Source organism: Coturnix japonica, chromosome Z (genome assembly GCF_054131305.1).
Source record: "Coturnix japonica strain WE chromosome Z, WE-NBRP24, whole genome shotgun sequence".
In the NCBI taxonomy this organism is placed as follows: domain Eukaryota; kingdom Metazoa; phylum Chordata; class Aves; order Galliformes; family Phasianidae; genus Coturnix; species Coturnix japonica.
The window spans coordinates 14,727,288-14,834,328 of record NC_140702.1 but is presented as its reverse complement, the minus strand read 5'-3'; the positions used below and the strand labels follow the sequence as shown (position 1 = coordinate 14,834,328).

The window sequence follows — 107,041 nt, the reverse complement described above, 5'->3', positions numbered from 1 at the left end:
TCCCACAATTGAGTTTTAATTCACAAAAGCACAGCCACTGTTTTGGATTTAACTTCCACGGTTCCTTAAGTTTAAAATAAATCTTTGTGCTACAAGGTAAACATACAAATGTCCTCTCTGTTTGGAAGGCTTCACGTTGAGAACTGAAATAATTGACTAGTATGTTTAAATAGAAAAAGAGTTTGCATTTCTTGGCTTAAGAATTGGTGAGAAAAGGGAGGCAGGGTGTATTTTCTCATAATTCCATTTTTCTTTTAAGTTTGGAGATGTCACTGTATCTTAATGTGATTAACTGCTTACAGCTCCTGTAATTCACATGGTGGTACAGGTTTGTAGATGTCCTCACATATTAAATACTGAACACTGCTAAATAGCAAGGAAGAAAGCATATTTATATATCAAGTTCTCTTTCATTTCTTACACCAATTTGTATAATTTTCTTCATTCACTGGCTGACAAAAATGTGATCTGTACTATCTTCAGAATCAGGTAAAGAGAATGCCTCAGGCAAGTGTAGGTGTTATACACCACGGGAGGGGATGACTTTTGAGACAAACAAAAGCCCCAGCTAAACCATTCAGAGTTCACAAATTTCTTCCAGGGTTCAGTTACACTGGTTTCTACTTATGCTGCTGGCAGTGTAACTAATAAAATAATTTTTAAAATACTGTCTGAGCCCCTCAAAAGAACAGGTATTTCTGGATACAGAAGTATGCAGAGTTGGTCAGACTAGTTTAGGTGTTACATCTAACACAGGAGAAGGGCAAATAAGACTTTCCCTTCCTCCCCCTAGTTACCCTCCTCCCCATTTTTTATTTTTTTTTTCCCTCAGTAAACTGTTTTGACTTCCTAGATGTTTTAGATTAAAATACTTCAAAATAAGAATGGACAAAGTACAAACTAATAAAAATCTGTCCTGCTAAGCACAGTTTCCATTAATTGCATTGTTAGCTGAATATTGGCTGCATTTTGACTGAGGACTGAACAAGTAAGCCATTTTGGAAATAATTTTAGTAGCTGTAGAAAAGTCTTCTAGCCTTTGAGTTATGCCTTTGAGAGGCATAATAAAACTTCTAATCAGTCTGCAAGGATGCCTCCTCAGGAATCCCAAATGTCACACTCAATGTGATGTCAGGACCAAAAGCCAAAAGCAGTCAAGACAAGATACTTGTACATGAGTAATCCCTTTAATGTTTTTGTTTGTTTGTTTTGGTTTTTGGTGGGGTTTTTTGTTTGTTTGTTTTGTTTTTTTTCCCAAATAAAAGGCATTTTTATTGCAATATGTTATTACATCATGTTAAATAAAAAGCTCTTACTGCCTGTTAACTTTTCATTTTAGCCCCTCTGCAGTCCTCTTTCTAAATGTTCTTCAGCCATAGTGGCATTTTCTTTATTTTAAATGCTATTTTTTAGGAGTGAAAATCTCTATAGTATTTTCACTGAGGAAAACATTTTTAGCAATGCATTTTTTACAGTGACCATGGCAAATTTTCAGAATGTCCTCAAGAATTCTGTACCTCCTATATTAGATCCATTTAAACTGTACTAATTTACCCATCTGGAAACAAGGCCACTTCTTGCCTTGGGTGCTAAACACGTCTTTTCTGACATTCATACTGAGCCAAAAGGTGCCAGCAGATATCAAGAATATTAACATTGCTCGCAGTTATAAGAAGTGTCAATGTTACAAATCTTTATCACATATTATATCATGTTGTATTTCACACATCCAGTATTCAAATGCATATTACATGAACAGGCTGAGAGAGCTGGGGCTTTTCAGCCTAGAAAAGATAAAGTCTCTGATGAGACCTTATAGTGGCCTTCAAGTACCTGAAGTGGGCCTACAGGCAAGCTGGGGAAGAACTTTTCAAAAGGACGCGTAGAGACATGATGAGGGGAAATGGCTTTAAACTGGAAGAGTAGATTTAAGCTAGAAATTAGGAAGACGTTTTTTACTGTGAGGGTGAGGAGACACTGGAACAGGCTGCCCAGTGAGGCTGCAGATGCCCCTTCCCCAGGGGCATTCAAAGGCATTCAAAGCTGAATGGGGCTTTGAGCAGCCTGGTCTAGAGGTGTCCCTGCCTATAGCAGGGGAGTTGGAACCAGATGATCTTAAAGGTCCCTTCCAACCCAAACCATTCTATGATTCTGTGATTCTTGAATCAATATGTTCTGTGGCTTGCATTTCACTGTTGTTGGTTTTCAGCACTGTAAGACATGCATATGTAAAGCTTGCTGTCCTGTCTTCCTTCTGTCTCGTTCCGAACATTAAATTCCCATTTCAGCTCTATTAACACATTTCATTGGCTATTGTGGAACACACATAGCCTTTAGATTAGGTAAAAGTTGACTGGATACAGTGAAGTGATGTTTACTTCTTCCAGGTGCTACAAGAACGGATTGCTATTTTTTATGATTCTGTCTTTACTTCAGCCTTTGTCCTTAGAATGATCTGTGTCTGCTTATCAACCATGCCCTGAGGTCTATGGTAGACCTCCAGCTACCTTTCTAGAAATCTGGTAACAAAGGTAATTGCTGTGAAAATGTGCTGACACTACTGTCACAGAAACTGATATCTATTTTTCCCCCCAGACCCTTCCATGAACCTCTCCAAATAGTTTCCCAGGCACATACACCTCATGCGCCCACTTGGTAGTCACCACACACTTACACCCCAATTTGCCAGTAGAGATCTAGCTTCATATGGAAATACACCATTTTCACTCCTGTACTTGGCAGTCAGTTTCTCTGCACATGCTTCTTTCTAGCATTGAATAAAACAGAATGGACGCTTTAGCCTAAGTAAGGTGGTGATGAATATGTTCTTTTCATGTCTAAAGGAGGATTGCATCAGAATCTGGATTCAGCAGTAGTCTGATAGAAGGGTTTTAATCTCCCACAGCGACACTTTAAACTGTACAATGTTGTTGTGTCACGGCAGCCGGAACTGGTAACAAGGTCAAGCAAACCAGCTGGCTGTGGACAGAGGTGATAAAAAAAGACCATGAATGACAATGAGAGATAGGTGCTGGCAGTCCTACATTTTTATGATAGTCCAGTCAAAATGGACACCTTCAAAAGCTGTTGCATGTCTCCAGTCAAGAGGGATTAATTTGCCTTTGCTTGTAACCCAGGCATCTCTTCCATGGCCAGTACCAAAAAGGCCAGGCAGATACAGCTTTATAATAGCAGCCATTTGGCACAAGCACAATCAGATAATTGCTGCCTAAAAGTTCAGTAGCTGTCAGTTGTTTAGGGACGAACAGATCCCTGTGGTAAGCATTTAACAGAACATGGGCGCACCAAATTTTCAGAGTCTAGACTCAGCCTGTCATAATACAGCCTGGGGGTCAGTTTAAGCCTTTTGTTTGATTTTCTCCAGCCAGCTCCCATCCACCAAGAAGAGGAGGAAAACAACTATTAATTCAGGTAGCATGATTTCCTGTGTCTCTGGCTTTTCTGTCATCCCTAATACTGAGAAGCAATGCTCCATGGTTTGTGTGATTCCCAGATAAACTGGCCTGGTCCTGAGGAATGTGCATTTCACATGAATTCAGACACCCTTGGCTGTTGAAGGCAGAGACATTCTGCTCTTGAGCATGTTTCTTTAATCTCTTGATTTGGCAGGCAGGATAGTCTATCACCTTCAGAAATGTGTGGAATAATACAATGATTTACTGCTTCAGAAATCTTCAAGCTGCTTCTTCTACTGATCACAGCCAAAGATAGGCCAAAGTGTATATGAGGCAAGTATACATTGATAACTTAACTTCATCCCTGGACAGGTGAAGACCCACTGATGTTATATGCCTGATCTTTAACAGGGCCTTTGACATGGTTCTACACAGCATCCTTGTCTGAAAATTAGGACAATATGGATTTGATGGGTGGACTGTTTGATGGATGAGGAACTGGTTGTGAAATTGTGCCCAGCCATTGAGCCCAATTGGTGGCTCAGTGTCTGGATGGAGATCAGTGACAAGTAATGTCCCTCGGGGTCAGTGCTGGGACCAGTGCTCTTTAACATTGTCAATGACAGTGAGGTTGAGTGCACTGTCAGCAAATTTGCTGATGACACCAAGATGTGGGTGCAGTTGACATGCCTGAGGGATGGGTTTCAGATGGAAGATACTATCAACTGTTTGTCCAATCCTAAAAATCCACTGGAAAAGTGAGAGACTATAGCAGACTATATTATTTATTGAAAGCACAATTGTTATCTACATGCACCGTTCACATCACCTAGAGCATGACATTTAAGCCTAAGCAAAGCCATCAGTTATGTAATTAGTTAGCAAAGGCAAACATCCTGCCTGGAAAAACAAGAACAAAAGCTGATTTGTTGTATCTTTGCCATTCTCTTTAAGCCTGTATGCTGCTCTAAATACAGCACTGCTGTACCAGTGTTTGTGTTCCTTCCTCGCTAACAAAGCTGAGGTCCTGCTGCAGAACAATTATCTTGTAGTGACATCAAATACAAATGGCCTTAGAAGTAACACATTTGTTTGAAGAAAGTCCCGGGTACTAAAATTAGCTGCACAACTACATTTATCATGAGAGCTTACTGTGACAGTGATGCCATACTGACCCCCAGGAGACTTACCATAACAGGTTTTTCTATCACTAATAATTCTGATTTTGTGATTCTCTGATCATGTGGATGTAACACAAAACTTAAGCCTGCATTCAGGCAGAAGTAACTGGATAGAGAGATAGAAAATTCCAATTACTTACATTAGCTTTATAACTACATTTATTATGAGAGATTACTGTGCCAGTGATGCTGTGCTGGTCCCCACGGGACTTACCTAATAGGCTTCTCTGTCACTAATAATTAGGATTTTGTGACTCTGTAATCAGCTGGGTATGACATAAAACTTAAGCACGTGTTCAGGCAGAGCTAGCTACAGAGAAAGAATTTTCACTTTGGGCTCTACAGAAATAATAGTGCTTATGCACTTTCACATATAAACACTGCTGCTAAGACTACCTCACTTCAAACAGACTTATCCTCATTAGATCCAGTGTTCCATTTAAACATTAAAACACAATAGGCAGTGCATATTTGGGCAATCATTGCATGCATCGAATGATGTTTAACCACCCGTCAAGTACAATAATCCCCTAGAAATGCATCAGATGAAATACCGTACTGCTTTTATAGACCTGAACTCACAAAGAAATAGAGAGAAAACAGTCTGAATGGGCACTGACCTAAACAGGGTACCATCACAGGCAAGCAGGCAAATTTTTATTTATACAAAGTGTTGCAGAGCTATTACATAGTTTGATGTCCAAGGTATTCTCGGTGTTCTCCATAGCAGAACTAGTTAATCAGAACAGGCACATGGCACAAAAATCTTGCTTTATTTCTCTAGCTGGTACGTTCTTGCACAGATTCCATAATCTTACAAAGTTCTGCATCAAAGAGCTGTGGTTGCTGATGGCTGGAAGAGAGACTTGTTGAAATGTGGAGATAAACTTGTCATTTCTGTAGTTTCTTTTTCATAAAAACTAAAACTACGGAATGAATTCATATCAGCAGAAGTGAAGAGAGGAGTGATTCTACTTGATTGCTTTTGTGTACTTGACCTTGAACTTCATTCTTGTTTGTACTAACACAGAGAAAGGAGTCAACATGATTCAGAGGAAAATCAGTTGAACAAATCTTATTTCAGGCATTTCTCAAGTTACAGCTGAATGCTCAGTTTTCGTTTTTGGGCTTGTATTTGTGCATCTTAGGAATAACATGCAGCATTCTCAAGGATATCTTGTGTTGAAAAAGATACCGTAGGCAAGCAAAAGTAGACAAACGTGTATAGTTACAGTATTAGCAATGTATGCATATGTGAGCATATTGAATACAGTAAATGCAGTATACAAATTTACACATACAGATATCCGTTCACTGCAACAGCTATTTTGTACTGGGGCCTTGGTTAAGTCTTCAGGAGTTTCTGGCTCAAACACAGGTAGGCCAAAATTCATGACAAAATCAGTGGTAAAGGAGGTTCCGTTGTTACTTTTCTCAGCATTAATTGTGTCTGCTTGACTGCTTAAAGACCAAACGGAAATGAACCTTGTTGGATGAATGTTCTAAGGCTGTTGGAGCAACAGAACTTCTTAAAACCAAAACTGCCATCTCAGGAGCACTTAGAAGCAGAGCTGGAGACAAACTAGACAATGCAAACTATAGTATTTAGTCATTCTGAAAGAAGATAAGGATCATGGAGAGAATTCAGACCTCTTATTCTTTTCCTTCTCTTGCCCCAGACAGCGGTAGATCATTAGTGACATATGTTTAAAAATGTTGTGATTGTCTGAGCAGTCTCACCTCATTTAATGTCACCGAAGAGTGAGCAGACTGCACATAAATCAATACCAGCTATTGATCAGTCACTACCAGCTGTCTACAATAATATAGTGTATTTCAATTACAATCTCACCTACACATTTGGCAGCTTTATGAGAATTAAACCTCAGAAGGTTTTCAGAACTAAGACTTGCTTTATTCCAGGCTTCCTTCTTCCTCATGCTCTATACCCCTGAGTGGATATTCCCTTTGTTTTTCTACTCAGCATGTCTATCGAGATTAGGGATCCAAATACTCTTCTCCACAAATTGTTTTTAAGAGAGAACTATCCCATAAGACAATGCTGCATTTTCTACTAGATTCAGATCCAAATTGTGGAGGGAAATTATATTGCTGTAGAGGTAGCGCCATGGGGAGGAACTGAGCTGTAGTGGTGAGTAGCAGAGAATGGCAAAATACAGAGTATGAAAAAGTTGTTTTCAGTGTAGTACAATACACAAAACCCTCACTCCCCACATTTGGAGGAACATGAATTGATCAGCCAGATTGCAGTAAGTTTTACCAGTCATTGCCCTTAGAGATCTTGCTCTTAACAGCTGTTTGGAGGAGTAATACTTAAATGTGTAGGTATTAGCCTTTTACACATTTAGTCCAGAAAATAATTAGAAATAGAATTGTTAAATACTAACAAAGTACTTATTAGAGGTACAAGACTCAGATTGCCTGTTTCTAAGAGAATTATCCTACTTCTAGTTGACTAGTTTTTATAGGACAACCTTTAATCTCTAGTAATTTAGCAGTGCAAAAGCTAAGTGACCTCTCCTGGCAAGAAGGGCGCTTAAAAGCACAGGAACAAGAAAAGCAAAGAACTCTTTGCTAAGTAACTGAGGTCTGAGTTAATAGGAAAAGCAGTGAGGTTTCATGCCCCATGGATACTGTAAAATACTAGTTACTCTTCCCATTTCATGATCAGTAGAAAAAGGGGACACTTGCTTAAAATCCTCGAGAGCTTTTATCTTACCAATTCCACTCCCACAGATTTTGATTATGTAATTACAAAGCTGCAAAGATTTCCATTGGCAGCTTGGTCCATTTTTAATCCCCACTTGAGTCTCTTTAGAAAGCCCCATAACACAAGATATAACTCTGGGATTGGTAGGTTATTTCTGATCTGAATTACATTAATAAAACTGAGATCAGAATTTGGGACTGTGTAATGTCTCTACAGTGGTGTAAATCTCATTTGAAGAGAATCGAGCTCATTGATTTCAACAGAGCTTCTCATCAGAATAAAGCCTTCAGGATTGACCCTGGGAATCTTGTGACACAATGTTCCAGGAAGCAGCCTTTGTTTGCACACACTGTGGCTCTTATTTATTAATATGCGAGGCCAACAATGCCTATTGTCTCTTTTCATATTAGAATGTTGTCACATGAGCAGTTCAAGTGACACCAAGGATTGCAAGGCGAAGACAAGTGGCTCTCTCTGGCTCCAGCTAGAAATGCTGTATATTTTAATACATCAATACCCAACAAAGTCCTTTCAGATTAAATCTCCCGCAGATTATTTTGTTTAATTAAAACCCTCCCAAACATCTACACATAACAAAAACTTTCCCCACCTAAATAAAGGAATGATTTTATATGAAAATTTAGACGTGATATCTATATTAAAACAACAAACAACAACAAAAAGACACAAATGATGAGTAGCTGGAATCAGGTTGCAGGTTACATACTATTAATAAATTAATAAAATTTCAAAAGTGCCCACTTTGTTTTTGTGCAACTTGAAAATCCTAAGGACAGAACTATAAATGTGGTATGGACTTTTGTCCTGCTATTTGTAAGCTCTCTCTCTCTCTTGCTCTCTTTTTTTTTTTTTCTTTTTTTTTTTTTTCCCTGCCCCTTTGTTCCTAGTAGAATTTCGTCTTGCAAAATAAACAGTCTATAAAATATTTAACCTTATTTACGTGAACCCTATTATGTACACTTTCATCAGAGCCTTTTCACTCTATAAAAACTAGAACAATCCTTTCTTTATTGCCATACAATTGCTGCTTTCTCCCCATATTTTAAATGAATCAGTTTTGCATAACTGCATCTATTATTCCATTCAAGAGAAGAGATGAGGATTCAAGTAAATGGTATCAGGCTGAACTGAAATTAATACAGCTAAGCCTTTGGCAGTTATTGTAGAGCAAGGAGCAACTCGGCTCCTATACATTCCTTAGTGGAATAAACAAAGAAAAGCAAAAAGATACAATGAAGTCCAAAGCACTTATATCTGAATTGTATTTGAAACTGTATCTGAGCCATTGTCATGTAGACAGTGCTGCAGAGGTGTTCTAACTTTGGAAAGCCAGGAGTAAGTACATAAAATATATGTGCAGAAATGACGAAGTGCATTCTCTTTCTCAAAAATACATTATACACACAGACTTCAACCACTGTGCACTTCTCAGATGCAAATTTTAGTATGGGTTACACATCAAAATCTCTTATTGTTCCTGATACTTGAAAGCCTAAGCCATATTTTCTTATAGTAACACCTAGTTTCAAAAATTATTTAAGAAATGTAGTGAAATAGCTATGCCCAACCTTACGACAACACTGAGAGTTTTGAAATCTCTTCTAATCACCAATTATTTGAAGTATCCCTGTGTTTTTGGCAGAGCCGTATCGTGCTGCCTAAACATCCAGTGTCACCAGTCTTCTTGGATCTAAAGCTCAGTAAGCAAGAGAGACAGGACAGAACTGAAAATGGATGATCTCTTTTTCAATTAATACTTCTTCTGTACAAACTAGGAAAAAAAATCAGAATACATTCTTAAAAGGAGTCCATTAACAGGAATTTTTATCTTTCTAGGCAACATAGGCAGTAGGATTGAGTGCACCCTCAGCAAGTTTGCAGATGACACCAAGCTGAGTGGTGCAGTTGACACACTAGATAGAAGGCATGCCATTCAGAGGACCTGGAAAGGCTTGAAAAGTGGGCCTTTGCCAACCTCATGAAGTTCAACAAGGCCAAGTGCAAGGTCCTGCACCTGGGTTTATGGTAATCCCAAGGACAAATACAGGTTGGGCTGAGAATGGCTTGAGAGCAGCCCTCAGGAGAAGGATTTGGGGTGTCAGCTGATGAAAAACTCAACATGAACTGGTAGTGTGTGCTTACAACCCAGAAAGCCAACTGTATCCTGTGTTGTGTCAAGAGAAGCGTGGCTAGCAGGTCAAGGGATGTGATTCTGCCCCTCTAGTCTGCTCTCGTGAGACATATAGTACTGTATGCAGTTCTGGGGTCCCAAACACAAGAAGGACAAGGAGTTGTTGGAGCAGGTCCACAGGAGTGTCATGAAGATGATCAGAGGGCTGGAGCACCTCCTCTGTGCAGACAGGCTGTGAGAGCAGGGACTCCTCAGTCTAGAGAAGAGAAGGCCTAAAGGAGGCCTAAAGGAAAGCGGATGAGGGTCTTTTTATGAGGGCATGTAGCAACAGGACCAGGTGAAATGGTTTTAAACTGGGAGAGGGTAGATTTAAACTAGAAATTAGGAAGAAATTCTTTAATGTGAGGGTTGCCCAGAGAGGCTGTAGACCAGACTGGATGGGGCTTTGAGCAACCTGGTCTAGTGGGAGGTGATCCTGCCTATAGCAGGGGATTGGAACTAGATGATCTTAAAGGTCCTTCCATGATTATATGAATGCTTGCTCTGTAAGAATCAGACCTTGTTTCATAGAAACATATTTTCAAGAGCGGTGAGGCACCCACCTACTCTTGTGAGCTGAGTACTCTTATCAGTATTTCCCAGCAGTGAATTTAAACAATCTCCTCCTCAGCTTACTGACATCTGTAAACCCCACACTAAGTGCAGACTCCCTCCTGTTACTAACAAGTACGTTGCTCAGGAGAGGTAATTTCTTTAGGCACAGGATTCACAAATGTTGAACGTGTCAATACTCAGAAAGTTTTGGATGCATCTACCTCCCATTGACTTTAAAGCATGTTTGAAACTCTTCATTTGGATTCTCAAACATTTGGAAATCCTTACAATGCCTGGCCATACATTCTTTCCTTATTTAAGGTACTTCTGAACATTCTATCTCTAACTATGCTGTGTGATTTTGGTAATATTATATAACATGTGTATCCAGAAAAGATTCCACAAATGCCAAAGGCATTTAGCATTAACTTGTCTTTAAAAGCTTAGGACAATGCTCTCCCTTTCTCCTTTATGACCTGAAACTCTGTAGAAACAGAGAGAGGGAAGGCACAGAGCCAGGAAATAGCTTATCTAAGTACTCTGAGTCTTTCATAAATCAACAGTGTTACAACCGGAGAATGAAGCCAACAGCAAAATAATGCCAGCGCTGCTAAAATGCACCCACTGTACATCCTTTTTCATAGGGGGGCTTATTGTTACTGCTCAGCGCATACTGCAATTTAGGAGTAATAAAATTACAGCTTCTTTAGGTGTTCTGAAATTTACACCTCTCCAGACTAAGGGTGTCTCTATAGCTTCTTTTGACATATGCAGAACTGGTTTCTAAGTCCACCCATGATTCTGCTGAAATGAGCAGTCAAATTATCTCCCTTCTCAGGAATTCTCATCAGTCCATGACTGTTTTTCATACACCAAATACATGCCGACTTATTCTTTAGAAGTTGCTGCTCTCACCAATCGTACAGAAGTGGAATGAAATTTCAGAGATTTCTGTTGTGTTGGCAACTGCCATATTTTACAACAGTTACGCAACAGACACAAGGCTCTTTTCTTTTAGATTCTCACCATGTGCTGCTGAAGTCTTTGTGAATTCTGCCACTGACTGAATGGGCCCTAGATCCAGTCTTTACTGCTAAAATTGTTCTGCAGTGATAGACAAGATAGCTGGCAAGGAAGAACAGTGGCACCCAGTGGCGATTTGCTTTTTATTTTCAAAAATATGTTCTCTTGTAAGACTTATTCCCTCGCTTTTTTGTCTGGATGTTCTTATAAAATAGATAAACGAGTTTACACAAATACAGACATCTGTGCATCCAGTATACAGCTGCACACGTATACACACACATGTCCAAAAAGGGAAAAGTGGAGAAAGATGAGAGGTACAACTTTTGGACAAGTCCTTGTAATACAAATTGAATATTTAAGTGCAGGCAATTTTTTTTATCATTTACTTTATTTCATTAAATAAATGGCTAAAGTGTTTTATTTTATTCTACAAGAAGCTGAGCCTCCATTTCCACGTTTCTTCTTTCTAAACTTTGCAAATTTGCAAAGAGTTGTTTAAAGCAACAGTTATGGTTCTTTGTTATGGTGCAAATTTTGTTTCAGTAAAATTCTATTTGGGATTTTAGATCCTTACTTCAGTTATCCATTATTCACCCAGACATAGAAATGACAGTAACTTAAAAGATGATGCAGATTGTTCTCTGTCTCAGCTAATTTACCTGATCTCAAATGTTTCCTAGCTTCTTATGGCTGTTACCCAGTGTGCTGCAGGATATCCTGTGTTCTCAACACTTGTGGCCATCACACGAACTCAGCAACTATACTATTATCTTTACGATAATTGGGCTTCTTCTGATGCTAAAACAAACTGATGACTGAAAGCTTCTATATGCTGTTGAATGTGTTAGTCCTTAAAATATAGGCACTGCATGCAAAGCACTTCTTTAGAAAGATCCACAGGCCTTGCTGAAGCACAAACAGATGTTATTTAAAAGGGTTAAGTGGATGTGCCAAAAATATTCCAGAGGCAATTACAGCAATTCATGTGGTTGGATGGTTCAGAAGTAATGCCTCAGAACACTCAGACTCTTCTCTAACATATGGGTATCCTATAAAAATGCTATGTAGACCTGAATACTTCTGAAGCCTAAGGCAGACCTGTCACGCTTCAACATGCATTGCAGGGCTGCAGGATAAGAATGAGGCAGAAGGTCTGAAAGGAAAGAGAATTCCTGGATTGATGGAAAGACAGAAAGGTTAAGTGGTTATGTGAGCAGCAAGCTCTGGATAAAATGATCACGGAGCAAATGTAAATACTTTTTTAGTCTTTTTTTTTTCTTTTCTTTTTATTCTTTTTTTTTTTTTTCTTATGTTAATGGTTTTGTCACAGTTGCAGACTTTTGTTTAAAAAAAAAAAAGTTTGATAAAATGGATTATATTGATGTGTACAAGTTTGAGCAAATGACTACTCTGAGGTCTAGCAGTGGGAAGAGTACTCAGTTCCACCAGTACATTGCTGCCTTCCTGCAGAGAGATTCATTCTACAAAAGCAATCACAAAAGAAGAGAAGTGGCTGTGTGAGTTGGAAAGAAAGCAAAGCAGAACACTGGTTCGACTGCAGCTTGTTTGGTGTGTTGCCATCTAGCAATATATGTATTAGAGCCCTGCGATCAGATACCCACATTGTTTAAGCAGAGCATTACTTCAATTTTCCAGCATTTTCAGAAGAAGTTGAGATGCTCTTTGTTCATGGCCTTCCACTGAGAATTATCAGGCCCTGTAAAAGAAGCATGCACAGACCAACTCTTAGCAAATCAGCAGATTTCAGTTATATCTGATTTAATTACCAAAATCATGTGAAACTCACATCAAGTGTGGCTTTTGTTCTTATGCTCACATGAATAGGTAAAGCAATCTTTCAAAACTTCCAAAGCGCTGTAGCCTTTTCTACCTCATATGCCACGTGCTTCCATGTTCTGCAGGGCACATACAGCTTGCATAGTAACTCAGCAGTTCTTTGCTTGTTTGAAATATTAGACTCTCTTTCTAAACAGTAGCACTTTAGAAAAAACACCAGATTTTAAGTAAGAAGAGCTATGTTATATATTTGCAATCAGTCTTATAAGATCTATCTCTTACTTATACAGAACTGTAAAAGCACACGATGTCTGTTGCCCGGCTGTAAAGAACACCAACTGCGAGTTAATTGTGCTGACAGCTTGTAAGAAAGCAGTGCTGTTGACCCCAATTACTAAAATCTGATTAAGAAGCAAACAAAATGAAATTCACTCACAGTCTAAAATTTGTAATCTCCTGTCAGTGTGAATTAATTGATGCCAGCAGTTCTGGCTAGGGCTGCTGTGAAACACTTATGTCCAACCCAGCAAATCTCTTTGTGGAAATTAACATCAAAAATGTTGGCAGTGCAGTAAATCAAGGTTTCTTATCTCTCAGTAACATACTGCTCTCAAAAGCAAGATGATCACCAAGTACTGCTGTGACAAAATGGTAACAAATGGCAAGCCTGAGGAATACATGATATGCCCCAATTTTCTACTTTTGAAAAGAGAGCCTTGAAAACAATGTCCAAGAGTACTTCCCCTAACCTGGAAGAGTTTAATGGTAAGATGAGAATATTTCCCTAGTTCTGGGCAATCTGATGTCCAGTTGTGCATTTGGAAGTCTTGTTATGCTCAGGCAGATTTCCAGCTTCCAGAAAGGCCAGGAGCAGCTATTCTTCATTACCCACGGGGATACTTGCCACATGCAGCTTTAGGCAGTTCTCCTCTGTCTGCCAAATGCAAACAAATGAGTACTGCTAGCAAGGTCTCAAAGTGAAAGGCATCAGCACTAGAGAGAATTGATTTCCAAGCCAGGACACATATCAAAACTATGGACAGAAAGATTAATCTGGGCAAAAGTAGATGTAAAAGACCTTGGGCATCAGATCATTAAATGCCACTGTTGGAAGTTTCCTTCTACAATGAAATTAAAGTTTCAGATACTGATGTGGGTTTTTTTTGTATATATGCCAAATCCCTCATATAAATACTACCTGCAAGATCACAGCTTTTTTTGGCCTTTTTATACTTACAAAATGAATTTCTGAAGGACGGTATATAAACAACACAATTTAAAAAAAAAATGACTACAGATTAAAAATTAACTTATGATCTGGGAACACATGCTGTCATTTTCTAGTTTTGATATTGTACTAACTTTTTTTAAAATCTTGTTTGGTTTTCTCAAATCACCTGGAGGAACGTAGTGTTATACAGGCAAAAATGGCTCATGTGGGACAAAATTATTGTGGCTTGCTAAGAGATAGGAATAAATAATACCAATCAAGTGTGTTTGTCTTAAAAATTAAGGTAGATGGAAAAACTGATGTTTTCATAGCTAAATTTTTGAGTTTATATGAATAGTCACTGATTTTTTTATTTTTTTTTGTGTGTATTTATTGATAAAATCAGAGAATAAGCTTTTCTAATATTAATTTCATCAATTAAATATGAATGCATCCACACTGGTTCTTGGATCCAAACATTTAGAGTTCACAGGCTCTGAATTATTCAGAGGTCTCATCAAATACACTCAGAAAACGTAGGATGTACAATGCTGTCAGTGCTGAACTCAATTAATACTCCAAATGTGGCAAATCAATAAAGTTGTATCTGAAAAGACACATATAAGTCAAATCAAAATCAAGGAAAGCATTACAATAGACTGAGAGCACCCCTTAATGGACTTTTTATCACTAAGTGTTTCATAGGCTGTGATCGTGCTGTGTGGACAGCACAGCTAAAAGTTCAATAAAGTGAAGTCTTCATAGTGCTTTTAAGAAAGCATGACAAGAAGAGGGAGCCTCTCCAATTCTCTATAAGGCCATCAGTATTATAATAGAATTTAATAGCTATATTTCATGCCCATCTCATGAGTAAAGTGAGATATGGATGCCTCCTGGATAGACAAACCTGCAGCATATTTGAAGTCAGCAATGCTTTAATCTATAGTGAAAAATAAGGCAAAGGCTGGCAGCCCCAGAGCACAGTACTGATAAAAATGCTAGGAAAAGCTAGCATGGACTAATCTGCATTAGCAGAAAGATCAAATAGATCTTCCACTGATTGTCAGCAGAGAGTGATTACTGAGAGAATTTGATTAAACTTTAAATCCAACACTATTTTAAGTTTTTCCAAGTTCTGCATTATGTTATTTGTGTTTTGTGATACCATTTCATAACACAGTGGAGCAAAGGCTGACATATAGAAAAGGCAGTCTGTGAACAATTCCCCGTCTTACCATAATTGCCAAATAAATCATAAACATCCTGATCTTGTTTAAAACTTCTGACTTGATAAACAATCTCCATTACAAAAATCACAAAGTAATAATGAGAAGGGCAGTAATTATTAGTGAATGAAGTAATTATTAGTGCTAGAATGACAGATCTGTGTTTCTTGGTATGAAGTCTAATATTTCAGTTTGGACATGAGAAGAATCTGGTGAAGAATATGTTTGCATTTCATTGTGTGAAGTTCACAGAGAAATCTTCTCATAAGTAGAGAAGTTGTAAAAATTTCATCATCCATTCCCTTACTGTGGCAATGAAGATAACCTTATAAGTGGGAAATGCCAACAGACAAACCAATCGATTTTTAAGAAACAAGTCCATTCCAATTCAGTACTTTTCTTCATTTCTCTGATTAGAACATTAAAGTTTCTTCGCAAGTAGAATTTCAGATTTTTTGTCTTGTCCTTTAAGGCTGCTAACCCAGTAGAAACAGGAATGCTACTGATGTCAGTAATTTGGCCAAAGGAGACAAGAAGATGGAATGTACTTTCACAACAAAGATGTTTGATTTATCTGGGAATCAGCTGAGGTGGAAGGAATTTGGCTGTGTTTAAAGGAAGTACACAGAGCTGTACTTTGGTACAGTGTGGAATGTGTTTAGACCCTTTGCATGGTTGTGAGCAGAATCAGAAGATTCATTCAAGTGTTGATTTAGATTGTTGGGTATAATATAATCCCAGCAGAATGGCTGTTTCTATATTTGGACAGAAATAACTTTTCTTGGGAAAAGAAAAAATTTAGGATCCCCAGATTTTCTCCACCGACTTTCACAATTTCCTCAATATGTGAAGTAGAATTGAACTGTATCATTCCTCACTCTTCATCTTATCTGGATTTCTCTATTTTCTGTTGTCCCAACAGCCCTCCAAAAAAACAATTTGCACACATAACTATGTTGTCTGTCATGTTAAATATAATTAACTGTGCTGTTATGGGCTGTCTTGTCCTTAAACAGAAGAAACAAAGTTTGGCAAATCTAAAGTTTTACAGAGTATTCTTAAAGTTCTTGATGCTGATAATTTAAATTATTAATGTTGTTCATCTTAATGTTACATAGCAGTCCAGGAAAACAATGAGTGCTGTATAGCTCAGAATAATTCACTATTGCCAGTATTAGGATTCAGATATATCTTGTATTGAAACTGTTGCTAAATTTGTTACCAAGAATCAAGTTGGTTCTCTGTGTCTCCTGCAAAGTTTAGTGAGAAAATATTGGTAGCTGTATAAATAGCTTTTTTTTTCACCAGAAACAGAGTTTGGGGTTTTGCATTAGAGCAGCCAACAAGACCTTGCAGACATGAATGTGGATGCTCAGTGTGTATCAGACAGTATTTATATTATCCAGATAAACCTGGTCTGTAGGGCAGCCAAATCCTTAGCCATGATGGATAATAGTCAGTAGGTCCATGGCTATTGGAGTCATAGACAAACTTGTGATCTGTATCTCCTTTCTTTTGTCACGATGGGGATAAGTTGGTTCCTTCAAAAAGGCATCTTCCACATATTTTCTGACACTATCAATCACTCTTTCTTCTCCTCAGTGTAAAACTCACCATACAGTGTCTGAAGCTGGGCATTCTACAAAGGTATTGCCAGAACAAAGCAGAGTAATCCCTCATATTTTCCACATAGCAATACCATTAATATTTAGGGAATATATATATATATATATATATTTAAAGTAACACTTGCATCTTTATTCATGTGTTTTGTAACCCATTACAACATACAGAATCTTTCTTACAGCATTCCTATGTGGCCAGAATTTTATAATGTGCTTCATAAGTAGAATACTGCATGGTATGTACTATGCAGCTTACCCTTCATGAATATCACCTACTGCTCGAGTACTGTTTTACAATCAGATATATTTATGTCTCACCATAAATTCATGAACTTTTATCTCCTTAGTTAATTAGGAAAATGTCACGTAGAACTGTTGAAAATATGGCCGAGTTCAAAGTAATGTTCTCCTATGCTCTTTGCTAGATGTGTTGCCTAAGAAAAGCATTGAATATATTGAATATCGTGATTTCTTTGAGAAATAGGCACTAGTTTTCTTTTCTGCCTTTTTCTCTCTCTCTCTTTCTGTTTTTTTTTTTTGTTTTGTTTTTTTCTTTTTTGTTTGTTTGTTTTGTTTTTTTCCCCAAGTGGTTGCAAACTGGTATGATGAATAATCCTTCCAAGTTATTATAGGTTAACTAAACTGATAGGACTGAAAACCCCAGGACAGTTCCTCTTTGTCAAGACATACTTTGCCCATCTTCTGTGCACTGGAACCTCTCTGACTGCCTTGAGTTTTCTTCAAGTATCTGGAATAGCTGATCTTGCCCTTCAAATTTCCTGCAGTGCATCTTACCAATATAATATTTTCCTGTTGATTTTTCTCATTCTGCTCTCTTTTTTTTCTGGCTGCCTTGAAAATAAAACAAACACCTTTCTTTTTCTAGCCTACTTCTCAGAAATGTCATACATTTTTACCCTTTTATTGGATATATTTTGATCTGACAAACTTGAATGATGTATTAGATCATATGCAATAGCTGATCAAGCATATTATCATAAATATTATGATTAAATCTGACAAATCTGAATGGTGTATTAGATTATATGTATTAGCTCATCAACTACATTATCATAAATATTATGGTAGTCACCAATGCTTAAAAGCAGAAAAGTTAAAAAAAAATGCTACAGATAAACAGTGCCCAATTACTATCCTACATGTAGACCGGCAGAACCTGTTTCCTAGCTCCTTATTGGCGCTTTCATTTTCTGAAGGTCACTCAGAAGTTCACAGTCAGCCAGGGCCAGGACTCACAAGTATTTCAGATGTATTAATACTTGCTGCTGTCTTTCATAGTCATGTCATTTATCCATCCTTCTCATCCATCTCATCATATAACTGTAATCATACACAGGCATCTGGTAACATGATCTGCACATAAGTACATCAAGAACCTTGTCCAGAGGAGCATATGACAAGTTCACATTTTATCACGTGTTTGTGAAGGCCTGTGTTTTTATCTGGTGATGAGCACAGGGACCTCATTTTTGGACTGTATCCATTTCTTTTAAGTATCTCACAACAAAAGTTTCCCAAAGAAGAAGAAAAGAAAAATGTCAGTGTTTATTCAGCTGATGGAATTCCAAATAGGTTCTTCATTAAAGCCCTTGCCCTCTGCTACTTTTCCTAAACAATTAAGAGTTTTTCTGGAAGTAAAAAATCCGGTCAGTTCCTTCTAAATTAATTTTCCTGGCAAACCGAACTGTATATAAGTTGCTAATGCTCTTTCAGATAATTCAGGTTATACTTACTTACTTCTACACTTTGCATTCTTTTTTTTTTCCTATTTGCATGACAGTTATATACTTCACTCTTTACAGCATCCAATGGGCTGAAGGTTTGCATTGTTTCCTAGAAATAAATGACCCTTTGTGCCCTTTAAAAAGTATGAGACCAGAATATCTTTGATAAGTAAGATAAACTAGGAAGGAGGCAATTTTACCATATCTGGAAATGCAGAAAGGATATTAATTAATCCTTAATTAGATTTCAAACTTAATTTGTAGTATATAGCCGCTGTGTTTGGATATTCCCTTATGTCAGAAATTATCCATTCCGTCTGCGTAAGCGAAAGGGTCAACAACAAAAAAAGATCTTTTAAACATCTGTCTGCATACCCCTACATTCAGAACAGATAATAAAGCAGATAAAAGTTGGTGAATAAGAGATGGAGTAATTCCCAGCATTCACCTTTTTTGGCAGTCTCATTCTACAGTCCCACCAGCTTTATGTGTTAACATTTAAACTGATCAGGTGTCTAGATAGAGGCTGATGTATGGCAGGTCTACACAACCAATGACATTGCTTCCACCTCGAACAAAACAGAGGCTGCACCCCTCCCCACCACATCCTCCCCCCGTGACTCTGTAGCCTGGAGGATCTGCTGTCATGGGATGCATCTGAGCATGATGGAACAGTAATCCCCTTCTGAAAAACCACATGTATGTGTAGTGTTCATGTATTTAACACATCAACTTGCATAACTTCAAGCATAATGCTGGTTAGCTTCTACATGCCTCACATTTTGCCTACAGTAGCAAGTTTCCAAGACTTTTGGTCACATCATTCAGGAACCGCACAGAAGTCTTCATTCTCTACTGTTGTATTAAAAAGTCAACATTAAAAATGAATTTCACAGAGAATTACTTGGTAGTGGAATTGATTCAAAAGCAGCAAATTTCACTAAAATGCTGTCTTTACCTTTGACGGGCTCTGAAAAAAGTTCTAGCCCACGACAAGTAAGCTTTTCTTCCTCTGGTTCCTCATTGTATTTAGCTTCCATATCCAATGAGTTCTGTGGGAGGTGTTTTTTTGCTGCTGTAAGATGTTTTTGCTGCTGTAAGATGTTTTTAAGTTGGAAATTAAATAGTTTTACTTTGATTTCCTAGGTACACTTGCAGTACTACCTGTATTACTCTTGACTTTGGTTTCAAAACACGGTAAACTTTAACATTGCTGTCTGAAATAATGTATTTAATGGCATTTGTTTTAATTATTTTTCATAGTTATTTGCTCAGATGTCTTCTAATATTCTGTTTTTATTGGGAGAGAAACATTTCTCTTATTCATTTTGTTATCGTATTATCTAGAGCACCTGCTTTAGCAGGGGAGTTGGCCTAGATGATCTCCAGAGGTCCCTTCCATCTCTATGATTCTTTGATTATGTGACTGTCTGATTTATGGGAGCATCTTTTTATATCATGTTGACATGCCCATAGTCTCACCAAAAAAGCCTAACTTGCACTGTTGAGTTACTCCTTGACTTCTTCCTTTTGTATGGTAGATAGAAGGCAGATAACAAGAGTATTTTGCTATCTTTGAGCTCTGTATCTTTCAGCATTTCCTTGAGCGACTGAGTACAATGAAATAATGTATATTCAACTTGGATGGATGGAAGGAAGGAAGGCATGGTCATCACCTCGTGAACCATGCAAGAAAATTCTTGGGATGAGTGGAAAAGAGAGCCCAAAAGTCATTCTGAACTGCTGTGCCAAAACTGATTACTAAAACCTCCCATGGAAAAACAAACAAAAACTTTAAAAAAGAGCCACTCCCCATTAAAATAAAAATAATTTAAATTTCTCAACCCACCCAGTCCTTGGTGATGTGAAGCACCCATATAAGGCTGGCTGGACAGTAGGAGATACCGGATGATTGTTGTTATTTAAAGACAGAAGGTGAAGAGATATTTAGATGGAAAGCCAAGGCTTTTTATGCTTTCTTATTTCTTTGAACTCTCCATAAGGAGCAATTTCACAGGAGGAGATACTACCACCAAGAAGCTGTTTTTTATATTATGGGAAGTAGAACATGGGGGTTACGGTGAGTAGAAATAGGAAAATGGTGGTCTTCAAAACATACCGAATATAGCAAAACACAAACTCTTTCATTGGTCTAAAAGATGCAGCATAACCAAAATGAAAGATGTAGGACATTGTACCCTAAGGAAAATCAAGGGTAAGAATTTCAGCTGATGTCAATCAGTTCTGCCCTCTGGAGGTCAACAGAGTCACATCAGCTCTGCAGTTGCAGTGGGCTAGCTCTAAAACTTTAATGACATATCACAGAGTCGTTACAAGCCATATTTCCCATAACCTCCAGTGGCCTGGTTGTCACAAAGCTGTCCAATCTGACCTTTTCCCATGACAACAATTCATTTGTACAGACTGTTTACAGAGCAGGACATTACTTTATTTCAAACAGGAACATACTGTGAGTAGTGTCTCTCCTCAGAAGAGAGTATTCGCTTTCAAAATGTGAGAAAGCAGAGAAGACACACCAGAAAGCATTTCACTAATAACAGCTCCAGGCTGTGTTGGTCAGGGGTCTCAAATGTCAGATACTGAACATAAATCCTGTTATTTTTGTGTCCTTCATACTGACTACCTTAGCTCAATCACAGGCCTTGACTTATCCACATCAGAAAAGGGCATACTTGCATTTAAAGACAAAGATCCTACAACAGTACCAATACAACATAGATTCAAGTGCAGGAACTTGTCTTTAGCAGTTGAGTACCAGTTCGATTGCTTAAACATCCGCATTCACCAAAATGTAGCTAGTCTCAGTTTCTCCTTTTCACATATTCCTGTTGTTCAGAGAGAGCTCAGTTTGATATGCCACGTAAATTAAATGTATTTGAGCAGGTTTTTGGCTGACATATACACAGTTTGTACAGACTTACAATATCTACTCTTCCCGCTCTCTGAAATTTCACTTGTACAAAATGAGGACCACCTTCCAGATGCGTCTGAAACAGTCAACTGAATATTCAAGATGAAAACTCAAGTTGGTCTTCTCCACAGTTTTTTGAACAATATGCTATATAAACTTTGAAATCTGAAGCAGTTTTTCCGGTCTCAGTCCAACCACAAAAGTCTCAGTCATTTTGCAGACTATTTTCACAATATAACTCCACTGCTTCTCTAAGTAGGTTGTCCAAGCAAATATCAAGCTGACAGAATTTAGATTAAATTATAGTTATGTAATATGAGGAACACACACACAAACTCACTATCTATATTGTATATATTGTACATGCAGCATATATCACATATATACTATATATATTGTATGAGGGATATGTATATAACAAGAGACAAATGCTGTGATTATATGATAAGCAACACAAGCAGTGCAAAAAGTCTGCAGTATTTTTTTTTTCCATTGTTCAGAAGAATGATCACTCCAGGTACCCGGATAGTATTTTCTAATTATAAATTATTAGAAAGGTCATACGCCAAATTAAAAAGTGGTGATAGACACTGAGATAGTATTTCATATTCACATATACAAGAACTAAACTTGTCTGTGCATAAAGCAGTAACCAGTGTGAAAGGACTCAGTCAACTGATACTCGGATCTATGATTTCATATCAGATAAAGACTTTAGATATACCAGGTGAATCAAAGGGTCAGAGAGCATCAAGGCCTCTGCCATGTGCCTTCATAGCCTCATTATCCTGTGGAGTACAGATGTTTTAGAATCCACTTCAATGAATTGGAAAAGCAGAAACTTTTAGAAAGGCCATGCATTGGAAGAAGTATTTCAGAATTATTCCCAGGATTTTCACTCCCTTAAGATTCAGCAGTCTTCCTTGGATATCTCATACCACAGTAGTGGTCTAATAAAGAAAAATAACCCCAGATTTTAAATGATTTTTCCTCTGTTCAAGGACTGTGGGAAGATCTGAAGAGAACAGAATTGCACTGGCAGAAGTGCATGAACATTTGTTTTCCCATTGTCTTCTGGTTGCACAAGGACCATGCGGCTTCAGTCAAATACCCAATGAGTTTATACATTTCTGCATCATGTCGATGTTTTTTAGCAGCTTACAGTTCCAGCAGTCGTTTGTATGTTTTGAATTGCATCCTCTTTCATATGCAAATCTTATCAATTGACAATCTAACCATTACATAAATACTGGCTATGTTAATTTATTAAATCCTTGTGAACCACTCTTTGGCTGAGAATTTTTAAAGATCTTTATCTTAAAAAAGCTTTGCTGCAGATTGCCTGTGGTTTACTTGAAATGTTTTGTTGTTTTTAACTTGTTTTTATTTGGAGGCAGCAAAATTAAATGCAGAGTCAGATCGGAAGGAAAGAGCAAAAACACTGCACTGCTCACAGAGTCAGGAGGGTTCAAGGATGCTGCCTTTTTTTTTCTTTTCTTTTTTAATGACTCCATAGTCTTCCTAATTTGAACAAGGCATTGGCAGATTTTGAAGCTGAAAACTTCTCAATCCTACGGCTATTCAGAACTTATTTTCCAGTATGTTCCTTCATCTCATTTTCTCCAATAGAGTTAGTGCGAGAATGATGCTTTCTCTGGAAACACATCTTTCTTGAATTTCTGTTATGCCCCAGCAGGATAGCTAAAACAAGTTTTCTTTCTGATTTTGATAAAATAAATCAATGTATTTACTCTTTCAAGCTCTGAATTATTATAATAGAATATTGCACCATGTTGTTTTCCTCTAAGACCTCCTTGAATCTACATCAAAGTCTCAGCATCTCCAGAACAGTCTCTTACTTACATTTTGGGATGCTCACATCGTAACACACAGATAGCATTCTAATGAATGTGAAGCTCTCGTGGAAAAGTGAAAATTTTCCTAACAAAATCAGAGTAAAATGAGCATTTGAAAGGTGCTTTACTTTACCTTAGCCTTAACAAAGGATTAGATCTAAACTATTCTGAACTTGTATATGAGTTGAAATTAGTGGGAAAATTTTGCTGGGGGCATACTTTTACAAAGCACTTTTCAGATTATCACACTTCTATGAGCTTTCTGAATGAGGTTCTTTGCAGTTCAGGAGTTTGTCTTGTGCTGGTCTAAGTCAAGAGAACAGGGAAATTGTCCCAGGACAGTGCGATTTGCCTGTTTGCAAGTCATGGCACAACTTTATAACCCCGTCAAAATAATTCTGAAGGGAGATGAGTGTTTTTCAACTGATGCAATTAATTGGTGAGTAGGTAACCTGCAGAGATTCCACACTAGGAATGCCAGCTTCCAAATTATACTGTATTTTCCATTAAGGAATTCGGCATTACTTCTCTACTAAGTTAATTTAATCTAATATATTTTTAGTTTCTGCATGTGCTCAGTATAAACTATGTCTCTCTCTCTTCCCAGATGAGGAAACACAAGGTTTTGCTTTAAATGCATTCTTGTGATATTGTATACAAATACTTCTTTCATGTGAACAATTTTCAAAAGGAAAAAAATGAAAGACTGTAATCAGAAAACAAAGAAGAAATTAAATGCATTCAATTAAAAACCTGATCTTTCTGCTGTAATCAAAATGTCAGCACCTTGCAGACATGAATTCCATTGCCTTGACAGTGCAAACATTTATTTTTCCCTCAGAAGCATGCACCAAGTAGTATGGAAGGCTTTTTACAAGGGAAGAGGTGCTACAAAATGATTTGCTGGCTAAGTTTTCTGCCTAAATCGTGTTCAGCTACTGTAAAAGACTGGTGTGAAACTAGAGAGCAAGCTGCACATGTGGGGCTTTCTGTTTGGATATCACACCATACAGAGAGGAGAGTGGAAAGGAGCAGGATTATGTCTGCTTGTACTTAGCAAGGTATATGTAGAGCCAAAATTCACATCCTTTTTATTTTCTTCAGATAAATTTGGTAGATGCTGTGAAGCCTGGTACATGGAAAATAATTATCCCTTAGGTTAAATAGTTGAAAACTTACAATGAATTGTCGTATTAAGTACAATGTATTAAAAACTTGTAAGAATTGTCAGCGCACTTTTTTTTTTTTAAATTTTACTTAAAATAAGCTTTGGTTTGAAGTACGGAACACCTTAGACTGAGCTGGAAAAAAAAAACAAAAAAAAAAACCTTCCCTGAAATCTACATGTCTGCAACTCCCATCCTTAAAGTGTGCACAAAAAACCCTAAAACAGTTCACATCCCTGGAATTAGACTTTCCAAAGCTTTATCCTTCTGCTCAGGTTCTGGAATAAACTTCAAGGTCTGGGAGGCAAGGAAGTGAATTTTTACTTTTGTAGCTGTCCATGAGCAGAGTACAAAGTGCGCTATTTAGCTGCCAGAGCAAGTAGAAGGAACACGGGATGATTATTTCTCATTATCCTTTCCACCTCCAGGCAGACCCTGAAATTCCAACTCAACTGACCTGGTATGCCACAGCTAAGACAAAAATACGCATTTGCAGAGTGTGAATAAGCATAGAAATAGAGAAATACAGTGTTCCTTTTGTCAGCAACTGAATCACAAATCAACTTAAACAATAGCCTCTTTGAAATTTGGCTAATGCCTGAATAGAAAAGGAGGAATGCAAAACCATAAAAAAAAAATAAAAAAAAAATCACCCACAGTCTCAACAAACTGGTAATTAAAATCATACTTGTTTACCATTCTAAATTGGTTAACCTTTTTGTGTTGCTTACCCCCACAGACTCCCACATATTTTATTGTAACACCTCCTCATTACTCAGCTGACATCCTGATTGAGATGGGCTCAGTTCTACTTCCTTTGAAACCAATTGGAAAGTTTCCATCACACTCACTGAGAGACGGTTTTATGACTAAATGTGTTAGCTTCTTTTTTATTTTTATTTTTTTCTTAATAATGTAGCGTAAACGTGTGAATAATTACTTATTCACAAACATGTACTTGCATTCTACTGTCGGTGGGGTTTTTCACTCCAAACACATTTTAAAATGTCCCCTAACCTAATCCTCCAGTAACTCGGGCATATTCTGTGTTTGGTGGTGCATGGTGTAAACCCCACTGATGTGACTCACCAATGTGACTGAGAAGGTGTTTTCATTTTCAGAAGAATCTGAAACATGTGGGGAGATGATATTCTATACCTCCACGCCACATTTCTCCTCCTGACTTGACAAGTTCATGCAAAAAGCAATTGAATCTTAAAGGGACTAAAAACTGACCTTCTCAAATATGCTCCTAAACAAGACACACTGTGTAGTTACTGTGTGTTTCTTATGTAATTTGTAACTACTAATGGTTTAGTGGCTTGTTGTAGCTACAGTAATGGGAGGATGGTTGGACTAGATGATCTTGTAGGTCCTTTCCAACCTTGTGATTCTCTGATTCTATGACTTCCAAAAATAAGAAAGAAAACTTCTGATGAGTGTTAATTCTGGAGCCTTTGGGGTAGGAAGGAGAGGAACCACCAGAAAACCAATAGAATTAAAATTGTGCATGAAATGGACACATCTCATTTTCTGACAAAACCTCTGATACAAATGAGGCCCTTCAATCCAAATGTTTTCTTCTCGTGAGTAACCACTCCTGGATTTCACCTTTGTACAAGCTGCTCTAGAAAGTCATCAGAACAAAACATTTCCATCTGCTAAATGAAGGAATGGGACTTGGTCATATCTCTGCCTCAGCTTACTCAAATTACAGGGACTTAAGAGTCAGAATCCACTTATGTAGTTGTGCACCTGAAAGCAGCATCTTTTGGAAGCTTACACAAAGCACTCAGCGACTCAGAAATGGCTCATTTCTTACAGGGGCACAGGCTTCCATAAAAACAAGAAAGGCAAGGCAGGCTGCATGTCTGACAGTTAGACTGATCTAATTGAAGTGTTATAAAATGAACTGAAATGACAGAAAGAAAAGATGAAAGCAGAGTCCAAAACAAAACAAAAAGGATGAAAGAAACTGAAGAAGCATGTAATGAAATCACAGCTGTCTGGTATTCTGCCAGTGAGCACAGCACTACAGGCAAATAGCTAAGATTCTTACGCTTTCTGCTTGAAATTAATACCCCCCTGTAATTAAAGGAATAGACAGCTCACAGTGATTGAGGTGGGATTGGTTAGATGGCCTGATGGTTCTGAGAGACACTGTAGTACCTCCATGCACTGCTGACACTGAGAAGCTCTCCTCTGTAATTCTCACAGCAAATTAAAACAGAAGATGAAAAGATTAATGCAGAAGAGATGCATTCTGGATTATATTTTATTACCTCAAAATGCTGTTCTGTATTATTTGGAATAAATCTCTATTTCTGTAGCCATATTTTACTACTACAGGGAAAGATGTTTCCTTCCCTAGTTGAAATTCATTTACCAAATCTATGAATTGCACTCTTCTGATAGACACTCTTCTAATAAAATAAGCTTTTCTTCTTCAGTAAAATAAATAAAAAAATAAACAATAAAAATTTTTAAAAGATTAAATACGTGCATTTTCAGAGCTTGAAGGGGTAAGTATAAATATTATTTTACTTTACTCAGACGTAGTATAATAACAAAACTTTCATATCACCAAATGGTACGATTTTAGCCATAGAAGCCTTCTACCAGTGAAGTAAATAGTAAAAACTGCATCACATTTAATGGGTTTTTGTTGAAGCCCCAGATGAACAGCCTCACAGATAATTTCTAGAAAAACAAGGTACTGCGTTACAGGAGAAAAATATGCTCATAAAATATTCTGTAACAAGAAGCTGAAAGGACCACTTTTTATATCAAAACTGTATTTTCCTGTCTGACATCACAAACTCAGCATACTACAATGCATAGTGCCTTGTTGCAATGCTACATTAAGAGAAACAGTCTCCAAAGGGGATCTGATAATTACTTCACTCTTTAAGCAATCTAAAATCACCTCCTCTTGTTCTCTGAGCAGTGCATTGCCTTTGGTATCTGTGTTGTTGGTGTCATGGTGACCTTGCAGCTACAGCCTGTCCCCATGAGTACTGCAGCCCCCACAGACTATGTCACATGCGTAACAGGCAGCAGATGTCTGGTTCACGTGTCACCTTAGCTTTGAGTTTCTTTGCTGTTTAGAGTCTTACACTCCTAGCAGGCACCTAATAGAAGGCAGCAAACTACTAAGGGCAGGGTCAGTTCTGAACAGCTATACTGTCAGATCAGACTATTAATAATTAAAAATTTAGCCAGAAAAAAAAGTCTTCAGTTTCTCTGATTGCCTCAGCATTTCCTGCAGAATAAAATGTTCTTTTCATGTCTACTGCTTGTTCTCCTAATCAAAGTGGTCTGGGGAGGTGATCAATCTACTTCATTTCTTGTTAAGACAGTGTAATTTTTAGGCTCACCACAAACTGCTCACAGAGGGTGGTAAGACTACCATTTTATAGAAGCATACTCATACTCGGCAGTTTGCACGAATCTTTCTCCCATGGGTCAAGGCAGAGACTACTTCCCATCTGTTCGCTAGTAGGAAGGAATCAGTTCAAGCTACGGCTTTCAACCTAACAGATGTCCCAGCTGCTCCCCATCTCTCATGCATTGCAAAGGACAAGAGAACAACAGCTGGGCCAGTTGAAGAGGTATTTTACATTCTGGCTAGGGAATTAAAAACCTCTACTCTACCTGGTGACTGAAACAGAAAGACAAGCAGAAACTACTAGGCATTACAAGAGGCATAATACTGCTGGAGAGTGAGTCCTGCAGAAGAGGATTAGGAGAAAAGATACATTAAGTCAGAGATACAGCTCCAAAGAGGCATCCCAAAAGCTCGGGCAGGTGATGGTTACTATATTGACTTCCAAATGTGGTTTATTTAAGATTCAGCCCACTTAGAAGTATGCCAGAAGTGATCTTTTCTGCAGAGAAGATACAGAGGGTGCATCAATTTTCATAAAGAAAAACATTTCCTAAGAAATGTTTTGAGCTTTCATAACAATGAAAAAAACTGTCATGACTCAACCCACACTCACTCATAGATGAGAAGAAGCTGGTGAAGACATTCAGCTTCAGCATTATATTATTTTGCTTTTGGGGACAGAATACTTCAGATTGAATGTTCAGTGAGAACAGTCTCATTTCATTTGATCAGAGCCATGTGTCTTTTTATTAGTGCCCTTACATTTTTTTCAGTCATTGGCCTGTAGAATATGGATTCTCCAAATATTCCGGAATTAGAAAGCGATATATCTGTTTCCAAGAAATTCCATCTTTCATGATAAACCTTAAGTATTAACTCACAGGGCCAATCACCAGAACTTCAGGCTTGATTTGATAGATGAGGTGGATGTACTTCTGAATGAGAGAGGGGAGCCATGGAAACAGCAGGGAAAAGTGTTGCATACTGAGTAGGTGGTGCCTGCGTGCACCAGGCGGTGCAGGGGGTGGAGACAGGGAGGTCACGAGTGTCTGCCAGGGGCGGTCACCTTTACCACTACATAGGGTTTGTTGTGAGGCATTAAACTTGTACTTTCAGTGTTACGCACTGTGTGTGTGTCCCGTCTGTTCCCCGTACGTGGAGGCATGGTAAAGTCACTAGGCAGCCTTGATTTGTCACCAGATCAGGAGGTGACAAAAAGTATCAGAAGTATTCCAAGGGAATTAAGGAGAGCTTCTCCAAGAAGGTAATATGTCCAGCTGAAGTACCTCTACAGCAATGCACTGAGCATGAGAAATATGCAGAAAGAGCTGGAAGATGCAGTGCAGTTAGAAAATGATAACCTAACTGCTGTCACAGAAACATGTCTGAACACATTTTTTTACTGAAATACTGCAACTGAGTGCTGCATGTTTTTTTAAGAGAAAGACAGGAAAGGAGGAGCAGATGAGTTGTCCTCTATGTTAAGAAACTGATAAACTGTGAAGGTCTGCCCATGAGAGGCAGCCATGAACAAGCTAAAAGTTGACTGGTTAAAATTAGGAACTGGAACAGGAAAGGGAATCTGGTGTTTGAGATCTTCTACGGGCTGCCTCATCAATGGGAGACTCCTGGAGTGCACTGAGGACAGCTTCTTGGCACAGGTATCGGACAAACCAGAGGAGAAGTATTAATACACCTGGTGCTCACCAGTGCAAATGTCCTCATCAAAGGGGTTAAGGTTGGAGGCAGTATGAGCTGTACTCACCATGTCCTGGCTGAGCTTGTGATCTTGTGGAATACAGGCCTGACAATGAGCAGAGCCAGGACCCTGAGCATCAAATGACTGAACTTCTATCATCTGTTTAAAGAACTATTGGATGTGACCCCTGAGGAAGCTGCCATCTGGAACAAAGGAATGGAGCAGAGCTCTCACCTCTTTATGATCACCTTCCTGAGAACTCAAGAGCTCTCCATTCCCTGTGGGCAGACTGTTGGAACTGGGGGGGCATTAAGGCCCCTTCCAATTAAAAAAGGAAAGAAAAGAAATTCTATTAGGTATCAGATCCGCTTTAGGAAAGTAGATAGCTGGGGCAAAGCAGTTCTTCTGGACTAGCTACAGTGCCTATGGTAAAAGGGACACCAGATTTGGCAACAGTAGTAAACTAGAACTGGTGTTACAATAACAGAGTAGGGCACAGTGCCATGGCTTGCTGTGACTGAAGGTTCACAGTTCACTTTGAGCAACACAATGAATATATGGAAATCAAATTTTGAAAGGAACAACTTTCTGTACAATTAGATTTAATCACAATCTGTATGTTTGAAAATTGAGTTTACAAAGACTTATAGATAGCTGTCTCTGTGTATCTCTCTAGTTTAGAAGTCTGCATACAGCGTCACAGTCTTTCAGTCTCCCCAAGAATTAAACTAAGATTTCTGTATTTTGCAAATCATAAGTACAAGTAAAATTTATTGAAAACTCAAGTAAAAGATTTCACACTCTAGAGAAGTGCTGAATGTCTAACATTTTGAAATTCATTACACTGTGCAAAAACCTCAGGTTCCAAATTAAATATTCCGGGATTGATCAATACTGATATTGCCAATAATGGTAAGAGTTAGCAGACATGACTGTGTCTCAATATCCACTGAGAAGTTAAAATGAGAGGATAATCTTTTTTACATTATATAGGCAACAACAAAGTCAGTCATGCCCTCAACAGAGGATTTTATGATGTCCTTATCTGCTGTGGAGTAGTAATTTACAGAGTCATCTCCCAGAACATGAAGTCATAACTTCTCTATTTCAGACACTGAATTCAGATTCCCCTCTTAATGTTTCTCATTTTTACTTATAGCACCTGAACACTGCTGAACGTTCTTTGAAAGTAAGAAACAGACTCCAAGCCCTCAGAAATATTATTCTTTCCTCCTATTGAATGTAGGGAAGAAATTTTCCACAAAGTCAATATCCTGGAATGCAGTCCTTGTGGCTCCTTTGGTGAGTAGTCCTATTTTAACAGCAAAGCAGCAGCTACATATGTCAGAGCTTTCAGTATTAATTTTGCCTATTTTCATTGGGCACCTTTTATGATATACAGTGTTGTTCCAAGCTTGACTGTGGGTTACAACCATAATTATATACATTTTCTGTCATACCAAATGGCCTTTAGAAATAGCATAGCTTTAATTTCACAGCATGCAAAGGAAGTAAAGTTTTGCTTTGAATGTCCTTTTATAGTATCTCACTAGTCTGCTGACTATGTGTTTTCCAATATAGATAATAGATGCCCAAAGCAACATCAGCTAATCAGAGGCCTTTCATTGATCTCCATTAGGAGAATGCTTTCTCTGAAAAGCATATTGAAATGCCCTTCCACCTATCAGGGAGAAAGGGTGAAAGCCAGCTGATGACAACTAATAATGATTCTAAATCTAATACAAGATGGTTTTGGTGACCTGTGACACCTTCTGTGGGCCACGCAAGACAAGGAGGTAACTGTAAATGTTAGGTTCAGCCTAGAGAAACATCCTTCAAGATTCTTTAGTATCTCTGAGGTCTTCTTAAACTCTGTTTTATAACAGCTTATAAACATATTAATTTCTAGCTTTGCAGCGTTTGAATCACCAGAGTATGCTGCCATGATACTATAGCAATACCGAAAGATTTGATTATTTTGCTTGCTCTGACTAAATAGAGAACATTTCATAGTCAGCTGATTCTACTCATGTCTATGTCACACAGCAACAAAAGACAAAGCCTGCAAAATTTACTTCAAAAAGGAAAATCTAAAACAATACAGGAAAATCCAAAAAGCATCTCACTGGTGTCACTATGAAAGCAAAAGGGAACAGTCTCTATGCCTTTTCTAGAGGTTATACTTTGAACTATTTCAGAATCAGGAAAGAATTCAGAAGGATTAGGACAGGGCGCTAACAGCTGGCACCAAGAGTGACTGCCTGCCCAGTTCCTCTAAGAAGGAATTACTATCCTGAGAGGCAAACATGCTTCACCAGCCAGTGAATTTGTTCCTGGATCAGGGCAGTTCTAAGTTCAGAATACTTAAGTTAGTACACCTCAGATATTGTAAGTGAATAGAAAGGAAAAAATATCCAAAACCAAACTAACCAACTAACAGAGATGAATGGAAGAGAATTTTCCCTTGTAATTTAGATTGCTAATGAAGATGTAATTCCTTTTCAGTGATATTTGATAGCATCTCAGCTATAACTTCTCTTAAATAACACGGGTAACCTAGTTGGCTCTTGATTTGGTTTTAATAACTCACACTGCTCACACCACTCCATTCTCCAAACATCTGCTTTTTAAATCAATTCAGTTATTACAAATGTCAGTAGAGAAAATTGAGTGCAGAAGTCTGTTTTCAAAGGAAGCAGAGCAATAAATAGTAGCTTTAGTTTGAAAATTTCTCCTTGGCTTATGTTCTGAAGCAGTTATATTTTTATTTATCATCAGCATTGATAGCGAGAGTTATCATGGACTAAATGTGGATTGACTGTGGACTACTCTCTTTCTTCTACAGAGAGGAAAAGCCCTATGAAACAGTCTAAAATTTCAGTTCAACAGTCACAGGTCTCTAGCCAATCTATAAGCATACACAATATGCTGCTGTAGTCAGAGATGTCTCCGGCTGGAATTTCCATCTTTAGCAGCTTTATTGGTTTGTGTGGGTATTATGTAGAAATCTGTGTTCAAGCTGCAGTTTGTAAACTCAGAAGTGTGATCAGCAGTAATTCGGTGAGGCATAAAATGTGGGCCAGAAAGAAGCAGAACATCACAGTCCTATAAAAGAGCCAAATAAGAGATGTTTCCAAGTCCTTATGCCATCTGTAAATATCTGAAAGAGGAGAGCAAGAGAAGATATCAGCTTAAGTTCTTTTTGGCTACCAGAATGAAAACAGCATTTCAATACACTCTTAAGTAGTTAAGTTTTAGAAACTGCTTAACTCTGTTTGCAACAGCTGCAAGATTGACCCAGACCCTCAATTTTCTTGCTTCTCCTCCTGTATGATTAAGAAGGGGAGTACAGAGACATGTCTGGCACCCAAGAACTCACACATGTAGCATGCTAATAGAAAGCTCATTTTCCCAAACAGCTTAGAATTGCTAGGATTTCTGTTGTGAATCATTCTGACATACACCTTTCCAGCACTGTTTCTTGCATATTCAGAGTTCATATGTTCCTGCTGAGAACATATGGGCTGAATTCATAATTCATTGACATCAAATAGGCCAAAAGTGATTCTAAACTCTGATTCAAAGTCTTCTAGTAGCCAACAGATGTGTCTGAGCTGGAATCTGTAAATTCATCAGTAACTTTGTTGATAGACAGAAGGATGACTCCAATAGATGCATTACTTACACAAAATGAAACACAGTGGGCTTTCTTCTTCTTCTTATTAATTAATTAATTAATTAATTTTCAGATTTATATTCTCCTTCTTAGATGCACCACAGAAGCTCCAACTCGTGACTCTCCTATTGCCCGTATTCTCCACGTCTTCTTTATTTTCCCAGTTTCCTTCTGTAGGCAGGCAATGCATGAAGGACAGTTCAATTATTTTTTATCATCTGTGACTATTCTCATCTTGCTCATTGCCCATGTAGAAAACGAACTCAGATGCTCTAATTAGTTCCTTCTCTCCCTTCTACCTCCTATTTCTGTGCTAGTTTATCTGCAAGACCTGTTGCTCTTATTTTCAATGTGAATGAAGATTTAAAACTGATTTTGTCATAACATCAGAAACTTCACTTCTTGCTTAACCTTTAACAGTCTCTACTATAGCCAGATGTGGTCAGCCAAAACACAGTCACTCTAAGTAGGAAGGTGCAGTGCTGGTTGTGAAACCTTGATTAAGCAATATTAAGCTCAATTGAAGAACATCTTTTTTTTTCTTTGTCCTTGCTAAAAAGAGATTTCTGGTGAGCATTTTCTGGGCATGCTATTTTTTCCATGCCTTCATAGAAAAATCTAAGAATACAACACTGTCTTCTTTTCCACACTTTCTCACTCCCTTTCAAATAACTTGTCAGGGGTTCTGTTTGCATTTAGGGAATTAAGGTTCTTTGACTTACATATTGTTAAGCACAGTTACATTGTTCTTCGTAACTAGTATTTTCTCCCTCCAGCTTCAAGGCAATCAAACTGGAGTTCATTTTCTAAAACAGAGGTTTACATAACTGAAGATTCACAGACCAAGACAACTGATACCTTATTTACCTGGACTGTTTCTGTCCTTTTGTCAGGTTTCATTTCTGACCTGCCTGAAACACGGGGATCACAGAGTTCCCATAAGGTAGATTTTGGGGGCGTTGTTTTTTTTTTTTTACTGCAGATGAAGCAAATCTAAGATCTTAATAAAAAAAAGTATCAGTGTTTTTATCCAAGTTACTGGCAAAGAATCACAGCTGTTTAACTGCCTGTTCTGATAGAAAGATTTGCCGAATGACCAGGAAGAGAAGGTAGCAAGAAAAGTATTGGAATCTACTGGTACAAAAGGAGAAAATACTGTTATTTTCTGTTATATAAAGCAGCACTTAACCTCCCTTCTCTTTCCTTCACTATGCTGTTGTGTTTTTAGGCATCAGATTTTCATTACCTAAAGCACAACTGCTTAGGGCAACAAAACTGAGACAGAGCCTACAACATGTTCACAGTTTTACTTTGCAGTGAGAAAGCATATCCAATAGGTTTCCACAACATTAATATTAATACCTTTCTAAAACATCTTAAAAAACAGTCCCAGTAGTATAATTTTAACAGGAAAGTTGTTGAAGCATTTAGTTATTAAGAGAAAATCAACTGAAGTGAAAGTATTGAAGGGGCAAACTGATTGGTAGAAGCTACAAAAACTAAGAACAAAATTCTCCATTTCTAGAGAATGTTAACAATTGTTCAGCTACAACTCTAGAAATTAATTACATTTCCATTACACTGAGCTGTTGCTCTGAAAGTAATGTCTCCTGTTCATTTCCATGGAAACTACAACAGCTGCAATGAGCACAATAACAGTTTGTTAAAGCAAATACTCGGTTCTAAAATAGTATTTTGCACCTAAGTTTCACCTGCACATCCATGTCAGATGCCATTCTGTCAGAATGCCCCTCTGTTTCCATCTGACACACAGCAGCAAAACAGAGTAGAATATTGGTGAGAAGGTACAGCCTCTACTGCCACATCACCACTGTCTGCCACTGATATTGTGGGCCAACGTAATAACGTAGAAAGCATTGCTGTTGGAGAGCCCTTGTAGACTTACAGAGGAGCACTGAATGAATCTCTCTGTGAAGATTAAAAAATAAAAATATAAACTAAAAAATATTTTAAAATCTTCAATTTTTTTTTTTTTTGCTAATTTTAGTGTGTAAAAGACCCATGAAAATCATTTTCTAGAGTTAAATATGGTGGCTGGTTTAAAAAGTGGAAAAATAACTAGCTCGGTCATGTAGAAACTCTCTGCTTTAAACAGTAGCACTTATTTTATTTTTTATTTTTTATTTTGGAAACAGAACAGTGATTTAGAAGTGTTTGCTCATTCACACACCATCTTTGGAAACAGTTGTTCAAAATATTTAGATAAGCATACTAATATTATTTATGATCCTTAGTGACAAGGTGCTTCGGTTCTTCGTTTTAGCCTCATGCTTTAGGACCACTTTTGGCAAAACAAATAAAAGGAGAAGTCTGAGAAGGAGAATTAGTTGTGCTACGGTTGAAAAAGGTTTGTTTTTTTTGTTGGTGTTTTTGTTTTGTTTTGTTTTGTTAGATGTGCTGCTTTCCAGCTTCACAAAAATCTGTTACTAAGTATATGTTTAATATATATGTGCCAAGAATTCTGCCTCATTTAGATGGCTGTGGACATGAAGGATACTTTTCTCCTTCAGTTTTAGATAGCTGAGATATGTTAAGATGATGATTAAGATTCGTTTGGTCAACATAGGAGGATTCACCAGGTAAGAAGTCCATTGCTAAAAATGTTTACATAGCTACTACTGTCAGTTCATTAAATAAAATTAAGAGGGAATTTATTAAAACGGTGGTATCTTCTGATTTACAGTATTTCTTGTATAAAATTTCTTTAGGTGGCCTTCAACACTGCTCACCAGAACACACACAATATCTTTTTCGTTTTTTACCACCTTTGTGTAAAGGATGCTCTGTTAAATTATTTCTCCTTCAGTTTTTCAAACAAGGAAGACAGAAAAAGGAAGGTTTATTCTGGCAAAGAACTACTTGATACTAGAAGAACAGAAAATTTCCACAAATGTTTTAAACACAAAGATTAAATTCCATAGCAATCATAGTAAAAGCCAAGAAGTAGCTGAAGAAAGACGTCTAAAAGACAAATAACGAGAACACTTAATGGAGAGGAGTCAATTGAAGAAACATTTTAAAAGAATACTAAAATGAATGAAATTTGAATATGGTGGCTAAGAGAAAATACGAAGCTTAAACTGTAGCAAAAAGAAGTGCAGAAATCAGTGTTGAACAGGGTCAGGTAAAAACCTCAGCAGACACTTCTGAAGAAGTCACAGCAGGAACACCAGAACTGATCCATGGCAAGGCTGCTTGCTAGTAATCATGGCCAGAATAGCCTTGTGCTGAACAAAACTTGAAAGCTGAAGCCACAAGAAAGGAAAAGAATTAATTAAAAACAACAAAGCAACAACAACAACAAAAAAAAAAAAACAACAACTGACAGAGACTTAATCTAGTCAGTTATGAAAAAAATGATGAGGATAATATAAAAAAGGAGACTGTAGACAGGCAAAAAACAAACAAACAAACCCAAGAGACAACCATTTGAAGCACTACCAATGTACGTCATGCTTCTACCCCTAAAGCAACCAGGAACTGCATGGCTGTCTGCTGTAAGGATGATTTTTTTTCCTGGATAATCTGGTTAGCTGGTGTTCAAAGCCCAACGGGGAATCAGTTGTTCTTTTCTGCATAACAGTTATTTGATCCAAGAAGTATCACTTTAGATCATCACCTACAAAAGCTGTTTAGCTTTTTGGATAATTTGAGACAAGCTATTGCAAAAAAAAAAAAAAAAAAAAAAAAAAAGGAACATCCTTGTATAACAGAGAATAGTACTCACACAGAGGAGTCAGATTCATTGCAAACAAGGCAGAAGAACAATACACTCACTGTTGAAGAAAGGCATAAATAATTGAGAACGTCTGCAAAGGGACTAAGTTCTCAGAAAAACTGGCCTTTAGCCACTTGTAAATTAAGTGTGAAGAGCAAAGAAGTAAGAGCAGAAAAACCTGAAATGATCAGGCAAAGGATCAGCCAAAAATTTGTTCAACTCAAGCAGACATGATATTAGCCCTATTTGTAGAAGCACAGTACGGTCATAAGAACAGGATACATTTTTGTTTCACTGTATGGCCCCTCAGTGCATTTATACATGTGCACACATACACACACACCCGTACACACGTTTACATTTGGAGATGGCACATCCATACTGCCTGTGTGCCACTCAGGCCCCTGCTTCCCCTTTCAGACAGGGTAAACTACTCATGCTGCTTTTCCAGTGCAAAGCCAGGGTGCAGGGAGGTCACAGGCCATCTCCTGTCAAGAGCCTCTGGGAGTCTTGAAGGTCCTGACAATGTACCTGTGCCACACAAGCACTCTTTTACTCCACAGTTACTGACCACTGTCAGTCTCATAAAAGTCACTGCTCCAAGCAGGTTCAGAGCAAAGAGGGCTATATTCTCCATGTCAGTAGCTCAGACTTTTGTTTTTAAATTAAGCATTTGTTCTATAGAGGGTTCAGTTTACTTAAAGTTTTCTTTTACAAGAAACAAACCAAAAAACAGGAAATAATAGCTCCTACTTTAGAAGGATGCCTTGAAAGAAACAGGAAACAACCCTTTACTTTCAAAAATGGTCACTTTTACATAAAGACTGTACATCATGTCTCTTATTTTCAGTGCATGCAGTTTTTGGCCAACAAGTTATGAATTGTTGAGTTTCCATTGTGAGAAAGGAGGCGATGCCTATAGTGGTCATCAGGGCCTGGTAGATATCTGCTGTTGAAACATAGATGGTGTGCAGTGATGGGAGTGATATCTCACTGTAATCACATGATTTCCTATGGTTTCTATGGGTTGAGCTATATTCTCTTTTATAGTCCTTTCTCTCACTTTTTTTTGGGGTGTCTGTGTCTGCGTGTGCGTATGCCTACCAGCTTTCCTGCTGTACACTTCTGTAAAGTATGTGAGATTTATTGCTTCCCTTTTCTTTAATTCTGGCTGCATTTCACAGCCTCCTTGTTGTATTTTTTCTTGCCATAATGATGTGCTCTTTTTGGAGTCCTTCTATCACTTTACAAGAACTTGTAGTCATCACCTATTGGAGACAGCCTACTCACCCCTGTCTGTCATCCCATTCACATTCATGTCCCTAATGTAAATGCAGGAAATGCTAGCACTGATCTCTGGTGCAAGAATAAAAAAAATATTGGGGGTTGGATTCGATGATCTCTGGAGGTCCCTTCCAACACCTATGATTCTGAGATTCTGTGATTCTGTGAAAATAAACCGCTTTCCCTTTGTTCATGTTCTGTTTGCATTGCACTGAAGGATTTACCTGCCCTTAGAAGGAATCGTGCTGGAGTATTAACCCTTTTCCCTAAAGCAGCTTTGAGCAAAGTGCTGTTTCTCTCCAGGGAAGTTCTATCCAGTCAGGGAGTGACCTGTGGCAACGCTGCGCTGCTCATTAACTTCTGCACTCAGAAAACGTAAGGTTCCAAATTCTGTAGAGTTAATCAGCCTACCGTCAACACGCAGAAATCTATTTCACACACCATCATGCATCTGTATCAGTGTATAACTTGTCAGCATCTCATTGTTGAATGGAAATGTGCATTTCTGAACTGCTACAAACCTGATTACCATCATTGTTTGGGAGGTAATAATTTAATTCACTCATTAAGTTCAAACACCTTTACCATCAACACATTAATAGTACTGCCAGAAAAAGTGGCCAAGCCAATCTGCATGAGCCAAAGACTTTTTCCTACAGGCCTTCCACACAAAGCCTACTGCCAAGAGTGATTTAGGTCATAGTTACAGTAGCAATTAATTGCACCAGTTTATGCTGGTACACTGAATAATTTTCTTTGTCTAATTCATTATTACAGCCTTCAGCTGAATGATAAATTAAACCAAATGTTTTTATTTAAATCCCTGTGCTGCTGATGTAACCATTTTGGGTCCCAGTATGGAATCTTCTGCTCAGGAATGATTAAACTTTAGTTAGTCTTGTAAATGTCAGTGACTGGCAAACAAATAATGCTTAAATGTGAGCATTAAATGTCTCTGGGCTGTGTACAGCCCAAATGTAACAATGTAAGGTTTAGATTTTGTAAGAAGATGCTGGAAAACAAGACAGAGAAAGAAATAACACATTGAAAATGTGTCTAGCATGGACACACCTATGGTAGTAGTACCCACTTGTGGCAGCAGATGCAGGAGGGAAATTTGTTTTATTCCTTAGGCCAAGGTTCCCCTTCAGTGATTTTGTTTAATCTTATCTTTAATTATGCTTCAAAGTAAAAGGTCCAGAGTGAGCTCAGACGACAGAATGTCGGTTTGCAGAGAACTATGTTTGAAAGCCCAATGAGCCCTTCCATCATCTCCAGAATTATGATCTGGCTCTGAAGGCCCTTCCTCCCACTCTTCAGGTCATGTTTTCAAGCTTGTCCTTTATCTAGTAATTGGTGCACTGAGAAACATCACTCTAATAGCAACAATGATGCTCCTGGGTCAAAACTAGGTTTCAAAACTAGGAAATCAAAGCAATGTACATGCAAGTACTTACAACATACACTGGATATTCCTTTTCTTAGGGTGTGCAGGTAGTCTCTTTTAGAATAACATTAAAGGTTATTGATACAGTATAAATAAGGTCTATTTTTTCCATAATCCATCATAGGATCCTTCTTCACACTGTGTTTTACACAAGTAACCTTAGCATTACAATAAGCCTTCTATAAATCCTATGTGCACTTACACATGTGTGTATATATATGTGTGTGTGTGTATACATATATATAAGTTGCTCCAAAACTAGTGCCTCCTATTTATTTTCATGGAAACTATGAGATACAAAGAGCACAATAACATTTTGTTAGACCAAGTTCTCAGCTACAAAACATTTTTCAACATAGTCACCATCATTAGCTATGCATTTATGCTGTGCTTGTAAAATTCTGCACCAGTGGAAATGATCCCCTGTTGTCACTTCTGAAATGCACCACCCACTGCCTCACTGTGCTCATATTCCGTGTTTGGTCACCATAAATGTTCAGTAAGAGTCAGTGAATATCAGCAGTTTCAGCACTGAGGAATTCAGTGACACACCTTTGCTTCATGCATGCTTCTATGTCAGACACCACTCTGTCAGACTTCCCCTCTGCTGCCATCTGTCACCTGGCAACAAAATGGAACAGAATATTGGTGGGAAGATTCAATCTTTGTTATGCAGCCGCATCTGCCTCTGATGCCATAGGACAAAACCATAAACTAGGAGGCATCCCTTCTGTGAAGTTTCCATTTTGTAAGGAAGAGCTGCCACCCTTACAGAGTGGGCCACATAGCATTATAAGCCATGTGGCATACAGCCCAAAGGCTGTGGGTTGGACACAGCTGCCTTTGAGTGTCCTATACAATTTCCAGATAAAATTACCCTAGTGTAAATCGTTTAATTGTTAATTTTTAATTGTTAATTGTTAAATTGACTATTTATTGCACTTTAAGCACAGCTAACCAGATATGGTAAACAATGCCTATATTTCAGAATAGGGTATTCTGAGCAGTGTTAAGGATTTTCTTCCTGATTCATGCTGTTTCAGTTACATTCTGCTCTCAGTGGGAGTTCTGGTGCATTGAAACCAAGCTCTTACAGAACTACACATGAGTTCCTGTGATTGACTTAGTTTATTCAAAGAGGACTGTTAAAAATAAGCAATCAAATAATTGATTCCTTACAGTTATCAAGGTGCAAAATAGTTAGCTTGGTCTGTTACTTACAGCTGAATGAAGTTTTGTTTTTGTGAGATTTTTTTTGTTTTGTGTTGTTTGAGCTTGTTTGTTTGGTTTTTTTTTCCTTGACAATAATGCTTAACTCTTTCCAGCTTATCCAAAATTCAGTATAAATTCCCCAATTGTTTGCACTGCCCTACTTGCTACCATCAGGCACAGAAGCACGATTATGGGATCCAGGTTTTATATATATTTTTTTCTACACAGTTGAAAGGAACAAGTGTGTGAACAAATAAAAAAGGAATATCAAAGCTCTCACTTCTACCACAACTCTGACATAAAACTATTTCAGCATTACAGACGTTTTGTCTCTACAAAGAGCAACACTTGAACAGGCAATGCTATCTGAAAGAAATGTTGTACTCTCTCAGACTCCCTCTCAGGCTTCATACGTGCTGTGATTTCCAGATACATGCTTATTCCCAGCATATACAGCCCTCCTTCCAGATCGAGAGCAAACAGGATTCAGGTGGCAGGAGGTGGGTTTTGTTTGCTAGCTGTCTTGTGGAAAGTCCTTAATGTGCTCCTACTTTTGCATGTAGTCTGCTGGCTGAGTTCAACCTCTAAAAATACAACCTCATGCAGTGTGCTGCAGCCTGAAGCTGAGTGCACCCAGACCTGGCCACACAGAGCTGGTCTTACCTGAAATTTCTTTCACCTTAATGTAACTTCATCAGTGAGGATCAGATCTAGTCCTGACAATAGGTAAAGGCTAGATTTTGGAAACTGAAGTAGATTGACATTGTTCAATGGTCAATAATCATAATTAATAATAGAGTTATAATAACATTGCTTCAGCAGTCCACTGATCACAGAATCTCAGAATCACACAGAATCACATAATGACCTGTGTTGGAAGGGACTTCAAGGATCATGTAGTTCCAACCCCCCTGCCTGGCAGGGCCACCAAACATACACATTTACTAGATCAGGTTGCCCAGGGCCCCGTCCAACCTGGCCTTGAACACCTCCAAGGACGGGGCATCCACAACCTCCCTGGGCAGCCTGTTCCAAGGCCTAACCACTCTCCTAGTAAAGAACTTCCCCCTAACATCCAACCTAAATCTTCCCTCTTTCAATTTAAAACCGTTTCCCCTAGTCCTGCTATTGTCAGCCCTCATGAAGGATTTGTGAAATACACACCCCTTTCACTGTCCCCTCTATTCAAAGTTTTCAGAAGTAAAATGGCATGAAATGAAATGGTCTTTTAGATATTCAAGAAAATGTTTATGTATCCTCATTTTATCTGGAAAAAAAAAAAAAAAAGAAAAGAAAAAAGAAAAAAGAAAAAAGAAAAAAGGAAAAAAGAAAAGAAAAGAATATTGGATATATATATATATTAATACTAAGATATGCAGTCCTACTCTCAGTCAATGCAGGCCTTTCTTTCTGGTCAGTGTCCTGTCCTGGTGCTGTTGGTACTACTGCTGATGGAAGCTGTACATCCTCATTTGCAATAGAACAGCACTTGCCCTGGGGGGATGTTATCTAAACTGTATAAGAAATGTGCAGCTGTAGAAAACTGACATCCTGTACGTTAGACACTAATTTCCAGCATCTGAAATATGTATGATGAGACTGGGAAAACTGGTTTATGATTTCTTCTAGGTGAATTTGCATTTCATCAGTGATAATGTCTTGTCACTAATCCTTGCTCTTGAAATCTTGCCCCTGAAATGGAAAGGTATATAGGCAACACTTATAAAACTATGGCCTGGGAGGACCTGCTATTCTGCAGTCTAACCATCAGTCACTACTAATACCTTGGATTTTGATAGCTCTAATGTTGTTAATGACAAAGTAGTCTAAGTATATCAGGAAGAGGTTATGAGCTTTACTAAAGTAATACAAGTGATATACTTAGGTACATCTTATTAAGAAGGATTTATAAGTTAGCTTTATGGGGAGGAATTAAGCTACAGGACAGATCTCCTCCCTTCTTCAGATATCAAATGGCAAACAAAGACAGAAACATTTCTTATGTGCACAAACAGCCATTGAAACTGATTGCAAAAAGGGTATTTTTCTGTTGGCTGTAGCACGTTTCATTGTGTTTTGGGTTTTGTTTCTTTTGGTTGTTGTTTTTTTATTTGGGGAGAGCTGAATGGATAGAGATCTCAGTGAAAATTTAGAGAGAAATATAAATAATAAAAGAAAATTGTATTGCCTTCCTTATGCCACTACTTTTCAGATACTTATCAAATAACCCCTGCTTTACTTCTTCAGAAGGAAAGAAAGTGAGGTTGTTAAAGTAGTCTTTAGCTTAACCCAGTATTACTTCACAGAAAGGGTGGTCAGGCACTGGAATGGACTGCTCAGGGAGGTGGTGGAGTCACCCACCCCAGGGGTGTTTAAGGTAAGACTGGATGTTGTGTTGAGGGACATGGTTTAGTGGGAGCTATTAGTAATAGATGAACGGTTGGACTGGGTGACCTTTTAGGTCTTTTCCAATTTTTTTTCTAATTTCTAGATATAATACCTAATTTCTAGGTATTAATGGGGGCGTAACCATCTGATCCAGGTCAGTGATACTTCCCTAATAGATAAGAGGAACACCATATGTGGTGAAGTGTACCCAGTTTGTGACATACAGCCACAGTGGCTATACTGTAGCAAGTCCAGCTTATTTTGAGTTTTTCGGGAGCCTGAAGAATATGACTTTGTTCGGCTTGAAGGAGGGAAAGGAGGCCTTACTGCTGCCCACAGCTGATCTTATTGGGGGATACAGTAAAGATGGAGACAGACTTTCCTGAGAAGTGCAAGGACAGGAGGCAGCTGACACAGGTTTCAATACAAGAGATGCCGAGTGGAATTTTTTCTTCTGAGGACATATGAATACTCAGACAGTTCCCCTGATAAGCTGCATGCTAACATAGCTTTAAACTAATAAAACAGTTTCGTTCTATAAGGGGAATTAATGAGTCTTTTCCAGGCTTGGTTTTTTTGTTTTGTACTGTTATGTTTTTGTTTTTATATCATGTCAACAATCCAAATACAAGATTATAATGGAAAGCAAGCACGAAGACTCCTTATTGTGTGAGTTACATAGACTATAGCTAATTCAGTTTCACATACCTGTGAAATTTATTTCACCGAACTGTAAACCCTGTTATCAGCCCCAGACATCAAGTGGCTACAAAGGGCTTAGCCAGAGCTACTGATCCTATCCAGGACTTGTTCAGTTCTGAGCCAAAATATGTTTTTCAGTGCTGTGACTACGCTACCAGAAAAAACCGAGCTTGCTACACAAGTGCTTAGGTGTATTTTCCTATGCAAATAAGGAGAGTAGATATGCTGTATGTATCTGTGCAATGCAAACATAGATTCACAATGCAGAGTACAGAAGTGATTTCACACTGACACCCTGAAATAGAAGCTCTGTGCTTGTTTACATTAGGATTTGTTGCTGTTACCTGTCCACGAAAGTCATGCCTCCCTACTCCATGTCACAGCAGTAACTGCTTCAGGTAATAGTATAATGTGTTTATTTTACATGATCAACCATGTCTGTTTTTATGTAAATGTGTTTAATTCTGTTTGCATTTGTGCAATCAGAAAAACTGAGTCTTTTGAAGAATGAGTTGGAATAGATCAAGGAACTCTTTAAAGCATATAAACTATTATAACCTATTATAAGCTATACAAGCTAGCAATGAGTATGCTAATAAAATTGAGATGCATTAAGTACCATTTGTGAACATCTATTTTCTAAACACAATGTAAACATTCTAATCTTGATATACCATCCTATGAATTTTTTTCTACATTATCCATTTGCTTTAGGCAAGAACTTTCAAAGTCTATGGTTTAACCTCCAGGATATACTTAGCAAACTGTGGTTTTGTTTAATATGTCTGTTTGTTGTTACGCAACTAAAAGCACATCAGCCAGCTAGTATTTGCTATTAATCAAATTACATAAAACTGTTGATTGTAGTTGTCTTAAAACTTTAATTGTTGTGTAAATAAGAATAACTGCCATTTCCTGGAGGAAAGCTCTGCAAGACTTGAAAATATGACAACATGTGGTAATCTTACACCATGTTATGGTAACTGTTAGTGACTGATAATTGTATCACCAGTGACTTGAGGAGGAAGCTGTGATGTTGTACACAACAAGGTCACATTGTCCTTTGAAGTTAACAACAATGGAAATAGCTGGACTGTATCTATGATGAAAGCTACAATGACTGAAAATAATCATTTTGATGGGGTAACCCTTAGGTTAAGTCAGCAATAAGGCAAAGATAAAAATCACAATATTTCAACAGTATCTGACTGCTGCAATTCTTTCGCTTTATTTTCTTACCTTGATCACTGTAGTATGTCTTCTTGCTTCTTGACAGTTGGAAATGAACCTTTTCTCAGGGAAGTAAAAGTTTGGCAACAAGCAGGCAGAAAAATAGGAGCCTGGAATCACAAACAGAATAAAGAACTGTAGTAAAGAAGCCAAGGCAGATATATGAAATGACAAGGAAGAAAGAGAAAAAAAGACTTTTTGCCAATAATTTTTAGGAAATGAAAGGAGAAACATTATAAAACAATCCCTGACACTGAGAAGTCCAAATGATCAGAGGAGCCATCTCATTTTGCAGCTGGCAAGTACACAGTCATAGTTTTGTTCTTTGGTGACAATACCCTATACACCTGTTTTGATTTAAATTGGAATCTGAAGTGATCACCAGAATCAAACAAGGAATTACAATTAGGAGTTACTATGTATAAATCTTTCTACTGACTCAGAGTGGGGGCAATTAAACGTACCCTGCTCTAAGATGCAATGGTCCTACTCCAGCCTTTGTGATTCTTTGCCCAAGTGAAACTTGGCAAAGTGGACCGTAAAACATCTGGATTTCTTTTGCCATGGTTTCATTGTGTGTAAAGCAGTTCTCTGCACAATTAGCATCTAGTTCTCAATATAACTTCTCTACATTTAAACATTAAATACCAACCCAAAGAAACTGGATAAGATTTTAAACTGATTTCTGAAAGTGGAGCATGTCATTGAAAATCAAATCCATAACACAGAATTATAGGAACTGGTTATCAAGATGCCAGGACACCAGCACTGCACCAAATCCTCCATCCCAGCTTCCTTGGTGCTCTTGCACTAGTCTGAATAACAGATGGGGGCAACTGCAGCACCATTCCCACCGACAAAACTTAAACTTTCTACTGTGCTGCTGATAGGACACAGTGATTTCAACATAAGAAGCCCCCTGCTTCACAGATCCTGTCTTAGCACCAGTGGTAAGTGCTTTTTGTCTCCGCTTTGAATAGCCCTTAACTTTTCACACCTTTCTGCTCCTGCTAAACCATGCAGATAACAATGCAGACTCTGGGGGCATAACTGGGTCTGATTAGTCAGTGTGCCAAGAGGAGAGGAATAAAAATTGCAGTGAAGTGTCAGCTGCTTCTATCATGGCACTGATACAAAACAGGAGCCATAGCAACCTGAAATATCAGTGCTGCAAAAATATATATATATATTTTAAAAAGTAAATAAACTCTCCAAAATGTTGCTGCATAAGATAGTTCTGAAATTCTGTAGCACTACAGAAGCAGTGAAAATAGAATATAAATTGCAGGAACGGAATAGCTTCGTTTTCATGCAAGACGGAACAGTGTGAATAGACATTTGAAGCTACTTACATACTAAATATATTTCAATAAACTAGGATGTAGGAAAACACGATGTTTTGTATTGGAAACATTTCTGATCATGGCCACAGAACCTGTCATGCCATAAATTAAAGATTTTTGGCTTCTTTCCTTTTCTTGGGGTCTAGAGTATCAGACGTTTTTGTGTGGATGCAGCACATAAGTTCACAGCGGTAACCTCTGCACAGCTCTTACAGAGTACAGAGGGATGTGGCTTTCAGTATTTAATTTCAGCAAGCTCACATCCACACCAGTTTCACCCAAACCTCCAACGGCAGGAGAGAAACAGTGCCAGTGCTGTTTTCACACACATATCCTCTACACATTGCTCAGGACAGACTTCCATCTCAGCTCCCCGTCTGAGCCAGCAAATTGCTTTATGCCTCATGATTGAGGCATAAAAATCTTACAGTCTTGGTTGGAGTAAAACCTGGTGTCTACCAATAAAGTCTTATTTCTGCCCTTATTTGGCTGTCTTTCTCTGCAGCAGTCCTTCAGTTTAAAGTGATTACAGCTGGATAATTTGTTGAACAAGCTGATATGAATGTGGTATTCATAAAAAATTTACAAAACACAATTATATTTGCTTGAGTGACATCAGGAAATATTCATACTGAAAAAAGTTTTTAGAAATTGCATAGGATTTCCTATGAAAACCAGTGTAACAAACAAGATTCTATAGCAGAGTGATGCAGAGCTGCAGAACTGCCTGAGCACAGCTGCATTAGCACGCAGATCCTCTCTTTCCAGTCTCATTAATATTTCAGATCATTCCACAGTGAACTTGTATTCTTATGAGGCCCAGCAATGTGCCAGATACAGCCTCATCGAGAGGAGTAGTACTCATATTTCCATTCAAAGTCTGGTCCAGTTTCTCCAGGGAAAGGAAAAGTGAGCAATCACGAAACTGAAGTGCCAGCATGTCTTCAGAAAACTTCTGCTAGACTTTGAGAGCGCTAAGGAAAAATTCCCTGCTGTGGTGAGGGGACTGGTGTGAATTTCCTTTCTCTGCTGCAGTGAATTTAGCGACATCCACAGTCTGACTTGATGTGACTGCCCAGTAGTATTAAATTCCCTTTAACAGACTGACTTATGCCTGTGATTTACAAAAATATCTCCCTGGAATGCTTCCAAGCATACCACAGATGCTGGCAAGCTGAGTTCCAAAAATAGTCCTCAGCTAACAGCTTCCAAGTTCCACACAAGAGTCAAATTGCCTCACTTCAACATGGGGCTACATTCCTTTTGTCGGAGACCTCACCACCCTCTCCAGGTGTGTGTCCTGGCTTCAGTGGGGGCAGAGTTGGTTTTCTTCATCAAGTCTGGTACATAGCAGTGTTTTGGCTTTGGGAGTAAGATGGTGATGACAGTGCAGCAACGTTCCTTTCAGCTGTCGCTAAGCAGAGCTGCATGGAGCCAAGGCCGTTCCAGTTCCTGGTATGGTCTGCAGAGAGGGGCTGAGGGGGCACGGGGAAATGAGAGGGGACAGAAGTGGGACAGCTGGCCCAAACGGCCACAGGGATGTTCCTGTTCCATGCCACATGGAGTCCTGTGGAAAAGCTGTAACTCAGAGGGAAGCTGGATGTGGGGGGCGGCCACTGTGTGGGGGGAACTGGCTGGGTATCAATCGGTGCATGGTGAGCAGTTGTGTTGTGCTTTTTAAATACATATAAATATATATTATTATTTTTATCATTACTATTTTTTTTCTCTCTTCCTCTTTTGTGATAGTAAACAGTTTCTATATCAACCCACAGTTTTTACATTATTTTTCCCATTCTCTCCCTCACTCCCTGACAGAAGCAGGGAGTGAACGTCTGTGTGGTGCTGAGCTGTAGTTGAGTTAAACCACAACAGCGTATGATTAGTATGCATGTAATGATTAGGAAAAGTCTTTTTTCTTTTAAAGTTAATTCAAATTTATTGTGCCTTCAAAAATAAATAATAATAATAATAAAAATAAAAGAAGAACCTGATAGAGGAGAGAAATCCCAGGTCACAGGGAGCTGTTATTGCAGCTTCATACATATTGACAACACATTGCTTTAGGGGGTACTGGCACAACAACAGGAACATTTTTTGTATGCCTCCCTGTCACTGCCTTTAGTTAACAGTCTGCAAGTTTGCATTAGCTCTGACCTAGGTGCCCTGGTCCTGGTGGAGAAACAGTGAGAGCCAGCACCCTGTGGCTTCTGGAGAGTGTGGCTGCATCACTGTCCCCTTCTGCACAGCCGTATCATAGGCTGCTGCCTCTGTGACAGAGATGGGCAAAGCTGTGCTTGTGTGTCAGCAGCCACAGATTGCAATCCCTCCTCATTCTTTGAAATCATCACGGAGCTGAGCTCTTGCTGCCCTCCCGTGAACTGTGATAGCCACTGTGCAGAGCCACCTCCCATCCCACTTATCCCTGCCACAAATAGCTGCAACCTTTAGCTGACAGACAGGATGAGAAGCAAAGGGAAATAAATAGTTCCAAGTGCAACAGCTAGAGACAGGGCCTCAGTGCAAATGAGTCAGCACAGCCCCAGCTGTACCAGCTACAGGCTGGCTATGCCTACAGGCTGCATGCCAAAGCACAAAGGGAGAACTTCCCAACTGCTTGTCACAGTTGCAGTCACTGTAATACAGTTATATCTAAGGTTCTGTCTTAAAACAGGCAGCATGCTGCTTCCTGTCCCCACTGAAACGAATTTTTCACAAGCTGGGCAGCACCAGGGATGTTTTCACAACATTTGTGTGTTTTGGGAGCGTGGCCTTTCCCTTCTGGCAGTACATCAGGTGTTGCTACCACTGTAGTATTTCAGTACTGTTGAAGAGAGCTTGCAAACATCCACATGGACTGTAAGCCGTTCCACTAAATCTCATGCCATCTTCTAAACATCTATTTCCCAGATCAATCGTGTACACATGTTTTTATTTACAGTGACCTCTAGGAATGCTTTGCTATTGTACAAACACTTTCAAAGGTACTTTTTGAGTGAAGGGGGGTGGATTTTCATTGATTCTTCCTGCTGATGTTTCAGTCATCCAATTAGGAAGCACAAACAATGCAATGTGACCCAACCACACAGAATAAGCAGAATGAGTGAGTACTTAAAATACACAGTCCAAAATTTGTTTGCATAAGCTACTGTAAGAACAATTCAAAAACCTATCTTAGCAGAAATCAGTTTTGGCATAAAAGGCATTACATAGGTCAAAATCATTACATATTTTGTTCATAACAGAGATTGCAGTCAGTGATTTGGTAGAATTAAGTAGCACAGTCAATGACTAATTCTAGGAAACAGCATCTTGTTGAATACCTGGGAAACCACAGAGGTGGTTTTCCCTGATTTTTAGAGCACTCAAATTCAAGTTACAAAACAGAAAACTTCGCAATTTGTCTTCAGAGCACAGAAAGTAGAGTTCATTTATTTGCTATATACAGATCATAAAATCACGTTCTTACAGCATTTATAAGACACTTTCCACCACAGCATTTTGTTAATGAAGAAAACGCTTGTTTCAGTTAAAAGAGTTCACATGTACTACATATTGTTCCAGTGTGTTTTGAAGCAACATTCTGCTAATGCAACACCCCTCTTTTTCCTATGAGGAGATTCACTAATGTACTTTCAAAAAGTTAACTTGCTTTGAGATTTAACATAAAAAAATCTTTTTTTGTGCACTCTTGCATGTTGTATTTCCTAACATTTGATATAATGAAACACAAGAGCAAAACAAACAGGCATTCCAGAGATTGTACTTTGTTATTTAAATAACCCTCCAAAATTCTCAGCTTCTAAGCAAGAGCGTAATCAAACTGGCCTTTCTCCAGCCCATCAAGTCCATCAGCCCAGGTTGAGGTTGGCATACTCCGGTAGGGGTCAAGGAGAATTCGGAAGCAGCGAACGATGAGGATTCCCAGGAAAATAAATAATAAAATCACAAAGGCAAAGGTTGTTTTCTGTTCTAGGGTCATGCTAGAATCTGGTGTCACGTTCCCAGATGGCACCAAAGTGGCAGCGAATATCTCCCCGTCCATCATCCAGGGAAGATGAAACGAATAATCCCACAGTCTCCTCCTTTTCATCATTAGTTTGCTGAGGCCATAGTAGAAGCCACTTGGATGCACTTTGTTATCTGTGGGGCAAGAGGAGAAGCAACATTAAATGTGAATAGCCCTTTTGTTTGTTTACTTCGGTGCAACTTTCTCCTAGTGAAGAAAAATGAGATGGAAAAGAACTAGACAGCAGTTTTGCTTGCCTCTCTGTGTTATGTGTACGAGACCCACAGAAATCCCACATTGCTTTGTTGGCAGTGCAGAGTCCAGCCATTGGTGCTAAATGTCACCAGAACCTGAACTGGCAGTAACCTCTCTGCTTTACCTTGTCACTCAGACTAGGGCACAACATTTTTTTCTTGCAAAGGATAAAGGAGCATGCGTCTCAATTGGCTTACCTACAGAAACAACAAGTGGGAGGCAAACTGCATGCCCTGTTGCAGGACAGACTGACTGCAGCTGATAGATCTCCAATTGGGGGCTTGAAAGTCAAGTGTATTTATACTGGAATTGCACAGTTAGTATTCCTTGATACAATTCAATTCAACTTCAACTGACAATTGAAAGGATGGGAAGATCCAAAATTTAAACATCTGGTCTTCTGAAAGCGTGTTTCAGATATGTGATCTGTTAGTGACAGGATATGGAGGAATTAATTTAAACTAAAAGAAAGGAGGAAATTCATTACTCAGAGAGCAGTGAGGCCCTGGCACAGCTGCCCAGAGAAGCTGCATTGCCCCATCCCTGGAGGTACTCAAGACCAGGCTGGATGGGGCCCTGGACAGCTGAGCTGGTGGGGGACAGCCCTGCACACAGCATGGGGTTGGTGCTGAGTGGGCTTTGGATCCTTCCAGTGCAAACTGGTTCAATGATTCTATGATTCTGTGGTTTCATGATTCTGTGATTCTAATTTGGCTTCAGGAAACTCTACAGCAAACATACTACATCACGGACTTCCATGTTGTTTAAGAATTGCTGTCAACTGCACACATTATACACTATACTCTTCTCTCAGATTGCAGTCTCAAGATGCGGTACCCCAGGTTTGCTCTCACAGATCTGATGGTTCTAGGAAATGCTTTCCTAATATTTTTCTAGTTGTCATCTGAATGCTGTAGGTAACTCTGGGAGAAAATGAAGAATATGAATAATCAGCAACTATCAGGAAAGACCAGATTTTGGTACGCAGGTTCTAAGTGTCAAGCTGAGAATACACATAAGTCTCAGCACACATCATCTTTCCATGTTTTTAAGGAAACTTGACTTCAGAAAGATATATGCAATCAATGACTCAGCAACAAGCACATGCAGTTCAATATTTTTCTTCAGGCTCTGAGTAGGCACTTGATTATACAGAGAAGAGCCAAATACTTGTTCTCATACCATTAAAAGCTATTCACTGAATACAGGAATGGGCAGAATGTCCAAAAATTTTACACTTAAGAGCTTTTCGCACTCTGAATGCTAAACCTTATGCTATAGATTACATGCAGCAAAATGGTAAGATGGAATTGCAAAGCCGAAAGGAATGTATTTCCTAGGCTTTGGGCTGCAGATAATTTTCTGAGCGCAGTCATTACACTGTATGATTGCAAGGTCTAGGGTGGCAGGTGGCTTGTCTCCACAGAATGCCATGGTACCTGGCATAACCACATACTTTGCCCTGTTTGGACCATTCTACTGCAAGCTAAAACATGAGATTGTTGTCCATTTTCCAAGCACCAACATAGCACTTAACTGCCTGTAGTGATACAAGTACACAGGTACTTGAAATGAGAATGTAATTAACTAATGACATTAATTGAGTGTTATTTAAAGGCAGAGATAATCAGTCTGGCCTGGAAGCACCTTGGTGCTTTGGCCAACACAGTGTGATCCACCACATCCCTATTCCTGTTTGCAGCAGCTGGTGAGCAGTGGAGGCCCTGAGCCTGAAATATCCCTCCCTGCCAGCCAATGCCAACTGGGTCATCAGAGCTTCCCCAGAGCCAGGCATGAGTTACTCCTTCATATTGAAAATGTTCTCTGTCTAGGGATCACACAGAAATGGCAATATAATATTAATCTGCATTTTATTGTATAATAATGACTGCAAACTTCAGGAGAATCACTCAAGCATCCTGAACTCCATTCCACCTCTGTGGCATTGATTGAAGGCTGACATGAGAGAAAAGAACTTTCCAAGAAGTCCAGTAGCATCCTGCCATGTATGAGAAATAGTGTAGTCAGCAGGAATAGGGAGAACCCACTGCACTTGATACTAGTGAGGCAGAACCTCAACTACTGTCTTCACTATAAGAAAGACACTGAGGCCCTGGAGTGTGTCCAGAGAAGGGCAATGAAGCTGTGAGGGGTCTGGAGAACAGGTCTTATGGGAAGTGGCTGATGGAACTGGGATTGCTCAGTCTGGAGAAGAGAAGGCTTAGGGGACACCATATCACACTCTACAGCTCCCAGAAAGGAGGTTGCGGTAAGGTGAGGGTCAGCCCCTTTTCCCATTTAGTAGCAATAGGACTGAAGTTGCACCAGGGGAGGTTCAGTTTGACAAAAAATTTGTTCTCAGAGAGTTGTGATGCACTGGTCCAGGCTGCCCATGGAGGTGTTGGAATCACCAACCCTGGGGTTGTTCAAGAACTGTGGCAGTGAGGGACATGGTGAGTGGTTTGCCATTGGACTCAATGTTTTTAGTGGTCTTTCCTAATATTCTTGATTCTATGTTTATCAGCTTCTTCCAGTCACTGAGAAATGAGGAAAGTTACACTATGAGAGGAAAAATCTCAAGGTTGTTTAAAAATGAGTTGATGGGTTCCTCTAGGTGCAGACCTTTTTTTTTTTTCACATCTTAGATAAACATAAAAATGACAGGACAGATTATCCTTTATTTAAATAAGTACTCCTTTTTTTTTTTTTTTTTTTTTTTTTTTCAGCAGAGACGTGCCACTCAGTTACTTTCTATAATGGATTCCTAGCAGATGTGGCTAATCCATTGTTTAATAAGTACACAGTTTCACATCACTCTATTCATATCAGGTTCTTATTATTTCTTCTTGCCAATGTGCACATCTATTATGTAGTTCAATTATGGATCTTCCTGAGGTGGAGCTTACATTCTGAGATACTAAATTTTTAAAGAAATAAAGGTGTTTCTGGAATTTCAGCATTGCATTTGTCTCAGAGTTGACTGTAATTGAAAACTGTTCTAGAATAAAATAATTTCCTTGGGGAAATTTTAAAGATTCTTACTTGGTAGGACAATGGAAAGAATAATTTCAAGAGATGCACCTATAAGAATAATATATGTATTAATAAACCATAAAATGTGGCTTTTTCTCTGTTGTTTAAGCTGTCCTCCCCCTTATTACCATATGCAACATAAATGGCATTTTGTAGCAATATACATATGTATACATTCTTATTGTGAAAGTCTTGTATGTTCATGAGAAGTCACAGACAAAGAGACTGTAAGAAATCATATTCAAATTGTGCTGTAATTTCATTTTTACACTTTTTCTGAATTTTCCTATCATACCTATTCATAAACTCTTCAGAGTTCCTGTTCATGTGGTTGCAGTATGGCACAAATAGAGACAGAGCAAAGATTCTGCAAATGACCTTCAGACTAATCACTCTGATTAGCATTAATGGCTCCTCATCTTCCAAAAGCAATGAGGAAGTGGTAACTCAAGATACTATTAAAGATATCCAAATTAAAATGCAACATAAAAATAAATAAATAAATAAATAAATTTAAAAGAAAAAGAAAAAGTTAAGAATAAAGCACCATACAGAATAGCAGCAACTGTTTATCACTGATTCTCGACAGATCATTTGCAGCACTGTTCTACCTAGATCACATAAAACAAAAAAGGCCTTTGAAATGACCAGTTTGAAAAACCTGACCAGTTTGAAAAACCCTTCCTGAGTCATGGGGATGTATGATGCTAACTAGACCCAAGGCCAAATATATTGCTACTGCAGCAAGCTATCATATTAATTACTATTTAGCCCAGTTACGCTTTTGGTCTTGTAAAATTTAAGTGATAAAGATTACAATTAAGTAATGATCACATCAAGACCAAGGCTAAGCAGAGTATTCTCTCTGTTCCATGTCAACCCCTTGGGAATTTTCTCTGCCTTTTCCTCATTCAGTTGAGAATTACTGAAGTAGTCTGTAAGGGCAGAATATGGTCTTGTGTCTATGATAGGTGCTTCACAATGTATGCACAACATTGGGTATCCTATGTTAGTGGAGCAATTGGGTTTCCATTATGAAATATCACATGGAATGTAGCAAGCACACAACTGTGCCAAGCCCATGTGCATGATTTTCCTATACCACCCATACTAGTTTCACTGATTACTCACTTCCTTAGCTACAAAAACACATAGCAAGTCTCTTCAGGCTCAAACATCTGTACACAAACTATTTGAGCAAAGATATTTCCATGTGCTCACAGCTCAGTTGCTGTGACAGACATTTTAAGTAAACAAAACTTGATTACAGAAAGGTATGAGGCTAAAAATTAAGTTACATATTCCCAACCCTTGTATTCAACTTTGCCTTATATACTTTTGAACTGTACTTTGCAACAATCAATCACTATACACTCTAAGTGGGTATATTAACACCTATCTTTATTGTTACATTTTATCTTCTTTTTGCTAAATACTCGCTATCAAACTGGCATTGCTTTCTTTGCATATATATGTCTTCATCATCTTGTTGCCAGCCCTTTGTATGATAAATGACAGTCTTGTTGTGCCTTTCAGCTGTTGACACTGTTAAAGCAAATTGATATGGTTAACTTTAGCAATAAGGCAAAGCTAGAGAACAATCAGTTCTTTTTATTCTCTCTAGACAATCTCTATTACGATGTACCACACTTTTCTACTTAATTCTCAATGGAAGGCTGAAGGAGAAACCTCACCTATAAAGGTGAAACTTCACCTTTTAAAAAACCTCACATACCATAAGCCATGTGAGGATGATTTATGCAGAAAAAAAGCCAAAGACAGTCTAAAAGACTGAATTACTCACTGTGTTTGCTGAAGTAATTGTTAGCTTCATGAATGCTACCTGTGAAAATCTGAAAGCAAGAATCTATGAAACAGACAAGTACTCACACCGTTCAGGAACCTGTGCAGTAGTTTCAAATATGTGCATGACAGACTCCTTCCCTTCCTCTCTGCCCTTTTCTTTTAGAAAGAGAGCATACAGGTACACAGGCATCAGTGCAGGAAGTCTTCTCCACAAACAATATCTTAAATTTATTGTTGTAATAAAATAATAACACATGCTAAAACCTTTAAAAGCAGTAATACAGTTAAGATCGTTACAGACTCTAATGTATATGAATCAGCGGGTAAACAATTTCTTGCCTTAAGTCACAAATCCTTACACCACCTCCCAGTTTCCCTTCTCTAAGAAATCATTTTCAGCTCAAAATGACATGAAAATAGCAAATGATAAATTGTAACATGCTTTCTGAAAACAGAATGTGCAGCAACATAACTGGTATACATTCATTTAATTATTGTAAATTTTAAGTCTAATGTCATTATTCCTGTATCTGCTCTGTAAGATTAATTGTATCTAGATGGTATTAATCATGCACATATAGTATAAAAGTTGTAAGTTTTTAAAATAAATAAGGAAAATCAGATAAGCAATTTCTGTGAAAAAAATACCTTGATCTGGTTGAGAAGAAATTTGACCCATTTCCCACTGCAGCAGTTACAGGTAGTTACAAGTTGTACTGTAAGTTTCCATTCTTCCATACATTTCTTCTGTCTCTAAGCATAAAAGATCAGGACTGCAAAGGCATCGGTGAACACCTAACTTCAAAACCTGCCTTTTAAAGGCTTAGTTTCTCTGTGTTTTTGGCTTTTTTTCCCCTCAAAATAAATAAATAAATAAATACTGGAAGGAGAATCATATTTGTGTGTTAGAAGTAATTATCTGACAATGCTGTAGTTCTTTAGAGGGAAGCTATAATTTCAGTTCTGCCTCAGCAACACTTCTGTGGATTCTGCTTCACTGAATACATCAGTATCCTTGCAGGCTGTCTGAAACCATCTTCAGCTGAACATTAACATTCAAAAAGTGTACCAAAAAAAAGGGGGGGGGGGCAGGGGGGAAAAGTATGGGGAGAGATGTTCTCACACTTTTGCAAAATCAGAGGTATCATCTGCTAGTATTTCTCTCTTCTTCTGTATTGATTGTTGCCAGTAATCTTTATTTCGGCAGTAAACTCACCTTTTATCAGGCAGTCTCCGTACTGATGACAATTTGTGATGTTCAGTGAAATACATTAACCTTTTCATATCGGCTGTAAATTATAAATTGAAAATAAATTATAAATACATGAATTAACACTTACTAAACTTCAGTGGATCGTATGCATACCAGTGGTATTAGAATGGTCTTAGAAAATAAACTGACTTTACAATGCAATATACTCACTAGCATTTAATGCTCAACTTTTATCTAGAGATTTTTGCCCTGGGAGTTGTTCTTGTTTCCACCTAGTAAAGCTGCCCTTGATATAGCTGCATTTTGTTTTCAGGGATAATAACTAAAGCAAGAAGGTTCCTGTTTTCCTTTCCCCTGAGAAAATAGAGTCGTTTTCAGTGTGTCAGTCAGATAGACTCATTTAAAAATGTAAGGTGTTTTTTTTCCCTCAGAGTTTCTACTTACTTAAAAACAGGTAAAACCACACATACTCACACCAGAGATGCCAAACCATTCAAGGGTAACAGAATGTCATTCCTTCTTATCTTTAAAGAGAACTTGTGTTTCTTGATATCCTATTGTGCCATAGATCAAGAAAGAAATATGTGATAGTGCTTTCTTTTCATTTTTTGTTCAGATATGGAAAATAGATTTGAATCTCAAATGCCAACTATCTTTCTTTCTCTGCCCAATGTAGATTCTCCTATGGAAGCATCCTTTATTTTAGAGCTCTAACTTTGCCAACTGCGTTGTGGTTGGCAGGATTAATGTTGTGGAGTGTGGGACCACGGTATCATGCACTTTATAGGACTAAATATGCTTTCACAGATAAGAAAAGGCTGCTGTATAGATTACCACAATGCAGAGATGGTCATTTTGTGGACACTCTTGTACAGAACAAGAGAAACCAACACTCCCACAGGGACTATTCTGCAAAAAAAAAACTGTACTGTGGTTTCATCCACAGCCTGGCTTCTCGTGCTTTACACAGAGATAAAGAAAGAGGGAAGCACCTTCTTTTGCTCTGGGATGACTTTTCACCTTCTTGTTCTCCCTTGCACACACAAGACATTCATCACTGATGTGTTCTGCATTCTGTGAGGCCTTCAGAATCTTTTTCCTCTGGACTGGCTTCAGAAATGGGTGTCTTAGGCCCAGTGCTTCTCTCCTTGTGAGTCAACCTTTAATTTTTCATTCTTCTAGGATTTTCCACTCTCTCAACCTGAAGTCCTGCAGCTAAGGCACATTTGATTCACACCACTGCTAGGCAATTGTTACACAGCTAATTGTTTACTATTAGCCCCTCCTCCCTTCTCCCTCCTACCTGTAGGATTCATGACAGAACTTGACAAAAGAGGCTGTACTACATTCCCAGGAAATTTCAGGACAGTGATTTTGTAACACCAGGCAGAACTTTATTTTGCATTTATCATCTTCTCTCAAATCATATGGTCTCACAGTTGCAATAGTTCCCTACTGCAGCACCACTGCTCTGTAATCCTGGAAAACGAAATATAGTGTATCAGAGAAACTCCTACTTCCTTTTAAACAACACTTGTCATGATGCAAGTTGTCATCTACTCAGCTCCAAGAAGCTGAGAAATTTTGCTAGTGAGGTCTCCCCTGGACTACTGCATCCAGATACAGAGTCTTCAGTACAGGAGAGGTGTGGACTTGTTGGAGTGTGTCCAGGAGAGAGCCATTAAAATGATCCATGGGATGGAACATCTCTCCTATGAGGACAGTCTGGGAGAGCTGGGGCTGTTCAGCCTGGAGAAGAGAAGGCTCTGGGGAGAGCTGATAGCTGCCCTTCAGTACCTAAGACAGCTGTAAAATAGAAGAGGACAGACACTTTAGCAGGCTCTGTGGTGATAAGACAAGAGAATATGGTTTCAGACAGGATATAAGAATTTTATAATAGAGGTGGTGAGGCAAAGGCACAGGCTGCTCAGAGATGTGGATGCCCCATCCCTGTAGATATTCAAGGTCAGGCTGGACTGGGATCTAAGCAACCTAATCTAGCTGTAGGTGTCCCTGTTTATTGCAGAGAAGTTAAATCAGATGTCCTTCAGTTGTCTCAAATAATTCTACAATTCCATGATTCTATTATTTCTTCCAGGAAAATAATTAATAAGAACATGGATCTGTAATCCAGCAACAAGAAAATTCCCATAGAAGGCAGTGGTGTTTTTGTTTGTTTGTTTGTTTGCTTTCCTATTGCTCTGTATACATTTTATTAGTGAGAAGAAATAAAAATCAGAAGTAACTTGTTGGTTAACTTTTATAAGCAGGGTACAGATGCCAAAAAAGTGAATTGAGCCCCTGAGGTGGCTTCCGTAGTGCTCTTACAATGTTCTGCTAGCAAAAAGCTACCAGTAGAGCCAGGAGTTGAGTAGGGAACACTGGAATGTGTCATGCAGGCCCACTGCCTTTTTGGAAAGCGAAGAGGGGAAGACAGACTAGAGAGTTCAAGCAGATAGTACTTAGAGCTAGTTTTTTGCAGTCCATTTAATGTTACTTTAGGCTTGTAAAGGTTTTGGGCATGACTTTTGGTTTTACCTCACAGTGCAGGTCAGTCTTCCAGGGCATGGAATGAGTGCATCATATTCAGCTCTGGGGACTATGTTTTTATCTCATTTGAAAGTATAATGTTGAGCATATGCCTTTGAAAGGAAATAGCTCTGACTTCCAAAATATCAGACACATTGGTATTTCAGGTAATTTCCTACCGTACTGCTAACTGGATGAATTTGCATCTCCAGTTATTTAAGAGGAAAGTTCCTTTCCTGTTCTTCAAAGAATTTTTTTTCTCAGTCAGTACTATTAAAATATTTTCCATAGCTTTGACTTCCTTTTCTATAAAGCTGTATTTCACTCTTCATAACTTTTTTGGAGTAGGAGACTTGGAGGTAATTGTATTTACTATTAACGTGGGCTTCAGTTCCAAAATCTGTATCAACCCCAAAAGGTGTAAATAAAGGCCATCTTTCAGGTAACAACTGGATTTTGATTAAAAACTATAAATGCAGTCCTGAGGCATTCACAACAGCTCTCTAAGACACACTCCTGCCAAATTTTTATATGCTTCTATTTCTGTTCACCCACAGAATTATAGCTGACTTTCAGGGGCAGCAGACGCCTGTGTACAGCCCATGCAGTGCTGTGCCAGCAGCGACGTGCTGAGGGCTTGGAGACCAGTGTCCCTCTGCCACCACCCTGACTTCTCCTGCAGGAGCTGAATGGCCAAGTGTTTCAGCTGAGTCCCTCCAGCCAACATCTGGGCTTCCTGCAACAGGCCAGAAGGTCAAGCAGGGAGGAAACCATCAGCCCCATTGGCCTCTCACCAAAGTGGGGCAAGCCCAGTAGGTTCAGTCAGCAGGTCATGTATTAAGCTGCTGAGCTCACTGAATCTTCTTTCTTCTTGCAGGTGGCTCTAATGTCCATAGAAATCTGGAGGTATCCCCAGATCCCCAGGATGTGGAGCATCCTTCTCTGGAGATACTCAAAACATACTTAGATATTTTCCTGCGCAACCTGCTAAAGGTTTAGAAGGGAGTTGGACCCTACGAACTAAAGAAGTCCCTTCCAACCCTTAAGATCCTGTGAATAACATCTTCTTATCAGCAGACTCTCAAGAGAGCTCCTGGCTCAGTGCCACTGAGGTTTAAAGCATTCAGATGTCTGAAGGAAAAGTGATTTTATAGCCCTGGTGGCCATGTAAACCCTCTGTTTACTTGTCCCAGTATAAAATGGTTATCCTGTGTTTGTATATATATCTGTTTCATACTGGTCAGAGAAAGCCATGAGAGATTTTATTCTGCATTCAGTGTAAATATCATTCATATTCTGACCACCAGCATTGACATCTGTTTATACAATCCTAATCTGCAGTGACAGCTGAAATCTGGTTAAGGACAAGGTGAAAGCAGCACTGCTTCTTGCAGGGAAAGGAATGCTGTGCACTGGGAAGTGAGGGAGGAAAGGATGTAAGTTGTGGGATGACAGCACCCTCACTGGAAATACCTAAAACATCAACATAATGCTTAAATCAAGCCCTCATATACTTGCTTGCGTGTTTTAGTTTTATATGACTGTGTCTCATAGGGCCCTTTTCAAGGCTCTTCCGCAGCATCTCCATGATGGTTTTGCCACAAAAGCTGACAAAACCCATCCTGCTTCAAACTGCCCCAAAGTGCAATCAGGTCACTCACTGGTCTGACCTATATCAGAGACAGGAAAGAATGGGGATAATAGTCACCAAGGCCAGGATAAGCAATTATTTTAGAATGCACTATATTAATACTCATGTTCCAAATTCAGCTCTGCAGTGGTGTAGGCAAGGACTGTGAGAACAGCTTAGACTTTTTCCCAAGCAAGTCAGATGGGAACTGGTAGGAAGGAAACAACAACAAAACAAACAAAATAACAACAAAAACCAAACAACATTAGCATAATTCATCATAAAAGCCAAGATTCCAAAGGGAATTTACTTTCTTTGCATTTACTTCCCCATTTTGTCATAATGCAGACATAACACCTGACATAACATGGCAGTGTTTCTGCTGTGAGAATGTAAACTTTTGTATAAATTTCCATGTCTGATTTACACCAGAAGCAGTTTAAAATTCTGATGATGTCTGCATGTAAGAGAGTACTAGGTGCCCTGTGACTGGCAGCTTTAAAAAAACAATGTTTTAAACTTCTGTCTTGCTCAGACACAGCAGAATAAAAGCAGACAATGACTTCTATCTATCTTTAATCTATAGCAACTAGCCATGAAACAAGCAATGTGCAGTTTTACTACTATAAAACTGAAAGCTGAAAAACTGAATTAGGATGGATAGACTTCCTAAAGAAATCACCACAGTATATAGGAATTATAACTTGGTATAATGTAGTTCCATAATGTCAGTAAAGGAACATTTCCCATATGAGATGCTTTAAAATAAACACAGAGTAATGCTGCTGAACAGATTTTATTGCTAAAGAAAATAGAAATTCTACCAAACATTCCCATCCCCACATTAACTAGCTCGCCTTAAAAGTCATCTCAGAATAACACGATGAGTTAGATATAATGAATCTGAAAATGTATGAGATCTTTTAATGAGCAGAACACAGCTTCTTTGCTGTTTAATTTTGTCCTTGTCATAGAATCACAGAATGGCTTAGGTCAGAGGAGACATCAAACATCATCAAGTTCCTACTCTCTGCCGTGGGCTGGCTGCCCTCCACCAGCTCAGGCTGCCCAGGGCCCCATCCAACCTGGCCTTGAGTACCTCCAGGGATGGGGCACTGCAGCTTCTCTGGGCAGCTGTGCCAGGGCCTCAGTGCTCTCTGAGTAATGAATTTCCTCCTCTCTTTTAGTTTAAATTAATTCTTCCATGTCCTATCACTACCAGATCACATAAAAAGTCAGTTCCTCCTCCTGCTTACAAGCTCCTTTTAAGTACTACAAGTCTGCAATGCAATCTCTCCAGGCTGAACAAGCCTAATTCCCTCAGCCTTTATCCATAAAAGAGGTGCTCCAGACCTGTGAGCAACTTCATGGCCTCCTCTGGACCCACACCAACTGCTCCACATATTTTCAATAACTCTGCAGCAATGTGAGCTACAGATTAGCAGCAAGAAGACAGTATTGTCTTAGCGGAGGTTGAGTGTAGTAGTGGTATAACTGCTGACCTTTAGAACAATTTGGAATGATGAGTATGTTTTTCCCTTTCAGGAATCCTGCTTCCTTTATAAAAGCTACTCCTTTTCTCACTGATGTCATCCTTTGAGAGTGTGTCATAAAAGGAAAAGGTAGGTCCCTTAAATAAACCCATACAGTTGGTTTTCTATACAATGTGCTAAAGAATGTCAGCCAAGGAAGGTGGTTACGCCCAAGCGATTCTTATCCACTGTTTTGGTTAAATTTGGGCCTTAAAGGAATGTAAGGCATCCTGTTCGCTAACCCAGAAATAAATGCCAAAGCTGGCTGCTTCTTCAGTAAAAACCACACAACTTCCCTAACTCATGCTTCACACTTCCAGCAGAACAACAGGTCACGCTGACACAGATGAGATGGAGTTTTTTCCCCACATCTATGCTATAATGCTGTCATTAATATAACATCATATGAATGTTTTATCAGTTTCTATCAGAAAATAACAGAATAAAATATTATTTTACATAAGTGTTCATGAAAGTTGTTTAGTGTAAGAGGATACTGCTTGCATAAAGACTGCAAACAATATGTTTCACATATGAGCATAATGAATTTCATGTGACAGAAGATTAGTTCTTTGATGGCTCTTTTTCAAAGAGCATAATAACTAGCATATCGTAATTCTACCTCTCACTGTTTGTCTCGGGGAATTTATACTTCTACGAGACTAAAATTAGTTTCCTTAATTAGAACTGAAAGCACGTGAGCCCTCATGGAGTGGCACACAGGCAGACAATGAAGCTATTTAACACAGCAGTTAATTTACAATCAAGATACGTTCACATTTTTTGCGACTGAAGCAATTGCTTTAATCCTATTTCAAAAGTTGGTACTAAGTGTAATGGCTTTCCTTTGAAAGGCTCTTTAATGCATTAATTAAGATTAATCTGAATTATTCTGTACAAAAGGCAGTATGCTCTTGAACTGCAACAAAGGAAAGGTATGTTAAACCCTCAGTTGTCTATTGCAAAATGTATTTAAAAACCAAAAAGCTTCTTTGTACATTTACTACATTTTTTACATATTAATACATTTGTCATCTACTAGTAGAAATACATCTGAAAATTTATAAACTTTATTTTGAATCATATTATTATTGCTTATACATCAGTAAAATCTGTATAAATTCCTACTTCAATTGATTGTACAGCCTACATTCTGTTTAGGCTGGGGTTTCAATAAACTGCAGTGAATTCCAGTAATCCTACATTTTCATCCTTTTTCCTTTTCTTTGGAGCAGAAATGAAAAATTACTAAAAATCATGCACAAAACCAACCAAACAAACAACAAACACTTAAGTTATTTTAGAATGCTTTTTGATAGTGAAGGAAGTTAAGCTTCTTCTTCCCAATCCCTCTTACAGTTTTCTTAAGGTCTCCCATATCACTTGGTACTTTCTTCCTTGGCAGCCACCAAGCAGGAAGAACTGATGACCTCTGCAGCCGGTCTCTTATCTCCCTACTTCTTGCTTCCAGACAGCCATTTCACACTGCAGCAGATCAGTGTGCAAGCTATGAACAAAAAGGGGCAAACTCACCTTTCCTGCCTTCCATCCTCTAAGGTTCCCACCACCCCCTTCACATCAGACAGAGCTATTGTGCTACTACATCATAAATCAGGTATGGAAAATTCATCTGGGGAAAATAAATAAATAAATAAATAAATAAATAAATAAATAAATAAGAGCTTCTTAGAACAGTTCCCACTTCAAGAGAGATGGGCACAGATGGGGGAAGAGAGTATCAGGACTGCCTTTTTCAGCAGCAGCTTATTATTAGATTAGTTTTGCTGCAACTTGAAACTGCATCCTAAGCCTTCCTGCAAAGCTGGGGAGGAAAATGACTCTGCAGTGACAGAGAGATGGACAAAGAAACAGATTGTAACAGATGGAAGAATCCACAAATGTGCCACAGCTGTGTCTACCTTGCGAAGCAGAAATGCAGTAAGGCTGTCACAAACCCAGGCTGTAAAGGGACAGAGCCACAGATGGGAGTGGAATGATTTCTGCCGGCTTGTAGGGGACCTCCATCCATACAGCTGAGGTGAAAAGAAGCTGTAGGAGGAGATGGGGAGAAGCTGAAGGCTGAAGGAGTGTTAATTGCAAAAATACAGTGTGAATTAAGCATGCATGAGAGCCAGATGGGTGTGCATAAGAATACTTCAGAAGAAGCCAAAGGTCTGTATATATAGATGCAAACACAAATATGTATTATGATATTCAGATTGCAAATGTGCCACAGGCTGAAGACATTTCTGGTGAAGAAGCAGGTTTATTATGGCAAACTACAAGATTCCCAGCCATACATACCACATTTCTCTGCACTCTGTGTGCTCCCTGTCAGCACCTGCAGTAACACTGCCAGCTGTGTGGTTCCCTGGTTGGATCTGCCTGTGTATCTGCTCTCACACAAGGGAGTACACCTTTTCCTGGACACCTCTTTTTTATTAGGTTCTCACTAGAAAGTTTTAAGTGTGAACCTGAGAGTAGAACTCCAGTGCCATCAGAGTTTGGGGATGTGTCTTCCTATCGTGTGGAAAGAAATGTAAAAGGAATATGCAAAGGTCCTCCTCACGTTTTCTACCCTTCTTGAATTACTTTACTGGGAAAAAAAAAAAAAAAAGGAAATCGTTTGATACATCTGACATGTACAAGATTAAAAACAAAGCAGAAAAAGAGAAGAATCTGCAAAAAGGATGTCCACAAAATCTTTAATCTGTTTCAGTACACTTAAATTGCTCTGATTAGTCTCAACTGGCGGTTAATGCAGTACTTTGAATGCCAGCTTCCAGTAACTTGACCTTCAGCGCTGTAACAGGCAGACTGCAGTAGCAAAAGGCAGGCTCAGGTAAGGTCTTGGGGGAACTCCAGCTGTGGCTGAGAGCCATGAACACTTAAAATGCTACCAAAAGAGCATTTAACTGCCTTCCATCCAACAGACTTCATAAGCACATAAATTTATCAGCTTTCTAGTGACATTAGAAATTTGAGGCCCTTATAGCTTTCCAAGTGATAAAACCACACTTAATTCATTTTAAAAGATATTAAATAATATTGAAACAATTGTGAATCTGACTTAACAGAACTTGAGACTGCAAATTTTTATCTCTCAAGACCTCCAGAGATGAAAGTGTCTCTCTTATCCTGCTTATTCAGGTATTTTTATTCTGACTTGGTAGGAAATACAGTGGGAATGAGAAGAGTTATTATCAATTAATTAACTCTTTAACCTCTAACTCAGTCTATTATTGCCAGCAATCAGGAAGAGAAATAAAATATTTCACCAAATCCTTGCATGATTTCAAATAGCAAACTCTGTTTTTATTAAAATATTCACTATGCCGCATAGTGCATAACCAACATCATGAAGCTGTCAGAAGCCGCTATTGCTATTAGAGCCAATAAGCTATTCTCTTTGATATTACTTGAAATTTTTCCTCTTGGAAGGGTGAGGAAGAACAGCACACAATTTAGCTGAGCCTCTTCTCCTGTCAAGAGTAAAGGTTGTCCTCTTTGAACAGTCTACACACACTGTGATCATCCCTAAGTTTGGCAATTACTCAGTCAAACCAGCAAACCTATTAATCTTACTTCCCATTTTCTCCCTATGCTCTGTCACTCCAAAAATCTGTATGCATAGACCTCCCTGTCTTGATTTTTTCAACTCTCCCACAGCCTGCTTAAAACAGGTCCCATAGGAAAATGCTAAGGAAGCTGCTAACTTCCACAGAATTTTACTAACTTGCAACAACCATATATCTCATCTCTTTCTAGTCCACTGAGACACTTTGCCGTCCTGTTAGTCTGTGCCTCTAGCAGAAGTTCAGTGCAAAATAGCTGCATTCAAGTAATTTTCTTCAGGTCATCTTAGGTAGGCTGAGAGCAGCCACCCTGTGAAACAGTCTGGCTGATGGTTGCTCATCAGTGCTACATTTGCATTTGTAAGGCAATGGGAATGCCTTCACAGCACTGATGCAGCAGTTCACCTTGTGTATACAAGCTTTCTCAGTGTAAGTCCTGAGCTACACTAGTTTCACTTCACCTGAACCTATACCCTCTGCTTCTTTGCAAGGTGAAGTCCTGACACCACAAAATACAGCCTTGTTTAGCTGTGGTTGCAAAAACTGTAAATATTAGAAACATGCAAAATCACCTATTTCTCTTGCTTATTCAGCTCTGCCACCTGCCCAAATCTCTTTCATTTCAGTGAGCTCTACAAAAAGCTGCTTTGTCTCTTTCTGAACATTATCTTGGCAAAAAGTCACAGAGAGAAAACTACATCTTTTATAAAGAGGAGTCTACACTGATGGATCTTTTGTAATGAGAAAATCTAAAATTGTGTAATTGAGTGTATAAAGTGTCTCTGTAACAGATAATGAAGTTACTTTCAATTTAGGACACTATATTTTCTGAAGATAATTTCCCAGTGGAATATATTTTATGCAGTCAGTACAGAGGGTCAGCTCTATCTCAGGCTGCATCAAGAACATTGGCAAAGGAGATGACTGTCCCCTCTACTACTCTAATCTGTCCTTGTGAGGCCCCATCTGAGTACTAAGTCCAGACATGGGACCCCCAGAACAAGAAAGATGCAGAGACGTTGGATTAGGTCCAGAGAAGGGCCACGAAGTTGCTCAAAGGGCAGGAGCACCTCACCTGCAAAGAGGGGCTTGATCTGGAGAAAAGAATGCTGTGGGGAGATCTGTCAACCATGACAAGATCTCACTGTGGCCTTCCAGTACTTGAGGGGAGTTTACAGGCAGGAGGGGTGTTGACTTATTTTACAGGAGCTGATAGTAATAGAACATAGGTAAATGGCTTTATATTTTAAAAAAGGGAGATTTAGCATATTTAGGAGGAAATTCTTTACTCAAAGGGCCATGAGGCTCTGGCACAGCTGCCCAGAGAAGCTGTGGTACCCCATCCCTGGAGGCACTCAAGGCCAGGCTGGGCAGCCTGAGCTGGTGGGGGGCAGCCCTGCCCACGGCAGAGAGTAGGAAATAGGTGATATTTAAGGTTCCCACCAACTTAAGCCCTTCCGTGATTCTATGATTCTATGGTTTCTTTGAAAGTTCTCAATAATAGTAACAAAATGTGTTCATATTTTTTCATTAGAATTACTAAAACTGCTTCTTTAAAATATAAAAATAGGGATGAAATATCATTGTCCCATTCACAATCTATTCCCAGAATTATGAACAAAACTTGAAACTGATGTCCTTTCAGTTCCATTATATGAAGCCAACATGAGATTTTCCTAAGGCAAACCCAACTACACCAAAAATTATTCTGGCAGATGTTTGTTTAATATTCAACAAAGAATGCTTCTTCTTCTCCTTCTTTTTGTGCGCCACTGGTGTGCATTTGGAACCCTACCGAGTGCTTATTTCTTCAATTTGATGGTTAGAATCTTCATTATTCTTTAAGTGGAAGTCAAATTTCTCACATGGTCAAATGCCAGTAGGAACCGGTCTTTAAGTAAAACATCAAATTGCCATAATTAAGTTGCAGGAGTTGGCAGCATCGTCTTAGCTTGCAGAGAAAGAAAAGCAGGCAAGTTTTTGAATAGCTGGAGCCTCTCAAGTGATGTTCTGACTCACGCAGAGGAAAACCACATGACCTTACTTCAAGAGTTTTTCATTGTACCTTAATCTAATTTGGCAGCCCTGGGGCTCAACTGGTTTTCTGAAGAGCAGTATTGTAAATCACTGACATTACTGTCTTTACCCACAAAGAATCACAGACCCCATATTGTGAAATTGTGTTACAGTGTTTCTTCAGATACAAGCTCCTTTGGAAGTACTCTGAGCTCCCAGATGTCCTTCACAGGAAAACATGCAAGGTCTTCACTGTTCCTTAAAGAAGAGCAGTGAGCTCAGTACCATGAAACACCCAATGTGTGACTGACTGACTTGAAGTTGCAGTTGCAAGGACTGTATTTTTCTGCTGAGATATCCACTGGACATCTGTGAATAAGTTGTCTGTTTTCCCAGTGTCCTCATGAATAAAAGTAACAAGATAGATAAAATAATTTCTGGACTTCCCCGTACTTTCGGAAGGATAAATAACTAGAAACAGCTAGAAAAGGATCATTTAAGGTTAAGAGTAAAAGAGAGAAATAAAGAAGGAACGCAATGCAAGTTCAGGGACCTAAAATCTTGAAGGAAAGTAGATACAGATGGAGATGGAAATGGGAATAAATGTAAATTAATGTGAAGAAAGAAAGGAAGGAAATGGCCATAAATGAGAAAGAATGAAGAGACCATGCTAAGTGCTTGCATTCCAATCTACTTTTGCTGGTAACCATGTGCCTCACATTCAGATATGTTACATCGTGGAAGCATTTTGCTATTTTCTCAGGTATCATATTCTTGCTAAAAATTCCACAGGCATCTTATTCGTCAATAGGACTGTTTTCTATCTTCTTTTGAGATTGCAGCTCTTCACTTACAAGTCTTTTCAGTCATTGAAAACTAAATTCTTAAGCTGTTCTAACACTTTTTTCTTAGAAATCTACCAGACTGAGCAAGAAAAGTAGATATGATCTTTAAAACAAAATAAACTAAAATGACTGATAACAATAAGCTTGAGTGGATGCAGATCCTGTACAACATAGTTCAGCCTTCAGCAAGTTTCCAATGCTTGTCTTGTCACATCAGCACAGTGAAACTCATAGATTCATAGAATTATAGAATCACAAGGTTGGAAGGGACCTACAAGATCTTCTAGTCCAACCGTCCTCCCTTTACCCTACCTACAGAAAACCACTCAACCATATCTCCTAGCTCCCTGTCCAGATGCCTCTTGAGCACTGCCAGTGGTGGCGACTCCACCACCTCCCTGGGCAGCCATTCCAGTGCCTGACCACTCTCTGAGAGATAAAGTTCCTTCTTACGTCCAGTCTAAACCTCATCTGATACAACTTGTGGCCATTTCCTCAGGTCCTGTTTGTTGCCTGGCAGAAGAGGCCAAACCCCTCCTCATCACAACCTCCCTTCAGGAAGTTGTAGAGTGCAGTGAGGTCTCCCCTGAGCCTCCTCGTCTCCAGGCTAAACAATCCCAGCTCCCTGAGTTGTTCCTCATAAGACTTGTGCTCCAGACCCCTCACCAGTTTTGTTGCCTTTCTCTGGACACGTTCCAGGGCCTCAATGTCTTCTCAGCCACCTGGGCACAGTGTTGGTTCATGTTCAGCTGAGCACCGACCAACACCCCCAGGTCCCTTTGCTCTTCACAGTCATGGGTTCATCTGTGCTCATAAATTCAATTCAAAATAAGAGTTAACTAGACATGACCTTGAAAACAATGATGAAAAAAATGATGGATATATAGGCATCATAATTGTATCTGCAGTCAACTTCATCATCAGCTGGCACTCAACTCATAGCAGTAAACAAGAAAGAGAGAGAGAAAAAATGATTGTAAAGTCAAAGGAAAATAAAAGAAAAAAAAGTAGAGAAGTTTGCTGCTGTCTCCAGAAGGAGCTGAAGCAAACAGAAAATGATGTATCAAGCAATATAAGAAAGGAAACAAATACTGGAAAAGCTGAGATGTGGGCCCAAGAAAAGAGGAACTGAGCAGTTAAAGGGTCAAGAAAGGCTGCAACACAAACTGATGTTCTGATAAGGAATGTTGTTAAATCCCCACTAATAAGGAAGGGTGTGTCAAGTGAAAATGGAGAGAGGACATTCTGATTATCTTGAAGAGAAACAATTCTCTCCTTGGAGAGAAAACAATGAAGAAGCAAAAAGATCAACTGGCTGCTCTTGAAAGACAGTTATATAAACATACATGTCTCCCTCTCTCAGTGAAGTATTTCAGACTCTAGTTTTTATTCCTGCTCAGGACCTCCTGAAGCTCTGACAGCTGAAAGCACCACTGTGGTATGATGTGACTCCCACCTTCCTGGCAGCTGCCCTCCTCTGCATGCCAACATAGGAACACAGACAAACTTTAGAACGTGAAAAGCACAGATGTGGCATGTGGCCATACTGTGTGTGATGGGCAGGGTGCTCCCTCTGGAGAGATCAGTTCTCAAGTACATGACAGCTGGCACTTTTCCCATAAGGATGCTGTTAGAAATAGGGTTTCCTTGCAACTGCTTTGTGATCACAAAGCCTCTGAGCGTTTCTCTGGAATAGGCAAGCAGTACGTGTTTCCTTGCCGGCTGTGCTTGGATCCAGGTGTTTCCTCTTGTTTGATGACTGCATTGTGACTATTTGCTAACCATGACTTGTATTTCCATGGTGGTGACAGGATGGGAGTAAATGCCACAGACAGCACCCAAAGCACTCGGTTTTGTGCTGTGTTCCAAAGAGTCAACAATGAAGGAAATAGGTTTGTATCAAAGTTTACAGTTCTTGGCAGGAATAGGCATGGAGTTAATAGGAAGAGAAAATAATCTGACATTTATTTTTTCATTAATAGAGAAAGAATTAACTAGGCTTATGACTAAGCCCTAAACAACAATACCAGACCAGATATGTCCACTAAAGTGAAAACAGGCTATCAATAAGCTAAATGCTTGTCTATCTAAATGTGTTTGCAAACAGCCACAGCACTGAGATTTCAAACAGACGTGCCCATTCCCATGTATATTTCTTAAAAAGGTTATGATACTTTCTTTTCTGTTCAGTTCAAAATCTTAGAAAGGAGATCTGTTGGATAGGAGAGCAAAGAGTTTTGAAAACTTTCACATTATCCGACACAGGAGAAACTCTGTCAGCGTATCAAGGCTGACATTATGGCTGTTTGAGGTCAGTGTTGGGGAATGGGAGAAGAGATATTCACAAATAAGCCTAGTGGAAACAATGAGGATGAATCTTCTCCGGGCAGACTCTATTTAAGACCTTCCAGTAAATAAGTATTTTTTACTGCAGGAGTCTAAATTGAATACTCTGTTGTTACAGATTAGTTATGATTTCTTGATTTTATATGGATTTAAACTACCTAAGAATCTACCTGGTGGTACTCTGGACTAGGACAAATCTGAAATAAGGAGGGTTATTACAAAACAAACAGATGGCATTAATATATTTTATTTAAAAGTACCTGCCTATTATTACTGATCCTTTTTTTTTTTTTTTTTTTTTCCTTTTTAATCTGGAAACATATGCTAAAAATTCCTCCCCCTCCTCCCCCCCCCGCTCCAAAATGGGGGGAAAAAAAAAAAAAAAAAAGAAAAGGAAGTTTACACTTTTCTGTAGCCTTAAAAAGAACCGAATATTTAAACTGAAGAAAAATCTACAGGAAACTGATGCCCTTGAGGAAGGAAGGATAAAAAGTTTAAATATTTCCTGCAGGTGGAAAGATATATGATCTCAGGGGAATCACCTTTCTGACTCCTTTTTAATTAGAGGGTTTTTAAAATTTGCTTAGCTGATGAAATCTAAAAACTAATTTTACTTGAAAGACCAGATTAAAATCCACAGACAGGTTAAAATTTTCTACCTATTTTCAGTATTTATGCTTATTTTGAACAAAACACTTCCAAACAGTTTAAGACAAACAATCTGTTATGATTTGACTATATTTCCCCGTAAACTGCAATAGAACTTTTTATAAGTGATGACATGGCTCCAAGCCCCAGAAAAGTGAATAGATTCCAAACTACTCTTCAAGGTGTAGCTTCAAGGGAATCATTTGCAGTGGGAAATAAATTCCAAAAAGCAGAATTTTTAAAAGAATCTAAATGTACTTTTTTCATGATCACCACCGAGGTCTCCTTTTCTAATTCATGAGTGACAAAGAAACCGAGGATTTTAGGGCTTGGTTAGCATTTAGTCACCAAATATTACACAGCTTGTCTTGTAAGGCTGACTGATGAAGGTCATTTGTTCCTCACAGGGCTGGACTCAACAGGCAAGGCCGTCCTGTGAAGATTTACTTGTTACTGTCCATACGCCTGAACTGCAACATTTATCCAATGGCCCCGTGCTTCAGTTCTGTACACATGGAGATCCTCGGGAAAGTTATTTTTTTCATGACAGATCTCCTTGATTTATATTCATCTGTAGCCAAGATCTAGGTGGAAGGTAGCACATTTACTTTAAGAATTGCATTTGCAATAATGAAAGAAATTTTGGAGAAAAAAGGTTCACATTATTAATATACTTGGCCATTAAGATCTTTGGCTATGAAGATCAGCCTTAACTCTAGAATTCCATTCTGCCAGCCATTTCCCCCTAGGATGAAATACAAAAACTCCTGCTTAAGCTAAGATGGAGCCATAATTGTCTAAGAATGGTGTGAAAGAATCATCTCTGGAGCTTACTGGGAATTATACTTTTCAGTGGCTTTCCTCAAGGTACCTCCTCAAGAAAAGATGTTATCTTTCATTCATACATATATACATACACATGTATGTAGAGAGACTTATGCACACATACAACAGTTTTTAATCTTCAGGCATACTAAGTACACTGCGCTTAAAAGGAACAAGTTGAGATGAGCAGGTGAATGGCCAGAAAATATAGATGACAGCTGAAACTCCTATTAGCAAATGCCAGGTAGTGCTATGAACTGACTCGCTTTGGCTACATGTTTCCGGGCAGAGAACATATAGAACTGGCTTTTGCATAGCAAATCTTTGAAGGTCAAAATCATCTTCAAACAAGCAAGATACCGGTATTTCTTTAAAATGCATCCATGAGGGGTTTTCTTCTCATAACAGTAGCCACAGCACATTAACTCTGTTTGCACTGATAGCCTGTGGTCTCCCCCATTAATCAAACTCAAGCACTGGTTGAAGATATAAGCCAAAGAAAGTGAATAGTTATGTTTTACTCAGTGTCAAATGCCCAAAAAGCAACTACAGTTTGCCTCATGACTTTAGTAAAAGTTCTTTTAATTAAGTGTAGAATGAGCAAGTGTAAAGCCTGGGTTAACCTGAGTTATGTTAGTGGTGAATAGCCTAAGGGAATTCATTGTCAAGGAAGTATCAGTCAACTGACCTCTGGGCTGTGTCTGTATATGAGTAAGCAAGCAGAACTGAGGAAGGGGCTCAAACACTGCTTGTTTAATCCCTAGCACAGCCGCTGGCATCACATAGGCCATACTGTGCTCTGCCCCATGATGCCTGGACTAGTAACCTACATAACTGAGGGCTGAAATCAAGAGGTACTTTAGAGGTACTTTGAATGTGACCTCTGTGGGGGCAGGGAAAGCCTTGTAAAGTTATGTTAGGGCTGAGAGGTGAAGAGGATTGTGCAGTATGATCATGGAGGATGGGATCCAACAGCTCCAGTACAGTTTCAAGATATACATTCCTATGTTGCACCAAAACAACGACCATGATCATCACAGCAAGCTTCCAAACAGGGGTCTCTGTCAGTTCTCTGCAACTCTGTCCTTCAGCCACAGAATTTCAAAGCCTTCCCTCCTTCCTCCTCTCTTCTAACAGTTGTTCACTGGTTTTTACACATGCAAAAGGAGGTGTACTACAAAACCTCAGTGATGGTAAAAGCAGGCAATATATTCTTTTATTCTGCTCCTATCCTGTCCCTGACCTGGCGTCTCCCATCCAGAATCATTTGAACCTTCTTCATATTGTCTCCATTATCATTCTCATTTCTTCCCTGAACCATAAATTCTCTATCAAGTCACCATATTCAGACTGCTTGCCTGTGCTTTAGTACCAATCTTGCATTTAGCCATATATTTTTTATTCTGTAACTCTTTTCATCCATTTCAAAACCTTCCAAATATTTGCCAATACCTTTTCTTTTGTAAATCCTATCCGAAGGATATGTTCCCACACACATTATTCCAGTGATAATTTAAAAGATCTGGAGAATATTTTCATCTGCCTACTAAGCGAGTAACTGACAGTTAAAACAAGTCTGTAATGATTGCCGTTTAGTCCATCTTGGAGAACTGACACTACTGAAAATCAAGAAATGGATCTGAAAAACAACAAAGCAGCTCCAATAATTCCACTTCATGATAAAATAAGCAGAGTGGGGCTGCCTCTTGGAGATCATTCTGCAAAATTTTAGACATAAGGAAAAGGTTTTTCTCTCAGAGAGTGGTCAGGCACTGGGATGGCTGCCCAGGGAGGTGGTGGAGTTGCCACCCCTGGCAGTGTTCAGGAGGCGTGTGGATGAGGAGCTACAAGATATGGGTTAGTGGCTTGTGGTAGTACTAGATGATCTCATAAATCCTTTCCAACCTTGTGATTCTATGATTCTATTATTCTAGGTCTCATTGAAAACAGAAACCATGTCTTGGCCTGAACTAAGGCTGCTTCCCACTGAAATTCCCCCTACAGTTCAACAGAGACCCAAGGGAAAACAGACACATCCTCAATTTTGATTAGATTGCATTATATTATCTTGCATTCTGATATCATAGTAAAACAAGTTTTCCTCCTTAGATCATTGCCATTGCTCTGTTTGTTTCCCTGAGCCCAGCTCACTCCTCCCTACCCCTTTCCCTTTTCCCTTCCCATTTTTGGGACCGGGGGGCCCATGGGCCTACTGCCCCCTTTTATGGACATAGATTGATCTAGATAGCTCCATGACAGATAGTAGGAGTCCAATGTGGTGAACGTGAGAAAAGAAACTGCTGGAAGCCGAGGAGGGATTTGTTTTCAGGAAGAAGGAAAGAAAGAAATGAAATGACACAAGAGTATGTGATCATGTTGGTACAGATGTCTCTCTGCAGAATGTGGTAGAGCTGCAGGAAAACTTAATACCCATTTCTTAGCTACTAAGTAATAGGTGCTAGAATATAGACTGGATGAATACTGAATTTTCAGTTTTTAAGAAAGCTGTGGACAAATACTTGAAAGCTCATTTTCTTCTACAACCAGTAGGGAGTAAGAGAGGATTTTGTCAGCAGCTTTCTTGCAGTACACAATCAAAACAGCCATGCTGGATCTGGCCAAAACTCCCTGTAGCTCTGTGTCCTATTTCTGACATTGATCAGAAGCAGACTCTATATGAAATAACACAGGAATAGTTCAGCACACAATGGTGCTTCTCATGTTGAGGCTTCCCATTTTCTAGGAAGTGTAATAGGGATTGTTGAATTTATAGTCCTATAAATTCTGGAATTCTGTGTCTCTGTGTCACCCAAACAGCACAGAAGGTTTTCTTCTGGTGAGCAGAAGGAACATTCTTTGTTGCAGTTTGTGCTCACTGCCTCTTGTCCAGTCACTGAGTGAAAAGAGCCTGGCTGCATCGAGCCCATTAGTTATTTATATGCATTGATAAAACCTTCCTGAGTCTTTTTATTTCAAGGCTGAGCATTTCCAGCTCTCTGTCTTTCAGTACTAGCAGAGGAGTCCAGTTCCCTCAGTCATCTTCACACCCCTTTGTCGGATTCTCTCAATTATGTCCTTGTCTCTCTTGCACCAGAGAGCCAGGAACTAGACTGTTTATCTCAGGTATAGCCTCACTAACACTGAGTACTGAGGAAGAATCACTTCAGTCGACCTGTTAGTGGTATTTGCCTAATATAACCCAGAACAGTATGAGCTTTTTTTGTGATAAGGACACATTGCTGACTCACAATCAAGTTGGTGTCCATCGGGACTCCCAGGCCTTTCCTACAGAGCTGCTTTCCAGTTGGATAGCCTCCAGCATGTCCTAGTGCTTGGAGTTATTCCTCCCCAGGTGCAGCTCTTTGCATTTAAGCATGCTGAATGCCCTAAGTTTCTTAGTATTCCATTTCTTTAGCCTGTTGATATCCCTGCGGATGGCAGCATGGCCCTCAAGCACCACCTCTTCCAGTTTTGTGGCTATGCAGCTCTTTCATCCAAATTTAGAGCATGCTCTAGGAATGCACTCAATATTTATCAGCCTTACTGTATAGTTGTCACAGAACATGATCAGATGGTAACTGAAATTCAGAGATTGGGAAATTCTTGGTGATATCATGGACTATATCTGGGCAGGAGTAATCAGTCAGCAGAATAAGACCATCACTTTCATCCTGACACTACTGCCAGTGATGAACTGCTATTGCTCATTCGTCATCCTTGTGTTGATTACAGTATATAAAAATAAAAATAATAGATAAATAAATAAGCTGCAAAGTACTTCTGCTATTCCACATGTGTTGAAGTCATAGAATCATAGATGGTTTGGGTTGAGATGGACCTTTCAGGTCACCTAGTTCCACCCCCCCTGCTAACGGCAGAGACACCTCCCACTAGACCAGGTTGCTCAAAGCCCCATCCAGCCTGGCCCTGAGTGCTTCCAGGGAGGGGATATCCACAACCACTCTGGGCGGTCTGTTTCTGTGTCTCAGTACCCTCACAGTAAAGAATTTCTTCCTAATTTCTAGTCTAAATCTATCCTCTTCCACTTTAAAACTATTTGCCCTCATCCTGTCACTATATGACCTTATGATAAGTCCCTCCCTGGCTTTCCTGTAGGCCCCCTTCTTATATGCAGTCCATATAAGTATCCTGTGCAGTGAAGTATCCTGAGTATCATTTGAAGGCTCATATTTACTGTATGAGAAATACACATACACTGAAAATATTATAGCCGATATGGAACTTATTAAGATATTTTTGCTTTGCTTCTTTTAGTGGAATGGATGAACAGTAGTTTTATGAAGAGGTTGCCCTCTATGTGAGAACACAGTTCTGCTGGCTGCTTAGCCATGCTGTAACTTGAGACATCACTATTCAGCAACGAAATGGAACAAAGGCTTCACATTTCCACCCACACTTATTTCTGTAGAACACAAAAATCATTCAGAAAGCACCAAATTTCAGGTTTTCAGGTTTTCTATTTACAAGTAGAATTTTCTTCAAAAAGCATTTAAACCAATACCTAAATGCATCTGCTCTGGAAATGCTCAGGTTGCATCTTGTTCCCTTGGCAGCCTGGTCAAGTGGGAGCCAAACGCCAGCAGAAAATGAATGAACATGATATATATATATTTTTTTTTTCCGAAAGTCTTTAAGTCAGACATTTCCTAGACAGGAGTGTTGTACAGTCTGCTGTGAAGGCTGCACCCTTGTGCTTACTGCATGAACAACACTGCCCTCCTCTGTAGGAAATCGGCAGCTCCTTGGCTGCTGCACTTTCTCCAGAGGCCTTCTAAGCAACAGTAGTTCCCTGCTGTATTAGAAAAACACTTAGAATAGTAGACAAGAAAGCATCATACAGAAATACAACCTGAAGAGTTAAGGATAGATCTGTGACTGCCAGTGCGGCCTACCTCACTGATGTTAAACGCTGAAGTGCCAAAAGAATAAGCAGTGTTGACAAACAGCTGCTGAGTTGTTCTTCAGATTCAGGATGGAATGAAGCATCGTCAAAGCACAGAGAGGAAGTGAGATGTCCTTAATGGCACTCTGGAAGAGGATGAGAGGCTTATCACAGCTGTGAAACTTCTTAATATGAATTCACATCAATAAAACTAGGTGAAGAGAATTGAAGGAATGGAATCGAGGTAGGGGAGCACCAAAGCAGGCTGGGGAAAATTTAAAATAAAGCAGATAAGGGTGATGGAAATGATAAAACTTTGGAAATGAGAATTAAAAATACAGTGGAACAAATTTGTTGGATGCTAGCAACTATTCTTTTTCTTATGCTCTGCTGTTTGTCAAAGCTGCCCGCAGATAAGTGTTTGAAACTGCAACACAAGAAGAGAAGTACTATAGAAATGTTCCTGTTAACAAGAATAAGCACAGCTCAAACAAACAGTAGAACCAGCAATGCTTAATTTGGAAAGAGTGTAACTAGTGCAAGGCAGCTGCGAGTCACAGAGAAAGTATGGCCACATCATGTTCTCATATATCATGTCTTACATGATCTTCATTTTAAAGTTTTCATCAGACATGCCTGCAGAATAGCTCCTGTGCACACAGAAGACAAGATGTAACACCTCCTGCCCTTGACATCAGTCAGAGCAGAGTGTGGCAGGGGGTAGCACTGCCTTCCAGCAGATACACCAGGTACACAGCTGCACGAGCAACAATCGCTGGCACCTCTTGTGTTTTCCAGAGCTTTGGCACTGCTGTCTCTGGAGTGCATTATTACAGGACAGCTCTCACAGTATCTCATCTCTCCTTAACAGGAGTACACAAAAGAAAATACATGGTGATGGATTACACATCCGACATTAAAAATGGCAAATGCTTTTCATCCAGTACCCACCATATGCTGCTCAATATTTGAGGTGTACACAGACCTGTGACGACTGAGAGACACTTCACTTTGACCCAAAATCACAAACAGATTCTGAATACGGATGCGTGTTAACCTGTGTTAACCTCGTAAGTGCGTTGGTGACCTCATTTCTACTTCCTGACAAATTCAGGCTCAGGCTGTAGTGCAAACAGTGGTAAATGTATGTAAAGAATGAAGTAAGTGAATGTGTGCATTTACTCCATGAGAACTTGCCATCAGCATACTGCTATAGCGAAACTGAAAGGGAATGCTGTTGCATGTACAAGTGATTGAGTATCTCATGGTGAGTGTCTCAGTACCCCATCAGAAGAGTGTCAAATCTTTGGATTATTTTAGCTGTACTCACTCACAATTAGTTTGTTTTCACTGAATGCAGTAGGTGTTAAAGAAGGAAAATCTTCAGTGCTTTAGGATAAATAAATGATAGTAAATAAATATGTGTATGAATACTTGTCTTTGTTATGGGGCAACTGAGTAACAATTCCTTTCATGCAGATGCCTGGAGCATGCAAAACTATATGGTATTTGTGATTGCTTACAAAAGCATAAAGTTTCCCAAGGACTGCTAAGCTTTCTCCCTTGGAGCTGTTTGCCTGCAATGCTTACTGCATGAAAATGCATAGAATATATAATGGCACTGTTTACCTGCAACTTGCACTGCACCACACAGAACTAAGTAGATTAAAGGGTGTGCTATATAACAATAAACTATAGTACTGTAATTGTTTAATTTATTCCAATGTATTGGAATTTGGTAGAATTTGCAACCCAAGTAGAAAATTTCTGAATAACAGCTTTTAATTTCTTTAAAAAAAAAAAAAAAAAAAATCAGGAAAAAATAGGTCTAATTAGAAGGATGCTACGTTGGCAGAGGCGAGATGTTCTGCCCAGCTTCATCCTGAAAACATGTGTCAGCTTTGACTAGAGAGATCTGCTCTGACAAAACACTGTTTATTCAGCCCTTCTCTTTAATACCAGATGAGTTCAGTTAGCCCAGAGTAGGAGGGTGGTTTTGATCACAGCCAATGGGTAGCAAGTTTCATTTCTGAGGCTACAAAACACTGAACAACATATGAACTCTTCAGTTTCCAAACCCTATCAGGCATTTGCAAGGCATTTGCAAGTTTATATTTTATGTTTTATTCAACTCTTGTGTCTGTGGATTACAACTCACTTTGTCTTGGTTTTTGCCATAGCTTAAAAGTCAAAACAATATGAAAAGAAGAAATGACTTTTCTATTGTATAACTTCAAATTTTCCAGTTTTGCAGAATTCCAAAAGGTATCTTATGACCTTGACTTATGTCTTTATAAGTGAAATCTAGCTACCTACATGGGGCCTGCACGGACTTCTGCTTCCACTTATGTTAATAAAACAAAACTAACGTTTGCTAGCAAAGGATCTAGACTGACTAAAAACTGCTATGTTTTCATCCAACAGAAATGGGAGAAAAATGGATTTCTGCTCCAAGAAAACAGAACAAACTGTAGGCAATAAATTGGCTGCAGTGACGGGTAACTAAATTTAGGAAAGCAAATTCACACACATGACTGTATGCAAGTATTGCATGGACTTTGCTAGCACTGCTTCTCAAGCATCGTATAACAGCTAGTCTTCTTTTGTTTCTTCCTTCCTTGAAAATCAGGACAGAATTTGCCAACCGCTACTTGATTGGATCTCTCCAAATTCCCACAGCCTTGGAGAAATAACAGGGACAGATCTTGCAAAGGCATCAAGCAGCTCTCTGAGTACTCTGGGGTGAATCTCTTGTGCTGAATTTGCAGGACACAACCTGAGCTATATGGGCAAAGTTTCTATATCTGCATCTCTGTAGTATATGTTTTTTTACTGTTCTTTTTTGATGGCATAGCTACACTTCAGAGTCCCAACACTGGCCAAAATACACTTCCTTACAAAAAAAAACCAACATTATAATATCCCCAGAAAGCCACGGTACAATCATCACTTGCTTGCAACAGCCATTCCTGCAGTTGGAAGTTCTGAATTATTGCAAGGATACCCAATACTATCAATTCATGTGTGATCATGTGTAGAAGCAGACAAAATGTCTTGCCTTTTGATATTGGAAAAAAATATATATGTTAATGCAATTAAATGCTTCTTACAGCCCATCTCACATCGGTAAATGTTGCCAATCATGAGAGTTTAATTGAGCCAGTATCTCATGTGCATTCATTTTGTCCATAATTAACCTACTTTTAGTAGAGAAGCAGGACAACATTCACTCATTTCGGATAAAGAGATGAAAAGAAATGGATTCATTCTAGAACCCCTTAGATGAGAGAAGAGTTTTCTTCCATTAGGAAATAGCTCTAAAAATTCAGAGTGGAACAGGCTCAACTAAGCAAGATGTAGAGCATGAACTTACAGTGCAAGTTTTAACCTCAGAGAATTCATAATAGAATTCAAGAGAAATCTGAAGAATGAATTTGGCTCAGTTGTCTAATTCATTGTTCACTGCATAACTTCTGGATTACTTAATTTTAAGCTTGATCTTTATCAAATTCATGCTGTTTTCCTTCATCTTTCAAAAACAGATTAAAATAGGCTGGGGGTACTGCTGGCTGGACATGAGCCAGCAGTGGACCCTCATGGCCCAGAAACAGGGAAGGAGACAGATTCTTTGGCAGGGTCTGCAGTGACAGAAAAACAGAAAAGGTTTCAAGCTTAAAGAGGGTAGACTTAGGTTAAATATAAGAAAAAAGGCTTTTAAAGTGAGGGTTGCCCTGTAATGTGGTGGATGCCCCATCCCTGGAGACACTCACAGTCAGGCTGGATGGGGCTCTGAGCACCTGCTGGAGCTGTAGGCCTCCCTCTTCAGTGCAGGGAGTTGGACCAGATTGAGTTAGACCAGACCTCTAAAGGTCTCTTCCAACTCAATATGACTTCTATGACTTTATGATTCTATGACAACAAATTTGAAAGTCTAAGAGCATCATTAATAGCACAGGTTTAAAATAAAAATAAATAAATCACGCTCATTCTGTTCAGGGGATACCTTTACATAAGCCATATTTTTGTGATTAAGAACCAGGAAGCCTAGACATAAAACAGGATTCTAATTCTTATTGCATTGAAAAAAGCCAGTGTTCAGTATCAGAAAATGAACTCAGATGCTGTCTCCTCAACTACATGAGATACTTCCCCATTTTACAGGCAAGCCCATGGCTACATTCACTCACACTTGAATTCTGAATGCCAAAATAAACATAAATCACTTTCCCAATGAGAGATATTTAAATTTTCCTGTAACCTCTTTAAAGCTGTATTTTCTCTTTTTCCAGTGTATGAAAAATGACTGCATTATTTCAGAAGCAGCTGAGTGTTTTTGGACCTGTCATTCAATTGCAGCACTGTGTATTCACAGTTTAATTACCAGGTCATAGTCTGGCTGCTTTACAAAGTCAACTTGCTGGAATATCTAAAAGCTTTGACAGAATTCTGCACAATGAGATGATAAATCAAAACAACTGACATTTTTTTCCTTTTAGGAACTGCAGCTCTATACACCATTACTTTTATGTGAATAGTTTTTTCCTTAATTGTGTAACTATGGATGGAACAGAGCCATAAAGTCAAAGCCAAATGGCTCCAAGGTTCAGGATGTCAAAATGTGAGTTTTTGATAGATTACAGACAGGCTTAATTATGGCAGTCAAGATATATGCTGAAAAATTAACTTAGGTTGAAGACATTTTATTCTATTTTTTTAAGTGTTAACAACTATTGATGTGATGCAGAATGTTTCCATTTTGCTATTTATTCCGGTGTCCATTAACATGAAGAAGAAATGCATTAAAAAAGAATTGCTTGGTCAAATATTAAACACATGCTGGAAAACCCACTATATGTTATATGTAAGGATAAACAGGGCAACTTTTAAGCTTGTAAACTGATGTTCCATGAAAACAAATTATGTCTGCTGTCTTAGCAGCCCCTGCTCCTGTGTCCTATTCTTTCTCCACAGACATCTACGGCAAATCTGAAGAGGGCAGCTGGGTAGAAGTTATCCAGATCTGGTTCAGTGGCTGAGTACGGTGTTCTACAGCGGTTCAGTTCTGAATGACGATGCACTGACAAAGTAGATGCAGCCAAAACAGTCTGTCAGAGCAGCCCTGGGTAACTTCAGCTGATTGTGAACAAAAAGAGAGCTAATTCTGCTAGGAATACTACATAATAAAGATCAGTATCTGATTCAAATGGATAATTTTATTTATTTATTTGCTCTTACTCGTGGCTTCTGTAACTTTATAAAATCAATTCAACCACAAGTGGACTGAATCTGACCCCAGCACCTATGTAAAGCATGCAACAAAGCTTTCCACTTGGATGTCCGCAGGAAACTGTTCACAGTTCGTTCATTCTGCCCAAGGAACCTCTCAGCCCATTAAAACTATCAGCTTCATCGCCACATGTGAATATTTTTGGGCACATTTCTTATCGGAGCCATCATTTTAGATTTTCTGCTAGGTTTATTTAAACATCATCTTCTTGGGAGGACTGATTCTTGAGGGTTTGGAGCAAACAGCATATTTATTTAAAGAAAACAAAATCATACATTCCTTAAGCCCACTGCTAATTATCATCCCCAAAGATCTCCTGCGAATAGAAAAGCTCAATACGAACAGCCAGTAAGGGAAATTTGATATGGAAAATATCAAAGTGATACAGTGTCATCTTAAGAAGACAGCTATTGACACAGGTTATTTTTTTTCCACCTCAGGAATGTTAATAAGAATAAAGAAACTGGAGGAAATATAGTTTCACCTACTAAAATTGTACTTGGTGGAAGAAGCAGAAAAAAAATATTCAACTGGCTCTTAGCATCCCATACACAAAAAAAAGGAATTTCAGTCCTCTACTCACCAGCAGCAGCAACAGATCTTATTCCTCAAACCGTTTCATTAAGTCCTGAACCTGTTTTTCAGTCTTAGAAAATAATAATCCAGTTTTTCTCCTGTAGAGAAGATCCTTGAGCTGTTTTTCTTCCTAAGACTGACTGATCCATCCCTTACTGGCATGTAGAGATCCTCTCAAGTTCAACCTGAACTTATCACAGCTCATTACTATTCTCCAGAATAATTAAAATGCTGCCACTGTGCAACCTGTGGGTGACTTAGAATCTCTACCTTAACATGTATTAAGCAGTGCATTCTAACACTTAGCATTAAAGGGGCTACACAAAAGCAGCAACTGTTCAGGCAAACAGCGGAGCTAATGAAGGTTCCCCAGCATTTTTTGACTTGGCCTTAATTCAGCTTGCCCAGATTTGCTTCAGTTATATGCAAGCTGTAAAATTTGGTTTCATCTATCTGAAATTCTCTTTACAAAATGGTAGTAGAGTGGACAAATGAACCCTTTGACAAGCACACAGGCACGTCAAGGTGTTCAGTCAGGGTATTTTTGTCACTCTACCAGGCAGTGTTGAGAAGCACTGGTGCAATCATGTCTCAGTTCAGCCTCAAATAATTGGGGCTGATCAGATAATGGCAGTGAAACAAACTGCAAAATCATTATAAAGATGTGCAGCAAAAACAAACTGTGCCTCCACCATAGTGGAGCGCGCAGTCACTGCTGTGTTTTGGCTTACCTAGAAGATGAAGACAATCTCTCACAGCTCACCTGTCTGCTTCCTGCTTGACTGCAGTGAGGTAGGAGCTACAACAGAAGGACATCAGACCAAACTATGTTCTTTCTACAACATTACTTATTTTGAATGTCTTGGTCTGTATTTGGGGATGTTATTTCTTAAACATGAACAGGCAACAGAGAAGGAAAATGAATTCCTCTCCAGTTTAAATTTTAATTCAAGTCCAGGACACTCAAGTGATCCAGTGATCAATGGAGCATCTACCCTGTGAAGAAAGGCTGAGTGAACTGGGTCTGTTTAGCCTTGAGAAAAGAAGACTGAGAGGGGACCTGATCCAGGTCTACAAATATCTGAGGTGTGGGGGGCAGAGTGGCGAGGCCAGGCTCTTTCCAGCAGTGTGTGGAGACAGGACAAGGGGAAACGGCCAGAAACTGGAGCATAGGAAGTTCCACGTGAATGTGCACAAGAACTTCTTTATGGTGAGGGTGACGGAGCACTGGAACAGGCTGCCCAGGGGGGTGGTGGAGTCTCCTTCTCTGGAGATATTCAAGACCCGCCTGGACGCCGAGCTGTGTGACATGGTGTAGGGAGCCTGCTTTGGCAGGGGGGTTGGACTTGATGATCTCTAGAGGTCCCTTCCAACCCCTACAATTCTGTGATTCTGTGATCAGCAACACACAAAAAAATAATAATCACCTTTGAAATAGATACAGTCCTCTAGGAAAATTTATTCCATTAATTTACTGAGTGAGCCAATTAAGGCAAAACATAATATCTGGAAATAGACATGCCTGCACTGAGTACAAATATTAGCTGCCTTAACATTATATTATGCATGAAAATGTCCTCTGAAAGCATCTAAGAAAAGTCAAAGCAGAAGAATACAACTGAAAAACTGCTTAAGGCAAACAAAGTATTTATTTATTCTTTGCTTCTTAAAAAAAGTATCATTAATAAAATATTTTCTTCACAATTACTTCCATATTTCTGAATAAAGACTTCAGATTGTGTGAGCATGGACAGAAGATATTCGTAGCCATGAAAAAAATCAGACAAGACCAGAAACTTTTATAAAAAACGGCCCATTACATCAATAATGCATTTAAGACTTACAAATGTATAGAGAATGCAAGATAGCAAAGCAAGTGATTTACATCCCACCATTTTCCAGATCAAATCGTTGACAATTGTAACTTAACAGGGAAACTAAATAATTACATATAAAATTTGAGGTTTGGAAACAGTGTAGTAAACTCTGTTGTCGAAATGCTATGCTGAAATAATTTCGTGTCTATATAGTTTCTGATCTAAAAGCCATGGAAGCAACAATAAATCTGCCTAGTGTTTTAACTGGAGATGAACTGTGTCTCTGCTATAGAAAAGATATACATAAAAGAAAAAAAGAATGAGGGGAAAAAAAAAGAAAGAAAAAAAGATGCACTTTGGTAAATTATATTTCAAAAATTCATTAGTCCAGACTTCAACTACTTCGTCATAGACCTGTGCTCTCCTTCAGCAATTTACTGTTACGTTTATTAAAACTACTCAGCTTCAGTCCTGAGAACTTACTTACATATACCAAATGGTGTGAAGTACCACTTCAGCACAGGCCTTAAGGAACATCCAGTACAGAATTTGCCTCCCTACTCTGAAATGCACAGAAAACATACACGTTACGCTGTCAACATGTTCATATCACTAACATACGAAAAGTAGCTAAACAACAATCCCCATCTTTGAAAAAAGTTACCGAGTAACTGAAATACTAAACATTGCAGCAAATGCCTATTAAGGTGTCAAGTAATAGCACATTCCACTTTATAAACTGTAATGCCATTATCACAGCTATAAATACGTTTGCTCTGATTTCCTTTTTTATGAACCATATTGGAAATCACACAGTTATTAAAAATCGGAATTACTCATTTCCACTACTGGAAACCACCTTCACTTCTCAAAAAGTAAAATATACAGTTTACAAGTAGATTATAAACCTGTGCTGTATCCCCACTTAGAATCAGACTATCTAACTTTTACAATTCCAGAATTATAACCAGTATTCTTTATTGTCATGGGTCAATCTTCTTTCAAATGGTCCGAGGTGGCAAATGTTGTTTGTACATCCCTGCCAGAGCCTTGGCTGCGCTGTAGATCATCTGCCGGCGGGACATGCCAGTGAACACCACGTGCCAATCAGTCCTGTTGACGTTCAGTAGATTCTTCTCAATCACTTCACCCACTGTCACCAACAGGCCTGACCATCTCAGATTGTAGTCCTGAGGCGTGAGGCTCTTAGCCTGCATAACGTTTTGAGACAGTGGTTATTGAAAGGGTATGAAATCAGAAGTTTTGTCTCTGTCTTCCCAACTACCAACTTTCAGAAGCAATCCTTCTCAGGTCAGCAGGGTTACATGGCAAATAAAAGAATATCAGATACTGATACTGCCCTATCATTCAGAACAGCAATTAGACTTTTGAGATGTATGTACCACAACCCAAATGTCATCCGAACAGTTCAAAGCTAAAATAGCATATTCAAGATAATAAAAGAAATTCTGTCATTAGTCCTAAATATTTTTCTTTTTTGAAGAATCCAACAAATAGAATCAATAGCTATGTATTTCTTTTAAAAGGTAACTGTTACCCTCCCAAGATTGTCCCCTCAGAAGAGATCAGTAAGGAGACAACTGAGTCTGGCAGTAAATGAGTACAGAGCTATACACGTGAGATCACTGAGGGAGCACATTCTCTAATTCCCTGATGCTGGATGCAGAAGAAAAACAGTGCTGTAAGCATCACTGCATTTCACTCTTCTCATGCTCATACCAGGCACCGACCTCTGGCCACCCCTCACATATAACAATGAGCAGAAGCCTTCCAGCTTCAGCAAGGCCGTACTGAGTATTATTAAATTAAAAAAAAAAAAAAACAAACAACATTTATCATCTAAAGAATGTTTCTCCTCTGTTCATAGTCAGAAATACAACTATATAATGACTGTGATTGCTTTTTTCCTGCTTTGTGATTTAAATTTTATTTAAAGATATTGGACTGGATTTATACAAGTTTCCTGAGAGAAACACTGATTCCAGATGTGTAACAGGAATAAAGGTAATAAACACATCTGCTGCAGGCAAAAAAATCAAAAGGCCAATGATTTGCCACACATCACAATTAATTTAATTACAAATTTTTGCTAGTCTTGCTATTACAAGTCTTAAGGTACAGGCCTGGGAATCCCAGCAAAAGAAAAATGTGGAGTTGTTAGAGAGAGTCCAGAAGAGGCCATGAGGATGATCAGAAGGCTGGAGCACTTCTCCTGTCAAGACAGAGCTGGGCTTGTTCAGCCTGGAGAGGAGAAGGCTCTGAGGAGACCTGATGTGACCTTCAAGTATTTGAAGGGGGTTTATAAAAAGGAACATTGAGTTCTATATAGTCTCATAGTCTGGCACGACAAGGCAGAATGGTTTTATACTAAAAAAGGGGAGATTTAGATTACATATTCAGAGGACAGTGAGGCCCTGGCACAGCTGCCCAGAGAAGCTGTGGTGCCTCATCCCTAGAGGTGCTCAAGGCCAGGCTGGATGGGGCCTTGGGCAGATGAGCTGGTGGGGGGTGCCCTGCCCATGGCATTCAGTTGGGATGGGGTGGGCTTTAAGGTCCTTTCCAACCCAAATCGTTCTGTCACTCTATGAAAAAAATACTCTAAAAGTTAAGCTATTAACAACTGCTTTTAAATAACAAAAAATATTCTACAAGACAAAAGCAAAGGTCAGCTTTGTGCTCTATGTTAAAAAACAGCTTAGTTCATATCAGTGATCTGTAGACACTGTGACAATTTACGCAGTAACTTCACATAGCTGTGCTTATTTTCAGATAGTGAAAATATAGAATAGATATTTTCAGATAGTGATAATAGATAGCTTTTCCCTCAGTGAAGCTGTATTTGCCTAATTAGTAATTCTTCTGAAGCTTCATGTCTTTCTATACCCTTTCTGAGAACATTATGGAAAACTAAATAGTGCAGTATTTCTTTTGCTGTCACGCATCAGCTTTTCATAGTTCTAAGAGCCCTGAAAAATAAGAACTAAAACCAATCAAATAATCACTCTGCTGAATTTGGTATTACCAAGCAAACAAAAAAGGATAACTGCTATTTGTTTTCTCCAAACAGCCCCCAAGTGCATCAAACACCAAACAGGTGTGATTTTTTATTTATTTATTTATTTTTTTGCTTTATTTTTTTAAATTCTGCACAGAATCAATGAAAATAAATTTCAGAACTAATGTATGGCTCATATCTGCTGCCAGGCAACATGTAGTGGGCAAAGTTTGGAGTCATTCCCAGTCCAAGCCCAGGAAATCTAAGTTATCTCATGAAAAAAAGCTACCAGCAGTGCTTAAGAATTATTCAGTGCTACGCTGTTTTCAACAGGATGAAGCAGAACCTTCCAAGATTTCAGTCTCTACATTTCCGAAAATTCAAACCTTTGTCAGAATAGCACAGTCAGAACAGGACATCTGACTTGCCTCTTAGGTATGAGTGTCTGTTCACAGTAGCATTAGGCTTGTGAACAGTTATAGAGAATTACCTATTAGGGATGAGCTTTAGGAGCACTAGCCAAAACAGTAGGCTATCAGTTTGCTGCTAATTAACTACATAATACCCAGGTTATTACAAACGCTTACTACAACCTGAGTGACCTCAGCTCATGCCTAAATGGAATGTTAGCTACTTCAGTTGAGTTGGTAAAACGTGTCTGTATGCACACAGACACTTCACTATCACATAATTTTGCTGAGGTCAGATGAAACTCCAAAACTTACATGAAGTAAGTTAAGAAAAGGAAAGCACATCTTTGGATGGATAAGAGCGCTTACCTCAAGCACCCGGTGCACTTGTTTAGTGCATCATTTGAGCTGCAAAGCTTTCCCTTCTCATCTGAGAAAGTGAGAGTATCCTTATTTTACCTATTTAAAGATTGGTAAGGTTTATTTTTAGTCACTGAGGCAGAGAGATGGAAACAGAACAGTGATAAAATTATATTCCATTCTCGAGGGCCTGTTTCTTCTTGGATAATTTTTTTTGCTATTATTTCCTATCAGTTTATTTCTTTTCAGAATACTTTTTTGATTAATGGAAAAGTAAAACTAATACTTCCATATGCCAAATACTGCAGACGAGGCTCTCAAAGAAAGATTACTTTGCCACAAAAGAATAATCACTTTGGGTAGTACATACACATGACTACGAGGCATGTTTTATCTTCATTTCATAAACTGAAAGATTCGAGTGGAGCAACAGTAAGAACTGACATCACAAATGTATTTAAAACTGAAGTCTTAAGTCTGAACTGTTCATCTACCATTGGTTTAAAAAAATAAATAAATCTGAAAACTCACCTGCTGTACATATTGTAGAGGAACTGGTGTTGCTTGGGTAAAAGCTTCCAAATGAATTCCATGAACTGGATCCTCAATGATCAGACATCCAATGTCAAACCACCTGTAATAATATGCCAGTTATTTCACTTTTGAGTACTGAATATCGCTCAGTTGAAAAGCGTGTTAATACTCAAATTACAACTCAGCCATTTTATAAACTCCACTATGTGGTTATTTGCAATAAAGTTTCATTAAGATGTTGTAATTTAAAAGCAAAATTAATATAAAGCATTTTTATTCATATGTAATTACAGTCCATGTATGTAAATGAGAAATACTTATGACAACAAGAAAGCAGGGGGAGTGGGGGCGTTTCTGACACAATTCTTTCAAGAGTGCTCCTTATTAATATAACCTTCCCTAGCAATTAAAAACCTGAATTCTCATTCATGTTGTATATAGAGAAGATTGCTGTGGCATGTCTAACCTTACTATGACCATTTATGCAATTTAGTCACAGGAACAGTTTGGCATCACTCAAAAAAAAACAAACAGTAGTGGTTACTGAAACAGTACCCAAAATGCTTCTGTATCGAGCTTGCAAAACATTGAATCATTTCTCCCTATCAACAAACTGACAACACTGATAAGATCCAAACAAAACTAAGAGCAATACATCACTGACTCATTGTATACAATTCCCAAAACATTTGTACAGTTGAGATGCCAGAGAAGAAACACTCCAGGGAAAGCAAAAACACAAAAGCATTGCCAAGAATCACAGAAGATTTAGAAAGTAAAATATTGCACTTTTGATAGAGCACTACTCCTACTTCCAACTATGAAAGACAGCTTATTCATGTTGAATGTCTTAAAAACAAATTTAAAAAGATCTCTGGCTAAGGAATAAATAAGGAGTAAAATTCAAAGGAAAAGAACAGCAGTTATTCTGAAAAAGAAATCTGGTTGTCAGAGTTACTCCTTCGTGTACATGATAAAACATCTCAACTGGACTAGGTGGAAGTGAACACTGAACAAAAATGAATGCACTTCCTAATTCTATTTACTTTAGAAACTTCACTATCTATTCTCCACTAAGGATACTAAAAGTAACTTTAAAAATGAAGCAAAACAAATGAATCAAGACTCCACCGCTTGAAGAAAAATGCAAAGATGGAAAAAGAAAAAAAAAAACAGAAAAAACCACAACTGTTTAATGTTTTGGAGGCTAATTGCAAAACTATTCAATAAAAAAATGTCAAAAAAAAAAAAAAAAAGTTAATATTGCCAGCTCTGAACTTTTGTAGTATGAAAGAAATAGACAAGGATTTTGTCTACTCAGCTCTCAAGATGAATGGACAAAAAGCTGAACACCACCACCAAAATAAGATCTGACAAAGCATGAATACGCAGACTCTCCTGTCTTCTGCTGAAAATGGTACTGGTAATAGCTCCTCAGTGGCACTTGCAAGTCTATAAAGAACATTCTACTTTCTTTCCTCCTCTCACAGGAATACATTTAAAGTTCTCACTTGTCAGGAAGCAATTCCTCAATGAAGCTTTCCACTGACACAGCAGGCTGTTTTTCATGTATCACTCCTGTCCGACGTAAGCTGTCTATCCTTTCTTGGGCCCCCTGCAAAGCACAGCACAAAACTTGCAGACAAATGCAAAGAACAACTGAATGTATTTTTCAAGTTAAAATATGAGAGATTTGGAAAAATAAAACAGCACTGAAAAAAAAAAACACTCTGAGGCTGCAATGAAAAAACTACCATTACACAGCAGTAGACAAACAGGCAGAAAAAACATACAGCTTAGCTCCGTTGTGAAGAATGCCGCATCAGTTAAGAGAAATTACTTCATTATTAATAAACAAACAATTTTCTTATATTTAAGAAACAGGACCCTAAATTGTTTTTTGCAGTATTTCCGGTTATTGGTCAGGAGGTGGTTCCACGTACACACCTTGCATATATTTATATTCAGGCTATGTTCAAATCTCATGAAACACTCTCTGCTAACCCTTTCTGCACAGTGAATTTTCATCTTTTAAGATCATTATTCTTAATTATCCTCATTATTATCTGTTTGGGAAGACTCCTGTGGCAAGTGTTGATCAAGCTAACTTTCATCTGCTGAACAAATAAGGAGGCAACCAATGAGATTAGAAGTGGACAAAACTATTCTTCATTTGCTATAAATTTATTTATAGCAAGAAATGAAAACTTATTTCAGCAAGACACTTCACAAGATCCAATGATAACAGAAAGCGGAGGTTTGCTTACCTTAAAAGCTGATCTCCCTTTAAGGAAAGTCAGATTATTTAAGGTGAATGTTTCTACAGTCTCACTTTTCATTGGAGGTACTTCAGCATTATTACACATTAACTTACTTTTAAACCAGCAGCATAGCCCACAGGCTGGGGTGCGATGTTAGACTGTGCAGCCTCTCCAGTAACAACAGCCATCCCAAAGACTTCTTGAAAGGCATCTCTAATTGCTGCAACTTTTACTTCTTTATTAGAAGTAACCACAATGTCCAGTTCTCCACCAGTTTCTTAAAAAAAAAAAACAACAACAACAAAACCCACACATACTTAGTGTACATATGTATGTCTCTATTTCAAATACATTCTAAATCTGAAGCATATGCCTCACCTGGTGTTCTCTTTCTCATACACCACACAGAATTTATTTTATTAAGCAAACAAATTAGGAAGAGTAGGATGATGAGCTAAGAGATTTATGGATTAAACAAACAAGCAAACAGACAATAGGAACTTAGAGATGTTCAGTACCCTGAAATTAAAAAAAAAAAAAAATGGGAACCTTCAGTGACAGCTAACGATTTAACAGAATAACTCAAAGTGTTCATTTCTAAAGATGATTTGGGAAGCAGTAAGAAATGTCAGTGTGATGTGGGAATTCTTTCCTACAAAAGCAACCAAGCACACAGATTCTGTTAATAGAATCCAGAGAATGACTGCCAAATTTTGTAATCTTTTAAGCAAACGATCACATTATTTCCTAGTAGTGCTTGGACTGCAAATTTAAACATTTTCTTGTTGCTCACCTTCCTCTTTTCATATTTAGTCCATTAGCTGTGAATGATAAAATTAAGTCCAAAGGGAACAGACTACAGTAAGTCACCAACTCTATGGTCATTTATTAAATAGCATCTCCTGTAGCTTCTGCTAAAACAGAATACTGGGCTAGTTGAACTACTGGTCCAACACAAATGCTTCAAGGTCTGGGGTATCTCTCCCACAGGGGAAGGTGAACAAGCAGTGACTCTTCAGCATGGAGAAGACAAGGCTCAGAAGACACCTCATTGATCAATCATAAACGATCTATTTTTTCACTGATTTCTTCTTCAAAGAGATCAATCTAAGTAAAGCTGCTTTTGCTGAAATTCATCCTATTTGCATGCCCTCAGGACACAAAATCTGCTGACAGGCTTTTAAGGCTCCATACAAGTGTAATTTAGATTATGATCATCACATACCAAAGTATATCCTTATTCAACACAGATACTACAGAAAGGAAGTAAAGGTATTAAAGCATTAAATGAAATAGCTCATGACTGACTCTGCCATGCATAGCAATACAAAAACACTAAAACCTAAAATGTAAGAATTGCATTGATTCAGAAATAGAACTGCCACATCAAGTTAAAATGTAGTCCCTGTACAGGAAATTGGACTGCATCTTTTGTGCTATAAACTGAAACATCAGTTCCACAGAAAATTAAAAAAATCCTTGTCAATTTTCATTATAAAAATATTGATTTTTATGCTTGTAATGTGACAAAACATTTACTATGCAGACAGAAAAATTCCATTCCATGCACTTGCCACAGAGACTAAGATATTTGCAATGAACCAGTGAAACAGTTCAGTGGTTTTCCAGTAAGAGATTACTGTAATAGTATTTGTAAACGTGAAAATATTCCTAAGTACTTCATCCAGAGGCTCTGGCACTTCCAGGCTTTGGATGAGGAATCTGAAATTTGTTTGAAATTGCAGCTTGAGAAGTAAAACAGGTCAAAATCGGAAGAAAGCCTCTACAGTCATATAAATACCTTTATTTTACCTCCCTGAGTCTGCCCATCTTGTTTTAATTTAATGCGCAATTTTACCAAAGTTAAAATAGGTAATGCAAGAAGACTGAAGCACAGAATGTACTTTAATTTAAAGTACATTGCACTTAAATAGAGACACAGTGGGAGAAAAAAGTATGGAACAAAGAGATTACACAGAATGCTGCTTCAATGTTTTTTTTTAATTTATTTTTATTTCCTTATCACTCACAATTTGTATTAAAAAGGCATTACTATGCCAGTAAATGAACTACAGTGAAATACTGAAGCCAAATGAACATGAAGATGAAAAGAAAACAGCCTTCAGAGAAAGTGGTTCACTGGACAATACACTTGAGAAACCTATACAATATTCTGTCTTTGAATTAGCATACAGGATCTTCAAATGCATAAGCAACAAGCTATTAAATTAACCTACTATTTACATGTATTATGTAATGGTTTGTCACAAATACTTACTGATATATGGAACCATGCCAGGATCCAGTGTTGTGATCATGGACTCCACAGAATGTTTGGTTTTATCAAGAACAGACTTTACCATGGGATTCTCCGCTACACCCTACATTTAAACAGACAGACTTCCATGTTATAATTAAAAAAACAAACAAATCTCTTCAAATGTTGTCTTGTCATTTTCTTATCACATTTACCTTTTTTAACAACCGCTGTATCTCACTCATCAGCATATAATGCTATAGAATAAAACTATCACTGCACAGCACTGTGGGTACAACATACAGCTGATATCATCTTTACCATCCTCTTTAGTGCATTATTCAGATGACTTAAAAAGAAGCATCTTCAACAGCAGTAAGGGGCAACACACTTGATCTAGTCCTGTTCTGGGACCAGAATCCCTGAGCATTTACTAAGATTGTAGGTTTCCAAAGCCACCTACAGATGTGGTAAGACCACACAGCTAGATTTAGGTTTTGCTAACTTATGCCAAACAGTCTCTTTACTACCCTTCCTAAAGACAATAGGATCTATTTTTGAATGGTCCATTACTAAAAAAAATACTTCTAGGGCAATTAAGCTGAAAGCTTATAAATAGATTCTAAACAATACTGGAAAAAATGCTCTGTGCTCTCCAGCCAAATCATAGGTGGAGCTGCTGACAGACTTTGAAGCTGATTAAATATAAATACATACACTACACTGTGTCTTGCAAATAGTCTTGATGATTGTCTTCATCTCTTCACAAGTTTATTTAAAGCCAGATAAGATCACAGGGTGAAAGAAAGATACAACTGCTGAATAACTCAGAGATAAAGCCTGAAAACTAATTTATTGAAACCTTTTATAAAATTTCTTTGGTAGGCCGACTCCCTTAAGTCTAACATAAACTGCATATGATTACATTTGCTTCACTACAATCAAGCATTACACGTGGTAACACTGTGCATGCATTCTCTTTGACAATATTTTTATTAAAACTTCTCTGATTCTGGAATTAATTATCCCAGAATAATTTCTGCTCAGCAAGGCTTCTTTCCCATAAATATGAATTCTATTCCTCTGTTGCAAGCTTAACAGAGAGAGAAAAAAATCACAATCCTACATCTACTGAGATATTACAGAATGACTAATAATGATTAACTTCCTCACATCACACAATGAAATAGTTCACTATTGAGTTTCTGTGCCTTTCTCATCACTGAGCAGAACACTAAGTCTGATTAGAGAATTTGGTAAAGAAAATTAAACAATTACTTGTGCTAGCATAAAAGTTTTGGAACCAGAGCCCACAGTGGCTGCTTCCCTGTCAATACGCACAACCCCAGCAACTTTTCTGAATGGTAGCGCCCTTCTACTAATGCGTAAGCTCTTGCGATTTCTCACTCACCCACAGGGTGCCTTTAAGGACAAGACCAGAAATATTTCTCCTTAGTTCCCTCATAGTTTAAAAGCTTGACCGTTGTTTTACTAAGAACTGAGGGAAGGCTATGAGATCCTCAGAAAGATCTGCAGTAACACGTTCTAGGTCTGGGGTCAAGCAGTACTTATCCAAATACTTCCAGCCTGGCTGCCTAACTAATAACTATAATATACAGCCCCTGAAGATCATCAGGTTTCTGAAAAGCTGGAGTTGTTTCTGCCTGAGCAGACTGCCTTTACGGTCACAGGTCTATCACAAAGCAGGGAGAAATAATCCACATTTTTTATGTGAACAATAACGCAATTAGATTTGGAATTTCTATCAAGTCAATGCTAAGTCAACAGAAATCCAAAGAGATGGAGAATCTTCCATATTGGCGGACTGCAAATATGAATCTCTTGAAAATTCAGGTACTAACCTGAATTGATCAATCAGGCAAGTACTCATACTGCGAAGTTTAGTGATTACATTAGTATCAAACTTTGTTTATAATGCACCATATACAACCAGTCTCAGAACTTTTCTGTAAGACTGCCATCTTAGACAGATTCAGGGAACTGAAACAGTCTCACTCTATTCCAATCCATCAATTTGTCAGTTTTAGATTCTTTTAAGCACTGTCTAATTTGAAGGAAATCTGCAAGAAAGGTAAATGGTTTGTTAAAAACACTTGGGAAAAAAAACAGCATAAGACTATTTACAGAATAGAAATAAGGATAACTGTAGCAACTATGATGCTAGTTCTTTAGGATGTATTTCTGCAGTCATTACTTATTTGCCTCCCAGATTCTATCTGATCTTTAAAAAACAAGAGCGCTGACACACTGAGAATATTATGGCTTAACCATAATTAACAATTCCTCATTCTCTGACCTACATACACGTTACTACCGTCAGTAAGTCACAATTCCTTGTGTAGTGTAACAAGTTAAAAACAAACAACTAACTTACCTTTATAAACCCCCACAGGCCTCCAGCAGGTGCTCCACTCTGGGCAGTAGATGCTCTGGGGTCTTCATGCTCCTCAGGAAAAGTGATTGAAGAACCACTTCCCGTTCCAGAAGCCAAGGGTGATGAGAAAGATGCTTGTTGAGTAATAGGATCTGCCAGAACACCTAGTAAGGAGAAATAAACACAAATGTTCATTCAGTTTTCTGTACTTAATTTGTTATACTGCAACGGCTTGCTGCAGTAGTTTAATAGGAAAATGAGCAGGAAGAGGAAAAGAATACTGGGTAGTTTTGCTTCACTTCTTGAAGGCCCCAGAACAATTCTGCTTGTTAAAGGTTAGCAGATACAATACCTATAAATGAGTTCAACAGTGTCTACCAATAGAACTGAGAATGCCAGTATATTATGCGTAAAATAAAACAATTTTCTTTTTCTAAGCAGGTTAGTTTAACAGTGGTGCTTTCTGTTGTACTCAGATTTTTAATAGAAGACCTCTGTGGAGGAAAAAGAGAAATGGGTGTTGCTCTTTGAACAAAGAAACAGGAATGTTCTCATACATAATAAAATGAGAGGTAGGAAATTTTCTAACCCTGAGAGCTGGAAATCAGTAGCAGTAGAAAAAGGAGCAAATAACCAAAAAGCTTTATGTATTTTAAAGGAAGATTAAAAAAAAATAAAGAAATAAAAAAAGAAAAATTCATCATGATCCTTCACCCTACAACAGGGGTCTATTTTAATGATTTTCCAACACGAGACTTAATCAAGAGTTATTTTTACTTTACATTTCCCAACAGACTGGTCTTTTTAAACATTTTCTTCATACAGACCACTTAAAAGAGATATCGCCAGCAAAAGTAAAGGCATGGCCTGATAGTCAACAGCCAAGTTTCCATTCCTCTAGCAAAACATGACATCAGTTCAGCCACTACAGCAACCATTTACATGAAAGATGTTTATTTTTAGCTGTCCTAATGTAATTTAGTGACTGGAAACAAGAAAATAGAAGCTGGCCTCATGGGATGAGCAGTTTACTATAGATAAATTATACATGAGATTACAGCCTGAGATACAGCTACAATGGCTGAACTTGATTCTCTGCTCATGTTCACATGAACAATGTGCAAAAAACCACAGCTCTCAAAAAAATGTTTTTCTGTAAGTGTGGATGCTACTAGAACTCAGCAAAAGGGAACTCTGATCCAGACCATGCCTGTGTTCTAAAGGCCACACTCCCTTCTGCCATGTCCATCTACAGTACTTGGAATACTAAGAATTTGAACTTGCAGAACTCTAGCAGAGTGGTGGAAAAAGCCACACAAGAGATCCCTCATTCTGTCTCATTAATATAAAAGCATACAAACAAAAAGGTTAAAAAATAAAATAAAATAAAAAGAACATTACCTGAGACTGGAGGTGCAGAATATGATGGCATCAGTGGGCTTTGTGGTGCTCGCCCAGCATGACCTCTGGTAATGTCATAGGTTGAAGACAGAGAAAATCCTGAAATGGGTGGGCCAGTGGGAGGTACAGAAGGACCAGAAACAGTTGTAGAGCTGAATGGAGGAGGTGCAGAGAACTGGGGCAGAGAGGTACTAAAAGCTGAAGAGGTAACAGGAGCTGGGGCAGGAGCCAGAGGTGGAGCAATAGTAGAAACTGCTGCAGAAGGCACGAACGGAGGTGTAGCTGAAGTCATTATAGGAGGAGGAAGCGGAGCCACTGCAGCTGGCAAAGGTGGTGAGTATGCTGGAGATGACATACTTGGTGTAGCAAGGGGACTGGATAAAGCTGAGAAGGAAAAAAAAAAAAAAAAAGACATTTTAGAAATACTGAGCCTTAACCTAACTGATACTGTTAGGGAATTGGTTAGTCTTTACAAGCAAGTTTTGAAGCTGTCCGCTTTTTGCCCTCCAACAGGAATTTTAGTTCTGCCTAAATTTCCAAAAAAATATTGACTCCAATCAGTGTAGTTACAGTACTATGTAAGCCATGTAGCTGTGCATTAACCTATTTGCCTGGACATGTGATTAATGGGGTTACATTGGTAGTAGGTGGACTGGATGATCTTGGAGGTCTTTTCCAACCTTGGTGATTCTATAATGCTACAAATGTTTGATTTTTAAATGCCTTGCTTATCCACAATGGCTTCATACTATCCTTCACTAATATCAAAAGGCACAGGATATAATTATAGGGTAAAGTTTATCATTAACAGTGGGAGACACAGATCCATGTTTCCAACAGTCTTCTTGTATTTTTTTCTGGCCAACTTCTTCCTAGATCTGACAAATAGCTCTTATGAGGAGCAGAAGTATCAGCTCTGTCATTTCCTTGCTGCTCACTGACATTCACATTGCTAACACTATCATCAATCTGTGATCTCTTCATTGGAATATTTCAAGGCCACATGTCCATTTTGTGAAGGTCAGTTTGGTTAAAACTGGATAACATAATTCATAAATCCACTCAACCTCACAGACAACAATGCAAAACATGGCAAGTAAGCAAGCAAGAGCAGGTTGAAGCCCTTTGTGTTAGAGAACACCCACTCTTTCATCAGGAAATCTCTTGTACAACATGTCACTGACACACAGACAAGTTGAGTAAATGCTACAAGGCTAAGGCAAATATTACTCATAAAGCTTGTTTCCTTACATCAGTGAATTGCAGGGACTGGAAGGGATAAAAATATATATCAACAGACATTCTCATGTTTTCTTCCCACTATGCAGTGGATTGCCTTACACACCTCATAGGGTAAGCACACAGCAATTTGAAGGTCACCACACAAAACAGATGTACCAGAAAAAATGAAATATTTGGTATTCAGATTCTTGAAAAGAATCAGATATAACGCACACATGGCTTGTTTCCCACCTACAGTATTAAAAAAAAATGATTATCTGAGTTTACTACTATCCCCTACAAGAATGTAAATTTGTTTTTTAACTCCTTTCTATGTTGATATCCTAGTTGTGCACTGCAGTGTAAGTTACAATTTTGCTGGACTTATATCCTTAGAAACCCTAAGTGTATATGCATAACTTCAGAAAAAAAAAGTTCACGAACAAAAATATGTTTAAAATATTCTGTATGTCAAACATGTGCCAGATAAGCAGACTTCCATGACTAAAAAATAATTTAAATTATCCAAATTAGCCCGAAGAGCACTGTAATTATACTGATAGCAACACAATGTTTTGGGATGAATTGCAATACTTCAAAACACGTGAATAAATGTGATCAACTTGCCGAATAAGTTTCTTTACCTGATGAGTCAGGCATTGCAGAGACAGCAGTAGATCCTGCTGTGCTTGGTGGGGGTGTACCAGGTGGAGTTGTCTCTATTCCACTCTCTTCCATCATTTTCCTTCAGCTACAAAAACCTGTCAGAAAAAAAAATATATATATTAAATAAGAATACCTTCAGAAAGATGACAAAGATTTTTCAACTAAAATATGAGAGCCACAACACAGTGATTTACCTTATCCTACAGAGCAGGTAATTTAAATTCCAACTCTAGGGGGAAAAAAAAGACTAATCTCAGGTACGTAATTGTCTCTCTTCTCCTGCGCTCTATCCTTACTTTTAGCATGGCAATAATAAGTCAGACTCCAAGTCTCTTCCTAAAAATCCTACCATGCATGCTCTGTTACTATTTTATAATAGATGCTGACAGTGTTTAGATGAGTAGAACTTCCGAAGTGGTTCCCTCACTTCTGAGGGATTCAGTGGAATCCCTCATCCCAGTGTAAAAAAACCCTTGTATGATCAGGCAGCATTTTGCTGCATTACTGAGTGGTAGCAATTCAATCAAGAACTTGATATTTTCAGAGCTGGTGCAGGGAAGGATGCAAAACATTACAAAGGGCAAGAGAGAGGACCAAAGCCTTTCCTGATCCGGCAGCAGCAAACAACAATAAAGCAAGAAGTTGCAGCTACCTTACTCTGCTTTAGGCATTTCAGCAGATGCTCCTCAGCATCATATGTGAGCCAAAGCACTTTGCTACACACTGTGAACAGCACCAGCATGGCTGCCAACAGCTAGGAGCCAGCCCAGAAGTTCCTGAGTCTGTGACCTAAGGTCTAGCAGTCTGCCAACAAGCAGTTTCCTTGTTTGCATTAAAGAAGTGCTCTAGGGTCAGCTAAATTACCTCCTACAGAACCCAAATTAAAACAGATGAAACTTACTTAAAATATGAATACACTGAAATCAATTAAGGCACAAAGTTAGGAACACTACACTGAATAAGATGTCCAGTGCAGACAATTCCTGTAAAATCCAAGTATCACAATATTCTGATAACAACAGAGTCATAGAATATACCTAGTTGGAAGAGACCCATAAGGATCATCAAGTTCAGTTCCTGGCTCTACACAGCACCACCCAAAAATCAGACTATTTAATGGCAGAAATGAAAGTAAATGAAAAAACGTGTCTGTATTTGGAAGGCCAAGTTATGCTGCAATTACTTTGTAGCTCCTTTGCGTAGACTTAAATATACTACTTCCAAAAAAGTAGTTATATGTTTACTTAAAACAAGAATAAAAATGGAAGTATGAACTTATAGAAGAAGAAAAGGCAACGGTAAAGAAGAGCAATACTTGCATCCTTGCCGAGGCCCTGATTCCTCCCAACCCTGGTAAGCTGCAAAGCAACAACTTACATCACTCCAGGAGATTTTCCTTAGGAAATTTTAATAGAAGAAAAATCCTACATAAAGTAATTATATGTAGGAAAATTTGAGACACTCAGGCATTTTACACAATATCCATTATGTCAGAAGCTATGGAGGAATGCCAGCTTACTCCCTTAACAATTTGAAGAGGAAAAGGATTAGGTAACGTGATTAAGAAAACTCATATATATAAAAAGAATTCCACTTGCAAAAATACTATTTTCCCTCTTCCTCGCAAAGAAGTAGTAACAAAATAGCATTAAAAGATGAAAACAACAACTCTTTAATTCACTTAAAAGTCACTCTTTAGGCAGGTTGGGCAGGACAGTAATTGGTGGGGTCCAAGATATCTGTACAAAATTAGTACATCTGCCTTATCATCCTTTAGAAAGGAACTGCACACAGCCTTCTGTTAAACTTCACAATGTAGAAGAGTTCATACTGATAAGATTCTGCATTTTAATCAAGTTAAATGAGTTTACCCCTCCCGTGAAAGCATTTCTGAAATAATTCTTCTTCCAACTACCCACTGTAAATCACAAAAGAATTTTCCACTGCGCAGTTCAAGTAATCACTGGCCAAAATCTCCTAGAAACATTTTGTTTTATCAAGTCTCTGCTGATCTGCTGCTTGATTTCAGCTAATAACATAGTTCAATATTGAGGCCATTTACAGTGACTGAAAAGGTTCCAGGGAATCTCTTTTCAAGAACTCCACAAGGAACTTAAAAGTTATAATTCAAACAAACAAAAATGCTATTGTTTTCACATTTTCTCTCCTCATCTGTCCAACTCTGTGAGACAACCAATGATCCAGGAATGCAGCATGGCCAGCAGACAGCATGAGAGGGGAGTCCTACAGTTGTAGGACTTGCTTCCCTGCCTTAGGCCTTATGGTTCTGAGTATTCACTGCTAGGCATTGTACTCAACAAGCTGGATGCCCTCCGAACAATATCAGCAGAAGGGAAGCAGCACAGCAAGCTCCCGATGGTCCTCTGACCCAAGTACACACCACAGCCTCGTGTGTTGTCTACTATGTTTGGTTGGGTGTAAAAGCAAACTCCTTAATTCAGTTCTCACACATAACCCACAACAACAGTGGCCTGCAATATTTTGTTCCACCCCCTCAATTCTTCATTCTTCTCCTTTCTACCTCCCCATCCCTGGACCAATGAGAGAACTCTAAAACCTAAATGCTCCCACAGTCTTTTTCTTGTAGCTCATCCATCTCCTCACATTTTCCATCTACTCCTATTTCCCAAGTCCCCTCCACCACAAGATGCTCTTCCAGACTTGTCTAAGCAGCCTCAAGGGGGAAACGGAGCAAGCTACACAACACAGGACTGAGAAATGCCACATTACAACCAAACTCATTGTGAAGTTCTGACCTTGCAGCCTGCACAAATAGCAGTGCTCTAAACACTGACTTCTCAACATAAGCCAGTAGTAGTTTGCATGTGCTGCATGATTTTTTTTCTTAAGTGGTTAAGAAAGAAGGAAGTACATAAAAGGCAAGGAAAAAGGTATAACAGATGTAATTGGGACATAACAGCTCATCATGTCAAAAGAATCCAACATGGTACATAATTGAAACTAATTCTGCAGCACACATGGATTAGCACTTGAATATAAATGGCCTGCCTGAATATAGCTGTATACGAGATACTGGAAAGTGAGCAGTATATAAGAGACATGGAAGAATGGAAACAAGAAAAAAATAAGGAAACCAAAGACTTCAACAGTATTCAGTCCTCAACATTTCCAGCAAGGGTTTCCAACTTCCCTCAAAGAAGATGAAGGGTAAAAGCTCCAGAAATTCCAGGATTCTGTAAATTCAAAAAATCCTTGTTACTGCTGACAGTGGAACGATTTAATACTTTAGTGATTTAAAAAATCATTATTTACACTCCAGGCCACCAACACAATTAAAAGCCAAGAGCTCTTGAAAACTCAGTTTAATTTCTTAGGAATATAAATCTTTACAGAAAGCTACAGTGAGATCTTCTGCTTTTACACAGGTGTGTTTTCAACGCGTCTAACTTTGTATGAAAAACTGTTCAACACAGCCAGCTGTGCTGCACATCCGCAAGTTAGGCTGCTTAGACAACAGACACATGCACATAATGTCAACTATAGTGAATTACTTGTTTCTCCCCTTTCCTCTAGTGTTGCTTTATGGTCAGCAGAGATTTTTCAAACATAGCCACACAATGAAACAGAAGTAAATGGGAAAATTACTTAGAAAAATAATTAAAATCAACAACAAAAAATAACAACAAATGAGACTTTTTCTCCTTCTTGCAAACTGGAGCACTCTGTATTAGTAAACTGAAGGCACAAAAGAAATATTCTGAAACAAGCAAACTGAAGTGTGTACAAAGAGGCAAAAAGTACAGCAGTACTGCCATCTACTGATCTGAGACCAGAAGCTGATCGCAGAAACTTGATAATCTCACCTCATGTAAGAAAAACTTTATTTATACTTTTATGAAATCAAAACAAGGGATGCAGGAAAAAAATAAATACAGAGGGAAAAAAGAAACACACACACACACACAAAATAACCAACCCTGTGTGTCCAACGTTTAGTTATCCTTAAAATAACCCCTTTAAGAAGCAGCACAAATCATATCAAGTTCCCAACAGTTATTTGGTTTATTAAATACGGCCATACAGAATCACAGAATCACAGAATTACCCGGGTTGGAAGGGACCTCAAGGATCATGTAGTTCCAACCCCCAAAGGCCACTCTGTAGCTGAGAAGTGACCATACAGATTCTCACCAGTCAAACCTCAGCCTAAGCCGTGCTCCCAAAGGCAAGGGAGTGCATGCACTGAGGTGAACAATGGCTCCAGACCTGATCGAAAAATTTCACAGAGCTCATGTCAAAAGCAGGAAGCAAGTGATTTGAATTAGAGATTGAGCTAGCAAGTTAATCATTTTCTTTACTTGCGTTTAATAGGAAGTGACTGTGTTTGTTTCAGTGTTTTGCAGTAATCTCAATGACATGACCATACCTCAAAACTGTTATTTGGGTTATTACTCTAACTCTGAAATTGACAGTTAATGGTAAGATTACCTACGATCGGAGATAGGTAAATTTCACATGGATAAGAACACATTATCCAGAAATCAGACAGGCTTCAGAGTTTATGCTAGGTCATATTTGATGCCATTCTTGATTAACCCCTTCTTGCCTTTCAGTAGACACTCCTGCTAATAAATGACAAAAACAATATACTTAAGAGCCTGAAGGGGCAACGTAGTAGGAATGTAGTAGGAATACTGATCTCAAATGCTATTAAACTTCTCACGTTTAAATCATAATATGCATATCTATTTCACTTAAATGCATGAAGCAGAGTAATGGTCACATACACCAGTGATGGTTACATGCAAGTTAGCAGCCTGCCAGAATAAGCAGCAGTCAGTTACTTATTTCATAGAATCGCAGAATCACAAGGTTGGAAAGTACATAATCATCTAGCCCAACTGTCCTCCAATCATCATTGCTACCACAAGCCACTAACCCATAACTTGTAGCTCCTCATCCAGACACCTCCTGTACACTGCCAGGGATGGCAACTCCACCACCTCCCTGGGCAGCCATTTCAGTTTCTGACCACTCTCTGAGAAAGTTTTTCCTTATGTCTAATTCACAGTCATGATCCATTCCCAGTGCAACCACTGCTTCAAACAAAATGTTACACCCCAGGCTGCATTAACTGAGACATAGATACAGAATTCTACTGAATGTAGTAAGAGACCAAGGGGGACTGAAAAGCCCAAGAACTCATACAGGTTTGACCAAAAGATGCTAAAAACAAAACAAGATGCACACAAAAAAGCAGAAGATAAATTAGAACGGCATCCTACTAAAGATGAAGTGAAGCTGACCTAAATCAAAAACACACCATTTGTTCTCTAAGTACACGAAGTATAAAACTTTCATTCAAAGCATTTCTGACATTGGTTTATTCTATGTTAGAAAGGGAGAGAAGGCCAGGGATAAAATTCAGAGCCTGCAGGGAGGTGCCAGAGGGCACACAAAGCCTCACGGGAGCCAAAGGAAGGGCACCAAGTCCGTCTAATCACCAAGTATTGAATGATCCTCTTGAAGTCCAAAGAGAGGCACATAATATGCAAAAATAAATATAGGAAGAAAGAAGCCTCCCACAGTTATTTCATACTAATAACAAAAACAGTAGTAATCGAGGAGTTGAAGATATGCTGAGGTGCAACAGCTCCTGCACTTCCAGATGCTGCTTTGCAGGGTGATTTTTTGTTATTGTTGATCTATTTTTTCCCCTCTCTTTTCAAAAAATAACTGTTTTCTGGGTTGTTTTTTTTTGTGAGATATCATGAATCGCTGAAATCAAGGGTAATTCACTTCAGCGGTGCCTCCAGTGTCTGATCTGACGCCGCAGCACCGCCTGTCAGACAAAAGCCGGTCCCCGATGGGAGGACGGTCACAGCCCGCAGTCGCTGACACCGGCACCGCACAGGTTCCCCAGGTGGGAGCCGGGCACCCGGACCCTACGGAGGCAGTCGGGCAGGGCAGCCGGTGACTCACCGCGCACAAGAACGCGCGAGCAGCAGCCAAAAGGAACATACGGCGTGCCGGCCCGGCCTGTTAGCCGCAGTGCTGCCTGCGGAACCCTCACGGACCGAGGTTATCGCGGCTTCGGCCCGGAGCCTCTGCCCACCCTCACGCGTGGCACCGAGGGGCCGCGGCAGCGGTGCGGCCTAGGCGGCCAGCTCGACTCTCTGCCGGCTTTTCCCGACCCCACCGGCTCTCACCTCCGCGTCCACCCCGCGGGTCCCGGCCTCCCGCAGCGCCCCGAGCCCCACACCTGCCCCAGCCGCTTCGGGCCCGCACCGCCGCAGTCGGACCGGCAAGCGAGGGCGGCGACGGCTGCGCTACGGCCCCGCCGCCCGGCCCGGCCCTCCGGACACTCCCTCCCGCCGCCGGGGACGACGGGTGACTGCGCGGCGCCGTCCCGTCGGCGCGACTACAGGCGCCTGCCGAGCACCCGTTGCTGCGGATCGGCCCCTCCGAGCACCACGGGCGGAGCGGCAGAGCCGGCCCGGAGGAGAAGGGGCGAGCCGAGCCCCAAAGGCAACGAAGCGGGTGACCGCCGGCCCCAATGCCGACTACGAGTCCCGGCAGGCTCTGCAGCGAGGCGCCTGCGCCCCGCATTGCCGCTCTGCGGTGCCGCCCCCCGCCACGCGTCGCCACGTCTCCTGCGGGGCGCCCGGTGGGGGTGGCCGCCCGCTGTGAGATGGCGCCGCGGGGCGGGCGTTGTGACTGCCGCTTGGCGGGGCCATTCTGCTGTCCGTGCCGGGGAACCTCCGGCCGGGGGGCTTGTCTCTCCTGCGGTTCTCGTGGCGATAATGCCGTGTTTATTCGTGGCCGCTGTGGTAGAATAAAGCCACGAACGGCCGGGGAATGGTTTGGGAAGGGGTGCTGAGCCGCCGCCTGAAACTGACTGAGTGACGTTAATTTTTCCAAATGGAGA

At 39.0% G+C, this 107,041-nt stretch overlaps 2 protein-coding genes and 2 long non-coding RNA genes across 9 annotated transcripts; 2 read left to right on the top strand and 2 right to left on the bottom strand.

The window, feature by feature from the left end:
• The first annotated feature begins 47,943 nt into the window (after positions 1 to 47,943).
• On the top strand, positions 47,944 to 83,134 carry LOC107306487 (uncharacterized). 4 transcript variants are annotated; one of them, XR_014939485.1, is made up of 5 exons: positions 47,944 to 48,056; positions 62,786 to 62,862; positions 64,178 to 64,387; positions 78,802 to 79,000; positions 82,902 to 83,134. It is a non-coding gene; the product is annotated as an uncharacterized LOC107306487 (long non-coding RNA). The 4 variants fall into 4 exon arrangements; XR_001552137.3 differs by lacking the exon at positions 78,802 to 79,000; XR_001552138.3 differs by lacking the exon at positions 78,802 to 79,000 and having other exon boundaries at positions 48,025 to 48,220.
• CTXN3 (cortexin 3) lies at positions 50,171 to 50,927 on the bottom strand. The gene has a single exon (XM_015849713.3). It carries the CDS (start codon positions 50,859 to 50,861, stop codon positions 50,568 to 50,570), a length of 294 nt encoding a protein of 97 aa, XP_015705199.1. The 5' UTR covers positions 50,862 to 50,927; the 3' UTR covers positions 50,171 to 50,567.
• Positions 72,662 to 75,135, top strand: LOC146753763 (uncharacterized). The gene is made up of 2 exons (XR_014939486.1): positions 72,662 to 72,797; positions 74,962 to 75,135. It is a non-coding gene; the product is annotated as an uncharacterized LOC146753763 (long non-coding RNA).
• A 2,289-nt stretch (positions 83,135 to 85,423) lies between the features above and the next one.
• PRRC1 (proline rich coiled-coil 1) lies at positions 85,424 to 106,459 on the bottom strand. 3 transcript variants are annotated; one of them, XM_015849707.3, is made up of 9 exons: positions 106,323 to 106,459; positions 100,110 to 100,226; positions 98,245 to 98,628; positions 96,844 to 97,007; positions 94,470 to 94,572; positions 92,305 to 92,468; positions 91,442 to 91,545; positions 89,928 to 90,030; positions 85,424 to 86,821 (listed from the first exon to the last, which is right to left on the bottom strand). In XM_015849707.3, the coding sequence occupies exons 2-9, from the start codon at positions 100,204 to 100,206 to the stop codon at positions 86,612 to 86,614; spliced, it is 1,329 nt and encodes a 442-aa protein (XP_015705193.1). In that variant the 5' UTR covers positions 100,207 to 100,226; positions 106,323 to 106,459; the 3' UTR covers positions 85,424 to 86,611. The 3 variants fall into 3 exon arrangements, with proteins under 3 accessions (XP_015705193.1, XP_015705194.1, XP_085385315.1); XM_015849708.3 differs by having other exon boundaries at positions 106,376 to 106,459; XM_085529189.1 differs by lacking the exon at positions 106,323 to 106,459 and adding an exon at positions 104,602 to 104,738.
• Positions 106,460 to 107,041: the final 582 nt, after the last annotated feature.

What these genes read in the sequence shown, in the direction of transcription:
- CTXN3 (XM_015849713.3), bottom strand. Translation starts at nt 50,861, where the DNA reads ATGATGAAAAGGAGGAGACTGTGGGATTATTCGTTTCATCTTCCCTGG.
- PRRC1 (XM_015849707.3), bottom strand. Translation starts at nt 100,206, where the DNA reads ATGATGGAAGAGAGTGGAATAGAGACAACTCCACCTGGTACACCCCCA. An exon ending in TGCAATGCCTGACTCATCAG is followed by an intron (nt 98,629 to 100,109) that starts GTAAAGAAACTT and finishes TTTCCTTCTCAG; the next exon opens with CTTTATCCAGTCCCCTTGCT. An exon ending in TGGCATGGTTCCATATATCA is followed by an intron (nt 92,469 to 94,469) that starts GTAAGTATTTGT and finishes TTTTTTTTTAAG; the next exon opens with AAACTGGTGGAGAACTGGAC.